This window comes from Heloderma suspectum, chromosome 4 (genome assembly GCF_057233095.1).
Source record: "Heloderma suspectum isolate Gila_16-S chromosome 4, 16-S_ref, whole genome shotgun sequence".
Taxonomy (NCBI): Eukaryota; Metazoa; Chordata; class Lepidosauria; order Squamata; family Helodermatidae; genus Heloderma; species Heloderma suspectum.
Window position 1 is genome coordinate 73,295,114 of NC_139461.1, and position 120,457 is coordinate 73,415,570.

The 120,457-nt window shown below is 43.9% G+C and overlaps 3 protein-coding genes and 1 long non-coding RNA gene across 4 annotated transcripts in view; 1 reads left to right on the forward strand and 3 right to left on the reverse strand.

The window, feature by feature from the left end:
- Positions 1-7,073, reverse strand: part of LOC146347017 (uncharacterized) — a 7,967-nt gene extending 894 nt beyond the window's left edge. The window contains exons 1-5 of the long non-coding RNA XR_014789844.1: positions 6,826-7,073; positions 6,482-6,669; positions 4,165-4,297; positions 3,045-3,192; positions 1-2,704 (exon numbers count right to left, since the gene is read on the reverse strand). The exon at positions 1-2,704 is cut by the window's left edge and continues 894 nt beyond it. This is a non-coding gene — a long non-coding RNA (uncharacterized LOC146347017). The remainder of the gene's footprint in view (positions 2,705-3,044; positions 3,193-4,164; positions 4,298-6,481; positions 6,670-6,825) is intronic.
- Positions 7,074-10,092: 3,019 nt separating this feature from the next.
- On the forward strand, positions 10,093-43,422 carry B4GALT6 (beta-1,4-galactosyltransferase 6). The gene is made up of 9 exons (XM_084848093.1): positions 10,093-10,504; positions 22,180-22,296; positions 22,492-22,605; positions 27,485-27,609; positions 33,810-33,926; positions 34,454-34,641; positions 36,030-36,152; positions 37,519-37,620; positions 40,627-43,422. Exons 1-9 carry the CDS (start codon positions 10,390-10,392, stop codon positions 40,772-40,774), a joined length of 1,149 nt encoding a protein of 382 aa, XP_084704219.1. The 5' UTR covers positions 10,093-10,389; the 3' UTR covers positions 40,775-43,422.
- A 1,373-nt stretch (positions 43,423-44,795) lies between these two features.
- On the reverse strand, positions 44,796-49,807 carry TTR (transthyretin). The gene is made up of 4 exons (XM_084848094.1): positions 49,739-49,807; positions 48,235-48,374; positions 46,487-46,622; positions 44,796-44,903 (listed from the first exon to the last, which is right to left on the reverse strand). The coding sequence occupies exons 1-4, from the start codon at positions 49,805-49,807 to the stop codon at positions 44,796-44,798; spliced, it is 453 nt and encodes a 150-aa protein (XP_084704220.1).
- A 23,199-nt stretch (positions 49,808-73,006) lies between these two features.
- On the reverse strand, positions 73,007-116,070 carry LOC146347020 (desmoglein-2-like). Its single transcript, XM_084849631.1, has 15 exons — positions 115,846-116,070; positions 96,581-96,616; positions 95,399-95,527; positions 93,793-93,954; positions 93,464-93,608; positions 91,843-92,012; positions 89,572-89,706; positions 89,285-89,470; positions 87,653-87,915; positions 87,024-87,166; positions 84,604-84,831; positions 82,018-82,245; positions 80,300-80,427; positions 79,002-79,346; positions 73,007-77,211 (listed from the first exon to the last, which is right to left on the reverse strand). Exons 1-15 carry the CDS (start codon positions 115,891-115,893, stop codon positions 76,297-76,299), a joined length of 3,261 nt encoding a protein of 1,086 aa, XP_084705757.1. The 5' UTR covers positions 115,894-116,070; the 3' UTR covers positions 73,007-76,296.
- Positions 116,071-120,457: the final 4,387 nt, after the last annotated feature.

Consider the following 120,457-nt stretch of genomic DNA (forward strand, 5'->3'; position numbering starts at 1 on the left):
GAACACTATTATTGGGCGCTATTAGAGCTGTTCTCTCCATTGCAGTGCATGAGCCTACGTCCATTGTTACCCCCAACATTACATCTCCCTTCCCCGTAGAATTCAGTTTAAAGCCCTCCTGATGAAGTTCTTCATGCTGTGGCCAAACACATTCTTCCCAGCCTTTGTGAGGTGCAACCCATCCCTAGCCAACAGCCCATCTTCCAGGAACTATAGCCCGTGGTCCCAGAATCCAAATCTCTCTCGTCGGCACCACCTTCGTAGCCAGTCATTCACCTGGAGTATTTTTCGTTCCCTTTCTATCCCTCTTCTAACTACTGGAAGGATGGATGAGAAAACTATCTGGGCCCCAAAGTTCTTGAGTTTCCTTCCCAAAGCTTCAAAGTCTGACGTGATCTCTTCCTAACTCCGCTTGGCAGTATCATTTGTTCCCACATGGATGAGAAGAAAGGGATACCTGTCAGTGGGCTTTATGAGTGCAGGCAACCTTTCAGTCACGTCTCTAATCTGTCCTCCTGGGAGACAACATACCTGGCGAGTCCATGGGTCTTCGCGACATACTTGGGTCTCGATCCCATGCAGCAAGGAGTCTCCCACTACTACCACTCTTCTCTTCTTCTTGTTGTAGGCCTGGGTTTCATCGCCTCTGCTTGACTGACCTTCAGCCTCTTGCTCATTCTCATGTAGGTTCCCCTGTGATTCTTCCTCTGCTGGCTGTCCTCCAGTCTCATCCGCAAGTACCTGGAATCGGTTCCACAGCTCCACTGCTTCCTCTGGTGCAGAGTGGCGTCTAGTTCTTCTTCTCCTAACTGTCACCATTTTCCAAGGAGTATCCTCTACTCCGTTTTTCTTCACCTCAGCATTTCCCACTTCTGCCTCAGCTTGCTTGCTCTTCAAGCTTCTGGTCTTCGCTTTGCTGCTGTAGTTCCCCCATTCTGTCCAAGAACTCTTCGTGTTCTCTTATTCCCCGGAGGGTCGACAGTCGCCGCTCCAGTCCACTTACTTTTTCTTCCAGCAGCGTGATCAACTTGCACTTGTTGCAGGTGTAGGCCATGTTGTTCTCAGGCAAGAAAACAAGCATGGCACACACCTTGCAGGTCACCACCACTGGAGAGTCTTGTCCTTCCATAGCCTCTTTTCCCTTTTTGTGTCTACCTTTGCGATTGTTCTAGACTAGCCTGCGCCTGCTCCTCTACTCACTAGAGGTTAAAAGCAGAGTCCCACTGGTGTGGAAGTGTGTGTTTTTGTTGTTGTTCAGTCGTTCAGTCGTGTCCGACTCTTCGTGACCCCATGGACCATAGCACGCCAGGCCTTCCTGTCCTGCGCTCTCTCCCGGAGCGTGCTCAAGTTCATATTCATTGCATCCGTGATGCTATCTAGCCATCTCATCCTCTGCCGTCCCCTTCTCCTTTTGCCTTCAGTCTTTCCCAGCATCAGGGTCTTTTCCAGGGAGTTTTCTCTTCGCATTAGGTGGCCAAAATATTGGAGCTTCAGCTTCATTATCTGTCCTTCCAATGAGCACTCAGGGTTGATTTCCTTTAGGATCGACTGATTTGACCTCCTTGCAGTCCAGGGCACTCGTAAGAGTCTTCTCCAGCACCACAGTTCGAAAGCATCAATTCTTCGGCGCTCAGCCTTCCTTATAGTCCAGCTCTCACAGCCATACATTACTACTGGGAAAACCATAGCTTTGATTAGACAGACCTTTGTCGGCAAGGTGATGTCTCTGCTTCTTACTATGCTGTCTAGGTTGGCCATAGCTTTCCTCCCAAGGAGCAAGCGTCTTTTAATTTCATGGCTACAGTCACCATCTGCGGTGATTTTGGAGCCCAAGAAAGTAAAATCTGTCACTGCTTCCATTTCTTCCCCTTCTATATGCCAGGAAGTGATAGGGCCAGATGACATGATCTTAGTTTTTTTAATGTTGAGTTTCAAACCAGCTTTTGCACTCTCCTCTTTCACCCTCAACAAGAGGCTCTTGAGATCCTCTTCGCTTTCTGCCATTAGGGTGGTATCGTCTGCATATCGGAGGTTGTTGATAATTCTCCCGGCAATCTTAATTCCGACCTGTGATTCATCCAACCCGGCATTTCTCATGATGTACTCTGCATATAAGTTAAATAAGCAGGGTGACAATATGCAGCCTTGTCGTACTCCTTTCCCAATTTTGAACCAATGGGTTGTTCCATGTCTGGTTCTTACTGTTGCTTCTTGACCCTTGTACAGGTTTCTCAGGAGACAGGTAAGGTGGTCTGGTACTCCCATCACTTTCAGAATTTGCCACAGTTTGTTGTGATCCACACAATCAAAGGCTTTAGCGTAGTCAATGAAGCAGAAATAGACGTTTTTCTGGAATTCTCTTGCTTTCTCCATGATGCAGCGAATGTTGGCGATTTGATCTCTAGTTCCTCTGCCTCTTCGAAACCCAGCTTGTACTTCCGGTAGTTCTCGGTTCGCATACTGCTGAAGCCTAGCTTGTAGGATTTTGAGCATCACCTTGCTGGCATGTGAAATGAGCGCAATTGTGCGGTAGTTTGAACACTCTTTGGCGTTGCCCTTCTTTGGAATTGGAATGTAAACTGACCTTTTCCAGTCTTGTGGCCACTGTTGAGTGTTCCAGATTTGTTGGCATATTGAATGGAGCACTTTAATAGCATCATCTTTTAGGATTTTAAATAGCTCGGCTGGAATACTGTCATCTCCGCTAGCAACAAGACAAATAAATGAAAAAAAGTTAGTTAAAAAAGAAAAAAAATGCTAGGGGCCTCCCCCGCCGAACTCCTGTTTGCTCCCCTTGTTCGCTCGCTCTGGTCGCTCGCTCTCTGGGAGCTTGCTTGCTTCTGTAGTCCCTGGACCAGCTGGAGCAGCTTGCTCTGCTCAGCTGGGAGGCGGGAAACAGACTGAAGCTTCCCGCCCACTCAGCTGCTGGGAGTACTCAGGCCACACCCCACCAATCCAGTTGGAGCTCTCAGAAGCACCTGGTGAGCTCACAGCCACTCAGAAGGATCAAGGGCAGCCCCCTGGGCTTCCTGCAGCCCACTTACCTCTTAGCCTCTGTCTCCTTTGTCTCTTCAACCACTGCAACTCCCCTGGCCAACTCCTGTTTGCTCACCCTGTTCGCTCGCTCTCTGGGAGCTTGCTTGCTTCTGTAGTCCCTGGACCAGCTGGAGCAGCTTGCTCTGCTCTGCTCAGCTGGGTGGCGGGAAACAGACATGCAGCATCTCTCAACAAACATTTAGTTTAGCTTGCATTTTCTTCTTTGTGAAGTAACTAGTAACACTTACTGGTACACACAGAAGGCTGAGCTTAAGCTACAATACATGTTCAAACACATTAGCTAATACATGACCAGACAGACAATACTCAGCCAACACTCACTCTCTATTGCCAGTCACACACAGTCACTGCATCTTGATTTTTACATGGGAGAAGCTGTTGTTGTAGCTTTCAGGTGGCATATAGAACAATCTGTCTAGCAGACACAAAGGACAGGCATTTGATGACTAAGAGAAGTAAAAAGCTCACACTCTCACATGGCAAGAACAACAAGCACAAATACAGATATAAAGACATACAAGTACACTTTTTTAGAGAAAAAGTGAAGTTACTGAGTACATTAAACACATTATTCTCATTTATTCAATTTGCTTGATCTAAATCACTGTGGCGCCTTCACCTCTTAGGGGAATCACGCAATCGATTCCACCCTTCTTATCTGCTAATACAAGGTGGGGAAGAAGGACCATGGGTGCTACCAGGCAGCCGTCTGGGGAGCACTACGAACGGTCAGTGTACTGAGAAAACCAACTAGTCTCCACTTTTCTTTTCCAACATTTGGGCCTGATTCTGGAGTTGTGCAACATCTTCAAAAGTTGCCATGGGAGACTGGTTTATTGCTGAAAGAAATAAGGCAGTAGCCCTAGAGAGGGCAAAAGTTCTGCCACCTAAGCAGTAGTGCAGTTAGGCAAAAGAATTTGTTCTGTTACAGTATGGGATGTACAGACAGCATATCTTTTCAGCATTCTTTGACAAGACCCATCTACAAAATGCACACAATCTACATTAGTCAGTGGCTCAGAAGGATCAGGTAGCAAAGAAGCAGGATTCAGAGTGGAACAATGTTGCACTGTAATATGACTGCTAGAGAGAAACAAAATTTCATACCTGAAGAGGTGTGATTGAGATAGGTGCTGAGTCTTTGTTTTAAGTAGAAGAGCTGCTACTCAGTGAGGTACACAAAGAGTTAAAGGAGAACGTAATACAATATTTTCAGAGGCTTGAACAAGGAGGGTGGCGGCTGCAGAATAAAGGAAATACTACTGTAATATGTCACTAGTCAGTTCTGATTTCCATGCTTTTAGGTAAGCACACTTAAAGCACAGGATTTTTTTTTTATAACAAAAGATAGTGAATGGAATTAGGAAGCCCATGTTGTTTTAGAACAGTGCTTGTTTTGGAGCAGTGGAAGCAGATTCAGCTTTGGAAGACTAGGAAAGTGGCTCAGGAATATCTGAATATACTCTGTCAGGGAACAAAGATAGTGCAACCAAGTTTACACAGAAGGTCTCTGGCCAATAGAAAGAAAAGTTACAAACCTTTCAGCTGTCTTAGAAGTTTTGAGAAGGAGGGGGAGGAGGAGGCACCTTGGAGATGTGAAGTGTTTCCATCGGCTGGCCAGGCCGGTGGGGACACTTATTTTTCTAATGCTCAGCTTAGCTACAGAAAAGTGGCAGCAATGCTAGAACGTTTTTCAAAAATGTCTTTAGACAATCCATATAGTTTGCTATAGTCTCACTTTTGTTTTGTTTACAATTGATGATTGTTTTAGCCTAATCAGTTTTCTGCAGACAAATTTCAGGAGTTATTCCTAGGTGTCTGATGCGCGCTTGGTCTAAAGTATTAAGATAGCCGGTTCTTGATTTGGGAAATTTGCCTGTTCCTTTAATCTAGTGCGCACTTCTTGGGGCAAAATAACTCACATGAGTTGGTTTATGCTAGCCCAATTAGGATTTTAACAAATGATCACTGTTTACAATTGTTTTCTAAACTTCTGTGGTTTACTCTGGTGTTTCAAAATTTGACCTGGTTTTTCAGTTTTTCTTGGGAGTCCTTAATAGGGATGTACGAAAGGCACTTACCTTCTGCGGATTATGGTGGGGGGGGATGTGTTCCATCCCTCCCCTCGGAATCCTGGACGGTGGGGGGAGGCACTCCATTCCTCCCCCCTCCCAGAATCCTGGCCGGCCGGCTGTGCTCCGCAGGGATTCTGCGGAGCCGCCAGCCAGCTCCGCCAGCAGCCAGACATCCGTTATTTGCATTCCCCTTATTTTCGCCATCTTAGTCTACATAAATCCTGATGTAGACTAAGACGTGCCAAAATAAGGAACGCAAATGGCAGCAGCCGTGGCCGCCACCATTTGCATACGCACGTTGTTGTTGTTTTTTAAGTCAGACGTGATAGGCTACGTAAACATTTATGTAGCCTATCACGTTTTTTAAAAAAAAACTTAGCTGTGATAGACTATGTAAATCTTTACGTAGCCTATCACGTTTTTTTTTTTTTTTTAAACTGGAAATGGCGGTGGTGGTAGCCGGTCGGAAGACCGGCCGCCGCCGGAGCTGCCGCCGCCAGGAAAATCCGCCCCAGGTAAGTCTCATCCCGGGGGGGGGAGGGGGGCAGACTGTTCCGCCACCGATTTCGGGGGGCCGAATGCACTGGCATTCGGCCTCCCCGAGATCCGTGGCGGAATTCTCTGACATCCCTCGTCCTTAAGACTCTGCTCCCCAGGACGTAAATGATGTTTCTGATGTGTCATCATACCAATCAAAGAATGCATTCCCATTGACCCTGTGCCACCTTGGAACCCCGAGATTCCGAGGCTCCCTTTAAATGCACAATTCTGTCCAAATCAAAGGTCCCAACCAAGGGAAATTTTATGGATGGGTCAAGTTCTATTTGTCTAAAACTTGCAAGTAGAGATGGCGGAGAATTCTGCCATGGACTCCAATGAGGCCGGATTTGAAAGAATCCACACACCCCCGGAGTCTGTGGCAGAATGGATCACTCACCTCCACCTCCCTGTGGGATCCATCCGGGTCGGATACCTGTCCACATCGAGGATTCTGGGGGAAGGAACGGATTGCCTCCCCCCTGGAGGATCCCTGCGGATGGCAGGTAAGGGAATTTGTACATCCCTACTTGCAAGTCTTAGGTCCGTAATTCCTGTACATGTACATTGAAGGCATCCCTTTTGGGGATGCAGAATTTCTTTGGAAGAATCTGACCCCATCCTCAATTCACACAGGACCACACAGGAAAAGAATCAGGAGGTCTCCACAGGTTGTGAGAAACGAAAGGCACTGTCAAATTCTGAGGTACAGTCAGAGACCGACTCTCACTGAATTGGAGGCACAATCAGTAACTCATTGTCTAGGGAGCTTATACCATGGCAGGGAGTGAAGGAAAGGTTGGGTCACTTACTGTCATCTCCATTCATTCAGGAATGATTTATTCAGGAGGTCCGTGCCTTTCTGGCCCATTCATACCATGGAGGGAAGGAGGAAAACTAATTCACACGAGATTCCAGCGACTATAATTTGCTCTGGTCCTTTTTACCTCAGTTCACACAAGACAACTCTCATTCACCTGACGCCATATCCCATGGACCTCTGTAACCCAAAAAAACAAACAAAAACAAAAACTTACCAAGTGCTTAAATTACTGACTGTTTCTTTAAAGGCGGTGTCCCACCAGCCAAGGCAGACTTATCCCACAGGCAGCCTCACACTGAGTCCCAGACTTCGAGATTTCAAAAGGTCTCTTACCTTGGTGCATGCTTCTGGGATGTTCAGTGAATGGTGGTCCAAATTGATTCAATTCTCCTCAGCATTTGGGATCTGGGTCACGGCACCAAATTGTTAAGGAAATATCCAAGGTAGATTAGGTTGAACAGTCAGAAATTTATTAAAGCACATCACGGCCATGGGAGAGACAGATGAAACTGTCTTCCCCAAATAAAAGAATCAGGATGTATTTATTCTGACTGAAAGTTGGAGAACAAAGAAAATACACTACGCATGCTCAGAAACCAATTAGTACTCAGCAACAGTCTTATCAGCACAGCAGCCTTCTTATCTTTAGGGATGAGTTACTTTGGTGGATAGGAATTTCTTGCTTATGAGCAAGTTACAATTACCTTCTCATGACACACACACACGCACACACTCAATCCCATTAGGCACCTTGCCTGATCCAAGGCCTAGTCAGGCCTATTTTCACATCACGGTCTACCCATTTATCCTTATTATGAATAGTTGGACTACATTTTGGCCAGGGGTGCCAGCAATAACCCCTCAAGGAGACTTGCAGGCCTGGTGTCAGTGGTTGGCATGGGCAGGCAGCTGCTGAGGGCCCAGAAGCTCAGAAGAGCACAAACCTGCCCACGCAGCTGCTGCTATCCGCCTCCTCACCCTCCCACGGGCAAAAGGAAATGCCATGGCTGAGCCTACAGCCCCCATGGCACCCCATTTTAATTTTTTAACTTTTATTTTGAGTGGCTGAGAATTAAACCAATCAGGCACTGCCTTTAGGAGGCACGTGGCCAATGAGGGCACAGGCCAGTCACATCACTCCTGGGCCCTCACTGGCCAAGCCCTTCCCCCCTCAAGGCAGCATCTGGTTGGTTCAGATTGCTGCTACCTCATAAATATGTGTTAAAAAATAAAGCAAAATTGCATTTGGGGCCTGAAAGCTCAGCTGGCTGAGTGCCTCAGCACTTGTCAGCAGGGCTGACCAGGCTAGGATAAGGAGTTCCTGCCGCTGCCCCCCATCAGATAAAAAGAAAACCAGAGTGGAGTATGGGTTGGCTGGCAGGGTAGGGGCTTTGGTGGCAAGCCAGCTGGTGGGCAGGTGGTTTCCGCTGGTGAGTGGGTAGGGAGACTTTGGTGGATGGCAGGGGCTTTGGTGAGCAGGTGGGTGGCTTGGAACATGGGGGGGGCTTCAGCGAGTGAGCAGGCAGCGGGCTTCAGTGGGCAGGTTGGGCCCCATCTGCAGCTCTATGCTGAGGGCCCACTGGAGTATAGTGCTGGCTCTGCAGCCTTGAACATTCCCTGAGGAGAGATCTGTGTGTGCCTGACTGACGCTTCCCCCCTGCACACTCCAGAGCAATGCCCTGTACTAAACGTTGCTGCAAGAGAGGCAGCACCACACAAATTGTAGCTGCCGCATCAGAAACTGTGAACTGGGAACTGAAACCAAAGTGCCAGAGTTCTTTCTAGGTACCTTTACTGTTTTTTGTTTAAAGAAAGCCAGTTTTAGCCCCACATTATTATTTCCATCCTATATTTGAACAGAAACATTGGTTTTCAAATTGTTGTTCAGGTACGTGAATGTGGAAGCATTTGACCAGATGAGTACCTACCCACTGCCAGTAGAACAAATTTGTGTTTCAGCTTCTCTGAGTGGGTTACCACACGCTTTCAGTGTATCAATGGGGGAAAAAACCCTTTGGGAATGATACAAGTAAATAATAGTACCCCAGAATACAAATGGAAGCTTTGGTCATGCCAGGAAAATTTTAGAAGGGGCAGGAATTGCAATCCTAAATAGGGTTACTAGGAATTTCCAAGTAGACACACTAAGGGCACAATCCTTTGGGGATAGGCGGCCGCCTCCGTATTTGGAGGCGAACGCCTATCCAGTGCGGGGCAGGAGAAGCACGGAGGGGACTGTCCCTTCTGCACTTCCACCGCCCTGCATTTCCAGCTAGACAGCTGATTTTGGCTGTCTAGCAGTGGGACGGCTTGAGCAGGGGAGGTGGCTGCTGGATGACACACAGGATGTGTTGTACCAGCATTTCTACTTTCCCCACCCTGGAACTCCCCGTTTTCACCGCTCCCGCTCTGACTGCAGGGCTGTTCTGAGCTGACTGCGAGGCAGCGCGGGAGCGGGGGAAGGTCGGTCTTCAGGGAACCGACCTCAGAGTGCGGGCTCCGAGGTCGGTTCCTGGAAACCCACATATCCTATGGCTGTCTAGCTGACTAGCGGACATAGAATTGCTCCCTCCAGCTATTGATCTCTCTGGTCAGTTCCATTGCTGGCCATTATTCAAATAAGCTTTTGGTCTGAACTAATTGGATCAGTGATAGCCTATGTGGTGTAGTGGTTAGATAGTTGGACTGGGACTTGGGAAATCCGTGTTCTAGTCCCCGCTTGGCCATGAAGCCCACCGGGTGACTTTGGGGCAGTTGCTGACTCTCAGCCTAACCTACCTCGCAGGGTTGTTGAGGATAGAATGGAAAGGAGGACCATATAAAACTACCTGGGTTCCTTGCAAGAGGGAAAAGGGCGGGATATAAATGTAATCGTCATCGTCTGCCGGGGACCCATGCACCTGGATTTCCCCACTCCTTTATTTTCCCGCCCAAATCCTAGTTCTTCTGTGGCTGTTGCAGCTGGCATCATTTCTCTCTTGCCGGTACCTCACTGGCTCGGCAAAACTGCGGGCCGGCGCGCGCTCCGTCCCTCGGTTTACGGGCCCGCCGGTGTCGCCCGCGCGCCTTCTTGCAGCCAAGGCGCGCGCTCCCCCGCGGCGCGGAGTTCTGCAGTCCGCGGTCCTGCCGGGAAGCTCGCGCGCGCACACGCCCCCACTTCCCCGCCACCGCAGTACGGGGGCCTTCCGGGCTCCTGTGCGAAGTGTGTGCGCGTGTGTGTGTGAGAGAGAGAGAGGGAGAGAGGGAGAGAGGGAGGAGGGGGCGCTGGGGAGGGGAGAGAGCAGGAGCCGGCGAGCGGTGCGTATGTCGCTATGGCCGCCGCCGACACTGTCAGCCGCCAGGAAGATGAGGGCGGCGGCAGGAGCGGCTGAGATGGTTTCTGGTGGGCCGAGGAGACCCGGAGCCAATCGGCAGCAGCTGCCTCACGTCCACAGGCATTGCTAGACCCCACCCACGCTTTGGCCCTGAGCAGCGCCGCCGGCCTTGGCGGACCACACTCGCGCCAGAGAGGCGGGGCCCCGCTAGAGACCACACCCCCCGACCCCTCTGTCTCGTCTGTCCGGCCCCGCCACTCTCGTCCGCGTCGTGTAGCACCCCCGCCCCCCACGCCCGTCGCCACGCGCTCTTCCCTTGTCCCTTAACGCTGCACCGACAGCCTCCCGGCGCCTTGGTGTCTGAACGCAAAACCTGATCATGTCGACGAGTCCACCCTTGCTGCTCGGGCGTTCCGCTGTCTTGAGGCCCCCTCCTTGCCTTCGCCGGCTGTCTTAGCAGCTGGCTGGGTACCCAGCCCGTGGGCGGGTTTCGCCACCTCTTGCCCGGGAAGCGAAGCCGCCGCCGCCGCCGCCACTAGCAGCTGGGGTTAGGGAGGGGTTGCCCCTGTCCTGGAAGAGGAGAATGTCTCTCTTCAAGAAGGCGCTGCGGGTCTCCAATCGCTCCATTTTCGTCTTCATCTTCTTCTTCTCCTTCTCTTCCTCCTGTCTTTATTTCATATATGTGGCGCCTGGAATAGGTAAGAAGGGATCTCGGCTTTTTTTCAAGGTCGGTGGGTGGGATTAAAAGACATGCCACTCTAAGCCTGCCCCAAATCCTTAGGATTCATTAGGGGCTGATTCATACATCCATGCAGACGTTATCGTGGATTTCTCCTCATGCGATGATTTGTAGCTGAATCTGTGATTTCCATTGGAAAACATTGTGTTTAAAATTATGGGAGGTGATAAGAAAGTCTTTGTAGTGTATGATCTTGTGGTGGCTATTTTCACACGTGGAAGTCACCACTGGTGTTGCAGCTATTAAGAGATGAATATTTGTTTATTATTACACTTCTATCCTGCCTTTTTTCCTCTTGCAAGGAACCCAAGGCAGATTACATATGTGAACATATCTATACATATGTATATTAAGTGGTATATAAGTATCACAAACAAACAAACAAACAAATAGCCATAGTTTCATTGCAATATCCCCAACCATAACTATCTCTCTTTCTCTTACTGCACCTCCCACCCCTGCCACACACTTGCCCAGGGATAAGCTAAATACTGAAGGCCTATATGGGTTATAACATGGATTCTTCTTGTTCTCCTGGCGTAAGAGATGTGCACTTGTCTATAATGTTGTTGTAGGGGTGGGGCTTCAAGGAAGAGGAAACACCAGTTTTATCAGTACTCCAATTGGAAATTGTTGCTGCTGACAAAATCACACCCACCTTCCTGGTGGTGGTGGTTAAATGTGTGAGATGATTGTGTAAGTTACTGTATAAGATGACAATACCTGTGACTATGTGACACTATTTGTGACTAGAACAGCTCATCCAAACATTGCTTTTGACAGCTTTAAAATTTATTTAATGGGTGAATGCTTCTCAGCTTTTTCACAGAAGTCATTTAAAAACAAATTCCTCCTTCCAAAATAGTGTGCTACACTTTACCATATCAATCAACATTTTTTCCCTTTGAAATATGCTCACTACCCCTTTCTAATACTCATTTTTTTTTTTGTGGTGCTTCCTTGATGGGAACACAAATGTGCCTATTTTCAGTAACATTTTTGGATGCCATGCCACAGGAAAAAAAAAGCTTGCACAGTGTTCAGAACATTCACAGGAACGAGAATATGTTTTTACCTGTTTTGAAATTGGTTTAATACAATGAAGAAAGCTATTCCATATAGCTTATTTATTTATTCATTCAAAGATTTCTAACCTATCTTTTATGGCATACCTCCCTCACCAGGCAGTTTACAAAAAGTTTGGAAATACATAACAATAACAACAATTACAATTTAACCATTAATTTAACCATTAATTTAAAATCAGTAGCTAAAAATTTTCAAGTACAGCTCATTAATTAATCAAGCAGATTGGAATAAAAATATTTAGAGTTTTAAAAATCAGGAGTAACAAAGCCATACTTATGCCCTGGGAGGGAATTTCAAAGGTGTGGGGCCACCACTGTAAAGGCCCTAGTACCCACCTCTGTCTTCAGCAAAGGAGATCGTTACCTTGTTGTGGTGCTGGAGCTTGAGCACCTCAATGACGTCATGAGCTAAACTGTGAAGGGACACCCAAGACGGCAAGGTCATGGCAGAGAGGCCAGACTAAATAAGATCCCTGGGGAAGGAAATGGCAATCTACCCCAGTATTCTTGCCATGAAAACTAAATGGATCAGTACAAACAGATATGTCGGTATACCATCGGAAGATGGGACTCCCAGGTCAGAAGATGGTCAAAATGCTACTGGGGAGGAACAGAGGATAAGTTCAACTAGCCCCAGATGCGATGACGCAGCTAGCTCAAAGCCGAAAGGAAAGCTAGCGGCCGACGGTGCTGGTGGTGAACGACGAATCCGATGTTCTAAAGATCAACACACCATAGGAACCTGGAATGTAAGATCTATGAGCCAGGGCAAATTGGATGTGGTTATTGGGGAGATGTCAAGATTAAATATAGACATTTTGGGTGTCAGTGAACTGAAATGGACTGGAATGGGCCACTTCACATCAGATGACCACCAGATCTACTACTGTGGACAAGAGGACCACAGAAGAAATGGAGTAGCCTTCATAATTCATAATAAAGTGGCTAAAGCAGTGCTTGGATACAATCCAAAAAATGACAGAATGATCTCAATTCGAATTCAGGATAAGCCATTTAACATCACAGTGATCCAAATATACGCCCCAACCACAGATGCTGAAGAAGCAAAAGTAGCTCAGTTCTGTGAGGATCTGCAGCACCTACTGGATAGTACGCCAAACAAAGATGTTATTTTCATTACAGGAGACTGGAATGCTAAGGTGGGTAGTCAAACAACACCTGGAATTACAGGCAAGCATGGTCTGGGAGAACAAAATGAAGCAGGACATAGGCTGATAGAATTTTGCCAAGACAACTCACTGTGCATAACAAACACTCACTTCCAACAACCTAAGAGACGACTTTATACATGGACTTCACCAGACGGTCGACACCGAAATCAGATTGACTACATCCTTTGTAGCCAAAGGTGGCAGACAGCTATGCAGTTGGTAAAAACAAGACCTGGAGCTGATTGTAGTTCAGATCACGAACTTCTTATTGCACAATTTAGAATCAGACTAAAGAGAATAGGGAAGACCCACAGATCAGTTAGATATGAGCTCACTAATATTCCTCATGAATATGCAGTGGAGGTGAAGAATAGATTTAAGGGATTAGATTTAGTAGATAGGGTCCCGGAAGAACTATGGACAGAAGTTTGCAACACTGTTCAGGAGGCGGCAACAAAAAACATCCCAAAGAAAAAGAAAACCAAGAAGGCAAGATGGCTGTCTGCTGAGACACTGGAAGCAGCCCAAGAAAGAAGGAAAGCAAAAGGCAACAGTAACAGTGATAGGGGGAGATATGCCCAATTAAATGCAAAATTCCAGAGGTTAGCCAGAAGAGATCAGGAATTATTTTTAAACAAGCAATGTGCAGAAGTGGAAGAAGATAATAGAATAGGAAGGACAAGAGACCTCTTCCAGAAAATTAGAAACATCGGAGGTAAATTCCAGGCAAAAATGGGTATGATCAAAAACAAAGATGGCAAGGACTTAACAGAAGCAGAAGAGATCAAGAAAAGGAGGCAAGAATATATGGAAGATCTGTATAGGAAGGATAATAATATCGGGGATAGATTTGACAGTGTGGTCAGTGAGCTAGAGCCAGACATCCTGAAGAGTGAGGTTGAATGGGCCTTAAGAAGCATTGCTAATAACAAGGCAGCAGGAGACGATGGTATCCCAGCTGAACTGTTTAAAATCTTGCAAGATGATGCTGTCAAGGTGATGCATGCCATATGCCAGCAAATTTGGAAAACATAAGAATGGCTAACAGATTGGAAAAGATTTTATTTATTTGTTTATTATTAAATTTATTAATCGCCCATCTGGCTGGTCATCCAGCCACTCTGGGCGATGTACAACATACCATAAAACAATTTAAAACAATAAAATTCTACCATAATTTTTTTTTAAAATACTCTAACCCACCCCAAATGCCTGCCTGAACAACCATGTTTTTAATGCACGACGGAAGCTCATTAAAGAGGGGGTATGACGGAGTTCCCTAGGGAGGGAGTTCCACAGAGTGGGGGCCACCACAGAAAAGGCCCTCTCCCTCGTCCCCACCAGTCTAGCTGTCCTGGCTGATGGGACAGAGAGAAGGCCATCCGAGGCTGATCTTGTTAAGCGGCCTGTCTGGTGTTGCTGGAGGCGCTCCTTAAGATAGGCTGGGCTGGAACCATATAGGGTTTTAAAGGTGAAAACCAACACCTTGAATTTGGCCCGGAAAACAACTGGTAACCAGTGCAACTCCTTCAGCACTGGAGTGATGTGATCTCGCCGGCGGCTGCCTTTAATCAGGCGAGCCGCCGCGTTCTGCACCAGCTGCAGCTTCCGAACCGTCTTCAAGGGTAACCCCACGTAGAGCGCATTACAGTAGTCTAAACGAGAGGAGACCAGGGCATGTACTACCGATGGGAGCAGATGGTCGGGAAGGAAGGGGCGCAGCCGCCGTATCAGATGGAGTTGATACAGCGCTGTCCGGCTCACAGCTGACACCTGAGCCTCCATGGACAGCTGGGAGTCCAAAATGACCCCCAGGCTGCGGACCTGGTCTTTCAAGGGTAGCCGTACCCCATTCAACACCAGGTCAACATCCCCCAGCCTCCTCTTGTCTCCCACCAAAAGTACCTCGGTCTTGTCAGGGTTCAGATTCAGCTTATTCCTCCCCATCCAGCCACTCACCGTCTCCAGACATTTGGACAGGGATTCTACGGCCAACCTTGGTGAAGATTTGAATGAGAGGTAGAGCTGCGTGTCATCCGCATATTGATGCCACTGCACCCCAAACCTCCTGATGATAGCCCCCAGTGGCTTCACATAGATGTTAAATAGCATCGCGGAGAGGATGGAACCCTGTGGCACCCCACAAGTAAGTGGCCATGGGTCCGAAACCTCCTCTCCCAGTGCTACCCTCTGGTACCTGCCGGAGAGGAAGGACCGGAACCACCGCAATACAGTGTCTCCAATGCCCAACCCCTCCAGGCGGTCCAGGAGGATACCGTGGTCAATGGTATCAAAAGCCGCTGAAAGGTCGAGGAGAACAAGGAAGGAGCATTCACCCCTATCCAGAGCCCTCCTCATATCATCCACCAAGGCGACCAAGGCCGTTTCTGTCCCATGCCCAGGCCTGAAGCCCGATTGAAATGGGTCTAGATAATCAGTTTCTTCCAAGTGTGCCTTCAACTGCACCGCCACCACCCGCTCAATCACCTTGCCCAAAAATGGCAGATTTGAGACTGGGCAAAAGTTGTTCAGAACTTGAGGATCCAAGGAGGGCTTCTTTAAGAGCGGTCTTATCACTGCCTCCTTGAGGGCTGATGGCATCACTCCCTCCTCAAGGGAGGCATTCACCACCGCCTTGATCCCCTCACCCAGTCTCTCTCTGCAGCTCATAATGAGCCAAGATGGGCAAGGATCAAGTAAGCAGGTGGTCGGCCTTACAGATAAAAGCACCTTGTCCACTTCATCAGGAGGAAGAAGCTGGAACCGATCCCACAAAACCGGTTTGCCACAGGCCGCCTCTTGCTCACTAACTGTATCCACAGTGTGCAGAGTAACACACCTAATCTGATCAATTTTATCTGCAAAGTGCCTTGCCAAAGCCTCACAGGAGGCCTTAGAATGCTCCAGTGATTCCGGAGCCACAGGACCGACCAGGCTCCGGACCACTTGGAACAGCCTCCTGGGAGGCTCGCAGATCGCAGATGGAGGCATCGCAGATGCGATGGAGGCAGCATAATATTCCTTTTTTGCTGCCTTCACCACCACGTGATAGGCTGAAGATACAGCTCTAGCCCGTGTCTGATCGTCTTTGGAGTGAGACTTCCACCACCAGCGCTCTAGCCGTCTCACCTCCTGTTTCAGAGCTCGTAACCGCGGATTGAACCATGGTGCAGTCCGAGCCCTGTTCAGGGGGAGAGGGCGTTTCGGAGCCACCCGATCTAATGCCCCAGTGATTGCGGCATTCCAGCCACCCACCAGGGTCTCGACCGAGTGGCCGTTGGCATGCCCCAGAGAATCCCCAAGCACGTTCAGGAATCCATTTGGATCCATAAGACGCCTGGGGCGGACCATTTTAATGGGTCCTCCACCCCTGCGGAGGGGTTGTGGAACTGAGAAGTCCAACGTCACCAGATAGTGATCTGACCATGACAAGGGGGTGGTGGATATACCCCCGACTTCCAGATCACTCCCCGCTTCTCCAGAAACAAACACAAGGTCTAGTGCATGACCGGCTACATGGGTGGGCCCAGTTAGAATATGGTGCAGCTCCCAGGAGGCCATGGTCTCCATAAAGTCCCGAGGTGCTCCTGTGAGGATGGCCTCCCGAATGTACGTTGAAGTCCCCCAACACCAGTAAGTTAGGGGACTGTACACGCACATCAGAGACCACCTCAAGCACCTCGGCCAGGGAGTCAGTCGTTTAGCGGGGTGGACGGTACATGAGCAGAATCCCCAGACTGCCTTTCGGGCCCAACCTCCAGTACAACAAAAGATCAACTTATATCCCCATACCAAAAAAGGGAAGCACCAAAAATGTTCAAACTATCGAACAGTGGCACTTATTTCACATGCCAGTAAGGTAATGCTCAAGATCTTGCAAGGTAGACTCTAGCAATTCATGGAACGAGAATTACCAGATGTACAAGCTGGGTTTAGAAAAGGCAGAGGAACTAGAGACCAAATTGCCAATATCTGTTGGATAATGGAGAAAGCCAGGGAGTTTCAGAAAAACATCTATTTCTGTTTTATTGACTATTCTAAAGCCTTTGACTGTGTGGATCATAACAAATTGTGGCAAGTTCTTGGTGGTATGGGGGTACCAAGTCATCTTGTCTGCCTCCTGAGGAATCTGTATAACGACCAAGTAGCAACGGTAAGAACAGACCATGGAACAACGGACTGGTTTAAGATTGGGAACGGAGTATGGCAGGGTTGTATACTCTCACCCTACCTATTCAACCTGGACGCAGAACACATCATGCGACGTGCTGGGCTTGATGAAGCCAAGGCTGGAGTTAAAATCGCTGGAAGAAACATTAACAATCTCCGATATGCAGGTGATACCACTTTGATGTCTGAAAGCGAGGAGGAGCTGAGGAACCTCATGATGAAGGTGAATGAAGAAAGTGCAAAAGCTGGGTTGCAGTTCAACCTCAAAAAAACCAAGATTATGGCAACCAGCTTGATTGATAACTGGCAAATAGAGGGAGAAAATGCGGAGGCAGTGACAGACTTTGTCTTTCTAGGCGCAGAGATTACTGCAGACGCTGACTGCAGCCAGGAAATCAGAAGACGTTTACTTCTTGGGAGGACAGCAATGACAAATGTTGATAAAATAGTGAAGAGCAGAGACATCACACTGAGAACAAAGGTCCGCATAGTTAAAGCAATGGTATTCCCCGTAGTAACCTATGGCTGTGAGAGCTGGACCATAAGGTAGGCTGAGTGAAGGAAGATAGATGCTTTTGAACTATGGTGCTGGAGGAACATTCTGAGAGTGCCTTGGACTGCAAGAAGATCAAACCAGTCCATACTCCAGGAAATCAAGCCAGACTGCTCACTTGAGGGAATGATATTCAAGGCAAAACTAAAGAACTTTGGCCACATCATGAGAAGACAGGATACCCTGGAGAAGATGCTGATGCTGGGGAAAGTGGAAGGCAAAAGGAAGAGAGGCCAACCAAGGGCAAGATGGATGGATTATATTCTGTAGGTGACGGACTCGAGCTTGGGGGAGCTGGGGGTGGCGACGGCTGACAGGAAGCTCTGGCGTGGGCTGGTCCATGAAGTCATGAAGAGTTGGAAGCAACTGACCGAATAAACAACCACACTCGCCTCTATAAAAGCTCTTATCAGCAGGCCAGAGAATGGCCCCCCACGCGCTTATCTCAATACTCAGGTAGGCTCATATGAGTGTAAGTAATCCTTCAGATAATCTGGTCCCAAATGATTTTGGCTTTTAAGGCCAAAACCAGCACTCTGAATTTTTACCCAGCACTTGATTTAACTACTATCTGGACTCAGTATAAGGGCAGAATAAATATTTCAGCAGAATTTGACTGTCACATTGATCTCAGTTTTTGCTTCAAGTAAATGCAATTAGTGTTGCAGTTTTATTTAAACTAATAGTAATATTTTTCTAAGCAAAGATTCTGATGATCATATATAACACTGTGTTAGATTATACCAGTGGAAATCCATGAATGGTTTTAGATAGACCTTTTTCTGTTTGGTAATGAATGCATTTTACCCGTTCTCTTTCCCCTTATATGCACTGGCTGGGTTTGGACATAACACTAAAGCTTAGTGTTATGCAAACAAGCCTGGGTGAGCCTTGGGTTCATGTACTTCCTCTCCCCGTTCTACCTCTGTTGTGGCCACAAGGAAGAGCTTGGAAGCATTCACTTCGTGTTTTAAACTAGCTGCAGTTTGCCATTAATGTCTAAACCTAGAACTGCAGTTAGTTTAAACTATGGTTTATTGAGAAGAAGTCAGGATTAGAAACTACAGTTTGATCTTTCATATAACTACAGCCTGTCATTGTTGAATGTAACAACAAACCATGGTTAGTTTAAACTGGAAGTGGATGCTTCTGATCTTCATCTCGTGGTTGTCACTAGAAGAAAAGAGGGGAGGGGGCATTGTGTGAGCCTGAGGCTTCCCTAGCCTATTTGACATAGCGCTAAAGTACGATTTAGGCATGTTGCATATGAACCCATTCATTAATTCCGCACTACTTACCTTATTCAGAAACACAGACAGCATTCACCTCACCCCATTTTCTCTCACTATCACACCAGTACACACAGCCCATTTTCACATAAAGGGAGCTAAAATTTGGGCAGTCAAAAGTGAAGGGGTTGTATCTTACACTCACCATCCACCAGTGGAATGAAAACCACTGGCAGAATGCTTTTGCCCTCCTCACTGCATGCTTTCTAGTTCTGCTCTGACGGGTCCCACCACCTCTGGAGCAGATTTGGAAGGCCTGTAGGGAGGAGGAGAGCAAGGGGAAGTCTGTTTGCATGGTGCTGAATTTAAGCCAAGCACAGGAATAGAAAGCAGGCCTCAGGTAGGTAATCGGTGTTTGGGGAAAGACTGAAAATATATAACAGAACTGAGAAGCAGTAAGTGGGACTTGACTTAGGTGATGGACGTGGGAGGAAGAAACAATGGTCTGTTGGTGTAGATCACTGATAGGAGAAGGAGGCTTAGGATAGACCAGTGGGGGAGTGGGTGCAGGGAAGAGAAGACGAAGTGGTTTTGATGCGACCTGAATTCAGACATCTCTACACGAGCCTAAAATCCTGCATTCAGAATGGGGCTTTCTGAAGAACCTTGTGTAAGGTTCTTAATGTTTACTTGTTCTGAATTCTCACCTTATGGAAGACCTTGATTTTAAAAAAATAAGTAGCTCCTATTGAATTTGATTTACACTGCTTTCTAAGGGAATATGTTTCATTAGGGGTTGCCTGCATGTGAATTAAATAACAGTGCAGTGGTTAAACAACTTAATTTTTTCTTATTTAGGGAAAGCATAACCCCGTTGAGAAAATTACATGACTTTATGATGCATATTTAGTTACATTGCTTTGAGTATGATTTGTTTCATATAGTGGCTTTGCTGTGATAGCTAAATTTGTTTCTATGTTTGATGCATTCAGATTAATAATGACTGATTATAGGATACTGATAGGGTCTGATAGGATATAGGTCAATATTATATACTTTTATCTAGTTTATATTGATACTTTTTGTTCTTAATGCTAGCAATGACATTTCAAATTGCTGTAAATACCATTACAGTTCTAGTTATAATTATGTTTTTAACACGAAAGCTTGTCTTTGTAAGTTGGTAATAGGTGTGATATTTTTGTGTACAGTCCAACCTGATTCTTAATTCCATGTTGCAGAAGTAACATCATACCTGTGGTGTGCCAGTCATGTCTGTAAGTAGAATACTGCATGGATCAGGAAACAATGTGATTTTTTTTTGTCTTGGAGAGAGAATTTGGCATCTGAAGGAATCATGTCAGTGAAATGCCCAGTCCATATAGCTTTCTGCTTACAGATGTTACTGGTGTATCATGGGATTGAGCTATGCAGAAAAACACTCTTCTATGCTTGCATATTTATTACCTGACAGATGATCAGTGCTATCAGCATCAATCACATGTTGAATCTGAGAGGGGAACAGATGCTAGACCTATAAGTAATTATTTCCTTTTAAAAAATGAAATGTGTCTTTGCATCTAACAGAGTTTTGCAGAGTTAGTGAGGAAAAAGACTGGTGCTCTATACTGCATACTTATGTTTGTACATTTCGCATCCAAACTATTCTTGAGACCCTCACAACTTTACATTTTTTGTCAGTACTGTAATTTGATTTACATTGCCTTGCATAAGTATTCACTCCCTTTGACTTTTCCACATTTTGTTGTATTACAACTTGGAATTAAACTGGATTTAATTAGGATTTCTTGTCACGATCTACACAGAATAGTCCATAATGTCAAAGTGGGGGAAAAAAATCTACATATTTTACAAAATGATTTACAAATAAAAAAACTGAAATGTCTGGATTGCATAAGTATTAACCCCCTAAATAAGCTCTGGTGCAATCAGCTGCCTTCGGAAGTCACATAATTGTTTGAATGGAGTCCACCTGTGTGCATTTCAAGTGTCACATGATCTCAGATTAAATACACCTGTTTCTGGAAGGCCCCAGAGTTTGTTGGAGAGCATATCTAAACAAACAGCATCATTGAAGACCAAGGAGCTATCAAAACAAGTCCTGGATAAGTTCTGGAGGAAGCACCAATCAGGGTTGGGTTATAAAAAATATCCCGAACTATGAACATCCCCCGGAGCCCCATTAAATACATTATTACAAAATGGAAAGAATATGGCACAACTGCGACTCTGCCTAAAGAAGGCTGTCCACCAAAAGTGACAGGGTAACGACGGCATTAGTCAGAGAAGCAACCAAGAGGCCAATGGTAACTCTGAAGGAGCTGGAGAGTTCCACAGCTGACATGGGAGAAAATGTCTATCGCTCAGACACTCCACAAACCTGGGCTTTATGGAAGAGTGGTGAGAAGAAAGCCATTGCTGAAAAAAATCCCTTATCAAATCCCATTTGGATTTTGTCAAAAGGCATGTGGGCATAGCAAATATGTGGAAAAGGGTTCTCTGGTCTGCTGAGACCAAAATTGAACTTTTGGGCCTTACTGCAAAACACTATATGTGGCACAAAGCCAACAGTGCTTATCGCCCTGAGAACACCTTCCCCACGGTGAAGCATAGTGGTGGCAGCATCATGTTGTGGGGATGCTTTTCATCAGCAGGGACTGGGAAACTGGTCTGGATTGAGTGCAAGATGGATGGCGCCAAATACAGGGAAATTCTAGAGGAAAACCTGTTTCAGTCTGCAAGGGACCTGGGACTGGGGCAGAGGTTCACCTTCCTGCAGGACAATGACCCTAAACACACAGCAAAGTTATACTGGAGTGGTTTGAAAACAAGACCCTGAATGTCTTTGAATGGCCCAGTCAAAGCCCAGACCTCAATCCAATTAAGAATCTGTGGCAAGACTTGAAAATTGCTGTTCACCAACGGTTCTCATCCAACCTGACAGAACTTGAGCAATTTTGCCAAGAAGAACAGGCAAAAATTGTAGGATCCAGATGCACAAGTCTGGTAGAGACTTACCCCCAAAGACTCACAGCTGTAATTGCTGCCAAAGGTGCTTCTACCAAATATGACTCAGGGAGGTGAATACTTATGCAACCAACAAATGCCAGTTTATTTTTGTTTAATTAACTTTTGTGCCACAATAAAAATACTTTGCACCTTCAAAGTGTTCAGTATGTTGTGTAAATCAAATGGTAAAAATGCCAATTAAATCCACTTTAATTCCAGGTTGTAACACAACAAAATGTGGAGATGTCAAAGGGTGTGTGTGAATACTTACTTATGCAAGGTACTTATGTAACTGTGGTGGTTCATTCTAAAATTGTTCATTCTGATTATGAATAAAACATTCAATTTTACATTTCAAATGGAAGGTAATTTTGACTTTTTTTCCTCAACAGCAAACACATATTTATTTATGGTACAAGCACGAGGTATAATGTTGAAAGAAAATGTAAAAACAATAGGACATATGATCAGGTTGTACACGAACAAAAATGCTACATTAAATGGCACAGGTAAGAATGTAAAACTTCCAGTTTTAAAGTAATACTATCTTAACAAATTATTTTAAGATCAGAAGTAGGTAATTAATATGCAGAAGTTGATGTACATAAAAATCCTCTGCAGTTATGTTATAATTATTTGGGAATACTGCCTAGCAAACATTATTGAATAGCTGAAGAAACTTTCTTGTTTTTTTTTCTATTAAGATTACCCTGAAGGCAACAATACAAGTGATAACCTTGCTCCAACTGTGATGTATCTTCCAGAAAATTTCACTTATTCTCCTTGCCAAACTTGTCCAGAAAAATTGCCCTACATGAGTAAGTTTACCTTCACCTTAACATAAAACCTGTTAGACTATTAGAAATAGTTTAAAAACAGTGTTCTTCAATAAAGCACTTAAATGATGTTGCACTTATTAAAATTAATTCCATAATGAATATTGATATAACTGTTATAACTAGATTTAAAATACCATAAAAGCATAACAATTAAAGGGGGAAAAACAGCATCCAACCAAACAGACCCACTTACAGGCCAAAGGCCTTCTTGAATAAAGCAGTCTTTGCCTGCTGGCGGAAGGACAGCAGAGAGGGAGTGAACTTACATTAATTTGCATAGGGTCATTCACATCAGAAAATTTTCAGTTTGCATCAAAAAAATTTATGATGCCTAGAGAGATCTAATTCAGCAAGTTTATTTTACTTGGAAATAGTAAACAACAAAGCTAAAGAAAGTACACCACAAGTATTTGACCTGACATGTTTGAGGGGGGAAATTAAAGCACACTTAGGGCACAATCCTATAGTTGCTAGTCAGTGGCTAGACGGAACTGACCTCCACCCCCTCCCACGCTGCATCGTAGGCAGCGCGGATTGGCTCCATGCTGTGTGCTCGGAAATGCAGCATGGAGCAGGGAAAACAGGGTGTTCCTGGGGTTGGGCCAGGGTGGGGATGTCAGAAATGCCAGTATGACGTTTCCTATGTGTCGTCCAGCTGCCCCTCCCCACGCTCTGAGGTCACACGTCTAGACAGCTGAAATCAGCTGTCTAGCCATGAAAGCAGGGCGGCAGGAACGCGGAGGAGATGTGCTCCTCACCACTCCTCCCACCCTGCAGTGGATAGGCAGTCGCCCCCAGGGTCAGAGGCAACTGTTGAACTGCATAGGATTGCTCTCTCCATGTGATTTGAATGTTATATTATGTAGAAAGTTTTATTGGAGTACTTGTAAAAATGTAATGATACTAGCATGTACTTCCCTTACATTGTTTAAATTTAAGAAAAAAACAGAAGGTACTGAAAACTGTTCACACACTAGTTAATGTTAGCAACTCAATGAACTGTGCATGATATGCTGACAACCACTCATCTATTTCAACAGAGTTCAACTCTCTTCCACTCTGGTTGTTGGGGCACCTTCAGTTTTGTTGTCTCCCTGTGAAATGGAACTAGTGACATCTATTTCAATGACATATATGAGTCTTGTCACATACTTGCTAGGGATAATCACTTGAAAAACATTAACTACAACTCTGAAATGGTCAGGCTTGCCTAATACTACATTTTCAATTGGCATACATTCATTTCTACTAATGAACTTGTGAAATGGAAAATTTTCTGCAGAAAAATTTAAGCACTGGAAATTTTCCAAAACATCACTGGATAAACAATGGCTTATTGTTACATACATGAACCTTTGATTTGTAACCTTCCCTTTCCTGTCTTCCTCCAACATGGCTATGAGGAGGAGTTTGCTGGCAATTGCTTCCAATTTTAGTTACCCACAATTTAGCATTGTGTCTCAACCCTAAACTGTGGTTAATTTTAATGGTGGTTAATTAATACAAGTCAGCTTCATAAACTATGAGTTGAAGATGGTTTGTTCCATCTAACCATAGTTATGGCTAACCCCAGTTTGTGTGATTTCAAACATAATACCTAACTGTGGTTAGTCTAAAATAATAGTGAAATCTTCCAAATTCCTCCTTGTGGCTACACCAGAGTGGGGGGGGGGGAGTGTGAGAGCCTGAGGTTTACTGTGACTCATTCCCATGATGATGAACTATAGTTTATTGTTACGTACAAATGAGGCCACTGCTAGCCCAAGGTCACCCAGTGAATGTCAGGTCTGACACTCGGGCTCTAAGAGCCAGTTTTGTGCAGCGGAGAGAGTAAAATATTGACCTAGTTTCTGACTCTGTACTTAGTGAGAAGGTACTGTAAAACTACACATTTCTTTGTTACCTGGCAGGTTGCTTTACTGAAATGTTTGTCCTGTCCTGTCTTGAAATGTTTGGATAAACTTAAACTCAGATTTGAAAATAAGTCACATCCACAACATCAAGATATAACCTTCAAATCTGAACAAGGCTACAGTATCCACATCTTAAATCTATAAGTTTCACCTATTTCTTTCAGTGGTCAGTCTTGCAGTATTTCCAGAAGATGTTAGGGGATTTAACAAATGCCTTTAGGGATAGAGTTTTACAGACATGACATAGCCACAGAAAATACTGTTTCATACCCTTTTGATATGGAGCTGGCAGACAGATGAGTATTAACCAAAAGGTAGATCTATTGAGAATAGGCAGATTTTGCACTGCTTAGTAGGTAGCCCACCCCCCAGACTAATCTCAATGTTGAGTTTGTGGCAAGACACTAATAAACTCTTAGGGCCAATTCACACTGCACATGGCATGCCTATTTGTGGCATGTACGCTGTGACTCAGTTTGGAGTTAGATTAAACTATGGTTTAGTACTACATGAGTGAGCCTCAAGTTCATGTACTCCCATCTCCTCTAGCTGCAAGGAAGGAGATTGGAAGCATTTCCTTCTGTTTACAACTAACTGCAGTTTAGTGTTCTGAACTCGGTCAAACTGTGTATAGTTGTAGTTATGGTTTGTCTGAAGAAGCCAATTCCAAGCTGTGGTTTATGACCCTGGCTTGTTTGAATAAACCTCAGTTAAAACTAACCATTATTCATGGTTTAGAGAGAACAACAAATTGACCAAGTCTGCATGATCACCATGGCCCATCGTGGCTTATTTAAGGCACGATGAGCCGTGTGCCTACAGGTGCCATCCTGAAAATTCAAGCCATGACCGCGGCTTGTTGTGTGATCTGAATCCGGTGAGGGTGGGTTGTGTGAGTGCTAAACAACCCTCACAGAACCCTAAAATAGTCCATGGGGTTCGGATGGCACAACAAGCTGCAGTTATGGCTTGAATATTCAACATGGCCACTTGCACATGCCACAGCCCACTGTGGCTTAAATAAGCCATGATGAGCTGTTTGATCATGCAAACTGGCCCTTGGTGTTTAGTTGAAAATGGAAGGAAATGGTTCTGATGTCATTGTAGCTGGAAGGGGAGCTGGGAGCAGACTTGTGAACATAATGTTAAACTTTGGTTTATAATTATGTCCAAACCAGGCCAGTGTTTGCAGTGGTAAACTCAAGTGAAGTTCAGAGGGGAGATACATGTATGTAAATGCACAGTGACATGTACTGGAAAATAACAGTTGGCTGAAGTTCTCTGTTGCATATCTAGTGCATATTTTCAAAGATGCATCTCAGCTTCTCATTTTGTGGTACTTATCAATGTACACCAATGTGCATGTGGAAAACGTGCATGTGGAAAACGTGCATGCTGTAAAGTGTGAATCAGCCCTCAATCTACCACAAGTCAGAGTGGCAGAACAGCACACTGAATATTTTGGATTGTTAAACATTTTAATTTTAGTTTGAGGAGGTTTTATCTTTTTTTACATGGAGCTATTAGTATGTGGAGTTAATAAACAATAACATTTAGTAGTCTGAAAGAAACTCATCATAGTATTATTAATATATGTCTGTCCTACGTGTATAAATCTAAGTAGAATGGATGTTCTCCATCTGCCAAGTGGAAGATTGTCTTCTCTTAAACCATAAGGCATTAAGCAGCACTTGGAAGAGAACGGTTTAAATCCAACATCATGCAGGTGGACTTCTCCTTGCTCCCCTCCCCATTGCACCCCCCACGTGCCTTCCAAGTCTGCTCCAGAGGATCTCCCAACCCTCCAGAGCAGATTTGGGGGACATGCAGTGGGGAGAAGAAAAACGTTCCTCCAGTGGTTTCCATTCCACTAGCAGAGAGTCAGGGTTGGATACAATGCTGCATCAGCTATCAGCAGAATATTGCTTCTCTATATAAATGCAGTTCCTGGCTTACCTGGGAAGTAATGTTGTGGTGGTGCGTGGTCCCAGTGGGGAGGCAGGGAGGGGGCAGCTGAGCCATGGCAGCCAAGTGTGCACCCATGCGGGAGGCAGGGAGCCAGTCAGGACTAAATTGGCTCGGTGGGAAGAGGACTTTGTAGGCCGACTGGAGTGAAAACTTCTGTCCCTCTAGTCTGCTAGAGCCTGTTAAGAGTGGGGCCTCACACGTGGCTTCAGCAGCGCTGTTGCCGACTTCCCCACCCACCCACACCAGGGTAACTTCTTGCCATGGATGATGGTTAATCGCTGATTAACAGGGCTGGGAAGGAATTTTACCTGTACATAGATTGGCACCATGGCGCAGAGTTTTCACCTTCCCCATTGCAAGAATATTAACTTGGTGATATTTGGATTTGTTTGGCTTGACAAGTATAACTGTAAGGTTGGTTATAAAACTTTCAATTCCAAGTCACAGCTTTGCAGGCATAGAAGGCATTGGGCTGGATCCATTGGTAAGGGGAACAGGATTGGGTGCCCCATTTTCCCCTTCAAGAGGGGGCCCCCTTAAGGGAACGTATGGGGTGTGTGGCATTAAGACCCAGCTTAGCATGGGGCTGCAATCCGGGCCACAACCCAGGGAGGCAGAAAGGGGCTCACTTCAGTGGTCTGCACTGTGGGGTGTGCCTCTGGCTCCTGCCCCCCCATGAGGTACCTGGCAGGCAGGCCAGGTTGATGGGATCAGACTGCAGGCTGGTAATCCGATTAACGGATCCATGCCCTATGCCCCCGCCAACTCTATTCCAGGCTGAACCAGTAAAGTTGTGGCCAAGTATTTAACTCATCCAACTCTATGTCTGGATTTGTTTCCCCACCTCCCTTCCTGCCCTAAGGGGACTAGCTATGCGTTGCCACACACAACAGTATCTATGTAGTTTTTATCCATTAGTTTTAACTATGTGCAAAAATCAGAATCAAAATTTATATTTTATGCTTCTCACTACCTAGGAGGCATTATCGATGCCAATATGAGTGAAATTAGTTTGGATGAAATTCAGCAGCTGTTTTCAAAAGATTTAGACATTGAGCCAGGTGGTCATTGGAAGCCAAAAGACTGCAAACCACGGTGGAAGGTGAGGTGAAGTTAGTTTTTACTGACCTGTTTACAATTTCTTAATATCGAAAAATTGTAAGCATCCTTCTTAGAAGTTTAAATCTATGTGCCATTTGATTTAATAGGTGATTTTCTCAAAGTGTAAAACTGGGTTTCTTTGTAATATTGGAACACATCTTCAGAAGGTTATAGAACATAACTGAAATGTGTGTGTGAATCATTTGTATTCTACTTTTCCATCCAAACAAAGTTTCAAAGTCATACGTACAACAGATAAAGGATAAAAAAAAAACAAAACCCTTTTAAAAATTTCAATAACAATCGCGGTACTATTCAGTTAATCAGCTAGCAATAAAATTCTGACTTCGGATCAAATTGGAAATTTATTTATTAGAGTATGTTTGGATTTCCCCTGCCATTCAATGAGTGCTTGAGGTGGTATAAAATAAAAATACAAAGATTAAAATACATAAAAAACAAAAACCTAAAACATATTTTAAAATGGGGAATTAATGATAAAAACAGAGAGCAGAATTAACTATTAAGCTCAGAATAATATTGTCTTCGCCAGCCATCTGAAGGACACTGAGGAGGAGGCTAACTTAGCCTTCCTGAGGAGGGTGTTCCACAACTGGGATGCTGCTACACCAAAAGCCCTGGTACAAGTACTGACCAATCTCACCTCTCTAGAAGATGGGACATGCAGCGGAGCCTCAGATGATGACTACAAATTTTGGGCAGGCTCATATGGGAGGTGTTGGTCTTTCAGATATCCTGGTCCCAAGCCATTTAGGGCTTTATAGGTAAGAACCAGCACTTCGAATTGAGGTTGGAAACAAATTGAAAGCCAGTGCAGCTGTTTCAAGACTGCTGTTGTGTGGTCTGTAACATGTATACCAAAATCCGGCTGTTGCATTTTGCACTAGGTGAAGTTTCCGTACACTCTCCAAAGGCAGCCCCACATAGAGCACATTACAATAACCTAAACATGAGTTGATTAAGACAGGGATCACTGTGGCTAGATCTACCTTCCCCAAGAAGGGACATACCTGGCACACCAACTGAAGTTAGGGAAAGGCACTCCTGGTCACTGCCACCACCTGACCATACACCTCTAAGCTGCATACCTGATCCTTTAGAGGTAGTGCTATCCCATCCAGAACAGGTTGTACTCCCAATCCTGTGTTGGCATGTCTATTGCCCAGCAGGGCCTCCATTTTGTGTAGATTGAGCCTCAGTTGTTTTGCCCACATGCAGTCCATCTATCAGGTTCCCGGGTGTCATGCCTAACCCAGGCCAGGATGACTCAATGGATGGTGATTCTGAGACCGTGGAGTCCAACAATCTAGGGCATCATCCTGATGCTGACACTCCTAGTACCTCCAGGGAAGCTACACCAGATCCTCCAGTACTGGTGGACACTGAGGAATCCCTGGACAATGGCCCTGAGGACCATACATCCCCCAAAGAATATGAGGATGAGTATCCACCCAACTCTAGAATGTGCTGGCGCCAGAAGGTAGAGAAACAAGCTGTTGCTCGGAGGCAAAGCGCATGCCTCAAGAGCCACAGCAACCGGTGTCCTCAAGAGTAGGGCCCTCCTCATGAGGAGGACTTTTTACACAAACCTCTGATAAAATTCAGCTGAGCTCTGGGTGGGGCTTTGAAAGCTCTGGCTCTATCAGTTCTCAGTTGAAACATGAAAGCTGTTGGAAACTACACCTTACCTCAGTTTCCAGTGCCTTGTTCTCCTGTTTTCATGACCCTACCTTGTGATTGAACCTCTGTGCTACTGACCTCTGGACTCCTGTTTGACTCTGATTTTTGGATTATGTTTCTATTTGACTGCTTTTTCATGTTTTGACCTTGGCTATGTCTCAGAGTTCTTGTGGAAACCACCTACTTACCTGGTAAAGCGATGCCTTTGACTTTTGCCTGTTTATTGACCTTTGCCTGTTTATTGAACTGCCTTTGGATTTGCCCCTCAATTACCTTAATGGTGAGTCTGACCCAGCCTAAGTGAGACACCATCACTGTACCTAAACACCAGTTCAGGACTTCCACAGCCTCCTTGGCATCAGTTGAAAAGGAGAGATAGAGCTGGCTATTCATCAGCATAGTGATGAGACCCAACCCCAAAACTCTGGAAGACCTTTCCCAGCAGCTTCATGTGTATGTTAAACAGCATGAGGAACAGAATAGAGACCTGAGGAACCCCATAGGCCAATGGCTAGGGGATGTGCAATAGTCCTCCAGCACCACCTTCTGGAAATACCAAATAGGACTGGAGCCACTGCAACACAGTACATCCAAGTTCCCTATCAACCAAGCGTCCCAGAAGGATACCATAATTTATGGTATGGAATGACAGGGGCAGTCACATTTGTTTATTTACATGTCTGATCATATGTAAAACAGGGTTAGGGGTGGGAGACTAATTCTTACATGAAAGGGGCATATGAGTGAAAAGAACATAACATAAGAACAAAAGAAGAGCCATGCTGGATCAGACCAAGGGTCCATCTAGTCCAGCATTCTGTTCACACAGTGGCCAACCAGCTGTCAACTAGGAACCCACAAGCAGGGCATGAGCGCAACAGCACCCTCCCACCCATGTTCCCCAGCAACTGGTGTACATAGGCTCACTGCCTCTGGTACTGGAGGTAGCACATAGCCATCAGGACTAGTAGCCATTGATAGCTTTTTCCTCCAGGAATTTGTCCACCCCCTTTTTAAAGCCATCCAAATCGGTGGCCATCACTACATCCTGTGGTAGCACATTCCATAGTTTAAGTATGTGCTGTGTGAAGAAGTCCTTCCTTTTATCTGTCCTGAATCTCCCACCAATTAGCTTCATAGGACCCCAGGTTCTAGTATTTTGAGAGAGGGAGAAGTATAAAAGAACTGAACCTTTTAAATAAAAATAAATAAATAAAAAGAACTGAACCTTCTCTCACCTTACTTCCCCATGCTCTGCTGCTTCAAACACACATTGCCCAGCTTGATTCACTTCTGTTATTGGAGCTGAGCTAGAGAAAAGTACCTGGGATTGAGGTAAAGTTCCACTTCCTTTGCTGATGTATTTCTTTTGATATAAAATTGAATCCTCCTACCCCCTACTTCATTTGTGAATGGGGCACCTGGTGAACAACAAATGGATGCCTTTATCACATGTAGGGGGGATCTTCAAGACAACAGAATGAGAAGTGCATTGTAGTATTATCCGTATTTCCATGGAATTGGCTTTGGGCCGTCAGGGACACATCAAGCAAGAAAAGCCAAGTGTACTCTGCCTTTAAAAATCCAGTTTTCACGGGTCACACAGTGCTTGAAAGGAACATACTTCCATTTTGGAGGGGGGAGTAGAACTGAATGTCATCAAACTGGCAGGGGCTGCTCAACCAATGAGAGAGGCTTGTTTCTCACCCCTGTCTAGGCTCCCCCCTGCTACTACATTATTATGCATGGAGAGTAACTAATTCACAATTCCATTCGAGCAAACAGTCACAGAGTTAGAACTCCCACCCCCACCCCGGTTTCTTCAATGTGTGCACTTTTGCATGATGAAGCCAAAATCCCTGCTTCTTCAGTGCAGCATCTGAAGGCTCCCCCTGAGAGCAGCCCCCCCATTTCACCCTATTCCAGCAAACCGTGACAGCGTTATAGTTTCCACACACTCCTTTCTCCTTCTCTGGGCACTTTCTCCCTGCTCGCAATGAAAGGCTTCTCTGCTCCCCTGATCCTGATACTGTGGCAAATCTCTACTGCAATAAAGCCCTAATATGCTTTTGTTTAATGCCAAAGGAAAGACTATAAGCTCACTGTTCCCTCACTTTTCCAAGAAGAAGCCAAAATCCCAGATTATCCAGTGCAGCATCTGTATGTTCCTTCTAGAGCACCCTACCACCCCAATTTTGCTCCATTCCAGCAAACTGTCACACAGTTGTAGCTTCCAAGCTGTTTTTACTGCAAGCATCACGGAAGGGAAACAATCCGCAAGGATCAGACAAGCTCTGAAGTAAAGCAAACATCAAAGAAGCGGAGTAATACAAACATCAGAGAAGCAGCTAAGTAATGCAAGGATCAGACAAGTGCCCAGAGAAGCGAAGTAATGAAACATCGGAGAGGCGAATTAACACAACATCAGAGAAGTGAATCAACCCAAGATCAGGCAAACACCAGAGAAGCTCATAATGATGGCTCTCAATGGGAAAGGGGAGGCTAGTTACTCCCACTGGTGAAAAGTATTGCGCAATTCTGAAGGCTCAACAGAGTGCAACAGCGCTTTTATGAGTCATAAAGGCAGGCTAGTTACTGTAGTTGCGCTAATTACTCTCCCTGGGGGAGTAGTGCCAATGGGGAAAATGAGTGAATGAGGGGCAAAGGGGAAGCCCCATCCCTTGACCATATTAGTGCCAGGTTACAGCCATATCACAAAGGCACGCCGAGGAGTTAATGTGGAAGAACTCGCCACATTGCAGCAGAACTGCATGGGAGCCACTTTAATTGAAAAAAAATGGAGTAAAAGGACTTTCAGATAATGCGGCTTTTCAAGACAAAAGCTGCTGGTTGGCAGCACACTGGCCACAACATCATGCACCACAAATGACCTCAAAACACTCCCAATCCATAGGAAATCCCCCATGAAGACAGCCCCCAGTTTGGCCCTTTGAAAAACACTACTAAATAGCTACATTTTCAACTGGTTACTAGAACAAAAATGGATGGGTTCTGACAGATTTCTTTGCGTAGGGAATTCCACAGTGGCTAAGATGCCACTACTGAAAAAGCCTTATTCTGTATCATTGATTTAATCTGCTGGTTTTTAATGGAATAGGGTGTCACTTGATCTCAAAGTGCAGGAAGATCGTATGTTCAGAAGTAGATGTTCCCTAAGGTATGCTGGTCACGGTCTATTTGGTTTTTAAAGGTAATAACCTAAAATTGTCTCCAGACGTAAATTGGAGGTGTCTTAATGTTAAAAAATAAGTGTTTTATTTTTAAAACTCCTTACTAGGGATGGACGAAAGGGACTTACCTGGTCCCGCAGCTTGCTTCGCGGTGGGGGGGGGAGGCGCTTCGGTTCTCCCCCCGAAGTTCAGGTGAGGAGGGGAGGCGCCCCGCCCGGCCAAAATTCAGGCCGGGGGGGAGGCGCCCCATCCCTCGCCGCTGAAATTCAGGCCGGGGAGGAGCGCCCTGTCTCCCCAGCCGCGAAAAAAAAAGGAAAGTAAAAAAAAACAACACACACACCCATGATAGGCTACGTAACGATTTACATAGCCTATCATGGCTAGATTTCCAAAGTCAGCCATGATAGGCTACGTAAATCATCACGTAGCCTATCACGGGTGACTTCGAAAAAAAAATGCGTATGCAAATGGCGGCGCCCATGGGGCGCCGCCATTTGCATTCCTTATTTTGGCACGTCTAGTCTATGTAAAGATTTACGTAGACTACGGCGAAAATAAGGGAACGCTATTTGTGTTGCCCTTATTTTCGCCGTAGTCTACGTAAATCTTTACGTAGACTAGACGTGCCAAAATAAGGAAAGCAAATGGTGGCGCCCATGGGCTGCCCCCATTTGCGTACGCGCTTTTTTTTTTCTTCAAAGTCACCCGTGATAGGCTACGTGACGATTTACGTAGCCTATCACGGCTGACTTTGGAAATCTAGCCGTGATAGGCTACGTAAATCGTTATGTAGCCTATCACGGGTGTGTGTTTGTTTGTTTGCAATGGCGGCGGTGGCAGCCGGTCGGGAGACCGGCCCCCACCCCTGCCAAAACGCCGCCGAAACGCCGCCGGGACCTGCCGCCGAGAGGGACATTCGGCCACAGTAAGTCCCATCCCAAGGGGGGGGGGCCGGGGGGCCGGCGGAGAATTTCCCCACCAATTTCGGGGGGGCGAATGCGTTGGCATTCGGCCTCCCGGAGATTCGTGGAGAAATTCTCCGCCATCCCTACTCCTTACTCCTTACATTGCTTATTTAGATATAAAAATGGCTAATGAGAGAGATTCTTTTTTAAAACTACCTGAAACTTCAGATATAGTATGTATACAAAAATAAAACACTATAAATCAACATAATACATTACATTTTTGCACAATGTAACATAGTAAAAGAAAATAGTAACCAACCGTTACTTTACGTTTTGAGCGGATGTTCTGTAATTCAGTATTGCTGACATAATAGCCTTTGGACGGGTTTCTGTTTTTAAAGGTTGCAATACTCATCCCTTTTCGCAATCGCCATGAACATCTTCCAATATTTTTCCGACACCTGATACCAATGTTACAAAAGCAGAGACTGGAATTTGCTTTTTATGTTGCTGAACAGGTGAGCTGCTTTATATTTGTTTCAGCATACATTCAGATGTAGTAGCATATATATTTGAATGGGTATAATTGAAGTTCAATATCTCTGTAAATTATGGTTTCTAGGAAGGTTCCTTCTTTATACTGAATCCTTAATTGGGTGTAACAAAAATTAATTCCTTTGCTTCAAAAGATAGTTATGGCTTATATCATTTTAACTGTGGTTTTGCATGTCTGGTCTTGTGGATTGTATCAAATGTCTTTAATAAGATTTCTGTTTCTGTTCTGTTAGCAGGAATGTAAAAAAAAACTATGAGTTGAATCTAGACTTAGTCATATAGAGTAGACCTTTTGAAATCAATAAAACTTAAGTTAGTCATGAGTAAAGTCCCACTGATTTCAGTGGGTCTATGCTGTCTGAAAAAATCTGGATCTAGCCCTATTTATCTGTCAGGAAAACATTTTAACTTTATGCTAGTGTGTACCTAATCTATATACTCTAGTTCTACTTATTTAACAGTTTATTCTCCTGTTTTCCCTTCTATTAAGATTGGAACACAGCCTTTTAACCGAGCAATGCTGTTTAACATTGGCTTCAAAGAAGCCATGAAGGATGGTGATTGGGACTGTGTAATCTTTCATGATGTGGATCACTTACCTGAGAATGATCGAAATTATTATGGATGTGGTGAGATGCCTCGTCACTTTGCCACAAAGCTGGACAAATATATGTACATGTAAGTAACAAATTCAGTTCATTTATAATGTGTAGAAAGTTATTTCTGAATCTCTAATTGCAAAAATATAGACAAAACATTGCAATTAGGAAGTATATAATATTGGAAAATAAACATTTAAATCAGTCCTCCATTGGTACTACCAGATATTTGAAACTGCTGATTTAAAGGCATACATGTTCCATGTCTCTATGGCTTTTAATTCTTGGCATAAGACTAGATAACTGTAAGTACAGATAGAGCAATGGAATTGCTTTGTATGGGTAATCCACTGAATTGGGGTACATCTCTTGTTTTATATCATCAAAGCTGAATACTAGGTTGTAAATTCAAAGGCTTTAAAATACTTTAAGTGATGATAGATGTACAGTTTCATTACAGGCCTTTTCTAAGAGTTCAATTTCTGTAAAAATTGGCTTTCTAAGCAGTTTCCTTGTTACCCTTACTGATATTGTTGAATTGGGATAGCTGGCTACGTAGCTGTGCAAATAGGGTGAAATTCTATGCTGAGCTTTCTTTGGCAAACAGAAAAGCCTTATAGTAACACATACTTAATAGATAGAGGGGCAAACTACACATTCTACTAATCACATCAGTCAAGCTGACGCCGCTATTTTTCTTTATTTTTGTGTAAATATGTATGGTCCCGATCTGGACCATGGCACTTTGGGAGAGGAGAGTTTAAGCTTTCCCCACTCACCCATCTTCCCCCCAAATTCCCCTACCATGGGGGTGGGGTGGGGTTTAAAACAAGGAAAGCAGTCTCCATTGGAATCAATGGAAACCTTAAAAAAAAAAACATGCGGGGGAGGGGATTTCAGGGGAAAATGGGTGGGGGGAAGCTTAAACTACCCTCTCCCTGAGGGTCATGGTCCAGATTTACACAAAAGTAAAGAAAAACATGAACAGTAGATTCCCATGCCATATCTCAAACTTCTTTTGAAAGTCTCTTTAGTTTCAAAAATAGGTTTTTTTATGTGACATATGGGCTTCTGTTTAGGAAATGCAACTTAATGACCCTCTTGGGCACATGGAACTAGTTGTGCCATTCTTTGGATCCTAGCCCATGTTTCCAAAGCTTTATTTCTACAGTTGTAAGCCTTTTAAATCCAGCCATCCAAGTGTATAGTAAGCCCTTTTCCTCAACGATATTTCTGTGAGATGATGTGTTTTTAACAACAGCTGCATTTCATCTTGCAGAAGTATATTTGGCTTGTAGGCATCTATGTATTGTACAGCTTGTTAACAAAAATTTGGAGCCAATGATCTTAAATGATGTATTCAGCTAAGTTAGTTGTATGTAAGATGTGGAAACTCGTGTGGGAAGAGAGAGTTATACTAACCTGAATGTACTAAACAGAAGGAAACTTGCCTGTTGTCATTTTCAGTCTTCCATACAATGAATTCTTTGGTGGTGTTAGTGGACTAACAGTAGAACAATTCAAAAAAATCAATGGATTTCCAAATGCTTTCTGGGGATGGGGTGGAGAAGACGATGACCTTTGGAATAGGTGAGTGTTCAAAGGATATAGAATGGATTCCCAAGTGGAAGTGACATGCAAGTTCTCTATTGCTGCCACTGAAGTGAAGGTTTACTTAGGTATGCAGGTTCCTATTGGACACAAATCATGTATTAGAATCCAGCAGTCTTTAAAGACAACTGCCTGGTGTTGATTCCTCTTTCTTTAACAGCATCTGCATCTCTGAACACTCTACATAAAAAATATTATGGTAGGAAGTGCAAATGGTGGATTTAGTGATAGTCACCATTCCCTTTTTTAGAGAATTTTGAAGAAGCATAACTTTGAAGAAAGACAAATTTAAAATGTGAAATAATCTCAAAATATGATTAATGGAATTTCCTTTACTTACAGTAGCATATAAATAATCTGTGAACATGTAAATAAATCCTTTCCTCCTCATGTTTCAAAAAGTGCTTCTGGATTCACCTTATGCAGGGGTGGGCAATGTACAGTCTGCCAGCCACATGCAGCCCCCAGCCAGTGCACCCCTGCTGCTCCCCCAAATTCGCAGGTAACCCTGAAAGAAAATGTTTTTAAAATGTTAGGAAAAAATGGGATCTGTAGCACTACAGAGCACCCAAATGGCCACAGTTAGCTTGAAAGGAAGCTAAATTTGACTCTTTTTGGTGCTCCATAGTGCTGTGGACCCCTTTTTTCCTAGAAGTTTCTTTTATTATTTTGGGGTGCTCCACAGACTGTGGCCCATGGGGGGAGGGTCTGGGGGCAATAATGGCCCAAAGGCCTCCAAAGTTGCCCACCCCTTACCTAATGTAACCAGTGCCATCATGCTGGGAAATTCCTTTATTCTTCTTAGTGTTCTTGATGACTGGGTATTGTTTTTCCAGATTTTACTGATGTGTTAATGAGAAGCTTTTTAGAATCTTGCCAGAGTTCTTGTTTTGCTTTGCTTCAATATGTCATACAAATATTTATGTGAATTTTAGTGTAGTCTGAGAATGAATGTTGTTGTCATCAGATGGACAAGTAAACCAACATTTATCCTCCTCCCTCCAGTGTTTTTTAAAAAGAAAATTGACACATAACTATATACATCTTATATAGAGGTAAAACCCCAGTCCTACAAAGTTGCAATCCTACAAAGTTGTGTGTCCGTGCAGGGGGGGAACTTGCAAATACTGCATAGCTGAAGAAATGAGGTGTATTCCATTTGAAGTCATCTTGACTGTTTAACCATGCAAGTGGCTGTGGTGGAAACTTCAAAGATACCTTGCATGTGCATGGTTTTTCTCATTTGTGCATGTAGCTTTATAGGACTGCAACCATAGGGTTTATATGTGACTTAAATTTTACATTTAAGTTTTCTTCTTACACATGTTAACTATTTGAATTATAGGGTTCACTATGTAGGTTATAATGTAACAAGACCAGAAGGAGAGCTGGGGAAGTATAAGTCCATTCCTCATCACCACAGAGGAGAAGTTCAGTTCTTAGGACGGTAAGAAAAATGATTAAGTATCAAAATACTAACAGAAGCTTTCATTTTCAATATATTGCGCCTCCAGCAATAAGGCATCTGTTCATATGTAAGTTTTTCACATTCAAAATATTTCGTAATTTTTCCCGTCTGGGCGATGCCATTATTCCCAGTTTTTGGATGAAGAACTCTCTCTGGGGTTGTTTGCACAATACGACAGCCTACCATGGATTTTTTAACCTGTGGTGAGGCTGTGGGTGCCAGGTTGCATATGCAACCCCTACTCAGCGGTTATAGCATTACACGAATCTGGTGAGTGTGGATTAGGTGAGAGTTAAATAACCCTCACCTAAGCCATTGGCTGTCCTAGGGTTATGTGAGGGTTGTTTAACTCACACTCGCTGGGTTTGCAGAACACAACCCCTGAGTGGGGGTTGCAAATGCCCCCTGGCACTCGCAGGTGCTGCAGCTTGCTGTAGGTTAAATAACCCACGATGAGCCACAGCACATCATCCAAACGCAGTCTCTGTCTTGAATTGCATATGCAGATTATTGGTAGGGCTTTGCACTGCTTCAGCCCGAGGCCTGAACCCCAAGTCAAAGCGGGCTGCTTTGGGTCAATTTGTGCCCCTTCTGAGGCGAAATGGAGGGGGCACGAAGCGACCCGGAGTGGGTCGGGGGCTCACTGAAGCACTCGGTATGCTTTGGAGCTTCGGCCCCGGGCCCAGCTCCCCTGGCCCAGCCACCCCCCCGGCACCTCCAGGTCCTTACCTGAGCTGCCTTTTCTGCCGCCGCTGCCTTCTCCTTGCCACCGCCACCTTCTCTGCCTTCTCCACTGCCACCTTCTCTGCCACTGCTCTGCCGCCGCCGCCTTCACTGTGGCACGCTTCTGCCACCAACTCCTGAGGCTTGGATGCACGGCGACTCTTTTTGCAGGGAGTCGCCATTTTAAAAATGGCAACACCCTGGAAGAAGACGAGTTGCTGTGCATCCATGCCTCAGGAGATGGTGGCGGCAATGAAGACAGCAGCAGTAGGTGGTGGCAGCACAATGGAGAAGGTGACGGCTGCAGCATCGGGGAGGACCCGAAGCGGGGTTTGCCATCTGAACCCCGCTTCGGGTTTGGGGCCAAGGTAGGTCGGGGGGGAGGCAAACCCGTTTTGCAGCTTCCGAGCTGGATCAGGGGGTCCCTTCACAGCCCTAATTATTAGAATAATGCCATTGTTGAGCAAGGGTTTGAATTGATTGGTTCTGATAATGGCACCATCCAGCGTATTTTTTTTTTTAAAAACCATGCAAGTGGTATACTTGCAAGAGCATTTTAACCTTAGAACCGCACATTTGCATAATGATTGCAAAGTGTTGTATTTTTCTTTTCACTAAAGAGAAGGCATGATAGTCTCTCATCATTATGCTGTTCATGCAAGTAGAACACTTGTCTGAGTAGTTATTTTTGCTTTAAGTTGGAACTGACTGACTACCATTCATGATCAACCATGGCCTTGTTCTGGATTTGAACCAGTGAGTTTTCACTTGAACATCAAAACATCCAAAACAAATGGTGACATGAGTGGTCTACCTGCATGAGCTGTATAACATTTCCCTCTTCTTTGCTTCCCCTCTGTGAAACTTTTCCTTTTTATGGAAAGGAAGACTTGGAGCTTCACCATACGAGGCTAAAATCCCACATCCTTACCAGGGTTTCTGCTTCTGGATTCTTTGTGGGATTAAGCTCGACTCCTTTACATGGGCAGACATGTGCTTCGAATCAGGGAATTCCTTTCTCAGCAAGTTCCATATGTTTCATTTTACAGCCACTAGATGGCACTATGGTTATAGCAGAACTGCACAGTTGCACACAGCCGATATATTGGATTAATGTTCCTTATCGGCTTATGTCCGAACTTTTAAAAAGCAGGATAAAGGTCAGAAAGTGTGGGAGACACCCTGAAGGTTGACAAGGTGATGTAAAGGACCCTCAAACTTATGTGAGTGACCAATCACGAGCGTGCAATAAAAGCCTCCTGTAGAAATCTTGTAGATTTGTGGCTCTGATATTACAGTGCTCTCATGACTAGACCTCCTTTTACCAGTTGGTGTAAGTAATCTTCTGGTACATTATTGTTCTCAAGCACTACATGTCTTTGAGGCCTGTGATATTGTAGACTACTGCTTGAGTCTTGGAGCTAGATTGATACATGCTCTGTAAAATGTTCTAGCTTCCAGTGTAGCTGTTGGTCATTCTGTTGCAGGATATTATCAAAGGCAACCATTTAAGAGAACCAAAAACTAATTTGCATTGTTGAATGTATGAAGCCCCTAAAAATGTAAAGCTTAAGTAATTAGAAAGAAGCTGTGCAACAGCCACTGCTATAGTGGTAAGTCTTGCCTCTGAGAAACTGTTGGAGAATTTCTCCTCCCCCTGGAGAAATTCAGTGAAATGGTCCCAGTTTCTCTGTCCACAAGTAGGGTGGAGAATTGTGAGAGGCCATCTGTGCGCACCAATACTTTTTAGATACATAATAACATTTCAAGCATTGCTTGTAATTTCAGTGAAAAACTTAATAAAATGTTATTTAAAAACCTATAGTGGTGTGTTAAGACATAGTTATGCTGGAGTGTGAAGTTGTAGCTTCCTTAATAGTACGTTGGCAGATTTGGGGTTACATTTGATACTACAGACATTGTTAAGATATAAAAATAAGCACTATGTAGTATTGACTCATTTTGTGTTGGCATATTCCCAGCCTTAGGATGCTGTTCTGTACCCACTACCTTACACTAACTGAACTCAATGGGACTTACTTCTGAGTAGATACATTTTAGGATTGCAGTGTTATCTCTTTGTGCTGGGATATAATATAAGCTGTAAATATATTTTTGTGTAACTTTAAAGGTTTTTGTTAAATATGTTCACAGTTGTTGCAGAATAACCCATGATGTGTTTTTTGAAGTTGAAATCAAATATCTGGTATTGTAACGAATTGAACATGACTTTTCTCAGTGCTCTATACTTTTTCCCCACAGATACAAACTGTTAAGATATTCCCGGGAGCGACAATACATTGATGGGTTGAATAATCTATTATATACTCCAACTATTCTGGTCAGCAGATTGTATACAAATATAACTGTAAACCTTGTACCAGAACTAGCTCCTGTTCGAGACTACTGATGGAACAGCAGAATAAAATGCTGGATCAAAAATTTGTAACACTGGAAAATACTTATTTGATACTTTAAAGACCTCAAATCATGGTATTTCTGATGACTAAATAAAAGAGGTCAAACGATTGTATGTATCATTTGGCAAAAAGAAATCCCGTTGGCTGCTACTTAAAAAGTTTACATCATGAAACTAACCAATGTTCAAGCCTTGTTTGATCACATTTTCTGAACTGAAGCCACACATTTCAGCTGTAGAAAACAGATCTGTAGGTTGTTTAGAAGCCAGGGAAAAATGTTTCCCCCAGTAAATGTGTGTTCAACAAACTAATTAAAATTAAGGTGTTCATGTTTTCCACATTAGGTAAATATCAGTTATAAATCAGTGCTTTTGAATATGGCAGCATTCAAGGCTTCTGCATGTGCCTGAGCGTATTTGTGTTTGGTCTCTTCAGATTTTCGTTATGAGATAACATATAAGCAATTGATTCTAGACAAAGACTTTGGTTTATAATGAAGGACCGATTTATAAGTGTTGGCTAGCAATGACTGTCAATGGTTACTTTTGAGCTACAGACCTCCCATATACCTCCTGTATATGTGATTTTACCACTAACCTTTCTAGGAATAATCTTTTAATTTTTATTCTATTTATTATCAGGGCAATGCTACAATTCCCAAACTATGCTTGAAATAATATTATTTATGCATATTGCATCTATATTATGGAAATCCATCAAGGATGTTGCATTTTCATTATGGTCCTTACCATTTGCCAGTAATGTTAGTGTCAGCATTATGTCTAATCAATCTATTAAGGGATGGTATTGCTGTTTTGTAGACCTTAAAAAAAAAACCCCAAACCACAATTTCTTCTAGAATCAAAAGAATAAAGAAGTATCTTTATTAGAAGAGTAATGAGTGATAATGGGACGGGAATGTTGGTGGAAAGATTTCATATGAGTAGAGTGGAGTATTCAGAACGTTCGCCATTGGTCCAGCTTCATTCTCATTAAAATCAGTGGAACTGGAGTTAGCTCAAGGAGGAATGCCTAGAAGATATCTCTCACACTAATTTCCATTCCATTAGTGTGAAAGATCCCTGCTCTCTTTTTAAGTAAAGTTCTGTGCTTTTTCTGCAACAAGCTGAGGCTGCTTAGCAATTCATGACTGCTATAAGGGATGAGCATTCTCATGATCTCCTGTTTTTTGTGTGCCCAATACATATAGCCGGGGTCTGTATGTTCATCAGTTTCTGTGTAATGGGTGAACATTGCCATACAGCATCTGTTTTATGAGCACTATTCTTAAATATCTTTGTATACTTGTGCAGTTCATACCATGTGAAATGAATGACACTTTCTGTTGTAATTTGAAACACAGGCATTTAGATATTGAATGTTATTATTTTGCTGACTATTGCCAAGTTTCAGCAATGGGAGAACCAAAGAAACTGTTGCTTTTCTCTTTACAGCAAGGAAAGTGTGTCAGTAAGCATTTACATCAAGAACTAAAAGAATACAAATAAAAACACTAATTTGCATCTTGGACTAGTTCCTCAGCATATATGTACATCTGTCCTTTTTCTTCTTTAGAGCCTCAGTATAATATTTTATTCCAGGATGCTCATTATTAGATGTTAAAAAGAACATATGAGTAGTCATCTTACAGAGATAAAAATGAACAAATCTTGCCCATAAACTTACAATGTTAAGAAGAAATGACACAAGCATGCAAAAAGTATTTAATTTTAATATGGATTTGTTCTCTTCTCCGCTCATTCCCCAATTCATTTATGGATGTTTCCAGACCTAAACAAACAATTTATCCTGCACTGTTCTGATTTAATATGGCCATATTATTTGAATAAATAAATGTTGCCAACTTGTTGCATAACTTTTTATAAACGGGTGTATGTGTGTGTGTGTGTGTGTGTGTATGTATGTGTGTGTATGTGCCTTTGGGCATAAGGTTATATTTTAACCTGCCAGAAAATAAACCTCAAAAAACGATGTACATTTTTTTCTGCTTGAACATACCATTCTATAGCAGATCTTAATAAGCCATGTGCCTTTAAAGTAGCTTACAAATGAAGCTGGGAGCCATTCACAATCTTTATCCAGGACTTCATTGTGAAACCATTGACAAACTGAATTTGCTCTCTAGTTTCCTGCAGTTTGCAATTAAAAATCTCTCTTACTTAGAATGGGACTTTCATCTTTAAAAAGAGAATTTATAATTAAACTGAAGCAATAGCAATCATGTAATTAATGGAGTCTATTTGGAATACTAGTAATTTGTTTTAGATTTTCTTCAGTCACCCCTCCCCCATATTTTACGCTAAAATGAGAAACAATTGAAATATCTGTAATACATTACTGTCTTTTTGCCTTGGATCTCTGGGTCCGTTTTTCAATTTAGTGAAGTATTTAGCTTGTGATTTACATGCAAACTGTGAATTGTTAAAGAGTACTTGCAGCGCATCCGAGGAAGTGTACTTAACATTATTTTACTTTTCCGGGTTTGAGATGCTCATTAAATGCACAGAAACAAATGTTGGGAATTGTATAGAATCATGCTATGACCTATCATGTTGCTCATTAAAATGTTTGTACTTTTTTAATTCATTGTCGTTTGAAATATAGTGTCCTAAAGGCTATGGTGTAGTGTTCTTTTTAGCTGCCTATTTCGTCCTGTAATTATTTTGATATAATGTAAGCTACCATTTGTTAATGGGATGGACTTTGATACACAGTACGTTTCCCCATTAAAAAAAAAAAAAGGTTTTAGGGGAGCTCTACATCATTTTATTATATAAAGTTTGAATAACTTTACTCTTCAGATTTTTAAAAATATTGTCTTAGTTCTGGGTGGGTAACTAACACTGCCTGATATTAGAAACCTGCCCTTAATTATTCAAGATACAGCCCAGCTAATCAGTCATGAAATTCGTCTGTACATACATAGCTAGCTATCTTCAAATGTCTTGGGGTGTTTTTAGGCTAGATTTTCTGGAACTACTCCTGCTAGATTGGTCATTCTCCAAATTGAGATAACGGCTTGTATCCAATATTTTTGCTCTGTTCACATAAGGAGAGTTGCAGTCATGAAAGGGGTCTTTTTGGGAGCACAACTTTCCATCCAATCATGGAGCGAAATGTAGGATCCAAGCCAATGTGTGTAGTATTTTTAGTACTGCAACATTTTCATTGAGTCATTGTTCTACATTTAACAAGGCACAGCTAAAAGAAATATTCCACATCTTTCTTTAGAAATTTTTTTAAGGGCACACTCCATTCTCTTGCATACATATAACTCAAAGGAGATCCCTGGAGGGCAGGGATGGTCAATTTCTGGCCCTCCAGATGTTTTGGCCTACAGATCCCAGCAGCCAGTGAAGCCAATGGTGAGGGCTGCTTGGAGTTGTAGGGCAAAAAGTTCTGGAGGGCAAACAACTCCCAGCAGCCCTTACCATTAGCTTTGCTGGCTAGGGCTGCTGTCAGTTACGGCCTGCCAGATTTTTGGCCTACATGTTGCCCCACCCCACCCTCACTATACAGTGTCTATAGACTTTCCTTTATCAGCAAGGCTCACTCTGCGCCAGTGTCACTGCTTCTCTTTAGGCTCCCAATACACTCACTAGTTTTGAGGGGTCACAGGAGATCCTGTATAGCTATAAACTGGCCAAGGGAGCAGTCATGATGATTAGCAGACTCATTGGGTATGTTGGCATCTTGCTGTTGAATATGAGATGGAACTTAGAGACAGAGCTATAATGATGGAGAAGGGGTATTGTGTGTTTCATATATTAGTTTAAATAAAATTGTCTTGTTTATAGTACATATAAATGACACCGAAAATGTTTAGAGAAGAAATATTTATTGATGCATTTCAAAAGGTTTAGCCAAGATGTCAGTGCTAGATGCTACTGTAGTAAACAAGCCACTGATTACACAAATTAACTGTCTCCTTTAAAATAATTCTACACAAGTGGAACAGCAGAGAGAACTTTGTCAGAGTAGCATATGGTCTCATTCCTTTGGGTCAGTGACAACAGCTGTGGTTGAATAAGAATAGGGACTAAGAAGAGCAGCAATGGTGTAATGACGATGACCAGAATCATTAGCTGTAAAAACCACCTGTAAAAGGAAAACACTTAGCTGGGAGTACAGTACTTTTTTTTTTTTTTTTACTGTAAAAACCTGTAGAACGTTGATAGTTTTCTTACATTAAAAATTGTTGATCCACATTCAGTTACCCTGATCTATAAACCATCCAGTTACTCCTATCTATATGTGGAACTCTAGTATTCTTGGACTACCGCATTCATTTCAATAAAAGGAACATCTATATACACACACAGATAACATGTATATTGGTTCCCTTCTTTAAAATAAATAGGAATATCCTTGCAAGTGGGGAAAATATTGTGTTCACATCAGAGTTCCTATCAGGAAAATAAACTGTTTGATAGAGAAATTATGTTTAGATTTCAGTTAACACAACTTAAAAATTCAGGAAGACAGTGTGATATAGTGGATCCATAAGTACACTAACTTCAGTTGCAAAACTGTTGGTTTTTTAGTTCTGAATATCATGAAGAATTCATGAAAGATTGTATTGCTTTCCATTGTCATTGATCAGTGAGAAACATGCCTTGTTTTCACACTGTTAGTTATTCAAAGCAAGTTTCCTCATTGCACAAGAAAAATACATATTACGAGGATTCACATTGTTTTTGAGAATCTTGCATCAGTGTCCCACTATAACTTTTTTTTTTCATTCTGAAGCTGTCTGCAAAATTTAAGGAGTATTTTGGAGAAAATAAGGAGAAATAGCAGTGCTTGACAACCATCAAGCAGAATATAAACTAAACGTTTGTCTGGAAAACAGCAGAAACCTTCTTTCGCAAAATCCATTTACTTTCCATGGCCTGTTCTTCTTACGTAGCCCAGGCACTAGAAAGTCTGTATAAATGTAGAGGTTAAGCTGGAAAGCTTGTAATGACTAACCAACAAAAGCTGACTTAGGGTGCAATCTGGCTGAACATGAGGAAAAACTTCCTGACTGTTAGAGCAATACGACAATTGAACCAATTACCTAGGGAGGTGGTGGGCTCTCCCACACTGGAGGCATTCAAGACGAGGCTGGACAGCCATCTGTCAGGGATGCTCTGACTTGGATTCCTGCATTGAGCAGGGGGTTGGACTCGAGGGTCTTATAGGCCCCTTTTAACACTACTTTGTTTCTACAATTCTACGTCCTACAAGTCCCATCATTCATCAGCCAGCCATGCTGGCTGGGGAATGCTAGGTTTTGTAGTACTTTTTTCTGTCTAAATATGCATAGGATTGCACCTTTAGTAAATGACACACATTACTTCTTTCAGGTGTAAAACATGTCTTCTTTTAGTGAAGCCAATTTTGGTTACAAGATGTAGTCCAGCTAAATGGGTATATTCAAATGCATGGGTTCAATGGTTCTGACTATGGTGAGTGTGTGGTAGCCTTAAGGGCAGATTTGTATGAAGTTTATTTAGGAGATCAGACACTTTCAGAAATATAGCTAGTCCCTGCAGTCTACACATGCCAAGTGCTTCAGCTTGCACTTTTCTCTCCACACCACCACTTTTGCACAGTTGTCCCTTTGGAAACAAATAAGGGATAAAAACTATCTTTTAGTGGTTTGTATTACATATGAAAAAATAATTCTAAATACTCACATCAGCATATTCATGAAATGAGGAAATGCCGAATGCCCTCCAATATGTGCTGGTGTCAAACTCCACCTTGTACAGACCTTCTACAAATTGTTCATCTGTTGTAAGCTCATGGATTTCCCCAAATTCATTTGTTTTCCTATAATACAAATATATAAAAGTATTACGGATGATATATTTTCTGAATATATGGCGTATGCATTTATTCTGATACAACACCATAGGCTGGATCCAAACTAAGGCATGATTAACGTAGCCAAACTGAATTATGACTACATTGCATTGATTTCAATGGGTCTACTCTAAATTTGGATCCATGTGTATAGGGTTTTTTGATTCACACATGAAGCTCCAACGTCCCCTGCCCCTTCTTTCTGCATGCATTTCATTTCACATCCCTTTGGGTAGTGCTGCCCTCTGCTGAAGTGAATGGGGAAACCAAATTATTAGGGACTAGTCCTTTGTGTACATTGGAGTGCTTGTAGGGCACTGGATCTGAGACGTAGGGAAATACTGATTTTTTTTTTTTGTGATGAACATAATAAAATCCTAATCAACATGATAATTAGGTAGAAGTGCTGGGATTTAAGAGGGTTTAAGTTGCAATCTATATCCTTTTACCTGGAAGTAAACTACACTGAATGCAACGAGAATGCAAAGTTTGCCTTGAAATTAACTTATTTCAGAACAAGCTGCTTTCATTCAGGGAAGTAAGCAGAATCACATTCTGCCTGAACTTTTACATCTGCTTGAGCTGCAGCACTCGGAGGTGGGCAGGAGCTAACTGCTGGTTTGAACAGCTGTCAGAGGCCACAGATACGGCATTGCACCCGCACTTGAGCACAATCCTCTGAACTTAGTTGAGGCCTCAGGATATGGGCAAGGTGTTTGGAGGAGCATGGCCTACCACATGCTTACTTGATTCTTCCCTTACTTGGCTTATATTTAGCAGAAGGGGTGACTGGATGGGTCCAGGAGGTAATAAATTAATCTATTAGAACCAAAGGATGCAGTTGTAAGGCTACAAGAAACCCTCCTTGGACCCTGAGGACTGAAATAACTATTGCTCAGTTGGCAAGTATCTCTTTCTTGGGCATGGTGCTTGAATGGATCATTGCCATGTAACTCCAGGACAAAACTGATTATCTGGATCCATTTCAATCTGGTTTCAGCAAATAAACTTTCTTGGTCTCCCTGACTGAGGACCTGAAAGGGAGAAGGTTGGGGAATGTGATTCTGCTAGTTCTCAGGGATCTTGTATTGACTTTTGATACCATGAATTGTAGTAGCCTTCTGAATAGGGCTTGGGAGATTGGGCTATTAGTTAAATGGAATATAATGTGACTACCATCAGCTCACCTAAGTCACGTAAAGAACCTAATAGAAAAGGGATATTGATAATTTAGGCAGTCCTACCGAAAATGTCGTAGCTCATCGAGACAGGTGTTTTCCTGTATTGATGCATATACAATTTGAAGGTCTCTAGTTATAAGCAGCCCCATCACATTTTTACAGTTTTCACCTTACTCATACAGGATGGCAGGTAGTGTCCCCATAGTGTTAAGGTGGGAAGTTGTCCCTATTGCTTTGGGAAAATATTGATAATCTATATAAGCCTTTAAAAATAATAATGAGGCTTGGAAGTGAAGGTTTGTGGGTGACATGCTTGTGTTGCATATGTGCAATTTGGGAGACCAGGCTTAACAAGTCCAACTTGCGGTTCAAGACACTTTGCATACAGTACAGCTTACCCATTAGCAAACTCTTTCCAGGTTCCATCTTCAGCCTGTTTGGACACTCTTACGATTAGGCTGGTAGCTGCACTTCCTCGAACTGCATCAAGGACTTTCACCATAAGAGGGCACTTGGAGTCAATGGAACCATGGGTTACCTTGATGATAAGGCAGAAGAAAATATCTATCACTGTGTGTCTGTGGTGCACAGGCTGTTTTGTGGGCACAAAGGAGCACATTACAAATTATTCGTCTGCCTGTACACTTCCTAGATTTGGTAGTGGTGGGGGGAATTTAGCTAGCGTTAGGGATTAGCGTAAGTGATATTTACATAAACATTTACTATGCAGCTCACAAATTGCCTACTAAATATGGGTATCTAAAAACAGGCACAAAAGAAAAAGATAGGTCAGTTCAAGCTTTGTTCTTAATAGATTTCTGTTGACTCATATTTCTTGAAAAAGAATACCGGTTTCTCCCCCCAACCCCAGTTTCTACCCTCCTCCACTGATTTAAAGGCAGTCCCTCAATGGGGCTTGAGTTATTTATGAATATTCGTTCAGCACAACCATAGTTCTAGATTTTGACTTTTGAGCATTGTGCCATGGATTCTTAATTATGTGGTTGATGATGCAAATCACAGAGAAGCAAACTTCACTACTCCTTGTAGACAGAAGTAAAAAATGATTTTCACTGTAGAAATTAGAAGATGAACTGTAAACAATGAACAGATTCACCACTTACATAGACCACATTGAGATTTGTGAGAGCCAAGATAAGACATTTGCCTTGGCGCTAACTTCTTAAATGCTTTTGAATAAAGTTATTACAAAAAAAGAGGAAACTATAAAGCATATAATAGAACAGAAAAGAGTTAACATTAAGTTACTCAAAGAGCAGCAGAAATTTAGGATTTAAGGGTAATGATTATACACACGCATGCATGTGTGTGCGCGCACACACACAAACGTATACACGTTTTAAATATGCATATGTTAAACACCAATACAGAGCTATTATATTTTAAAGCTGACAACAAACGTAAGCAATGTATCTACTTTTGCATGTGTAAATGGCAGGTCTCACAGATGATACAATTTTCTGCACTGTATAGTAAAAAAACCTTTGAAATTTATGGGCAAATTTTCCAAACGATTGATATCTATTTGAGAGGTGAAACTGTCAGCATCCCTGTATGTACCAGACAGAATACATTACACTGTGGCAAATGTTGAAATGCCAACATTTCAAACTCCATCTTTTAGTCCCCCCCGCCAACACTATTAATTAGCAGTTGTTGGCAGTTTGATGCATGTTATTTTCACAAATGGAATGTGTCTCCAAAATGAGCCAAGCACTGGCAACAGGAAAGGAACCTTAGTTAACAATGCAGCCACCTAAAGATTGGGGAAGTTCACTATGGATCAGCATGTCTGTCTATGGTACCGATTTTCTAATACACTTGTGGAACAATCACACTTTACCTCCCAATTAGCCACTGTACCACTAACGCAATACTTACTAGTGGTGCAGCTTCAGTGAGATACACCATTGCAGCCAAACAAATGAGAAGCAGAGAGGAGGAAGCCATTGTGTGTGTAGTCGGTGAGCCTCTGCCAGCGGCTAAAGGCCCATGGGGTTTGGATTTTTATACTCCATCCTACTACAAAACAGGCTACTTATCAGGTGCCCATATGACTCTAAACCTGCTGATTCTGATTATTTACTTAGTAAGCAGTCCAGCTGTGCAGTTCTTCCATCCATTGGCCTCTCTCAGAAATCCATGGGATTATACTATGTGGAAGGAAGAACTACACAGGCGCTGGGAGTAAGAGAATCAGTAACCCACATAAACATGAACCTTGCCTATTGGGATTAGGCTGTCAGGACATCATAAGTGGAAAAAAAGATGTTAAGCAATGGTTGTTTGCTTAGATTTGACTGGCTGTGGAATGCCCACAATGCGTTTATAACAGCCATCCTGTCTTGCTTGTGGTAACTTGCAATTTGGAAGCAGTCTTGCCTGCATTCTTCTGTCTATATTTTCTGATATGGGTACTTTGTGCATGGTAGCTCCTGCTTTACTGCAGTGGACCATCAGGAGTTTTAATTGACATTATTTCAAAACAATATTCTGGGATTTTCCTCAGGGCTCATCCATACCAGGTGCTTGGGCGAAGGTTAACTTTGGCCATTTTGTACCTTCCAATTCATATTTGGAAGTAGTCTACATTACAGAAGATGGTAGTTATCCCACAAAAACAATTATCAACTGGGGTTTCAGTGTGATACCACTGAATGTAATAGCTCAGGGGAATCTCCCTCCAATGAAGAACTGACTCCCCCTTCCCATATAATTAACAGCTTTTAAAACTTTCCCCTTGCTGCTATGCTTTTTTAAAGCAAGTGATCACGGTTATTTCTCTACCATGAAAACACAAGCTGTTGAATCTGTAGATCAGCCTCCCCAACCTGATGCCCTCCAAATGTATTGGAGGACAGTTCCCAGCATCCCCAGACAGCTCTTCCTGACTGAGGAGTCATATCATAAGTATGCCTTCCTCCTATATCCTCCCATAATCTCCTGTGTTGGAGTCAGATGAGTCTGTGATAACCTACATGTATTTGGTTATAGCATTATTAAGACAACCAGCATTCCTTCCCTTGCAGAACTGATGCAGGATTCTACTGGAACAAGGATATTTCCCCTTTCTTTTTTCTAGCCCTCCCCCATATCACATAGCACACCATGACATATAATGATGGACACACTTGCATTCATGTATACCAAAAATTGTCATTGTTGTAAGATATGCTACCACTGTCCATTTATCACCAGCTTTTATATATATATGTATGTGTGTGTGTGTGTGTGTGTGTCTTAAGTTCTTAAGTTCTTTTATTTTTAAAATATTACCTTCCTAAAAATCAGATCTAAGAGCTATTTTTGTTTATAACACATATTCAGTTGGAAACACAGTTCTGGCTGAATTATGTATTGGACCTGGACCAGAGGAAGTTGGTTGCACCTACATCCTGTTGAAAGCAGTGGAGCAAGTTAGTTGTAACAAACTTAAGCCCCATTGGTTTCAACAGGAGCTAGGTGAAATTAGCACAGTCTGGATTGAGGCCTCTATGTATACATTTTGTTTGCTGCTATTGGTGCTGATGCAAGCAATCCAGTCAATAGACTCACAGTGTACATATGGGTACATATCCAGAGGAAGGTGTGCTTAAGTCCCATGCAACTGAATGGGGCAAATTAGCAAACTGGCTGGGACACTCATACGAGAGCTCCAGGTGTGCTCCAGTGTGCATATGAAGGTTCCACGTGTGCAGGCAGGGAGAGCTCAGTGGTAGAGCACATATTTTGCGTGCAAAAGGTCTCACGTTCAATGACTGGGAAAGATTCCTGTCTGAAACCCTGATGAGCCACTGCCAGTCAGTGCAGTAGACAACAATGAGCTAAATGCAGTAGTACTCTGATTATGTCTAAGGCAGCTTCCTACATTCCCATGCAGTGGAAAGCGTGTGTGAATCTTGCCTTATCGCTGAAGTGACCATGAAAGCCCTGGAGCTCCCACACATACAAGGAGCCCCAATGTTACTAGGGGTTAACTTTGATTCCAGTGCTAACAAGAATTGCTTAGCTCAGGGGTGGGAAGAAGGCTTCTCTTCAGATATTTTAGCCTTCAACTTCCAGAAGCCTCTGCCAGCATGGGCAATGGTCAGGAATGCTGGAAGTTGATGTCCCCAACATCTGGAGATCTACCTTATATCCAAACCTGCCTTAGATGATCACAAAGAAAGTGTCAGTTCATAGTCCTTGGTGGCATTCATTCTTTAAGGCAACACATGGTTTAAAGGTAGTTAGAATTGGTGCACTTAAGGCCTGTGATGAAAAGAGTTGCCTGTTGGGAGTCAGATGAGGGCTAAGGATTAGTGTGGGGAGTCAGGCTTCCTCACAGGGGAAAGGAAGGGTGTTCATGGAAACATAGACTAATCCACAAATATGCAAGCACCTAGTGGATTATCTGGATTCCAAAGCATTTGAAGTCCACCCGCTGCTAGTTAGAATACAAGTTTCTAATAACAGCACCTCCCTGGGAGTCAGTATTGTTCTTGAAATGAATTATTTTTTGTTTACTATATAAGCTGTTTTCCAGTTGCTATGCACTTCTCTCCCACATCTCCAAGTGTGACGTATGTAGTAATCCTGTTGGCCACTTTCTTGTTGTATTTCATTTAATTTTATATTTTGTATGCACAATTTCTAGACGCATAACAGTATCGCTCCAGTAGAAGGCAGGGACTGGGTCTCTCATCAAATACATGTAGAATAGATTTCTAATGATATTTCACTATGCGACTTTACTGAAATATATCCTGAAAGATATTTTGCTTGTCTTTATCTATTCACAAACATATCCTAAAAGTGGTATAAGATACATCCACCAAGAAGACAATTTGCATGTTGATTAGTATCTATGATCAGTTTTAAATCTAACATATATATCAGCAAATATTTTCTTTCATTAAGGCTGCAATCCTTAATCCTTACCTGGGAGCAAGGTTCACTGGACTCAATGAGACTTACTTTTCAGTAGACCTATATATGATTGGATTGCAAGAAACTCTTTTTGGAACTGAAGGAATCATAACTTTTTGTTCCATTATTGTACTAAAAAAATTGTTCAAAAATCATTTGTTGACCTCAAGGCACACAATAAAGAAGGCACCAATCCTACATCAAGTTATCTGAGAGTTAGTCCCATTGAATTCAGCTAGATTTACTTCTGAGTAGACATACATAGGTTTATACCATAGTGTAAGTAGACCCAGCTGACCCTAATATTGATTTATGAGTAAATTGGAAGTCGTTCCCATTGTGTCCTATGGGAAGTGTGTTTAGTACGCATGTTTAGGATTGTAGCTGAAGTGTGTTTAGTACGCATGTTTAGGATTGTAGCTGAAGTGTGTTTAGGGCTAGAACCAAGGAAAGCAAATTGAATTACACCATCTCCAACATGGTCTATTCATATTTATATAATATTAAAGTATATGATGTATCTATTCATATTTATAAATCAGGCTTGACATTTTAACCATAGTTGTTGCTCTCCTTGGGACTTTGGATAAAGCAGGCAATACGTTTAAGTAAATGAATACTTGGGCAGAAGTCCAGCTCAGAAAAAGGAACCTTCAGAATGTGTATTGCCTCTGAGATCTTCAAAGCTATAGATGCCAACCCACGCAAAGAAATGGAACAACTTCACTTTGAAGGTCACTGGTGGCGAATGATCATTGATTGTTTCTGAGATGTTACACTGCATTTCTTCCTGTTGCCTATCTAGTCCCAATAATTCTATTAGACCAAAGATTCTATTCACTTACTTTAATAAATATTCAGGCTGCTAGCTCACTCTGTCTGGACAAATGACCTGGAAATGTAAATCAATTTGCTATGTCAGTTGAATTATCTCAGCCCTCATCTTAGCATCTCTGTATTTCTGTTATCTGCATGGTTTATTGTTAAAATCCTGCTGGCTTGATTTTTTTAGAATTGGCAATAAGGACTGTGTCCTAGGTATTGCAAAATCCTATCATGTTGCTGAGATATCCTTATTAGAACAAGCAAAATACATCAGACTTAGGCTGTAATTCTATCTCCACTTATCTGGGAGTCAGCCCCATTGGATTCAATGGGACTTACTTCTAAGGAAACAGGTACAGGATTACACTGTTGACAGGAAAAAACACCCCAAAGGTAGCTATGTTGACCATAAGAAAAATTCATATTAGTACAATACCTTTATTAGGCCAACTGAAAGATTAAGAAAATGTGCAAGCAGGAGATCTTTAAAGTGTGCACGTTTCTGTGATTTTTTTGATTGGCCTAATAAAGGTATCACACAGTATGGATGTTGGCTGTTAACTGAGCCTTCATCAGCTTCAAAGACACCATATTGATCATAAGAGGGGGCAGGGAGTGACTTTGGAGCATTCTGCATGAACAATATTGTGAGCGTTTCAAGGAGCCCCCCCAGTATTTAAATCCCATTGGACTATCTGCAGCCTGATCTTATGTATATTTACTTCAGAGTATGCCCACTGAGTTCAATGGGACCTACTCCCAAGGAAATACGCAAGGATTGTAGCCCTAATGACACTTTTTGATTATATCATTGCTTTTATTAATTACCAGATCTAGTTCTTATTATCATCAACACAATGATCCCATGCCAAATTACCATCATCTTCATGCATTGCCTAAATGGATGGTGAAAATGGGCCGAGGTGTTGCAGACTTGCACTTTGCTTGTTTACTGTGCTTGTTAAGCTCATAAACTGCTTAGTCAATGGATCCATCCTGCACACTTTTCTGGTACTTAATGCCATTACAAATAGCCACGTGGAAATGGCTGTTTTATTTGTTAGCACTTGAGTCCAGTTCTGCAGTTTATCTGGACGGTTCTTTAGACCTTGCATAAATAATAGTGTTGCTAGGTTGACATGCACTGAACTGCATTAAAAGCCACAGACACACCTCTTGTGTCTGTGCAAGGAAGTTCCCAGTAGAGTCAGTGCATTCAGCAGTTGCAAGCAGCTCTGCATACATCTATGTATGATCATGCCTTGGTCTCAACATACATTTTCATATAGCATCCACCAAGCACAGGATATATGATTCTGTGTTCACATGTACAAATGGTTGAAATCATGAGTGTAATTGTGCATTCATACCCAAAGTGTAGGAGAACCCAAATCAATTTAAACTGCCAATCATTGTTCAGTTGTACACACAAGCCCCCGTCATGTGTTACTTGTGTGAGGGGAAAACCATGTTCAAAGGAGCAATGGGATCACGCCTTAAGCCACAGCCCTGGTGTTGTGTTCTAGAATCCAGGGAAGCTGCTGTCCATGGAGGCCTTCATGCAAATGCTTCCTTGACTCAGATGACCACATGAATGCGGGGATAGCAGGGCTGGAAGGAGCCAAAGGTGCAACTCCACTGCTCCTTTAAGCATAGTTGTCCCCTTTACATGAGTAATGTGTGAAGAGGGCTTCATATGATTGGTGAACTGTTGAATGCATGATAACTGCACATCTGTGGCAAAGTTATCTGCTAAACTATCAAGACAGCAGTGTAGAATAGTGCAATTTGTCTATGTAGCACATATTGTTGATCTTTAGCCCCTAGTAGCATTTCCTGCATGCCTATTTCCTCCCCTCAACCCCACTTTGATAATGACTGGAATATTTTCTAGGAATTTCTTCACTTCGGCATACATAATTATGCGGAATGAGGGCTTATCTACATGTGGCATTTATCATGCACTCATCATTCCCTACTCACAATTGTTTATGGGTTCTTTAGACAACGTCGTGACCCTCCAGTTTCATTTCTGTGTCTAAAGAGCACTTTTGGTGAGTTTTTTTAGAGCAGGGAAAATGCAGCATTTAACTGTGAATGCACAAGAAAGCGCTATTTCCTATGTATTTGCATTATTCCACGATACCACAGTGCCGCCTAGAGGTTATGTAGCAGAAAAGCAGGAAAAGAAACAATCCTCATGTAGTGCATGGATCTCAATTCTGCAGCATTTAACTGTGAATGCACAAGAAAGCGCTATTTCCTATGTATTTGCGTTATTCCACGATACCACAGTGCCGCCTAGAGGTTATGTAGCAGAAAAGCAGGAAAAGAAACAATCCTCATGTAGTGCTTGGATCTCAATTCTGCAACAAAATCAAAAGTAGATACAGCAGATTAACAGCCTCGTGTAGAAAAGCTCTGAATATGCAAAGCAATAAAATGATTGCATGCCCACTGAAAGATACTCTGTATACCGAAGGATTCTTCACATGTTATGTTGACCATTTGTAGCATGGTGAGTAGTAGCAAAAGACCAATGTTTAGATAAAACCAAATATTGAAGATCCATTGTTCGGACATTACACTGAAGATGTGTGCCACTGAAGACTCTTCACATATTATGTTATAAAAGGTGGAGTAGGGTGGGATCATACCTGCTGGCCCTGCCTTTGCGCCCTACACATGTTTGTCATAATGTGTGAAAAACTGTGTGCACATTAAAAGTATGTCTACATAGGCAATGTGGTTGCAACCAGGGAGTCTTGAATATGTAGGATGGCACCTGATGGCACCACCATGATGGCATGATGGCACCACCACTGCCCTTACATGCATTCAGCATAACCTGTGAAAGACCCTACCTGCTGTACAAACTGTACGTATGTAGGCTTTGGGAATCCTACATATTCAAGACTCCCTGGTTGCAACCACATTGCCTATGCAGACATACTTTTAATGTGCACACAGTTTTTCACACATTATGACAAACATGTGTAGGGCGCAAAGGCAGGGCCAGCAGGTATGATCCCACCCTACTCCACCTTTTATAACATAATATGTGAAGAGTCTTCAGTGGCACACATCTTCAGTGTAATGTCCGAACAATGGATCTTCAATATTTGGTTTTATCTAAACATTGGTCTTTTGCTAAGACACAAATATTTTTCTGAAATGAATTTAGACATGCTAGTCACACTAACTCATCCCTCTATTGGTCTTCCTAACTTGTCTCTCAAACACAGGGTGGGTGTCAAGGGTAGGCAAAGTGGGGCACCTGCCGAGGGCCCAAACCTCAGCAGGGACCCACTGACAAGAATCCACTGGACCTGCTCCTCTTCTTCACCGTTGCAATCTTCTTGTTCACTTGTCTCTCACTCTGCCCTAGACAGTGGTGGTGGTAAGAATAAGGAGCAGTAGTTGCCACTGCATGCTTGTTCACTGCCTACTTGCTCTCTGCCTGTTAAGCAAGCAAGTGGTCGCAATGATACAAAAGAGGATAAGGAGCAATAGCAGCTTGTGACAATGGCAGTGAAAAGATAGACTCACTTGAGAGAGTGCCTTGAAGGTGCCTTGCCCAAGGGCCCTCAAAAACCTGGAGTCATAACTGCTCAAACACATCTTAGTCCTGAATGGCTCTAAAGTCCTCAACACTGGTGTTGTCATCTCCACTGCATTCCACTGAGCAGTTTGTTCCTAGAGATAAGCGAGAGCAGTATTTTCTGGTCTCCATAGCCAGAAATAAGGACAGAGCTGACTGTTGGGGAAAGCATCACCTGCTGAATTTCTGCTGGTTGTCCAGTACAAGGCAGAGGATCCCTGCCACAAAAGTTGGACACCTTGTCTCCAAAGGGTATGGGCGCATACTGGGAGACTTTGCCTTCTCCCCTCTCTCTTGAGCAGATCTGCATGAGAGCAGAAAGAAGAAGATTAGATCAAGAGTCTGTGTGCCTTCCAGAGTAAGCTTCTAGGTCACAGGCCCGAACTGTCCCCTTAAGTATCTGGAGGATTCACATGAACTAATGGCCTTATGGTGAGGGGTCTGCTGCTACCACACTCCAGGTCTCCAGTTTCATGGTTTGCCAAGTAGTATAGGAAAGTGATCATGGTTACCCTTAACAATGATGATCTTGTAATGTAATTAAAGCCATCTTATGGTACTTTTAAATCTATTACTCCACAGCAAATAGGTGTTTGAATTAACCTGAAGCAGTGACAGGGTGGTTGGCACGTGGGAGACAGAAGAGACGGATAGTAGCTTATCTGGGCTTGGTTCTTTCTTCTTGAAGATAGTCATTGAGCTCCTGTAGACTCACTTGAACTCCCATGGACTCATACTTTGATTAGTAGCCTCCCAAGCCATACCCTCCAAGAATTCCTCATTAAGACAAATAACCTGCATTTGGCAATGTTTTGCTTGCCTGGAGTTGAGCCGTGTGAGCAGACAGGATATATAAAACCAAATGTAGAAACGTAAAATATCCTTAACACGAATACAGCGGCAGGGAACAGGTGAGAGTTGTGTTCCCAGCAAGGCCTTTTAAAGATGTTGATTTTAATGCAGCACAATCCTTTCTGGCTCATAGTGCTGCGGATCTCATACACCTAAAAATCAGTCCTAAAATCCTATAAGACCCTTCAATTTCCCTCCTTCCAAAGGTAAGCCTCCAAAGAGAAGCAGAAAGCTCTGCGATCATCTATAATTGAATCCATCCTAGGGGTTGGATTCAGATTTAGACTTACTTAGAGCAGGCCCATTAAAATCAGTGGGACAAGTTAGTCATGATTAAGTCCCCTTATTTTCAATGGGTCTGCTCTGAGTATGTCTAAATCTGGATCCAACCCTAGATCATCATGTAGCCATTAAAGAGAGAGAAAAAGGGAGAGAAAGCAAGAGAGCAGCAAATTTGAAGCCACGCTTCCTCTTCGACACACTCCATATTCAGTGGTGAAGATTCAGATCTCCCTTTCCCCTCTTCTTATGTTCCTCATTCTTGTTTCTCAAGGATCATAGTTCGGTGGTAAATTGCTTGCTTTGTATGCAGAAGGCCTCAGGTTCAACCCATGTCATTTCCAGGCAGGGCTAGGAAGACTCCTCCAAAAAATCCTAGGGGGCTGCTGCCATTCAGTGTAGACCATCTGTAGGCAAGCTGGTACCCTATAGATATTTGGACTGCAACTCCCATCAGCCCCAGCCAGCATGGCCACTGACTGGGACAAGGGGAACTGTAGCAGTCCAAAAACATCTGGGGGGCACTGCGTTGCCCTGGTGGAAACAATACTGAACTAGACGGACCAATTGTCTGCCTCGGTATAAAGCAGCTTACCAAGTTACTACTTCATGTAGCATTCAGAGAAGGTTAATGACATAATGACAATAAAACACAAACATAGGCCCGTGGATCTCTTCCATATGATGAGTTGTCTACCCCTACCCCTACTATGTTTACTGTAGAGCCAAGCTAGATAAGACATTGGAGATGAGCCATCCGACCTTCCATCTCTTAATTTAAAAAAAATAAAAATAAAAATTTGGGCAGCACTTTGGATCAGGACAATGATACCGGGGGGTGGGGGGAGGGCAGCAGCTTAAACCTTCACACAAGCTATTTTTCCTATGAAGATCACCTCTCCTAGTCCTTGCTATAAGCGGTAATGGAACAAATAACAGGGGGATAATTTTCATTGGGAAAATGGCATGGAAGGGAAGGGTCACCCTTCCCCCAGCACCACAGTCTGGAACTGAATTGCCCCCTTCGCCCTGTGGCTATTCCTCTCCCCCACCCCTATTTTAAGAGTTGGGATATCAAATTACAGCTCTCCAAGGTCTCATCTAGTTTGGCCCTAATTTAGCCTCTCTGTTTCCCTCCCTCATTTATTGCTGAGGCCACACCCTGCCTTTTATGTCCTTCTCTTTCCATGTTTTTAAAGGGAAAACAATGCTTCATTCATGAAGACTTTTTTGAGGATTTCAAGGCCTTCTTTCCTTGCTTTTGTACTGCAGGTTTCCTCTCTCCTGGACTGAATGTAATTTCTTGCTGGTTTTTCTGTGCCAGGTTCCACATGTACTTTCTTGTTTTTCTTAAACTCTTTTGCTTGGTTCGAAAACACTAAACCTCTGAGAAGCGATCAAACCAGCTCAGCTGCAGAAGGCAACAAACTGGCGAATATTAAAAAAAGGGTTACAGCTATTGGTGGAGCTGAGAGATTGGTGGTTTTTGTTTTAGAAACATGAAAGGGGCACTGATGTAAAACCTTATTTATTTATTTATTTATTAAATTTATTTATTAAATTTATTAATCGCCTATCTGACTGGTCACCCAGCCACTCTGGGCGATGTACAACCCCCATAAAACAATTTAAAACAATAAAATTTTACCATATTTTTTTTTTTTAAAATACCCTAACCTACCCCAAATGCCTGCCTGAACAACCACGTTTTTAATGCACGACGGAAGCTCATTAAAGAGGGGGCATGACGGAGTTCCCTAGGGAGGGAGTTCCACAGAGTGGGGGCCACCACAGAGAAGGCCCTCTCCCTCGTCCCCACCAGTCTAGCTGTCCTGGCTGATGGGACAGAGAGAAGGCCATCTGAGGCTGATCTTGTTAAGCGGCCTGTCTGGTGTTGCTGGAGGCGCTCCTTAAGATAGGCTGGGCCGGAACCATATAGGGTTTTAAAGGTCAAAACCAACACCTTGAATTTGGCCCGGAAAACAACTGGTAACCAGTGCAACTCCTTCAGCACTGGAGTGATGTGATCTCGCCGGCGGCTGCCTTTAATCAGGCGAGCCGCCGCGTTCTGTACCAGCTGCAGCTTCCGAACCGTCTTCAAGGGTAACCCCACGTAGAGCGCATTACAGTAGTCTAAACGAGAGGAGACCAGGGCATGTACTACCGATGGGAGCAGATGGTCGGGAAGGAAGGGGCGCAGCCGCCGTATCAGATGGAGTTGATACAGCGCTGTCTGGCTCACAGCTGACACCTGAGCCTCCATGGACAGCTGGGAGTCCAAAATGACCCCCAGGCTGCGGACCTGGTCTTTCAAGGGTAGCCGTACCCCATTCAACACCAGGTCAACATCCCCCAGCCTCCTCTTGTCTCCCACCAAAAGTACCTCGGTCTTGTCAGGGTTCAGCTTCAGCTTATTCCTCCCCATCCAGCCACTCACCGTCTCCAGACATTTGGACAGGGATTCTATGGCCAACCTTGGTGAAGATTTGAATGAGAGGTAGAGCTGCGTGTCATCCGCATATTGATGACACTGCACCCCAAACCTCCTGATGATAGCCCCCAGCGGCTTCACATAGATGTTAAATAGCATCGGGGAGAGGATGGAACCCTGTGGCACCCCACAAGTAAGTGGCCACGGGTCCGAAACCTCCTCTCCCAGTGCTACCCTCTGGTACCTGCCGGAGAGGAAGGACCGGAACCACCGCAATACAGTGTCTCCAATGCCCAACCCCTCCAGGCGGTCCAGGAGGGGCCTTTATTTCTTTATGGCATAAAGAAGTAGGAATGGAAAGAGTTATACAGAACAACCGCATTGATACCCAAACAGCCAACTCTATTGCTCAGTTTATAGATAAATTCCTTAAGGAAAAAGCTATCAATGGCTACTAGTCCTGTTGGCTATGTGCTACCTCCAGTACCAGAGGCAATGAGCCTATGTACACCAGTAGCTGGGGAACATGGCCAGGAGGGTGCTGTTGCACTTGTGTCCTGCTTGTGGGTTTCCTGTGGGTTTCCCCTGGATAGCTGTTGGCCACTGTGTGAACAGATTGCTGGATTAGATAGACCCTTGGCCTGATCCAGCATGGCTCCTTTTATGTTCTTATGTTCTTAGTTGCTATTCATATATTTCCATAGGTGCCATCCTTGCGTCACTTATTTCTGTAATACAGTGGTCCCACGTGTTGGGTTGGATCCACGACCTACCTTCTGCTTGGAGAAGTTCTCTCCACCTGATTTTTGGAGATCCCCCCTCCACACCACAGCCCACCCCATACAGAAGCATCTCCTAACACTTGGTGTAGCATTTTCAGGGAGCTTTTGAGCAGCTGCCATGGGAAGAGGCTGCAGGAAAGCCCATGTCCACCAGCACTATTGACCAAGCTTAAATCTGCATCCAACCCAAGGACTGTGGGATGGAGCACCACCTTCCCTGGGGAGCTCTTCGCCATTTGTGCTGGGATCCACAATGAATGGCCCAACTGGTAAGACTTCGGTTTGGGTCCGAGTCTCTGCTCAGCTGTCAACACACTGGATGTTCACGGATCAGACTTCCTCAACCTGTTCATTAACTGGCCACTTCACCACTTCACCAAAGCAAGGAAACCTTTAAAACTGTTAACTGTTGCTTGGTCAGGTCAGTCACAAAGAACTGGCTTGAGAGCAACAACCTGCATGTGTGGGCCCAGGGAAACAGATCATAGCTTTGAACTGGCTGTCTTGCATTCTAGAAGCAGATGAGGAGAAGCAGCATAATGTCCTGGGAGTGGTGGTGGTGGTGGTGGACTGCCAGGGCTGCCCTGATTCTTCCTTGCCTGGAACTTTCCCAGCTGGCTAGTGGTCCTGTGTAATCTCATCTGATGGGATCTCGCTTCTTCCAGCCTATGTATTTGCAGTGCTCTATACAAGAGTTCCTTAGGGAGCAATCCTATGTGGAGAGGCAGCCATCTCCGAACTCGGAGGCAACCCCCTATCCAATGTAAGGGGGGTGGCGCACGGAGGGGACCTTCTCCTCTGCGCTCTGGCTGCCCTGCATTCATGGCTAGATGGCTGATTTCAGCTGTCCAGCTGTGGGACCTTGGAGCATGTGTGTGTGTGTGTGAAGCCGGATGATGGATAGGAAGCACTGTACTAGCATTTCTGCTCTCCCTGCCCTTCCCCACTCCTGGGAACACCCATTTTTGCCCTGCTCCATGCTGCTCTTCCGAACGCAGAGCCTGAGGTGAACCGCACCTCTTTTGAGGTGGCGGCGGCAGGGAGGTGGTGTTCTGGGGACTGACCTTAGAGTGTGGGCTCTGAGTTCAGTTCCCAGAACCAAACAATCCTATGGCCGTCTAGCTGCTGTCTAGCCGCCATAGGATTGCACCCTTGGAGTTAGAAGACATTGGTTATCAAACCTAGTCATATTATTATCATCTCTCAAATATGTCCTCACTGATATGGCTTTGACATGGGTTCATACCTCTGCTCAGCTGGGAACATACTGAATGTCCGTAGACCGATGTCTATCTTTTGGGTGGTATAGAAATGAAATGAAATAAAAATAAATAAATATCTTTTAAGACCAGATCAGGTAGTGTGAAGTCTACTTGTGCTAGAGCAGGAGAGTGCAACCAGCTTTTGCACTCTCCTCTTTCACCCTCAACAAGAGGATCTTGAGATCCTCTTCGCTTTCTGCCATTAGGGTGGTATCGTCTGCATATCGGAGGTTGTTGATAATTCTCCCAGCAATCTTAATTCTGACCTCTGATTCATCCAACCCGGCATTTCTCATGATGTACTCTGCATATAAGTTAAATAAGCAGGGCGACAATATGCAGCCTTGTCGTACTCCTTTCCCAATTTTGAACCACTCGGTTGTTCCATGTCTGGTTCTTACTGTTGCTTCTTGACCCTCATACAGGTTTCTCAGGAGACAGGTAATGTGGTCTGGTACTCCCATCACTTTAAGAATTTGCCACAGTTTGTTGTGATCCACACAATCAAAGGCTTTAGCGTAGTCAATGAAGCAGAAATAGACGTTTTTCTGGAATTCTCTTGCTTTCTCCATGATGCAGCGAATGTTGGCGATTTGATCTCTAGTTCCTCTGCCTCTTTGAAACCCAGCTTGTACTTCCGGTAGTTCTCGGTTCGCATACTGCTGAAGCCTAGCTTGTAGGATTTTGAGCATCACCTTGCTGGCATGTGGAATGAGCGCAATTGTGTGGTAGTTTGAACACTCTTTGGCGTTGCCCTTCTTTGGAATTGGAATGTAAACTGACCTTTTCCAGTGTTGTGGCCACTGTTGAGTGTTCCAAATTTGTTGGCATATTGAATGCAGCACTTTAACAGCATCATCTTTTAGGATTTTAAATAGCTCAGCTGGAATACTGTCATCTCCACTAGCTTTGTTGTTAGTAATGCTTCCTAAGGCCCACTTGACTTCACTCTCGAGGATGTCCGGCTCAAGTTCAGTGACCGCACCATCATGGCTATCAGGGACATTAAGATCTTTCCTGTATAGTTCTTCTGTGTATTCTTTCCACCTCTTCTTAATCTCATCTGCATCTGTTAGGTCCCTGCCTTCTTTGTCCTTTATCATGCTCGTCTTGGCACAAAACATTCCCTTGAGATCTCCAATTTTCTTGAAGAGATCTCTAGTCTTTCCCATTCTGTTGTTTTCCTCGATTTCTTTGCATTGTTCATTTAAGAAGGCCTTCTTGTCTCTCCTTGCTATTCTCTGGAACTCTGCATTCAGTTGGATATATCTTCCCCTTTCTCCCTTGCTTTTCGCTTCCCTTCTTTCCTCAGCTACTTGTAAAGCCTCATCAGACAGCCACTTGGTTTTCTTGCATTTCTTTTTCTTTGGGATGGATTTCGTTGCTGCCTCCTGAACAATGTTACGGACCTCCGTCCATAGTTCCTCAGGCACTCTGTCTATCAGGTCTAATCCCTAAAATCTATTCCTCACCTCCACTGTATATTCATAAGGGATATAATTTAGGTCATACCTGAATGGTTTAGTGGTTTTCCCTACGTTCTTCAATTTAAGCCAAAATTGTGCAACAAGAAGCTCATGATCTGAGCCACAGTCAGCTCTAGGTCTTGTTTTGACTGACTGTATAGAGCTTCTCCATCTTTGGCTGCAAAGGACATAATCAATCTGATTTCGATATTGACCATCTGGTGCTGTCCATGTGTACAGTCATCTCTTGTGCTGTTGGAAAAGAGTGTTTGCTATGATCAGCGTATTCTCTTGGCAAAACTCTATTAGCTTTTGTCCTGCTTCATTTTGTACACCAAGGCCATGCTTGCCTGTTATCCCGGTGATTTCTTGACTTCCTACTTTAGCATTCCAATCCCCTATGATGAAGAGGACATCTTTTTTTGGTGTTAGTTCTAGAAGGTGTTGTAGGTCTTCATAGAACCGATCAACCTCAGCTTCTTTGGCCTCAGTGGCTGGGGCATAGACTTGAATTACTGTGATGTTGAATGGTTTGCCTTGGATTCGTACTGAGATCATTCTATCATTTTAAAGATTGTACCCCAGTACTGCTTTTCCCACCCTTTTGTTGACTATGAGTGCTACTCCATTTCTTCTAAGGGATTCTTGCCCACAATAGTAGATATGATGGTCACCTGAATTAAATTCGCCCATGCCTGTCCATTTTAGTTCACTGATTCCCAAGATGTCGATGTTCAATCTTGCTATCTCATGTTTGACCACCTCCAGCTTACCTTGATTCATTGATCTGACGTTCTAGGTTCCTAAACAATATTGTTCTTTACAGCATCGGATTGTCTTTCACCACCAGACACATCCACAGCTGAGTGTCCTTTCGGCTTTGGCTCAGCCGCTTCACTCTTTCTGGCGCTACTTGGAAATACCCTCTGCTCTTCCCCAGTAGTATATTGGACACCTTCCGACCTGAGGGGCTCATCTTCCGGCGTCATCTCTTTTAGCCTTGTGATACGTTCCATGGGGTTTTCTTGGCAAGAATACTGGAGTGGGTTGCCATTTCCTTGTCCAGTGGACCACATTTTGTCAGAACTCTCTGCCATGACCTGTCTGTCTTGGGTGGCCCTGCACGGCATAGCTTATGGCTTCACTGAGTTACGCAAGCCCCTTCGCCACAACGAGGCAGTGATCCATGAAGGGGGCAGAGATTGTACAGAACCTAAATAAATCTGTCTTGCTGGCTTCAATTTTTAAGTCTGTTGCTAATAGGGATGGCGGAGAATTTCTCCCCAAATCTCGGGGAGGCCGAATGCCAACGCATTCGGCCCCCCGAAATTGGCGGTGAAATTCTCCGCCCCCCCCGGGATGGGACTTACCTCCTGCGAATGTCCCTCTCGGCGGCGGGTCCCAGCGGCGTTTCGGCGGCATTTCGGCGGCGTCGGCGTCAGCGGCCGGTCTTCTGACCGGCTGCCGCTGCCGCCATTGCAAAATTTAAAAAAAGGGGAAAAAAACAAAACACACCTGTGATAGGCTACATAATGATTTACGTAGCCTATCACGGCTAGATTTCCAAAGTCAGCCATGATAGGCTACATAAATCGTCACGTAGCCTATCACGGCTGACTTTGGGGAAAAAAGCGCGTACACAAATGATTCCCAAGATGTCGATGTTCAATCTTGCCATCTCATGTTTGACCACCTCCAGCTTACCTTGATTCACTGATCTGACATTCTAGGTTCCTAAACAATATTGTTCTTTACAGCATCGGACTTTCTTTTCACCACCAGACACATCCACAGCTGAGTGTCCTTTCGGCTTTGGCCCAGCCGCTTCACTCTTTCTGGCACTACTTGGAAATACCCTCTGCTCTTCCCCAGTAGTATATTGGACACCTTCCGACCTGAGGGGCTCATCTTCCGGCGTCATCTCTTTTAGCCTTGTGATACGTTCCATGGGGTTTTCTTGGCAAGAATACTGGAGTGGGTTGCCATTTCCTTGTCCAGTGGACCACATTTTGTCAGAACTCTCTGCCATGACCTGTCCGTCTTGGGTGGCCCTGCACGGCATAGCTTATGGCTTCACTGAGTTACGCAAGCCCCTTTGCCACAACAAGGCAGTGATCCATGAAGGGGGCAGAGATTGTACAGAACCTAAATAAATCTGTCTTGCTGGCTTCAATTTTTAAGTCTGTTGCTAATAGGGATGGCGGAGAATTTCTCCCCAAATCTCGGGGAGGCCGAATGCCAACGCATTCGGCCCCCTGAAATTGGTGGTGAAATTCTCCGCCCCCCCCGGGATGGGACTTACCTCCTGCGAATGTCCCTCTCGGCGGCGGGTCCCAGCGGCGTTTCGGCGGCATTTCGGCGTCGGCGGCGTCGGCATCCGGTCTTCTGACCGGCTGCCGCTGCCGCCATTGCAAAATTTAAAAAAAGGGGAAAAAAACAAAACACACCCGTGATAGGCTACGTAATGATTTACGTAGCCTATCACGGCTAGATTTCCAAAGTCAGCCATGATAGGCTACATAAATCGTCACGTAGCCTATCACGGCTGACTTTGGGAAAAAAAGCGCGTACGCAAATGGCGGCGCCCATGGGGCGCCACCATTTGCGTTCCTTAGTTTGGCACGTCTAGTCTACGTAAAGATTTATGTAGACTACGGCGAAAATACGGTCAATGCAAATAGCGTTCCCTTATTTTCACCGTAGTCTACGTAAATCTTTACGTAGACTAGATGTGCCAAACTAAGGAATGTAAATGGCGGCGCCCCATGGGCGCCGCCATTTGCGTACGCGCTTTTTTTTTCTTCCCAAAGTCACCCATGATAGGCTACGTGACGATTTACATAGCCTATCACAGCTGACTTTGGAAATCTAGCCGTGATAGGCTACGTAAATCGTTACGTAGCCTATCAGGGGTGTGTGTGTTTTTTTTTTTACTTTACTTTTTTTTTCGCGGCCGGGGAGACGGGGCTCTTCTCCCTGGCCTGAATTTCAGCCGCGAGGGACGGGGTGCCTCCCCCCGGCCTGAATTTCGGCCGGGCGAGGCGGGGCGCCTCTCCCCCCTCGCCTGAACTTCGGGGGGAGAACCGAAGCGCCTCCCCCCCACCGCGAAGCAAGCTGCGGGACCAGGTAAGTCCCTTTCGTCCATCCCTAGTTGCTAAATGCCAACCAAAGAAGATTAAGAGATCATAAATTGAATTAGATGGGCAGTCAGTACATTTGTGTAATTATACATTTCATTTGCTATTTGCAGTTCCTCCTCTCCAATATAAATCTCATACTTCCACTGGGGTAGATTTAGGTTTTCTGACAGTGAGCTTGGTTTCTCTATTCATTGCCTGCATGACTATTACATACAATGGAGCTTCTTGTCTTTTTTTTCTTGTTCCTTTCCCCCCCAAAAGGAAGGTAAGACCATCAGGTCTTAAAAACCTCCAGTTGTGTTGTTATACCTGCCTGGAGGTTGCGGGGACAGCATGGGTGGCTGTCAGCAATGCATGAATGTTAACTCTGCAATGCATTTAACATTGAGATCCTATTCTTAACAGCAGGTTTGTGCACTGCTTTGCAGGCCTGGATCTGTGTGTTTGGCTCTGTCTGGTCAGGGACACTCACTGGTATTCTGAATGATCCACCAAAGCATAGCACAGCCTTTGTAACACATCACAGGTGTGTGTGTGTGTGTGTGATTAACTTGTTCCAGTCCCCCCTTTCATAAACATCTGGTTAGATGTGCACTCCTGCCTCTAACTGCAAAACCTTTAAACCACCCTTCCAGATGTTGCTGGCTGGGGCTGATGGTGGTTGGAGTCCAACAACAATGGGAGAATCACAGGTCCTTCACCCCTGCAGAAATGCCAACTAAGTGTACAGTTCGCAAATGGTTGGGCATTGCTCCAGGGAATTCATCTTGCTGCTGTACCTCCACTTTTAAAGAACACTGGGCTGGCTTAGAGGAAACCCACTGAAATCAGTTGGGCAAGTTAGTCATGACCAATTTAAGTCCCATGGATTTAAATGGGCCTACTCAAACTATGACCAAGTCTAGATCCAGCCCAATGTCAGTACATACACACTAGTAAAGTGAGGGCGAGCAACACTTGATTATTTTAAATTAATTTCACACACACACAATGTTCACGGAATGGCGTGAGCATGAAGGAAGAAGTTGGCATCACTCCGCCACTCATACTGCAAACAACAAAGAAATCTGATGGCACCTTAAGGACACATATACACCTTCATGGTATAAGCCCTCATGGGCCAGACGCATGAAGTGTTATCCTCATTTGGCAAATGTGCATACAAAGTCACCATAGCAGTTTTTCAAAAAGCCTTCAAAGGGGCACTCCACATGTGAAGCTGCTGAGTTGGAATTCATTTGTGAATTCGACTTGACCAGGCTATGGCCCAGGAGAGTTTGGGAGTGGCTAGCTCACTACAGCAACTAATTGTCCCTCTTTCAGAGAGCTTGTGGACACCGTTTATCTTGCTTTGCTAAATCATCACTAGTTGGGAGTAGGTCACCTCCACTTTGATAGTTTACTCTTTTGACTGAACCTTGTTTTCCTTTGTCCTCTGCATAGTAATGCAACACACCGATCTCTTGGATTGTTGGGTTTTCTGGCCTCACTTTGTAATAACATTGCCCTCCATCTACTGGTCCTTCTATTTATTTATTTATTATTTATTATTGCATTTATATCCCGCCTTTTTTCCTCTTGCAAGGAACCCAAGGTGGCTTACATTATCCTCCTCCTCTCCATTGTATCCTCACAACAACAACCCTGTGAGGTAGGTTGGGCTGAGAGTCTGTGACTGGCCCAAAGTCACCCAGTGAGCTTCCATGGCCAAGCAGGGACTAGAACCCGGATCTCCCGGCTCCCAGTCCGTCACTCTCGCCACTACACTACACTGTACTCATAGAAGCATAGGAGGCAGCCTTGTAGGCCATCCAAACCAAACCCCTGCTTGGTGCAGGAAATCCAGTGCCAGAGCATTCCCAACAGATGATTGCCCAGGACGGATGGGCGAATAAGTGTTCAAAATCACTAGGATTCTCCAAAAATTGTCTTGTCACTTTCCTCATGCTTGATTCCTGTTTGCGTTTGTGATCGCTGCTTGCTTTGTGCAAATCAAGATGCAATCAAATGGGAGATCTGTGCAAATCTCCCAAAATCTGCACACATTTCCCAATTTGCACAAATTTCCTCCACAGACGAAAACAGGGTTGATATTGTCTGAGGAAATTTGTGCAAATTAGGAATTTTGCGCAAATTAGGAAATTTGCGCAAATCAAACTTTGAATCAGGAGTGAGATGAGTGCATGCACTTGTTTGACAATTTGTGAATGTTTTCAGTGGACACATGCTCATGCTCACGCTTGTGTTCTGGGCTTCAAATAGAGTATGTGCACATGTCTTCCAAGCAAAGCCAAAATTCTCACGCATCCCTATTGCCCAGCTCTGTGTCAAGACTTCCATGGAGGGAGGGTCCACCATCCCTTTAGGGGACTGCTTCTATTGAGGAACTGCTCTCTTAAGATGTTTTTCCTAATGTTCAGCCAAAATCTACCCTCCTGTAATTTAAGCCCATTAGATTGAGTCCTGCCCCTTGGATCAGCAGAGGAAAATGATTTCTTCTATGTAAGAGCCCTTCAGATATTTGAAGAGTGATATCACGGCCCTCTGGGTCTTCTCTTCTCCAGGCTAAACATACCCAGCTCCTTCAGACTTTCCTCCCAGGACTTGGTTTCCACACTGCTGACCATCTTTGTTGCACTCCTCTAACCCATTCCAGTTTGTCAACATCCTTCTTAAAGTGCAGCATCCAGAACTCGGCACAGTGCTCCAGATGTGGTCTGACTAGTATAGTGCATGCGTGTTCATGGGTGTATCTGCCAGCTGAAGAGAACAGTTCATACACCTGGTGAAAATGGCTCTTGCCCATAGACATGTATGCTGCAATAAAATTGTGAGTGTTTCAAGTGCCACTAGCATCTTTGCTGTTTCTGCTGCAACAGACTAACAGGGCTACCCCTCTGGGCTTTGTCACATGCTACGGACAATAAGTGCCCATCATTTCACTTGTGGGGTCATACTGCACCTAGCTATTGCAACAGTCATAAATGCACTAAGAGAGGGCAATAACGCTTCTCCCAGATTTAAAATATTTCTCGTTTGAGAGACGCTAAATATTAGATTTTAAAACAAGGGAGTGGAATCCCACCTAGCAGGTCTAATTCGCCCCAGTGGGGATTCCAATCTGGCCTGTGGAGCTTGTTCCACCACTTCCCAGCATCATTGGGTCTCCCCGCCCATTTGCCTTAAGTTTTCCTTTGATCAATCATCCCCATTTTCCTCTCCCCCACCTTTTAAATCAGTTTTTGCAAGTCAGAACACCCCTCCCATCACTTTCCCATAGCCCTGGTCATTTTCTGCCAGAACTGCAGCTCCTCAGTTGCGCGATCAACTGCTGTAACTTCATTCCCAACAAAGCTCCGCCCAGTTCACTTTGAGCCCTGGCAGCTCTAGAACGCGGCCCCCAAGACCATTCCAAGCTGGAGATTTGGCCCTCGGTCCAAAAATGTCTCCCGTCCCTTATTAAAGAGCTGGGTCTGCTACTTCAGAACAGAAGCTCCACCTTGACAAGAGTGGAATACAAAAATGAAGAAATGTGCATGAATTGCATATACAGAAAGGCCTCGAGTAGACTTTCCTTTTAACACAGGTCCACAGTTGCAAGTGCTGTGCTTCCTATATAGGGATACCATTGCCTGAGAATCTAGGCCTCCCTGGCTATGTCACCACATCTGATCTCAGCATCTAGAAAGGCTGGTGTCTGTGTGTGTGTGTGTATGTGTGGGACAGGACATTACACCGATGCCCTTTAACCCCCACTGCATCAAGTCTATGTAGATGTTTCCACTGCTGGTTCAGGGTTAGAAGGTAATGCATGTCTTGCTTCCAAGTGTTTACTTCTGTTATCTGCGTTTACGATGGGGCAGCTCCTGCTTTTTTATTTTATCTTGTCTCAGCTGCCAAAGGTTGCTGTAACACACCTAGCATGAACATACCGATAGTGTCAGTTTGGTGTTTTTTCCTTTTCACTTTCAAAAACAGATGATTTCTGACATGTAGCTACATAATGCAAACTTCTAAGTTAGTCTTCTCCAACCTGGTGCCTTCCAGATGTTTTGGATGACAACCTCCATACTGGCTAGGGCTGATGGGAGTCAAAGTCCAAAGCATCTGGAAGGCACCAGGTTGAAGAAGGCGGTTTTGTGATGTGCACAAGTCCACCTCTGATCTCGTCAGTCGTCGTCAATGACTTTTGCAAGCTTGAGGAGTGCGCCATCTAGTGGCATGAAAGAACAAGTAGAAAGGGTGGTGTTGTGACTAGAGATTTGGACTGGGACTGAGGAATCTGGAGTTAGTGAGGGCCTGGGAATAGGCTTTCTACTTGACCTTGTGGTAATGTAATTTCATCCCAGTCTAGACAAACCCTAAAAGCTGTTACTCTGCTGCTCATCACCCAAGAGGCATCATGGGAAACAGATGAGCTAATTTATACTGGCAGACACAACAGGGCACAGGAATCCTTTAGTAATTCCTGATTTCTGTTGGTTAGCTAACAGGGGGCCAAACGGCACATGATGTAGAAAGCCCATTTGTTTTCCCAATGTCTTTTTCTTTTCCTCAAAGTAGCCAGGAGGCATGCATGTGTCCTATTCTGGATCACGGCAATTGCATAAGGGTGAGGGAGAGAGGCTAACTCTTTCCCACTATACTAATTCCCCAGTGCAAATTGCTTCCCACTCAGGGCCCCTTTTAGATGTAAAAGGGAAAACATGCAGGCACTCATATTTCTTCCTGTATGTTTCCCCCTCTGCGGTCAATAGCAGCTGTGGTATGTTTTGAATTTGCATCGGGGAATTGGCACATCGGGAGAACGGTAACCCACTCCCTGCACCCTGATCCAAATTGGGATCCCTGTGGCTGCTTTTGGAAGGGAAAAGGGAGATTCTATCACAGACCTCTGGTGTAGCTTCTCTGATGCAAAAGGGCTGAGGATCCCATGCAACGTGGGTTGCACCACCTGCCACCCTTGCCCCTGCAGCCCAACCCTTGGGAGGGGCCACAGCTCAGCGGTAGAGAAGATGTGTTGCATACAAAGGGTCCCAGATTCAATCTCTGCCATCTGTAAGCAGGGTAGGAAAAACGTGTCCGAACCCGTGGAGAGCCATTGCCCGTCAGGATCGACAGCATCAGGCTAGATGGACCGATGGTCCTGACTCAGCAAAAGGCAGCTTCCCACGTTCCCAACCATGTTTCTAGACAGAATGGTCTTCTGAACGTCAGATGTACCAAATTGGTGTATGCTGGCCTTCTGGCAACTGCGAGTCCCAACTTTTTATTCCCCTTATTTTACTGCTTAGTTCTCAGTGATGTGACATAATAAGACTGAGAAGGGTATATGTGCACCACGTCAACATCACAATCCTTCGTGTATTTACTCAGAAGTAAGCCCCAATGAATTCTATTGGACCTACTCCCAGGTACGAACTCTTCCCTGGGAGTAAGGCTCATAGTACAAAGTGAGACTTATGGCCAAATAAACATGCACAGACACCCCACCCCCTCAACACACACACTTTCAGTCACAGGCTTATCACACCGCTGAGAACTAGACCCATGTCTCAACACTTTTATCAATAATTAACTAAACAGTCAATTTAGTTTGTTTCTCATTAGAAAACTTCTTTCTTTTAATGATTGCAGGGTGCGAACCGATCCAACAACAAAATCTCACTGAGGCTGCAATCCTAAGCTCATTTATTTGTATGTGAAGTCCTACTGAACTCAGTGGGACTCATTTCTGAGTAAACATGCAAACAACCTGGATCAATGCCCCATTACATAGGTTTCAATGGGTGTTAATAGCAACTAACATTTGATGCGCTGTGCCCAATAGTTCTGACAGTGGTCTGAAAGTTAATGATTTTTCCAGCTAAAGATACTCAATACCACAGTTTATTTAATTTGAAAGTCCACAGAAAATTACACCACAACCCACCCACCCCTCAAATATGAAATCAGTGCAAAATATAAAAGATACTATAAAACTAAAGATCCAGAAATCCATATCACCTGTTGAAAAGAAGGAGGTTATGTCCATATTCCAGATGAGAAGGGAAAAGGGAATTATCTGTAAGTCCTTTGTGAGCTACCAGTGTGGTTTTAGTCTCAGTATAGCATTTGCACCATATATATAAGCCCACCGTATAACTGTACATTATAAACAGAGCAAAACTTAAAATAAGCAGTGTCTGATGTCCTTTTTTGCCATTAAAAAAGTTCCTTTAATGGAAGTTTATTTTGTCTAAACATTAAAATACATTTACTATGGTATGATTTTCATCTCATTCATTTTTTGGTTTAATTATCAAACAGGCATGTTATGTACAAAATGACAGAGGGAGCCAAAGAGAGTAGGCCAGGGCATAACAGTCAATCATATTTATTGCTTTTAGCCAAAGGCCTTTATAAAATGTGTGATACAAACAATAAAAAGTGTATGCAATGGATCCAGATATTGGCGCGTGCAACTTGGCTGGTAGAAACGGACTTCCCCATCCCCTCCTTGCTGCAGTATCCCCTCCAGCCCCCCGAACAGGCAAAATAGAATCAGGGGACCTTGCTGAATGGGACAAGCTGTGGTGTAGAAGGGGCAAGGGAAAAGGGAAGATCCCCCCAAATCAGGCAAAGTCACCTTCTGTGAGCGGAGCCCTTCCATCAATGGAAGGCAGATCTGGATCCAACCCTATATAAATGATAATAGGGCACTAAGAAGATTTCGTGATTGAGTGGCATATGCGTTTGAACTCAGTTCTCCCTTGTCCAAGTCCTATACTCTTTCCACTACACCACACTGACTCTACTGTACACACACACACACACACTTGTTTACTGTGTCCTTTGAAAAGGCAACCCTCGCGCAATCCAGAGATGGGCACACACAATGTTTTCTTGCATGTGAGTTCACCATTCATTTCAATGGATGAAGCCAATCTGCTTCCACAGGTTCACACACATGGATCAGATGCCTCCAGTGAAATGAATGAGGTAGCCCTTGTGGATTGGGGAGTTCCATGAGTATATTACGTTCATAGGACATACCATGTTAAGGGTACAGAGATCTAGTTCTGGTTTTTAACTAAAGTTTCTTAGTGCCCCGCAGAAGCAATTGAGGCTAACTATAAGATCTGTTTACATGTTGAAAAAGGACTCCAATACCTGTTAGCAATGCAAAGCTCACCTAGATATAACTCCAGAGTAATTCAGTTCATGCTCCTTGAGGAAAGTGGGTGGATTTGGCCTTGAGTCCCCAGTTGCTGATCCCCTAAATGTACAGGATAGGAACCCTTTCATATACAAAGAAGAATGTAACTTGAAGATATTAACAGTAAACTCAAGTCTCCAGGTGCTGGTCTTTATGTAGCTAAAATGACATTACACCGATGCCTGAGGGAGCCCCAAGGTCCGTAGAAGTACAAACATCTTGAGGAACCCCCACCCCACAAAACAGTCCAATGAGGACTGAGCATGCTCAGTGGGCATGGAATGGCAACTGACTATGCATGCACGCACATGCATATGTATGGGGTGGTGGGGAGAATGGAATGCAGTTGCTTGTTGTCTGGAACACTGAACAGGAACATTCTACACCGCAACATTTTGTTGCAATCCCACGTGTCCTTTCTAACTACTTAGCACTGTTCCAGAAACCCCCAGAAATAATGCGATAGCCTGTTCAAATACAATACTTCCCAAAAATATTTGCATAAAGATAAATCAGGCTTATCTTTGAAGTGGGTTGTAAATATATGAAACAAGATTTCACAGGATTTCCCATGTTCACTCCTCCTCTTTTTAAATTCATCTTTGCTTTTAAGCATGTGAAAATCTGAAGAAGGAATCTTGTTTTTAAAAACCCTAAAAATGGAGTGAGATACCCACTCTTTTAGGGAATATGCATATTTCCTGTTGCCATTAAATTGCTTCAGCCACAAACCAGTTAAAACATGTCTGAAGGCTGTGCTCCTAAATACACTTAGTAGGGAGTAAGACCCATTGAGCTCAATGGGACTGACATCTGAACAAACATGCTTAGGATTGCACTGTTGGAAAATTTAACCTTGACGTCAATATGATTAATCAAATTAAATTGTAATACTCTGGCCTTGGGCTGCAATGCCAATCCCACTTGCTAGGGAAGAATCTAGTGAACTCCCTGCACTTAATTCTGAAGCAATCCACTGAGGGCCACACTGCAGGTTAGTGAGGAACAGCTGTTTGAAGGTTCCTGCATAATGAGATAAATCAAACTGACCTCAATTGGACTATCACCGGGACCCAGCAATGTGCACAGCTATGATAGTATATGGGGGCTGGTGCTATTATTTATTGGTAGCATTCTTTCCAGCTCTGCAGCTTGAGTTGCCCCTTGCAGTAGTTCTTTTACAGTGGAATCCAATGAATATTTAACACAGAAGTAAGTATTACTGTGTTCAACGGGGCTTACTCCCTAGTAAGTGTGTTTAGGGTTGATGTATTTTCTTTGGTTGTTATGGAGTTTTTTCTTATAGAAAATACCGTGAGGAAAGCAAAGCAATATATTCAACCTTGAGAAAGCCATCTGTTAATTCAGGGGTGGGTAACGTTTCTCTGTCAGGGGCTGCATGTGGGCAGGGCCAAAGCCAAAAGTGGGTGAATCAGCCATTTTCTCTTTCTGCCACCCCCTTTTGTCTCACTCTTCCTTTTCCTTCACATGCAGCCAGGCTGCCAGGAAAGGGACAGATCCCTCTTGCCAGAGGTCTGAACTAACTGCATGCAAAGGGCTTTGGGAATTAGGCTGAGGGCCGTGTGAAATTAGGCTGAGGGCCACATACAGCCTTAGGGCTGCAGGCTACCCACCCCTGCATTAATCCTGTCAATGGTAAATGTAAATACAAAGCGATGGATGAAAATACACCACCTAGGAGCGTGTATACTGCACGGAGCTGTATTTTTTTACCGTTGAGGACTTGCTAATGGTGGACCCAGAGGGAAGTGTTTCCTGTGGGCTGGCTTGGTTAAAAAATGGGTCAGAGATAAAGATCTGCTCCTGCCTATCAATGTCAGAATAGGTAGATGGTTCTGCTGTGGTCCACATACCAGTGGTGGGAGTCACCACCCTCTCGCTTACTACCACATTCTGTCCTTCTGATAAGTTGGGGATGCTTAAGGAAGTCTTTAGGTCAGAGTTAGGTACAAGGACCCTCTCCCTTTCTCTTACAAGGACGTATTTTGAATCTGAGAGGTCTGGAAAGACTCCAGCAGGCCTTTCTAACATATCTTGCAAGTTAGAAGCTGGGGCAAGCACCCTCTCTGTAACTACCACATTCTCCTTCAACTGAGGGTCAAGGATTACTGTCGGGGGTCTTGCCCCATATGACGTTTCTGTCACTACAACATTGCTGCTACTGACCACAGGGTCAGGAATAGACCTTACTGACACCTTGGTCACACCTTCGAAACCAACACCTTTCACAGGTTCAGGTAACTGGTAGCTAGGCCCTGAAGTATAGGTGAGTTCTGAACTCAAGGCATTCTGCTGATGTAAGTACTGTACATCTGACTCATTCTTTGCAGAGCTAGGACTTGCATCTTTCAGGGCTGGAGAGCTGTACTGTCCAACTTCCATGCCTGTGCGTTTGCCCATACAAATCTCAGCCAGAGTGTTAAATTTGTCTCCCAAGTCATCCAGGAAATGGTCATCAAAGTCACCCTCAATAAAGCTGCAGCAGCCAACAGAGCCATGTGGAGAATCTCTTTCTTCCTCCTGAGAGTAAACTAGTAGGCAATCTTTTGCAAGATGTGTTTCATCCTCATCAGCAAAAGCATCAGCTTTCTAAAACATGGAAGAATAAGAACCATGAGCATTCATGTTTCAGAAATTATAATTTTCTTTAACATAAACATCAGCCAACCACCAATGCTACATAAACATTTTCAAACTACATTGCTGTTACCGTGTACATCTTAGGCTTTAATCCAGAACAATCCTGGAGTATTCCCTTGCCTTATAGGTGGCAAAACCATGAACCACAACATTCAAATTTTGGCAGCAGGATTCCAGGATGTTTAGAACCCTTTCAAAGTATTTCATTTTCTGTACTGCCAAACTCCCAACTTTCTACACCAGACTTCTCCAACCTGGTATCCTCCAGATGCTTTGGGCTATTATTCCAATAAGCCCCACTCAGCATGACCAGGGATAGTGGGAGTTGTAATCCAAACTATCAGATGGACACCAAGTTAGAGAAGGCTCTTCTACATGTTAGCAATCCCTGACAATTTGTCAGTTTTATTCCCTTTCGCCAAGTACTATTTTTCTCTGTCCCCCACCTCACAAGATTTAAGCAGTTTGTTATGCTAACTGTACAGGTCAGAATTAGCATACGTTACATTTTTAGATAATCATTATTTATATATGCGTCCAATAAATTCTAGCTGGCAAACTGTAATGAACCATGTTTGGGGTTTGTGTACAGATTGGGGAAGGAGGTCGCTTTGAGTAGCCTTCCCCAATCTAATGTCTACCAGGTGCTTTGGATTATATCTTTCATCAGCCTCAACCAGCATGGCTCATGGTCAGAGAATATGGGAGTTGTATTTGAAAACATCTGGAGAGCACCAGACTGGGGAAGGCTGACTTTGAAGGTCAAACTACACATTACGTAAATTGTGTAGTGTGTAGCCGAGCTTTTTTTTAAAACTTTAGAGTAAGTGTGCCTAGCTCCAATTCAGATTTGGGAAGTGTGCGCTGGAAGGGGAGGATTATGCCTTCCCCCTCCCTGATTTGCTTGCATCTTAATCACATGCAGGGATTAAAAAAAGAAAAAAAGTCTTCATTGGATTCAACCTAAGTTCTGCTTTTTCATTTTCATTTTTAACTTTGGGTGGTGATGAAGGACAGAGAGAAATGGGGGGGAGGGGAAGGTGGGATGAAATGTCTCCATATTTTCAGGGATGGGGTGCTGATTTGGACAAGTGTCGTCAGCATCTTTTTGCTAACCCAACACACAGCATCGTTGGTGTCTTTCCTCTCTCCTTCCCTTTTTTAAAGTGCAGTTTGGCCACTCAGCAGTGGGTCTCTTTTCAAAAGCCATGGTTCTCTATAATGGCTCACTTCAAATGATGCTACATTCTGATGCGATGACATTCCAGAGGCATTCTTTTAACCAACAATACCTCTGGAATGATGCTATGTTGGGACACAGTATCATCTGATGTGAGGTATTATGGGAAAAAGGGCGAACAACTGAGCTGCCATGAAGAGAGCCACCGCTTCTTCTGCTTGCAGCCAAATGACACGGATGAAAAAAGACACGGATGGCACTTCTTGTCCTGGTAAGCTTCCACCACTGGAAAATATGAAGCATTTCTCCCAGCCGCCCGCTTAGAAATCAGTGAATATGCTATCCTATTTTTATGGTCGGTGAATGGAAATGCAGAGGTGGGGTGGCTTTTTTGGCTCAGCTCTATCTGCGAGGGAGAGAGACAGCGCAACCACCCAAACCAATCCTAATAGAAGTGAGGGGTATGCGTGTATGGGAAAATAGAAATGCCCCACAATTCCTGGGGGGGAAGGGAATGTGGATCAAGATAGTGAGTTTCTCAAAGAAGGTGGAAACTTACTTCACAGAAGTAACTCCTTAAGAATTCTTCATTCATGGTACCTCCGTTTCCCAGGGTCATAGTTCTTCCGCCACTCATGATCATGGTCCTTCCCGCAGCCATGCCGCCTCCCGCGGCCATGCCGCCTCCCGCGGCCATGCCTAAGCCCCCTCCAGACTCCACGCCTCCATGGCCAGCATGAGAAAGAAGAGCCGTCTGCTCTTCCCACCGCCCATCGGCCATTTGAACGTTGCTGTACTGCTCTTTGGTCACAGAAGAAGAACCACCACCGCCCACTGTGCCGCCAACGATTTTTGAGGCAGAGCTGTTCCCCAAACTAGCAGGGGGGACGAGGAACTGGAATGCCTAACATCAAAGGCAGCAATAAAAATGTAAAATTAAACATAGTTGGGGAGGCGTGCTGAAGTCAGCAAACAACTCACAGCAGACGGGTTGGCTAGGAGGCTAACCTGATTCAGTATCAGAATTCTGTGTGCTTCTTACTCAGAGAAAAGGAAGAAGAGATTTATAATGGCTGAGAGGAAATGGAATATTGGAACAAATGCCCAAAGATTTGGCCACTTGCATTCCCCCCAGCACCTTTCAGAATATCAGCTCTGGCAGTTTCCCAGGTCAATGGGAATATCTGTTGGATAAGTGGAGCCTCTTAGCTAACTTCCCTCCCTACCCAAGGCAGTACAGCTGTTCTGGAAGAATTAGTTTGAGAATAGCTTCGTCACAGCCTGATCCTGCCTATGTTCATCTGGGGTTATATCCAGATTATTCAGATGGACAGCAGACCCACTAAAGCAATGGGGGTCAATGGGTGTATTTTACTTATGACTAAATCTGGATCTAACCCCTAGGCCTAACAAGGCAATCCAATACATGTTTAGTCAGAAGCCTCATTGATTTCAATGTGACTTACTCCCAGGTAAGCCAGTAGGACTGCAGTCTATGCCCCCTTGATTTCAATGGGGCTTGCTCCCAAGTTACCATGTGTAGGATTGTGGGCCTTCACACTCCCTCCACCAATATTTCTTCAACCACCGCGCCCAGTCTTTCTAATTTTGCACATTCATCACACTGTATTTATTTAAACTGACAGATACAAGTCAAAAGCACCTGTACTCTTCTATGTAACATAATCCATTGTCTAAAATATGCATTGGGCTGCAACCCCATGCACACTTACTTGGGAGTAAGTCCCACAGAACTCATTGGAACTTACTTCTGAGTAGACATGTATAGGACCATGCTATGTGGGAAATTGAAATTCAAGGGTGCCAAATGTAAAACTAGAGCAAAACCAAGGATACCTTGTTCTCGGGTGCTGCCTCTTCCTTGTTCCAGATACCCACGTTTTCTTCGCCAGTACTGGGTATTTGTGCAATGTTTTTCAGAGCACCTGATCCAAAGCGACACGCCAGCAGTAAGAGAGGCACAACTGAGAAGGGACACAGTGTTTCAATGAACAACCGAAGATTCAAATATCAGGAAAAGTCACAAAGGTGTTGGCATTTATGAAAACAAAGCCAGTATCCATCTGCATTAGATAACCAAACACCCCATAATCAATTCAAAATACTAAAATGTTCTAGAAAAATAGCAACCTAATGCAAACACTGCACTATGATAAACAGGCAGTGTATCAGATCCACACTGATCTACCCTGTCTGGAAGCTCATTTTAACATTCCAATGTGGTGAGAGCAACACAGAACATTAACAGTACAGTAACAGTAGTAAGCGATTTCCTTTCTTTTCAGCTTGCTCGTTATTAAAGCAGGCTCCATCCATCCAGGGCTGTGCTCATTTCGCAACAGTACCTTCCAAACACAGAATTTGTTATTAAGGGCAATATCCAGCACCTTGAAATCCCCAGCTTTCACTAAAACTAAATAAATAAAACAAGGTTTCTGGCCCTCATGGCTGTAAAGGGAGGCTTGAAACATGAGGACAAGTGTGCAGCTTGTGAAATCCTGGACTCTGGCTGAGAGGCAGAGAAATTACTTCCAACCATCAGGGGACAGGCGTTTAGTGTCCTCTAGCCTCGTGGAGCTCCTTGCCCCTCACCCCACCCCCTTTAACAGAAGTAGAATTGTGCCAGAAAATGGTGTTGGCCGCCAACTTGGATGGCTTTAAAAGGGGATAAAACAAATTCACAGATGATATTGTCACTCGTCGAGATGGGTATATATTTTCTCCGGTTTCAGAGGCAGTATGCCTATGGACACCAGCTGCTGGGGAACTCAAATCAGAGGCTGCTCTTGCACTTCCGTCTTGCTTCTGGCCTTCTCAACGGGGCCTCTAGTTGCCCACTACGGGAACAGACTGCTGGACTAGACAGGCCCTCATGTGTGATCCAGGATGGCTCTTCTTGTGTTCCTGTGTTCTTATGAGCAAATGCAGGAAAATAATCTCCACAGTTCAGTGTTTCAGGATTCAGCTCTTCTTGGGACAGTGTTTTGATTGTTATTATTTTTAACACGCACAGTGCTGACCTTATCACGCTACTGCCAGTTTGGGAATGTTCCTGGCTGCCTGCCTGGCTTTTCTGCCAAGCTGCCAGATGGAATTTTGCAGAATTAGAAAACTGAGGTTTGGGCAAGAGACAAGAGAAGCACAACCTTCAAGCAGATTCCAAAGAAAAATCTAATGTTCCCTATGCTCCCTACTGCATCATACGCAAACGCCTGGAATGTTACATACTCTTAAAGCCTATTGGTTTCAGCGGGAGATTATTTAGAAGGTGATTAACTTTGGTTGGATCATACCCAGTTTCCTTTTTTAAAATTAAGTAAAAGGGCTGGATGCAGATTTAGTCATGCTTGGAGTAGATGCACTGAAATCAATGAGACTTAAGTTAGTAATGGTTAACTCGAGTCCCACTGATTTCAACGGGTTTACTCTAAGCATGATTCAATCTGGATCCAACTGAAAGACTGCATGCCCCTGAATGAAGGAGCCATTGTGTCAGATCCTTGCGCAGTACACAGCATGCATCCAGTCCTTATGGAGTAACACTGGTTACTTACGCAGCAGCAACAAAAATGCCAGAATCATCAGTGCAATTGCAGCGGGGCCTAGCATGACTGAGGAGCCGATGATACTCTCTCTGCAGCCAGCACCTTCCACACAGTCACACACGTGCACTTTTAGGATTTGCCGTTCAGGACAGCTGAGGCCTCCGTTATCCTTCACTAAGAGTGGAACTTCGTATATGCCAGGCTTCACATCCTGTGGTACAACTTGTGCTCTATTTCCTTCGTGGGGAAGAAAACGGCAACAAAGGCAAATTAGTGTAAAAGCCATGGAATAGAAGTGGCTGAAATTAGAAATCTCGTTTTAGTTAACAAAAAGGATTTAGTTAACAAAGCAGGAACCAACTTTAGGGTTACCAGTTTGATGTTCTAAAGCAGGGCTGGGGAACATGTCACCCTCCAAATGTTGGGGGATGACAATAGCCAATGGTGAGAGAAGATGGATGTGCAGACCAGCAACATCTGGGAGGGTCAAATGTTCCCCATTCCAGTTCTGAAGAACCAAGGGGAAGATCCAACGGTGTCCAGCTGCTAGAACTATTGACCTTGGGCTAGCAGAAACCAACCTTTTCACAATGTCAATAGTGTTTGCAAGCGTGACACCTTTCCTGGTTTCAGCTAGCACAATATCACTAGTGCTGGTGGCCAGACACAGCTGGATCCTTCCCCAAGTCACATTATGAGACAAATGCAGTTCTAGCTGTTCCACTTTGAAAACGGCATATTCTATGCACAGGTTTATAGAACTAAAATTATTAGAGTGCAGTAGATGTTTCTCTTTAATGTAGCAAACTGTTGTGTTAGACATTTCACAAGTAGCCAAGAAATTCAATCGGCTCCCTGCAGAGAATGCAAAGAGCTTTCCTCAGCCATATGTCGTGCTTGAGGGTGTGGCTTGTGATACCTTCTTAAGCTTCCCATCTGAAGGACGATAGCAGAAAATCTGCAGAGGATTTCTCCCTCGTTTTATTTTCAGCTGGTGCTCAAAGTGGGGTGCGGGGTGCTATCCCATTTCTTTTCAGGCACAACTGAAACTACTACACTTCTTTTCAATGGATGCAATGTGAGTCAGACGTAATTTGAAAGGAAGCGATCCCTCCTCCATTTTTTCTTTTAACAACCTTGCTGCCCTATTCTGGACCAGCTGAATTTTCTGGACCATTTTCAAAGGCAGCACCATGAATAATAATACATTGCAGTTATCCAAAGTAGAGGTTACCAAGCATGGACAATTGTAGCTAGGCTATCACTGTCCTGATAGGGTTATAGCTGGTGTATCAGCCTAAGCTGAGAAAAAGTGCTCTGTGGGACAGAGGCCGACTGTGCCTTCAGTGACAATGCTGGACCCAAGAGCACCCCCTAGCTACGAAACTGATCCTTTAGGGCAGGGGTGTCAAACCTCTTTCAGGCTGAGCGCCACATTTAATTTTGGAAAAGCTCTTAGGGGGTGCATTCCATTGGTGGGCCAAAGATACCAAACACCCCAGCATGCTCTAGCTTAAAGCTCTTACTGCCAGAAGCCAACCCTTTGGAGAGGCATTTCAACCTTTTAGAACGGGGAAAAAACATACAAAAGCTAGGGAACCCCCAAACGGTCGGCAGGCAGGGGAAAGGGGGCACAGCCATCTGCAGGGGAGGCTGGTGGCTCCTATTTCAGCACGGCAGTGAATCCACTCTGGGTTTCAGTACAAAGTCTAAAGGAGCTACCCAAGGTGCTGAACCCCATCCCCAAAATAGGTTCAGCACCTTGGATAGCTCTTTTAGAGTTCTGACTGAAACCCAGAGTAGATTCACCACCCCGCTGAAATAGGAGCCACCAGCCTCCACAGGCCATCTGGGGAACCCTGGACGGCCAGACTGGGATTCCAGGTGAGCCAGATTTGGCCCATGGGCCTGAGGTTGAACACCTACTCAGCTGGGTAGATGAACCACCCACCAACACTACCTCCATCTTGTCTGGATTGAGCCTCAATTTGTTGGCCCTCTTCAAATCAATCAATAAATAAGGACAAATAAACAAGGAAATGCTCAGCAACAAAGAATCTGAGGAGAGTACAATTGTCTAAGCTTTTCTCCTTTCATTCTTTAACTCTACACTGACTCTGTATGGATCCTTCTTTAACACAATGTGTCTGGATATACACACTTAAATATCCCGGGACGCTTACAAATTTGACTTGACTGCTCAGAACTCCTCCCACCATACTGGGCCAGCAAGGATATAACCAGGTGGAATCTGAAAGAAGCAGCAACTCTTTAAATATGTCATCCCCGCACCGAATTGCACATAGACCTGGAATTGCTGTGGAGTATTTTGGGAAGTGGAACAGGGTGGCGTAACATCCCACCATTTCCACATATTTATTTATGCTTTCTTTTTCATCTATCATCTTTCAAATGCACAAGCAGCCACCAAAGCAGGCAGCCACCCCCTCCATGCAAAAAACTTGTCACGGAGCATTTCTCACAAAGCACTTCCCTGGCAAGGTGCGAAGCTGCCTCTGAAGTGGAAGATCAGAAATAAATTGGGAGAAACATTAAGAACCCATAAAATAGGCCATCTACTTGATTCTTACTTACCATCTACATGCCCAATTATCCATCTGTCCGACATCCTTTCAGGCTCATCTATGATAGAGAAAGTGAAAGGGCCACCATTTGGATGAGCATCTCGATCCTCAGCAGTGATGTTAATGAACTTGGCATCAGTACAGACAGTTGTCTCGCGATTCACAAGAGTTGGGCAGTTATCATTAACATCCTCTACTTGAATATTAATGGTACCCGTCGCTGTTTTTGAATGGAAGTCTACAAAACAGACAAGGTGAGATGTTAGGATTTCACGGCACAAAAATATGCATCTTTTTATGTTTTAGAAATTCATTTGCTTCCTTGAGTGTACAAAATGTTGTAACATGAACTTGGTGTTGATAGTGACAGGTGTGAAACCCATTTCGATAGTACACTCAGGAAAGGTTGCAATGGCTGGGATTGCTTAGCTTGGAAAAAAGGCAAGCCGGGGGGACAGAAGTGTACAAAATTAAGCATGGTGCGAAGAAAGAAGACAGGGAGACATTCTTCTCCCTCTTTCATAATACCAGCAACTAGGGTCATTGCATAAAGTGGGGGATGTGGGATAGATAAAAGGAAGTACTTCACACAGCACATAAAACTATGGAATTCACTCCCACAAGATGCAATGATGGCCACCAATGTGGATGGCTTTAAAAAGGGATTGGAGAAATTCATAGACGAGAAGGCTATCAATGGCTACTAGTCCCGATGACTATATGCTACCCCCAGTAACCGAGGCGGTATGCCTATATGCACCATTTGCTGGGGAACATAAGAACAGCCTTGCTGGATCAGACCAAGGGTCCATCTAGTCCAGCATTCTGTTCACACAGTGGTCAACCAGCTGCCCACGGGAAACCCACAAGCAGGGCATGAGTGCAACAGCACCCTCCCACCCATCTCCCCCAGCAACTAGTCTACATAGGCTTACTGCCTCTGATACTGGAGGGAGCATATAACCATCAGGACTAGTAGCCATCGATATGAGCGGAAGGGCGATATTGCTCTCATTCCTACTTGTGGGCTTCCCAAAGGCAGCTGGTTAATCAATGTGTAAACAGAATGCTGGACTAGATGGACCTTGGTCTGATCCAGCATGGCTCTTCTTCTTGATATAGAATGCAATCCATACTCATGAAAATATTTGTTTGCCAATTATTTGAACTGGCATGAGTCACTCCTATAGCAGTACGCCAGTTCTTTGAGTGCTGTGGACCATAAGATAATTACTCAAAATTACAGGGACTCTGGGATCGTGAAGAGCAGATACATGTCAGTGAAGTCTGCCTTGCAGTCTTGGATTAGTAGCTCTCACTGTAGTGATACAGTGACCCTGTTTGAACGTAATGACAACCCATGGCTTAATTAACCCATGGCTTGTTGAATCATGGGTTGCTGTTATGCCAAATCCGGAACTATGGGTTAACTGTGGGTTGTTAACTATGAACAACCCACAGACAGAACCCATAAGTTGTTGTTGGATTGTAAACTGTAAGTTGTTCAAACAATGGGCTGTCATTATATCTGAACTCAGAATAATGGGTTGTGCATGGGTTGTTTCATCAGTCTACAGAAGCAGTGCTTTGGTGTTGCAAAGGTTCCTGGGATACAGGCTGGGAGCAAGCAAGAGGGGCAGAACAAAACAACACATGAACTGGAAAAACTCACAATGTGCTCGATCATCTGGCAGCCAATTCATGGGTTAACTCAACAAACCATGGGTTACTTACGCCATGGGTTGTTGTTACATGTGCACAGGGTCAGTAGGTTACAGTTGGGTGCAATCACATTTGTTTGGACATGCTGAAGTACACAATGCAATGGCTCTGCAAGAGGTCTCTACTATTACATCTACTTAATGCCACCAATGCATCAGGTATTCCACACAACAAAAAAGGACACCTTACCAGGCATCCACTCAAGAGAGGGAAGTGACCCAGGCCCTCTGGTAAGCAGAATGCCCAGCAGCACACAGATCCCTTCCCTGGAACTTTCATTTGTGTTGTGGCTTGGAGAAAGTAAGAAACAACACTTGTCTCTTCAGAGCAGGAGGAGAGAATCCTGCTTTTTCTTGCCTTCTCCATGCCACAGCTCAAATGAGAGAAGACCCTGCCTCTCTCTTAAGCTCTATGTCAGCTTTCTCCAACCTGGTGCCCTCCAGATACAACTCCCAGCATCCCCCAACCAGTATGCCAGAAGATTTGGGGGGAGACAAGCCAATTAATAGCAACAACAAATAATGGCGAGGTAGTAGGCCGAGCCAAAATTTATGGAACCCTGTTCCCTGCTCAACTAGCTCCCTAGCTAGATGTTACTGCCACTTCCCAAAGCTAGCTTTGTTCGATTCCAATGAACCAATGCACGCTTGGCATGAATGAAACACTGATGAATTATTTGGGAAGAAGGGGAGAGGAGGCATCACATACCCTCCATTATGGCCACAACTGTTGCAATATAAGTTCCATTGACAACAAATGGTGATTCATAGTCGGGCACTTTAATAAGTTTGATTTCAGCCGTTCTAGAGTCTATAATAAACCAGTTTCCGGCATCATGATCTTTGGCGTACCTGTGCAAATTTTAAACATATGTTAGAATATTCCCAGCAGTGTATAATGACACTTTGATGCAGAGAGACATGGGCCTGGTTGTTTTGGTATACAGTGAAGCATCTTCATTTGGGTTTTCCAAGTTTCTGTCAATATCTCAGGGTGATTTCCCACATTTTTTAAAATACACACACGCGCTGTTAAGATGCATATTCATGTAGCAAAAGATTACAAATGCATCCATTTCCAAAGAAAGGCACACATTTGCACATATCATAAGGGTACAGGAGCTGGAGCTACTGAAAAGGAGCAGTGGAGCTACATTACGTTCATACATCATTACAGCTTATGGATACTTCAATTTATCAGCCAAAAGTGTGCCTGCAATCCAAAGATATTGAAAGTGAAAGGCATAAATGAGACACCAACTGCATCCCATCTTTATATGGAATGTCATTCAGGTTATTCATAGCTACACAGTGACTTGATCAAGTCAGGGATCTTACCTGATGCGTTCTGCTATTTTTCCAGTGTCTTCATCATAAGCTGGAAAGCGTCCAATAATCTGGTTCACTTTCATTGTTTCAGTCACTTTAATCACCAGTGTTTGGGGCCTAAATACAGGGCCTTCCCTCACGTTTTCCACCCTAATTTTAACTGGAATTTGCTTTGCTTGGAAACTCTGGCTAATAATGGATTTGTGATATGCTGCTTTATTAGAAACAACAATTTTCAAGTCCATTGTCTGCAATTCTTCATAATTAATTTCCTGAAGAGAGAATGAGGAAAAGAAACCACAACTCAGAATATGTACATTGTAAATTCCAAACTGAAGAATGACTAAATGTTCAGCATAAGACTTTCCTTATTAAAACACAGTAAAATTTGATGTGAAATATGCCAGATGAAAAAAAAGCAAAATGTTTTCCCCCCACTTAACAAATCCATCTTTTGACATTCTGGAATTGCAACTACAGAGGAGTCAAGGCAGTCATTTTAGTTTCATTTTTGCTTTCGTTATCATCAAAAGCACCTCCATCTTTTACTAGGAAGTGTGCAAAAGCCCACAAATGCCTCTAATTAGAACATATACAGAAATATTTAGGGTTTTCTTTCTTATTCACAATGACATTATGGAAGAACCATGAAAACCATGGAAGTTATTTATCTTAATGTGTGCAGAACACCCTGCTCCCTGCCAGTAAGCAATGATCAAGCCCCTTCTCTGTGTAATGTAAGTGAAATTAACACATCTATGGATATCACTGAAGGCTTTTTCTTTGGCAGGGAACCTACAGACATGTCAACTGCAATTAACCCGTTTACACCCATTCCTGCATTCTCACTGGGGGAGTAGTACACATACCAATTCCAAAACTCAGTGACACTTGGTAAAGCACACATGAGAATCCGCTCTCAATCAGGCAGTCCTATCAGTGTTGTGATGAGTGTCAGAGACTCTTGAGGTTTGGAAGGGTAATATCAGCATGTGAGGCTGGGACCCAAGCATAAATGGGAATAGCTCGCATGACTAGAAAGCAATATGAAGCCTTTGAATTGGCCCGATGCAGGATTAGTAGGAACTAACTTTCTGCCTTTCCCTGGTCAAGGTGGTACCTTTTGCTTGCTGCTCTTTAGGTTTCAGCTTCTAGCAATAGCCACTGTCTAAGAACTCACCCACCAGGTCCAGATTTGAACACAAGCACCCATGGCCAGGTCTGGCCCAGGCAGTGGCTGGGCAGGTGGGTCTCTGACATGTGTGAAATGTTTATGACTCACTGGCAGATATAACAATTCAAGCAATCCTACACATGTGCCGTCTGGATGGTGTGTGTATGGGACAGTTGTTCTACATGCAAAGCATCCCACCATGCCATAGAAACTCATGGTGGATGGAGAAAAGGGCATGAAAGTGCTTTCTGTGCATGGAAGTGGTCAAAATGGTGTAACAGCCAATCTGGAAGGACACACCGGCTATCTTACAGGCAGGAAGTCTATCCACATTGGGACCCATGTCAGCTAGCAGTCTCCCACCGTACTTTATGCTTTCATGTGTACCAGTTCTTTATGTGGGAGCATTTCTGGATGACAGCCAGCATACCAAACATTGAGTCTCCTCTGCAACCCTCCACACTAACCTTAACCAGAGTCAAAATTCCTTCATTGGTTTGTGAATCCGTTTCTATATGGAAATAGCCTCCTTCGTTGCCAGACACAATCGTGAACTTTGCTAGCCAGTTATCGGTGAATTTCTCGTCAATGTCAAAGACCTTCATTCGCATAATTTCCACATTCGCTGTGTTTTCCTTAACACTGCCTTCATACTGCAAACGAACAAGCCTTTTAACCTCTCTTCCATTTTAATCAAGGCACAAATTGTGATTTGTATGCAAAAACATGTCAGGCTTCCAGACAAATTACTTACCACAGCTTTTTCAAGAACAGGAATATTGTCATTGACATCCAAAATATTAATCTGAACAGTTGTCTGGTGAGCCATCCCACCTGGCTGTCCATCTCTGTCTTTTGCTTCCACAGTTAAGATGTAGCTACTTTGCACCTGCATGATATCCAAACAGGTATGTGTAAGTGAATGTAAGGGTATACAAAAACAAAATTAATTTAGAGGCTTCATGCCACTATAGGCAGCCAAAATAGAATATTGCCCCAAACCTGGGAACCTTCAAGACACAGGTGGTGGCAATTTCAGAAAGTACTTTATTATGCCTCCCGCTTACACATACACGGGTCGTGATCTTTGCTGCCTAGGTCCTGGGAGAAGCTACTGCAGGGAGAGTGGCTGGAAAACAAGGGGCCATGTGCATGCTCACCACAACACAAGGCAATTGTGCCCACCACAACACAAGGCGATTGCCCCACTTCTACCTTCTGAAGCAGGGGTGTTGAACCTCTTTTAGTCTGAAGGCCAGATTCCACTTCAGAGAAGCTCTCAGGGGCTGTATCCCAGCAGTGGGTGAGCCCATAGCCAAAATATGAAAAACAGCAACATATTTTAGCTTTAAATTCTTACTGCTTGTAAGGAGAGCCATTTCAACCATTTGGAATGGGGGGGGGGAATGTGAAAAAGCTAGGAAACCACCAAATGATTGGTTGTCGAAGAAAGGGGGGCATGGCCATTTGGCAAGCCCTGGAGCCCAGATTGGGACCCCAAGAGGGCTGGATTTGCTCTGCAGGCCTGAGGTTCAAGATCCCTACACTAAAGTCAAGAGGATTCACCACCACATTTTGGCTTAGAACATAGCAGCAGGGTTACAACACTAACAAATAAACCGGACACCTCCTTCCAACTATATGTAACTACGTGAAATTACAGTGACCTCATACTATCTTAATGCTGACCAGCCCACCCAAGAAAGGTTTTACATGTTTCTGGAAAATCCTCTGGCTGAATCTTATATCCGTATCTAAGTGGAAGTGATTTCCAAAGTTATGGGTGCATCCATGCCGAATGTCCTTGTGAGCACCCTTGTCATGATGCACAGATGAAGTGAAAATGCTTGAGAGGTCTTATAGACAGCAACAGGGCAGTCTCTGAGCTAGGCAGGGCCCAAGCCATTTGGCACTTCATAGGTTAAAACCAGCACATTCATTAAGCCCTGGGTGAGGCCAAATCCACCCCTCCTAGCTGCACAATTTGGCCCTCTGGGGTTCTCTTCCCCATCCTCTTTCCCCCACCCACCAACCCACCATTGGGAGGTTTCCTGGCTTTTGTGTAGTCTTTCCCCAATTGTAAAAAGGTTGAAATGTCTCTTCTAAGGCTTAGTTTCTACCTGTAAGAGCGTTAAACTACAATTTTTTTTGTAACTTTGGTCTCATCGCTGTTGCCTTTGGCTGCACCCACTGGAATGTGAAACTGAATCTGGCCCTCGGGTTGAAAGAGGTTCCCCACCCCTGAATTAAGCAGTGCTCAGAAGTCAACTGGGACCAGTGCAGATGCTGGAGCACTGATGTTATGTGCTCCCAGCTGTGACTTAACCACTGTCAAACAAGACATCTTTAGACACCAGGCAAAGTCTATGATGTTCATCTGAGGTTTTTCAGTGATTGTTTTACTGCCATTAACTGCTTGCCATCCTTACTGCTGTTTTACATCTACTACGATTACTTATATTTTTTAGTTTTTCCTTTTGTTATTAGAGGTTTCTTATACTGCATTTACTTGTTTTTGTAAGCCACCACAAGTGTTTTAATAGGGGAAAGGCACTACATAACATTTCTTTTTTTAAAAAATCAATCACAGTCAGCATTAAGGTCTAAGATTCTTTGGGGTGCGTCCAGAGTGGTGCTCAGCAGATGGATAGAGTGGGGAGGTGACTTTCAAGGTTCCTCCTCCCCCCTGCAGCCCCCTGTACCTCCTGAAAAGCTGCCCTGGAGAGCAGAGGGACTCTCTTGAGCAGCATCAGTGGCAACCCAGGGGGCTGCAGGGGAAAGAGCTAATGGGCAGATATCACCTGTGGGGTGATCCAGTAGGGAGCCTATGCTGGATCCCAGTGCCTTCTGTGATATGAAGGAGTCCTTCAGTCCATGGAATGACCAATGTGTATCCAATCCAAGGTTTTGTAGAGGTAAATAAAAAAAAAGAAGTGGCTATCACACTTCTACCCTGTAAATGAAAAACTGGATAATGAAAGGTGGATAGGCATTAAAAGAGGACCAGGAAAGGGGAAAAAATTACCTCTCTGTCAAGTTCGAATGCTGAAGTCCAAACTTCTCCTGTTGATCGATCAATTTGAAATACAGAATTTAGCTCACCAAAGTTTTGTGAAACAATCCTGTAAGCAATTTTGGAGTTGAGGTTATTTGGCTCATCTGCATCGGTTGCACTTATCTTCATCACCAGAGTAGCTAAGAATTCAAATTTAAAAGACACACTGTTATAGAGTGCTACTGGACAGATTAGACTGAACTGAAGGTTTCCAAACACCCTGAATAATGCCCTTCTAAATTTTATATAGTACGCTCAAAGATTTAGTTCATGTGGATGCTTAGTCAGACACATACATTAGAGCAAGACATCTAAATCCTAAAGATTTTTTTTATGATGTAAAACTTTTTGATGTAAAATATATCCATTGGACTAGGCTATAAAGAATGTGCTAGAAATCATATCACAGTTTTAAAATAAATGCTATGTTTAATACATATGCTATGTAGTTTAACTGGGGCCCATAACAGTGTCTATTTCTAGAGAAATCTTTTAACCTGGTCCTACCTCTACTGCACTATGGATCTACCTGCATGGCGCTCTTTTGTGCAGAAGAGCATTAAAAATGAAATCCCCCACCCCTAGTCTGCAGCAGGAAATGCGCACCCAATTAAAAGTGTAAGGCAAATGCCCTCTCCATCACATTGGTCTAGAAAATATCATGTAATGGAAGGCAACTTTTGCTTTTTAAAATCCTTCTTGTGTCCAGTGCAGTATTGCTCTCTACTACATTTTCGAAGGTTTTCCCCCAATCAACCCAAAATGAACTGTGTTATGTCCCTAATCTATTGCAATGGTACTGGTGGGTGGGAAATCTTTTTCAGAGGATGGAATTCAGTTTTGGAGAAGCTCGAGGGGGGGCACATCCCAGTGGTGGGCAGGACGAAAGGCAAAGGGGGCAGGGCCAAGGCAGAAGGGCTGGGGCACAAACCCCAAAACATACTAGTACGCTGTAGTTGAAAGCCCTTCCTGCCAGTAAATAAGCTTTAAGAGAGGCATTTTAACATTCCAGAATAGGGAAAAACTGCACAAAAGCTGGAAAATCATCCAACAATCAGTGGTTGGGTAAAAGGAGGTGGGGCCTGGGAAGGGGGTGTGGCTATCTGTGGGATCCCCAAGGGCCATATTGGAACCCTAGGAGGGCCAGGTTTGGCCCCCAGGCCTGAAGTTCTTCACCCCTGCAATACTATGACCATAGGAACATAGGAAACTGCCTTATACGGAGTCACACCATTGGCCCATCTAGCCCAGTATTGTCAACACTGACTGGCAGCAGCTCTCCAGAGTTTCAGGCAGGATTCTTTCCTCGCCCTACCTGGAGAAGCCGGGGATCGAACCCAGGACCTTCTGCATGCAAAGCAGGGGCTCTAGCACACTGTGCTATGTACATGTGTGTGAAATCTCTTTGAAATCAGTGAAATAGATGCACATGTACCTAAGTGCAGGATTCCAACACTAGTTAAGATTACACATGGGCACAGGAGAGAGGGTAGTCAGGAAAAGTACAATGAATCCAAAATAACTATACAAGGAAACCAGTATGAATTGCTACTGTCAAAATGAAAATATGTTTTAAAAATCGAGGACTCACCTACTTCACACAATTCTTCAACAGAACCAACAAAAACTTCCTCTGAAAACACTGGACTATTGTCATTTATGTCCAGAACTCTAATTGGCAGATTTAATGGTTTTTCCATGTTGATACCATCCTGACTCAACGCGTAGCCTTTTAGCTGGAATAATATTGATAAATAAGCAACAGGAAAGTAAAAATAGCCATGTCACTGGATTATACTGCTCATTCACATCCATACATTGGAAAAGAAAATGCAAATAAATATAGTAAAAGCCAAGAGATGGCAACTAACATGCATCTCAGTGCTGAACAGGAAAAGAGAATCTAATTGCTTCACATACTTTTAAAACTGGTGTTTTCTCCCGATCAACTATTCCAGTGATGTTCAATTCTCCAGTTTTCCCATTAATCACAAACAAGTGATATGGTGGTTCCGTGGCTCCTGGGCCAGAAATGGTGTAACTAATAACTACACCAGTTTCATTTTCACGATCAGATCGTATCTGGAAGGAACATGAGGGAGATAAGTTCAACATTTTGGGAAAACTAATGTCTCCGAAAAATAATACAAAGATGCTTTTATGGACAAAAAGCGAACATGAATATGAGCGTACTTTCAGCATTCCTAGTTAGTTAAGATGCTACTTTGTAAAGCGGAATATTTTGTCCATAATCTGCATAACATTATAAAACACTTTGCCATTTTAAGTTTGCCACTATATCAAAAGGTTTGCATAGGTTTAAAACAAAATTAAGTAAAGACTGATCAGCAAAGTAAAAGCTTGTTTCATCCTCCCACATGTTTAGCCTCATGCGCAGGAGAGGGTCCCCCAGAACTCAGTGGAGAATTAACAACCACCATCACCACTACTATTGAAAGCAGTAGTATTTCTATACTGCCTTTCTGCAACCGGCCAAGGCAGTTTACAAAACGTAAGAGCCGTAATCAAATAAAAACACAGTAAAACAGAGAGTGAGAACTAGTTGCTCCCAAACTCTAGAACACACTCTCTGTGGAGTTGCAACACAGGAAAAAGCCCCTTTCCGTGTGCCTGATAAACAGGCCTCTGCAAGTGAGGGTGTCTTCAAAGGGGCCTCTCCTGCTGATCTAAATAAAAGGAGGGAGCCCTATGGGAATCCCTTCCAGAACGCACACAGGAATTCAGTTGAAGCAGCATTTTGTAGTGATCATAAGCATTTCCACTTGCTAACAGTAACTGTATTGCTGATCCTGGAGTCATTTATATGGAGACAACTCATAGCTATTTCAACTGATCCTCAGTTTTATCAGGGAAGGGAGAGACTGCATGCGTGTGTAACCAACAAAAGCAAGATGAGGAAAACTGGAGAGGCAGAAGGCCACAAGGGAGGAAAGTGAGCACACGCAATTATACATATCTAGGCACTGTTTTGTTAAAGATGAGGACAAAAGAGTTAGGCCAAAGGCTTCCCAAAGAGGTTGGGTGCTGACCAGGATCATGAAGGAAAAGAGAGAGGTGGCATATGTGGGTATTCTGAGAAAAAGCTCCATACATAAGAGAAAGCATGGAGTCCATAGAGAGAGCAGGAGACCTTGAGATGGGAGACTTGGAGGTCACACAGGTGGGGCTGCATACTGGAAAGGAGGGCTGGAAAAGGCTTCAAAGTAGGCACAAGGGGGCTGCATAGAATGTGGTGCTCAGCATCACCATTGGAGCGCCATCAGAACAGAACACTTCTGACTACAGTACAATTAAAAATCCATCACTTAAATCTGCACTCAATGCGTTACAATATAGTCATGTTGAGTGACAAGCGTCATTCCGATTTAATTATTACTGTTTCATTAAAAGGCCTAGGATATGCTACATGACAATGTCAAACAGAGATACGTTTCCGTAGCAAGCCTACATAGCAAACAAAAAGTCCCATATCTGTCAGGCTTTATTTTGTTTGGCTCTGACTTACTTTGGCAATTGGATTCTTCGCAGAATTGTCACGCTCTTCCCAGATGACTGCAGTTGGGATAATCCATTCTCGCTTTTGTCTAATTAGGCTGTCCTTCTTGAATAGCCGGTCATTTCTGCCACCAAGAATCTGTCAGGAAACCAAGTTTCAATTGCAATATTTTTGAGCATCCAGTGTTAAAGGGGTTTTTTAATGCCCTGCCATCAAATCAAAATTAACATACTATTTTAAATGTGCATTCCTGTTTTTTATTTAATAATGAAGAAGCGTTCATTATAAAATGGAAGATATACTGCATTTTTTAAATACGGGCTACGAGCACAACCCTATGTATGTTTTCTCAGAAGTAAGTCTCACTGTGTCTAAGGCGGCTTACTAGTAAGTGGGTTTAGGAGTGTAGCCTATGGCTGCAATCCCATGCTTGCTTACTAAGGGCTTAATCCCACTGAATTCAGTGTGACTGACTTCGAAGTAAACCTGCTCAGTGTACTTACTTTCATTTTCACTAAAGCCCGATGGATGGAAAAACAATTTAAATAATGTATTTTATCAATGTAAGTCCAGAGAAGCCAGACAGATTACAACAGCAAGAAAAAGTGTGCGACAGGAGTTAGCTAAATTATCTCCAATATGGGCCTTTGTAATGTGAGAACACAGAAGCACCCAAGGGAAGCAGGGGCCCTTGGTGCTCCATCATCTTGCTCACCTTCTTTGCCAACAGGAAAGTTAATATTACTGTTTCCGTCTTGGACTATAATTTTAATATTTTCAGTGTACAACACCTGGAATCTTGGCACATGGAGGGTAATAAATGAGCTATAATAACAGTTTACACTTTCCCTAAGTGCTTAAAGAGCTTCACATGTGTTCTCAGTATGTAGAATACTGCCAGGCCTCTAATAATCTTGCTTCCCTACCACCATTCATTAATCTAAACTGCCTCCCATATAATACTCAACAGCAGTCTTCCCCAACTTGGTACCCTCCAGATTGTTGGACTACAACTCCCAGCATTCTGCCAGCCATGCCAGCCGGTGAAGGCTGGGAGTTGTAGTCCAACAATCTGGAGGGTTCGACGTTGGGGAAGTCTGTGCTACAGTCAACAATGTCTACACATTGATATTAATTCATTGCAATTCCACATACAGATTATATTCACTGTAACTGGACATAGCCACCTACCTCTACATGAAGTCCATTCCCAAAGATTAAACAGCTCTGCAAAAACAAACAAACATATATAATACATACATATATATTTAAACAAAAGGGGCCGCGGTGGCTTAGTGGTTAAGACGCTGAACTGCAGACCGGAAGGTCGGCAGGACAGCAGTTCGAGACCCGAGTGCCGCGTGACGGAGTGAGCTCCCGTCTTCAGTCCTAGCTTCTGCCAACCTAGCAGTTCGAAAGCAAGAAATTGCAAGTAGATAAATAGGTACCGCCTCGGTGGGAAAGGTAACAGCGTTCCGTGCACCTCGGTGTTCAGTCATGCCAGCCACATGACCACGGAAGCGTCTTCGGACAGCGCTGGCTCTTCGGCTTAGAAACGGGGATGAGCACCGCACCCTAGAGTCGGACACGACTGGTTGGGGACACCTTTACCTTTTTTATATATTTAAACACCCAAACCACAAAACAAGCAAGATAGTTAACTTACTGTGCATCATTTTAGTGGCAGTGAAATTCAGTAAATGCATTTCTACCATCTTCTCCCACCCAATAATATTAAAAACGAACTGTTAGGATTAAAGACTGGAAGATTTTAATGCAAATCAGTGTCAGATTTTAATATTTAAAAGAGTCATGAGGCAAAATACCCAATTGGCTTATCACTATGCACGAATCTTCCCTGGGAAGTCTGCCTTTGCTTGTACACAGGGTAGAACTGTACATTGTAATAAACAAAGGACTGCTGCCAAAGTGCCAGCTCTGTGTTGAGTTCCTTCCTCCCCTGTCTGCAAAGACCAGGACTGGGGAGACCCGGGTTCTAGTTCCCACTCTGCTCATTGGGTGACTTTGGGCCAGTCACTGAGTCTCAACCAAGCCTACCTCACTGGGTTGTTGTGAGGATAAAGCGGAGAGCAGGAGGTTCATATACACCACCTTGGGCTCCTTGGGAGAAAGGCGGGATATAAATGTTACAAATGAATGCATACATGAATGAACATATAAATAAAAATACTACACATTATATTGCTTCAAGACAGATAGCAGAAATGTTTAGGAAAGCTTTGGATACCTTTGATATATATCCAGGCAGAGTAATCCTATAGCTCCCAGGCAGCATTTGAGGAGCCACAGAATGGTGCCAACTCCTCCTCCATGGCCATAGACAGAGCTATGGCCAAGGAGGAGGAGATCTGACGGTGGACCTCCCCACTCCTTCCACCCACCATGGAAAGCTTCTCTTACCATGTCACAGTGACCGCCTAAGAGAAGTCAGAGGGAGAAAAGGGGGCGTGTTGGTGGGTGGGGGGAAGAGGAAAGGCCAGGATCTGCAGGAAACTGAAGTGTCTCTGTTGCACGTTCCATCCACCAAGAAAGAGGTAGGTCAACTAAATGAGCCAAGAGGCTAGATGAAAATGTAAAAAGAAAGGAGGAACAGGAGGCGTTTTTGCCTCCATCCTCTTCCTGCCTTGCCTGGCTCCTGCCAGCAGAGCATTAGAAGGCTCCGATCTCCGAGTCCTCGGTTGAGCTGCAATCCCTTAGGATTGTGCTCTAAGACTGTATTACGCTGTGAAGTTGTAAATATGTATTTCCTATCCTGATCCAGCAGCAAGTGCATCTGCGGTTGAGGTGACATTGACTTCATAGTCACTCCCAGCTCACTCCTTAAGACTGTAATCCTCTGCATTCTTACTAGGCCATGTGTGAATGACACAACCATCTGGGTGGGGCCAATTGTGTGGGTCCTTCCTATCCAATCAGCATCCCATCAGAAGGAAGGGAGAGAGGGTGCCAAGTGATGGGAAAGATCCACAAAGTTTGGATAACTGATGTCTATGTGGCCGCATAGGTGTGAAGGGCACCTTTGTCATGACTTAACAAGCAGACTGTATTCAGCAGCTACTCAGAAAAAGACTCGTTGATCCCAAGAACAGCAAGTGGAAGAAAAATTTCATTAGCACTATTCTACAAAAGCATGCACAAGAGATTGTGTGAGGGTTCACACTGTGCTATCATCAGTGCATTCTATAGCAGCTCTGATGTTTCCATTTGTGCAAGAGGTTCACAAACTCCTTGGATTTAGTATCATTTTCTCATACAACATTCCGTTCAAGATGTAAAATGGCCCTTCCATGCAGAAGGGCACATTTCGGATCACCCAAGTCTGGTCTTTTTAAAGAGACAGATGGTATTTATTTATAATAAATTAATTGCCAAATCACAGGGCAGTGTACAAAATGTATTAAAAGAACAACGAAAAGTAAAATACAAAGATAAAAACAAAACACTATGCCACAGATTAAGATAAGCAAACTTCTGGGTTAACAACGAGCACCAACATACCATCAAGGATGGCTCACGCTGTGCTTCATGGGGAGACAATTCCAAGATAGAGTGCCACAACAGAAAAGGCCCTACCACTGGTTGCTGTCAGATTTACACGTGCATTGGCCATGGTAGGAGGGGCTGATGGGAGTAGGTCCAAAACATTTGGAGGGCACCAGGTTTGGGAAGGCTGCTATAAAGAGGAGCTGGGGTTATGATTGGGCTGTTTAGTCTGTCCAACCAGATTGGTTCATCTGCATATATTTACATGATCACAGGACCCAATGGCTGGATTGGGAACATTCAATTCTATAACAATGGTGAAACCAAGGATGTACCAACTTGATCAGGTGCCCCATGTATGTTGCATTGAACATTTGAAAGGAAGAGAAGGATATAAATAAAAGAAAAATATAAATAAATGATCCAAAGTGTATAAATGGGCCAATTGTTCTCTCCCCCTGCCCCCATCTGCTGGAAACATTCCTGGCTGTACACTTGTGCTGTGCTAATCAATCTGAAGTGCAACAAAGAGCACTTTAACATTAAATGCTCTAAGCATGTTACCTGCAATTATGTTAAGCAACATAAACTTTTGCAAGACCCAAGTTTGTTAGATGAAAGTACACAGGGTTGGCACTAACGACCAGCATAACTGAGCAGCTGCCAAGGTCCTAGGAAGGTCCACTGCTGAGGCCTGCCTTAGGCACATCTTACAGGGCTTTGTCTATACAGGGCCCAGGACTCAGAACAGTGCCAGGGGGCTGGATCTAGCCACCCTTTTGATGTCCCATAATGCCCTTGACCTAATGTCGCTATGGGGCACTGTGGAAAATTAAAAGGGTAGCGGACCCAGCCACCCAATGTCACCTGGACCGCTGCCACAATAGCAAGGTAAGCCCACCAGGGCCCACTGACAGAGGGGGCCGCCCTCCAGAGAACATTTTGCCAAGGCCGCCTTCAAACCTTGATCCTGGCCTGACAATAAATTTATTTTATTAATTAATTGCATTTACTCTACTCAATAGCCAAAGCTCTCTGGGTGGTTCAGAGAGCCCTTGAAACCGCTTAACTCCCATACAACTTAAGCTTTAAAATATATTAACATATGAAATCTGCCTTATACACAGTCAGACCATGAATCCAGTAGGCAGTATTGTCTAGTCTGACTGGCAGTGGTCCTCCATGGCCCCAACTGAGGTCTCTTCCACAACCTGAGAGCCTTAGGTAGAGATACTAAGTAGTGAAACTGGCATAAACTCTACCCCAGAGCTGTAGATCTTCCCATAACTGATTTTCACTGGCTGCTCCCAAGCGTCGGCTCTCCCTCCTGACTGAGGCTCATCTTGCCCCTTCTTAATGGGCCTCCTACTGGATGGCTAAAACTTTCTTGTTTAGGAGGGCTTTCGGGACATGAATGGTTTTAAACCTGCACTAAACTGTGTTTTAACTTGTTGTACTGGATTGTTTTCCTCGCTAGAGAATGTCTAATCATTTTAATGACAGTGGTTGCTTTTAGTAATTTAGGTTCTGTTTGTTTTTAAACACAGCTGTCGGCCCCCTTAAGTTGTTTAAAGGAAAAGTGGGATATAGAAATGTTTTATAGAAAGAAACAGCAATTTCACAGCGAGCTGTAAGACAAAGAAGGCTAGTTTTATTACCCCTATATTTTAGGTGGGGGCTTGGGAGTTCATGACAGAGAGCTGAAATGGTGACTTTCCAGGCAGAATCTGGGTACATAGTCCTGCTTTCCTCCTGCAACTAACTGGAAATTTTCTACTCAGTTTGTGAGTCTACTGCAGCCGTCCCTAAACTGGTGCCTTCCAGATGTGCTGGCCTACAGCTCCTAGCATCCCCCAACCAGCTGGGAGTTGTAGGCCAACATACCTGGAAGGCACCAGGGAGACTGGTCTACTAGCCAGTCAGCATGGTCTACTAGCCAGCCAGCATAATCTCATGGTCTGTGTGCTGGGGCACCCCTTGGGATGAGACAATGTTTCCTGCAGGTCAGCTAAGTAAGATCTGATTTTACAAACAGAACAGACGAAAACACATCTTCTATTGTTCACCTTAAGAACTATATATAAAGTTATTTGAATTAATGAGCTTTCATTTGTTCAGATTGCCAATTCTCTTGCCTTTTCACTCATTCTGTTGACCTTCCTTTTATATGGAAGTGCTCTTCCACCCAACATGTTTATGACAGGTCAAAAATATGCCAGGGGGAAAAGAACATCCAAATAAAAAGGTAGACCTTATACCTGCCTACTTCTTCAATACCTCCAGGTGTTGGGAAAGATGCATTACATATAAGGTTTTAACTTGGGAAGACACATGCCCATATATGACTCTAAACATCGGACAATGCTGTATTAAGGAATCTGGCTGGGTACCTCAGTACTCATTTGGGCCACTCCCTGCCCTCAGTGCAGAGATCTGTGTATCCAACAGTAGATCATTGTTTTCAAGTCCTAGCAGGTTCCCAAGATGTGGTTCTGACCCAGGGGAGGTTTCTGTTCTAGGGCGGATTTCTTTGTTTTGGGTAAGAAATGTATTTTCTTTGTTCTGTGTCAAAGTCTATCCTGCCCTTACATGACAAACGGTTCTGTCATAACATAACTAAGCCTGATTCATAGAATCATATCATACAATAATAGAATTCACATCTTTTCTCAGCACTGTACAGGTATGAATCAGGAGAGAGACCTCTTAAAGATAGCCAGGAAGCTTGATCTCAAAATGGAAGAGCTCTAGCTTAGGAATGGGTGAGAATGTCATTTCAGCTGTTTCAATCAGAATTCAGCAAAATTTGCAAAGTTCCCCATATATGGGATAAAAAAACCTTGAGGTTAAAAAAAATGAATGTGGGAGAAACCGAAACATTCATCGAGGCCCAAGGCTTTGCATGCTTTGCTTTTAAAAGTCTGGGTTTGGGGGACTTCCGGTTGGAGCCAATGTCACCCTTGCAGCACCCCGCGGAGTCTCAGCGGGAAGCTACCTCAAACAGCTTTTTTTAAAGGTTGAAAAACCTTTTTCCCTGGAATGAAAAGGGGAGTCAAGGCAGCATCTGGATTATGTCTTGGTAAATTAGTCACCTCGTCGAAGAGGCAGGGGGGCTGGATTCGAAGACAACCCTCCCAGAGCTCAATCATTGCCAAAAGTTGCTTTGAAACTCCCATTTAAATAGAAGAAACTAGGGCTGACGTGCTCCATTTGATTTATGGATTAAGAAATACCAACAACATCTGAGAAATGTTTTAAGAAATATTAACGATATTTGAGGATATCTGAGGACCGGCAAGATCTGTTTGAAGAGAAACATGACTACAGTAAGGAGAAAAAAAGGAAATGCATCTCTGCCTACTCCCCTTGTACCTCCATTGGCAAAGGCGCCGAAAACCGAAAATATAGGGGAGTTATTTACTCTGATAAAAACTTCGTCTTCGCAATTAACTGAACAGGCTAAAAGGTTGGATGTAATTCAAAATTCCATCACCACCCTGCAAGGGGCTGTGGATTTAATTAACAATTCTTGGCAAAAAATGGAGGTGAAGGTTAACGAACTGGAAGATAGGGTGGCAGCCAACAAAACTGCATCACAAGATTTAAAAAACTTGCTCATCAGAATTTCTCAACTGGAGGCTTTTACTCGCAGAACCAGTGTACGTATAATCGGCATTAAGGATGTGCCTAGTGATGTGAATCTGTCTACTTTCGTAGATAAGCTTTTGCATGAGATACTGTGCCATCTGATTATTTACTTGAAATCGAGCAGGCATTCCGCGTGCCAAATGCCAAAGGGACTACCAATACGATTATAGTCCACTTTGCAAGAATCTCCACAAAAAATTATATCCTGCGTTTGGCAAGAGGGGATGGAAATCTTTTTTGGAAACAAGATAAAGTTATGTTATTTCCTGATTATATTAAATAAATTGCTGAGAAAAGAAGACAATTCATCAAGGTGAAAAATCTGGCAAAACAAATGAACTTACAATATTATTGAAAATATCCTGCTACATTGTGCATTGTTTCTGAAGGTCAGATGAAGAAGTTCCCGAATCATGAAATGGTGGTGTGGCTAAATGCAAAAATGAGTGAGATATCTGTTACAGTCCCATGAACTGGAATCCATAAACAGTTTTTGTTAATTAATTAATTTTATTTTATTATTTATTATTAAATTTATTAATCGCCCATCTGGCTGGTCACCCAGCCACTCTGGGCGATGTACAACATACAATAAAACAGTTTAAAACAATAAAATTCTACAATAAAAACATTTTCTAAAATACCCTAACCCACCCCAAATGCCTGCCTGAACAACCACGTTTTTAATGCACGACAGAAGCTCATTAAAGAGGGAGCATGACGGAGTTCCCTAGGGAGGGAGTTCCACAGAATGGGGGCCACCACAGAAAAGGCCCTCTCCCTCATCCCCACCAGTCTAGCTGTCCTGGCTGATGGGACAGAGAGAAGGCCATCCGAGGCTGATCTTGTTAAGCGGCCTGTCTGGTGCTGCTGGAGGCGCTCCTTAAGATAGGCTGGGCCGGAACCATATAGGGTTTTAAAGGTCAAAACCAACACCTTGAATTTGGCCCGGAAAACAACTGGTAACCAGTGCAACTCCTTCAACACTGGAGTGATGTGATCTCGCCGGCGGCTGCCTTTAATCAGGCGAGCCGCCACGTTCTGTACCAGCTGCAGCTTCCGAACCAACTTCAAGGGTAACCCCACGTAGAGCGCATTACAGTAGTCTAAATGAGAGGAGACCAGGGCATGCACTACCGATGGGAGCAGATGGTCGGGAAGGAAGGGGTGCAGCCGCCGTATCAGATGGAGTTGATACAGCGCTGTCCGGCTCACAGCTGACACCTGAGCCTCCATGGACAGCTGGGAGTCAAAAATGACCCCCAGGCTGCGGACCTGGTCTTTCAAGGGAAGCCGTACCCCATTCAACACCAGGTCAACATCCCCTAGCCTCCTCTTGTCTCCCAAAAGTTAACTGCTTGTGTCTAGTCTGAGTGATTCAGATTAGGCCAGAGTTAATTGCTTATATATAAATATCCGTCTGCTTTCTCTTATTTTTCTTTCTCCTTTTTAAAAAATCCTTCTTCTTTAAAATGGATATGACATACTGTACGTAAATATACAGTTTGGGGGTGCATAGAAATGTGCACACTCATTGATATATTTAGTATAAAATATATTACTGATTGTTGTAAGGTTGTTTTAACCTTTATTATCATATAACATTATAAAACTTATTAGTGATTTGTTATCATTATTTATTCTTTTTAATTTTTCTCATTATTATTATTATTATTAGACTGGCTATATGGTCACTGGAAATGAATTGTAGGTCTGCTTTCTTGTTATAAGACTGATGACATGATAAGATTAATCATGCTGTATTGAATCGTAATTTTATCAATGTTATAGGTATAATTTTTAAGTGAATGGAATTGGAAGCTCGTGTGTACTGGAGCTTAAACTTAATTCTTTTAAATAATGTTTTCCCCCCCCTCTCCTTTTCTTTCTCCCCCCCCCCTCTGTTATTGTTGTGTCCTCTTAAGAATATTGTATCATTGGGAAACTGTAGCTATCGATTAGGTTGTTGGTATTATTTCATTTATAAAGACAAAAAATAAAATAAAAAGTTTTTTTTAAAAAAAGAAGTCTGGGTTTGAAATGCTGTGTATTTAGCCATGTTACTGCTGAATTAGGGTTGCCGCCTCTTTTCTTCTGACATGCTCATCATCCTTAGCAGTTACACGGAAGGCAAGCACAATATAGTCCCTTCCATGCTGAGAATAGCTATACCTACTGAATTTGGCTAGTGCAGATGGGTGAGAATTTTACTTCAGTTCATTTCTGATAAGAATTTACCAAAGTTTGAAAAGTTCTTCATATTCAGGAAAGAAAGAACTTGAGATTTAGAAAACTGAAATGCGGGAGAAAACAAAATCAACAGATTCGCCCACCCCTACTCTAGCTGCACAACCTTTTACACATAAAGAGCACTTTGCACTCTTTCCCTTGCAGACATTTCTTATGTGACAAAATTAGGGCTGACTTGAGCTGGGATTTTAATCTCAAAAGCAAGCAAATTATATCAATGCTGAATTAGCATGGGACTCAGCATTACTATTTATACAGGTGCTCAGTGATAGAAAAACAGGCTGTTCATAACCTATCATACAGAACTGCTTTTCTACAGAATTCCACTCTCTAACATTCAAACTATCTTTTTATTTTATAATAAACACACAGATTCAGACTGGGATGCTAGACTGGGGGTGGGTAGGTAAGGGCCTTTAATCCTTTGCCCCCACTATGTCCCCAATCCAGACTGGGTGTAATGTTCATTGCCAAAAAGTCATCTGTTAAAACAAATGGATCATTTTTGCAGTGGAAATTATAAGTGCAGGGCCTCCAATCTCAATCGGACCACGGGGGGGGGGCAAAGGATTAAAGCCCCCCACCCTGCAAACCAGGGTCCTAATCCAATCCCCTTGAGGGTACTTTAGAGTAAGAAAGAAAGATGTAGCTGCTATGTCTTCAAAGTAATGTGTAGCTTGGCTTTAAACACACTAGAAAGCAGCCTTGCAGTTAAGTAGCAAGATCTCCTTCACACATTGGAACTCGCTATTATCGGAATGTCCAACCCTCTTCCAATTCTCTTCCTCTGATTTTAAGGTGCTTCTCCGAAGGCCAAACTAGTCCTGAACTTAAAGGCATCTTTGAATTTAACATGCAGGTGTTTGTTTGTTTTTTAAATTGAGTAGCATCAGGTGTGTGCGGGGTGGGGTGGGGGTTATAAGTATTGGGATCACAACAAGCACAGCCGGGGATCACAACTCCTGATGGAAACCCCTCCTCTGAAGCTGCTATTTGCACATGTAGTGTGGCCCAAGATACATCTCTTCTCTCTGACTTTCCCTTCCCTTTCCCCCTAATGTTTCTTGTCTTTACCCATTAGATGCAAAGTCTGCAAACAGGACCTCTTATTTTTAATTTTTGCATAGTACCAAGGACTTTAACTGCTTTATAAATAGTACTTTATAAAGCATCTAAAATTACTAGGCACTGTAAATATACAAATGTAATGTGTAAATGAAGAATATATGTATCATACAGTTTCCAGAGGGGGAGCCATGTGGGTCTCTTGCAGCAAAAACAACACAGCCTGCAGCTCTTGCCGAGTGTAAACAGGGATTTGCTACCATGTAACACAGCCTTCCCCAATCTGGTGCCCTCCATTTGTGCTGGAATGCAACTCCCATAATTCCCAGCCAACATGCCCATTGGACATGCTGGGGTCGGAGCTCCAGTCCTGCACTTTTAGAGGCCACCAGGCTGGGGCAGGCAGACGTAAAACTTTTTGTAGAGGGGCTTGCCAAAGCCACCCTTGAAGCAGCCTGTGACACGTAAGTAAACATGTTTGCATTTTATATTTATCAGCAAGGCTCCTGAAAAAAGTTGTTGTTTTTGACATTATTCATCTATCTTTTACTGAGCTACCTTTGAAACGTTAAAACAGTGACATGGGAGACCATTTTCAATTGGTTTACCCCATGGCACTGTTGTAAGTTCTAAAGGCATGTAACCACATGGGCAGAGCAATTTTCACCAGTGGAGGAAAAAGATTCACCCCCCTCTCACTTCGGGTGTGAAATACAGCTTAGGAAACTGATTTTGAGCTGGAAACAGACCAAAAGCTTCTCCCTACTCCTTTTCATTCACGGCAGAACAGCACATTCAAGTGGCTTTGAGTTTTTAAAAACTATCACAGAACTCCACATAATGGGTAGTTTGAACTGGTTACTTTGAAGGAAGCCTCATTAATTTCAGCAGAACCTATTTCCAAACAAATATGACTAAGACTGATACCTTATCTTACACTATATTGTCAGTTCAACTGATATATCTAAAAAACTATGCTGCCTTGCATACGTTAGCTGGGTAAAAAATGGCCTCAGCCTAAGGCATGGTTCAAGCCATTTAAGGAATAATATAGAAGTCTTCTTTTTAAAAAGAAGTGTTTAAAAAACCCTTTAAAAAGTTTTTAAAAACAGATATTGAGTATTAAAACCACAAAAAACACCCATATCACTAAAAATGGAGGTTGATATGGTTTTAGAAAGCATGTCAAATCAAAAGGGACCCAGAGACCTGAGGGAATGACTGTCCTCATATAATCCTGCCCAGTCTTTGAGGTCAGCTGGGCAGGCCTTCTGAGGATGCCATCACTGATAGAGGTTAAAATGTCAATCCCTCGCTTTCTCAACAGCAGCACCCAGATTGTGAAATTATTTCCCTTCCTAACTACAGTTGGCTCCTACGTTATGTAACTTTCAGCACCAACTGAAGGCTTTTCTTTTTCAGCAGGTCTTTGGGTAAATGGCTGGATGTTTCTGTTTTAAACTGTATCTGTTTTTATCTAATGGCTTTGACCCAACCCGAGATCATACACGATAAGGCAGCAGGATATCCATTTTATTAAAAATTAAAAATAAACACTGTTCAGTCACTAAACCTAGACAGGAAACTGCAAGACATATAGGGGGCATAGGGCCATGCATGCCACCCCGACGTCCAATGCCCCCCAACTTTCCTGCTCAGGGGTTTCTATGAACGCTTGCTTGAGCATGAGTAGAAGCCTCCGCACTGTCAGGGACCCTGCCTGATCAGAGGCCCTGACTGCACAGAGGCCGCTACTTGCGTTCAAGTGAACATGTGTAGAAGCCCACTTTGGGATGGAGTGGACAGGGCTGGCGCATGTTAAGCCATAATGCCTGAATGGGGCTAGTGTGTGGACTGAAACCTACATTAAAAAGATTAACCATTCCAGTTGTTTTCATATCAAGAGTGGCCTTTCCAGGTAGGTATGCAGACAAGGGTTTTGGTTTTATTAAGCATCGCTTTACAGAAAGGGCTTGGTCGGATTAAATGAATTCCACATGTCCTCATGTAAGGATTTGGAGGCAACTAAAAATATTTGAATGCACTTCTCTGACTTAACACTGAAACAACTTGTAAAGATTTTCCCCCTTAAGAGCTTTTCTTTATTTGAGAAAAGCAGTGGTTATTATTCCCCTAGATCTAACAGCAGCAAAACTGTAAAAACAGTTGGATCGTCAGAATGACGGACAGCATCCACCCAGTTGACTTTTATGGGGCTTATAACCCCGGGTCCCAACTCTGGCTTGTCGGGGAAGAAACAAGCTAGAGTTTCAGGTCTGGATGTCACACTAAACAATCCAGGGGCAGAGCATCCCTGGGTTGTTTAGCCACTCCCACTGGCAGAAGGAACCAAGTGGGAGTGATTGAGCCACATGAACTAGCACAGTGGCTCATTCACAACAAACCAGAGTTTAGGAGAAAAAAACCTCTAGGTTGTTGTTATGTGTGCCATACACCTGTGATAATGGCTCTATCTTTTATGAGGGACTTCCTGCTGCACTTCTATGTTTGGTGCTACTATTTCTGGGAAAACCAAAGATCAGAAGCACCCTAAAAGCAGAGATGAAAATGAGCACCTTTTGTCCTTGTTATGCACTGGGCGGGTTTGCCCGTCACTTTAAGCCATGGTGGTTTATAAGCTACTCACAGCAGCTTAGTTTGTAAATAGCCCATGGTGCCCTGTCACACGATTAGATAAATAAGATACTGTCTGTAGTTGTTGTCCCCTGCCCCCTTTCTGTAGTCCTCCCACTCAGGCAGGAAGGTATCCCAGCTTCCTTTGAGATGGAAACCATATCCCACTGTCCCTTGCCCCACTGCTACATCACCTGCCTGTCTTCGATTGGCCTGCTTCACACTAGGGGCATCTTCTTCTGTCTCCGGTCTCTGCCAGCCTCTACATGGCATCGATACTTAGCTGCTTCCCCGCACCTCCACCATCCCATGTCTGCCCGATTCTCAAGGCCTTCTTTCCTGCTTCTGCCCCCACCCCCAGTTCGGGTGATGGAAGCTTGGCACAGCTTCAGTTTAAAAAGCCATGCCTCACCAAGCATCTATCTGCCACCCTGCTTCCCAAACGGGATTTCCAAGCCTTTCCTTTATCCCCGGCCATGTGCACCAAAAAGGGGGTGGGGGTTCTAAGCCCTTGAAAGTTGGCAGGAATGGGATGAAATTTCATGCATACATTCCCATCATGGAGAGGCACCAGATGCACAGCTAAAACCCTGCATGGCTATGCCTCTCTGTGGGAAATGTGGAGATTGTACCAGATGTGAAAATATTGGGTAGGCACACTGGTGAAAGACCCTTTCGAAGTTTGCAGAGCATGTCTCCGACGGAGGGGCAAGGGAGTACTCAGCTTTGCAATCTGCTGCTCGGCCAGTCCTGGATACTGAGGTCGGCTGAGAGAAGCAGAGCAGCGGCAGCACTTTTTACTGTTCTTGCCGAGCAGCTCTGTGGGCCTTTAACCCATGCTGGAGCATCAGATGACACGATAACCCATGATGGGTAAAATAACCCTTACTGCAGACTGCGGGTTACCAGGGTGGCTTATGTTGGGTAAATAACCATGGTGGGTTGGAAAATAGCTCACATACGACACGCTAACCCACCATGGGTTAAATGAACCGTCATGGGTTAACATGTCATCTGAACCCCATCACTTTGTTATGTCAGAGTCTAATCTCGGTGCTTGTTTAAATCTTATTATATTCTAACTTCTCAGTCTGAAGTTGGTATATATTTACAGTGTAACATGTGGTAACCAAACATTGGTCTAATTGCTTGCACAGTGTACAGAACTCACAGACCACAGTCGGCAATCTCAACTGAATAACCACAAACATCCCACAGGCCAGCTTTCCCCAACCTGATGCCCTCCACATGTGTTGGACTACAACTCCCATAACCAGAAGGGCACCAGATTGGGGAAGGCTGTCTTCGGCTACAAGAGGTTTTAAACACCAACCTTAACAATAAATGTCTGTAACAATGATTAACATGTAACAAAAAGAAATAGCAAAATATCTCTGGAGATAACCCATTATTGCCTCTACCATTAGCTAGTGTGTTAGCAAACTTTGCACTCTTAAGCCTACGGAGAGTTTCAGTACTTGACTGGGGCAATGCCCAGTTTATAAAATTTACTTCACTGCTTTATGAAATTTAACACAGGTGACTGAAACTACGAGAGTGAATTTTTCAGAATCTTACAAAAACAAGCAGGCAAAATAAAAATAGCCTGATAGGTTTGTGCAGCTGGTGGAGCTCTTTTAACATCATGGACCCATGTTTTTAAATGAGGGAGTATGCAAGCAAATTAGCTGAAGCAAAGTTTTGTGACTGTATTCGGTTAACTGTAATAGCCAGAGTTTGTTTTATTGTATTTGTTTTTTGATTATGTATATGTCATCCTGAGAGCTTCAGCTCTACGGTGACACAGAAATTGAATAAATAAATAACCATTAGACATGCTCCTTTACAATGGCAGGTTTGTGCTTCCATAGTGGTATTAGTATTAAATCCAGTTTAGTTATTATTGAGAGATTCAGAAACACTTCCAAGCATTCTTGGCTAGGAAATGGAAGCAAATTTTGTGGACACACTTCTTTGGAATTGTTGAGTAATTGCTCTTGTTCTTCCAACTAGGAGAATCTGCCTGAGGCCACAGTCCTACGCATACTTTCTTGTGAAAAAGTTTCACTGAGTACCATGGGAGTAATCACATAGAAGACTGGGCTGTAAACCATACTTATCATATATGGAAGAGATTTTTTACACAATCTAAGAAACAACAGGATAAAATGAAGATACTGCTTTATGAAATTTAACAGAGATGACTGAAATTGTGAGCAACATTTTTTTCAGAACCTTACAAAACAAACACGCAAAATAAAAATAGCCTGGTAGGTTTGCGCAGCTGGAGGTGGGCGGAAAGCATGTGAGCCTAAGGTGCATTCCTAACCCTCCAGAACTGCCCCTTCCCAACCTGGTGCCCTCCAGATGTGTTCAACTGAAACTCCAATTATTTCCAGGCAGTTGCAGCCCCACACATCTGGAAGGCACTAGCTTGAGGAAGCCTGCTTGAAACTATGGTTTGGAGGGTTAAGGACCACACTCTGCAGGGGTGGAAAAATGTTTCTCTATATGAAACTAATTCTCTCACCCTCAAATATAGGAAGTTGTTATAAACAGCATGACATCCTGGGACCAGCAGCCCTGGAATAGCCAAGGTAAACCTAGATTTCTGTTTTTTAATAGAATGACTTTTGTTTCTCTAATCTCCAACATACAGCAAAGTATTAAAAACATCTCAAAATTGTGCTCCAAGGGACCCTGTACTGTGTCACTATGCTAGAGGACAACAACTGGGATTTGGATGTTTGCACTGCTTTCATACACAACATGCTTTGATGTTCAGTGCCTCAGGCCCTGGACACTGTAGAGATGAAATCTCTTAACTCCAAGGAAATGTAAGGGATTGGGTATTCCAAATGAGATCTACTACTCCCACCCCTGAAAACACCAGGGGAGGATGACACTTTTCATTCAGAATAAGTGGTGAAGGTGTGCATTCATAGAACTAGAACGTGTAGTTTTACCTTTACATAAGTCAGTGTCATCTCAGCACTACCACTTTTATGACTGAACATATGAGGAGAGGGGTCCACCTAGTGCAGCATCCTGTTCAACACAATGGCTGACAAGATGCCTTCAGGAAGTCCACCAATAGGACATGAGGACAATAGCCCCCTCTGCTGATGGTGCCCAGCAACCAGTATTCAGAGGCACACAGCCTCTAAACCTAAACATATGTATCATGTAGCTATCATGATCATAGAATAGTAGGGTTGGAAGGGGCCTATAAGACCATCGAGTACAACCCCCAATGATGATAGGACTCATCCTTCCCAAATTTATCTAAACCACTTTTAAAGCCAGCTAAAGTAGTGGCCAGCCCACCACACCCTCTGGCAGTGAACTGTATAGATTAGTCATGTGTTGTAGGAAGTACTTCCTTTCGTCTATTGCCAGCTAATTGAATGGCAGCCAATTTCTCTGTTGAAATTGGTGCCAGTTCCCATAAGAGTGGGAGAGAACCCTGCCCCTGCCTCCTCCACTTCCCCTATAGCATGCATAATTTTATATGCCTCTACCACAGCCTTCCTGAACTGGATACCTTCTAGATGTGCTGGCCCAAAACTCCCATCATCCCTAGCCAGCATAGCCACAGAAGTCAAACACATCTGGAGGTTGCCAGGTTCAGGAAGGTTGTTGCTTTCAAATGCACCTGGACAGCACCACGTTGGGGAATGCTGTTGTAGTCCACCACAGCTGGAGAGTGCCATGTCCTCCTTCAGTTGTCTCTTTTCTAAAACTAAAACACCTTTCTTCATAGGGAGGGTGCTCCGATCCCTTGATCCTTTTGGCTGCCCTTTTCTGTGCTGTTTCCAGCTCGATATCCTTTCTGAGGTGGGTGGACTGGAATTGTACACAGGATTCCAAATGGGCCACCCCACAGATCAGGCTTCTCCAACCTGGTGCCCTCCAGATGCATTAGACTGCAATGCTGGCTGGGGATGATGGGAATTGCAGTCCAGCACATCTGGAGGGTGCCAGGTTGGGGCAAACTGCCATATATTATATAAAGGCATTACAGTACTGGCAGTTTTATTTCCCTTTCATTTCTAGTTTAGAATCTGTCTCTTTTCCACATTGGCAGAGCAATCCTATATATGCCTACTCAGAATTAAGCCTTGTTGATTTCAATGGCACTTCCTTACAGGAAAGGTGGTATAGGACTGCACTGTGAGTTGATGTTTTCAATGAGATGTTTGCCTCCATGTGTTTACTAACTACATGGAGTGGGGGAATAGGACCATAGCTGCCGGCCCTGGTGTCCACATATTTGGCTCAGCATCTGAAAAGGAAAGCCTATGGGCAAGATGCAAGAGTGAACATGTACAGCTAATGAAAGGTCCTCTGTATACGTTCAGAGGTATGGGTTGCATTTGCACATAATGCCATGGTGTTGGTTGTTGAATTCTGGGTTGTTGTGATGTGTGAACCCAGCTGCGCTAACAAACCATAGTTTGTTAACCATGAACAATCCAGAAAGAGAACCCATGGCTACTTATTTGGTTGTGGACTCTGGATTGTTTAGACCATGGGTTGTCATTACATGTGAACCCAGACCTATGGATTGTTCTTGGGATGTTTTATCAGCTTACAGAGGTGGCAGGCAAGAGTGGTCCCCAAAACCAATCACTCTGCATGCCAGTACTATAGTGCTACAAACACATTTGGGATACAGGGAGGGAACAGGCAAAGGAGGAGGAACACTAACAACCCAGGGACTGAGAAAACAAACTACTGTTTGTTTGATGATTTGCCAGACAAACCCTGGAGAGGGCAACAAAGCATGGATTAGTATTATGTGGAACCAGGTCTGTCTCTTATTTACATTACTTCATGTTTTAAGTGTCATGGTTCAGCCCTAAAACATGTGTTCTACAGAAAGCCCCAGTGAGACCTGGTTTAAATTAATCCCTCGGTGTATGGCCCAGGGGGCAATTCAAGGAGTACTAATTGCCAAATGAGACTGTCCACAATTTTACAGCAATGTCTGAGTGTGACAAAGCCCACACCTGGCCCGTCACTCCAGGACTATTTGTCATTCCCTCAAAGTTTTACACGTGCCAGGAGACGTCTGGGTGAAGCACTGATACACACTGCTTTGTCAAGTCATACCCCAAGTGGCATAATCAAGGAAAAGAATCAGGACAATGAGCAAGGGATGGCAGTCTAGCAAAAAGCTTACTTCTTTAGGGAAACCCATTGCTTTGAGGAAAAAGGCATTCGGGTCCGTACTAATCTATTTCAAGAGATTTTCAACTAAATAAAAATAAGATGGAATTGCATGCCTACTATTTCCATTCGGCTGAGAGGATGGGATGTTATTTTTTCCCGAGGAAAAAAATGTCAGACTACCTTGGGGATCTTAAGCAAGGAAAATGTCTACACAAATTCCCTTTACAACTCCCGGTAAAAGTCCACAAAAAGCCACTACTTTAACATGTTTTATTGGCTGCCAGCCCACAGATTCCCACATTAACCATAAGAACCTAAGAGGAGTCCAACTAGGCCAGACCAGGAGTCCATCTAGCTCCTAGAGGCATCTACTCAGTCAGTTTTTCCACAGTGGCTGATTAGATGCCTTAGGAAGATCACAAGGAGATGATGAAGGCATTACCCTCCCTGCCACACACAAACACATGCATACTGTTGCCTTCCCTCAGTATACTGCCTCTGAAAGTGAAGATCCCATTTAGCCATAATTTAACATTATTACGTTTTTATCTTCGAAAACTGAGAAGGAAAGCACTATGCGCAAAGAACACCAGGAAGGAAAAGATCCCAAAGCACCACTGAGAATGGTCTATAATAATTGTTTATTCATTGTACAAATCCCTAAAATGCTCTGCTCTACGTGTTTCAGGACTTTGTTTCAAAACGCATAGAGCAGAGCAGTTTAGAGATTTGCACAATGAATAAGCAATCATTATAGACCGTGGTCAGTGCCACTTCGGGATCTTTTCCTTCCTGGTGTTTTTTACATTTTTATCTTGCCTTTCTTTTAAGAAGCTCAAGGCAGCCAACATGGTTCCCCTCATTCATTTTATCTTCAGAACAATCCTGTAAAGTAGGTTAAGCTGAGAGACAGAGATTCGACCAAAGTCACCCAGTAGCTGAGTATGGATTCGAACCTGGGTCTTCCCAGTGTCCTGCTCTTAACAATCTAATCCAACCTCCTGCCCTCCAGATGTGTTGGGACTGCAATGCCATGCTGGTTTGGAATGGTGGGAGATGTAGTACAACATATCTGGAGGACACCAAATTGGCGAAGGATGCTACATTACACTGGCTCTTGCTAGACCTCTCCTCTGGGTCATTTATGGAGCATCAATGGCAACCCAAAGAAAACAAAGAACAATTATCTTCTCATTTATAAACACTTCCTTTCATAGTTGCCTGGTGAGGATTGTTCCTCACCAGGTGTGACCAGGCCATAGGCTGTTTGCAGCAGGCTCTTTTGATTATCAGTTCTTCCTCCAAGAGGGAAAGCCTCTTGCAGAACTGGGGATTCTAGCACAGGCTGTCCAACTAGATTCGTGATTCTTTCCCCCCAATCCAACCAGAAGGCAACTCAATTTTTACAATTCAATCCATTGGCAAAATCTCTGAAACTATGGAGAGCGTTCTTTTTCAAATTAAAACAGTGTTCCTGAAGAAATGTTGGGCTATCCGGGTTTCGCTTTTAACCCACCCCCCTCCACCCATCAAACCATTTTGGGTGCAAGCCTATGGATGATTACACAGAAAAGAGGCCTAGAGCTCCCAGCATGCATAGCTGGCTGGGGAATGCTGGCAGTTGTAGTGCTTCTTTCTGTCTAAACATGCACAGGATTGCACCCCCAACTTATTTTCTATAATAGCGAAGCCTCCAGATCCTCGAACGTTTGCTTCCCCGAAAGGCAGCAGGCACTGTTTTTAACACACTGTAGCATTCTGACCCTGAACATCTCCGCTAGGTGTGTTTACGGGCACGGCGCCATTAACATGACTGTCGAACCGTCCCCGCCGGGGCCGGCGCGCCTGGTTACAGGGTGTGGCGTGCGGGCTGCGGGATCAAGGAGTCCCTGTTCCGGCGCAACCCCATTCAGCCCACTATTCTTCGCCCGTAGTGTGCAACACAGAATTTCTCCGCGCAGCCACCCCTGTTCTAATTGCAAAATTAACTCCGCCGAATCCAAACTGCGTTTCCAACTTGGAAAGTTAAGATCTCCCTCTGGCTCTCTCCTTCGCACCCATCTCGGGCAGATCCGTTTCAAGGGAACACGCCAACAAAGAGACCCTCCCGAGGCCTCTGAACGGATTCGATCGGCAGCGGCGGCTCTTGCCTCGAGCGACAGGTGGGCTCAAAAACTCACCAGGAGCAGCACGAGCCCAGGTCCTGCGGCGCCGAGATGCCGAGCCATGGCTCAGCCCGTCGCTTCCGCCTCTTCCCCGGCTTCAAGGCGCGATCCCTGGGCCAACAGCCGCGGCAGCAACCTGGTGCGCCCTCCCGAAGCGGAGCGCGGTCTTCGCTGCGGGCCTCGGGGACTCCTGCCGGCTGTTGCCTTTCCCGGTGGCGATTATAAAATGGGGCCGGCCGCAACTTGAGGCGGAGGGGAAAAGGAAGGAGTAGAAGGAAGAAGCCAAGGAGGGGCGGAGCAGGCCGCCTCGGGAGGGTTCGCCAGGTGGGCGCGGGAAACACCGCCCACTCGCCCTGCGAGGCAGGCCTCCGCCGCCGCGGGGGCGGGCAGAGCTGTCCCCCTTCGGCCGGAAGGCGGGCAGCCTTGCCGCAGGACCGCTCCTGCCTTTCCTTGTTTCCGCGGGCGAGAGTCGAGCCCGGTGCCCGCGCCCTCGTAGCCTCGAGCGCAACCTGAGAGCCGTTTGCATCGAGGGCGGCTCAGGCTCCCTAGATGTGCGTAACGCCTCCGCCACCCCGATCACAGGCAAACGGCAGCCGACGGGGCTTATTTCGTTCTAAACCTTGCCCAGGAAATCCTGAGCGCGCCCCCGCCGTTCACTCCCAGCCTGAGGAAGGGTTCTGCGGAACTCCGAAGCCTCTTCGTGACTTTTTGTTTGCTCCTAATAAAGGCAATACCCCGCGATGACCTTGCTGTGTGGGGCGGTGGTGGTGGATTTTTTTTACATCGACCCCTTCGGACACAATGGCAGTCAGAAGGTGGGGTCTGGCCGGGCAGGTAGTTCCCCTAATCCTCGCCTTGCAGCAAAGCCAAACTTCATGCAAATCAGGGAGAGTGTGCAGATTTTATTTCCTCTCCGGCTCTGAAGAAACAAGAAAGAATACAACAAGGTGATCACCGGCACATAAAAAAACCCTAGAATTCCAAGCAAAACGGACAGACGCCCGTTAAAAGGGGGGTAATTTAGGAGCTTACTTTCTTTATCTGCTGTATTTGCACCAATAACAGCAACAACAATAGAAAGATGGTTGGATAGTGCCTCCTGTCCTGAGTGGTACAGGTGGGAGCCCTCCATCCGGAACCGCCCTTTTGCCCACTATCCATAGTTTCTGTCGTTGCTTGGGTCTCCCCAACATGTCATGAAGAAGAGGGTGTGGGCTGAGGTGGAAATATTGGCCTGAGTGTAAGAGGTGCTTGTTCAGAGCACCACATTAGTTTTGCTTTTTAAAATAATTTTATTACATATTATAAAATGTGAATATACCTTGGTAAATTTTATTAGTCCAATATTATACAAAATTGGGAAATACTCCAGTATATAAAATAGTGAAGTGACTAGAGCTTCTGCATAATTTTTAAAAATACTTTTAAGTACTATATACTTACTAACAATACCTACATTTACTCCTGCTTTTAGGGAGCTAAATCTTTTCTATAAATTACAACAAATTAGCACAACACTTAAAAACTTTTCTGCCTTCCGTAAGATCCAGCACTCCGCAATGCTGCACCTTTAAAGGAATCCACGTTGGAAAACAATGTTGAAAACATTGGAACAGTTCTAAAGCATACCAAAACCAAAGGAAGCTGTATTAGCCATGAGAAAAATTCCAAAATCAAATAAAAGATTAGGCCAACCAGAAGTTCACAAAAAATGTGCAAGATTTTGAGATCTTGAGTTATAAAGCAAGAGCTGTTGATGTGAATCATATCCTGGCAAATTATGGCATATTTTTGGCTTTCCAAGTCATACATATAACATTCCTAATCTCTAACTGTGGATATTATATTTTTTAAATCTTTATATTAAGAACACAAGCGGAATCTGCAACAAAATGTTGCAGTGTATCATCACCCCCAAACAGCAATGTTTCTAATCAGGGTTCCAGATGGTCAACCATCCCCTCCTCCAGGGCTCTAGAAGTTGTAAGGGCTCAAATAGGCCATTCTATACACACACGCATGCATGCACACACACAGAACATAAGAGCTGTGCTGGATCAGACCAAGGGTCCATGTAGTCCAGCAGTCTGTTCACGCAGTGGCCAACCAGCTGCCCACAGGAAACCCACAAGCAGGACATGAGTGCAACAGCACCCGTCCTCCCATGCCCCCAGCAACTGGTGTACAATGGCATACTGCCGTTGAGACTGGAGGTAGCATGTAGCCATTAGTAGCCATTGATAGCCTTATCCATGAATTTGTCCAATCCCCTTTTAAAGCTATCCAAATTGGTGGCCATTACTACATCTGGTAGAAGTGAATTCCATAGAATCATAGAATAGTAGGGTTGGAAGGGGCCTATAAGTCCAACCCCCTGCTTAATGCAGGAATCCAAGTCAAATCATCCCTGACAGATGGCTGTCCAGCCTCATCTCGAATGCCTCCAGTGTAGGAGAGCCCACCACCTCCCTAGGTAATTGGTTCCATTCTCCTATTGCTCTAAAAGTCAGGAAGTTTTTCCTGATGTTCAGCCGGAATCTGTCTGGCTTCCTGTAACTTGAGCCCATTCTTCCGTGTCCTGCACTCTGGGATGATGGAGAAGAGATCCTGGCCTTCCTCTCTGTGACAACCTTTCAAGTCCTTGAAGAGCGCTATCATATCTCCCCTCAGTCTTCTCTTCGCAAGGCTAAACATGCCCAGTTCTTTCAGTCTCTCATAGGACTTTGTTTCCAGTCTCCTGATCATCTTTATTGCCCTCCTCTGAACCCTCTCCAGTTTGTCTGCATCCTTCTTAAAGTGTAATGCCCAGAACTGGACACAGTACTGAAGATTAGGCCTAACCGGTGTTGAGTAGAGGGGAACTAGTACTTCATGGGATTTGGAAGGTATATGTCTATTAATGCAACCCAAAAGAGCATTTGCCTTTTTTGCAGCCACATCACATTGCTGGCTCATATTCAGCTTGTGATCGACAACAATTCCAAGATCCTTCTTGCTTGTAGTATCGTTGAACCAAGTATCCTCCATCTTGTAACTGTGCATTTGGTTTCTTTTTCCTAGGTGTAGAACTTGGCATTTATCCCTGTTAAATGTAATTCTGTTGTTTTCTGCCCAGTTTTCCAGCCTATCAAGTTCACTTTGAATTGTGTTTCTGTCTTCCAGTGTATTAGGTATCCCACCCATAGTTTAACTATGTGCTGTGTGAAGAAGTACTTCCTTTTATGTTCCACCGTCAATTTCATGGGATGACCCCCCAGGATGTAGTATTATGAAAGAGGGAGAAAAATGTCTCGCTATCTACACCAATCATAATTATGTCTCCCCTTACTCACCTTTTTTCTAAGCTAAACAGTCCCAGGCATTGTAACCTTTCCTGCTAAGGGAGTTGCTCCAGTGCCTTGATAATTTTAATTGCCCCTTTCTGCACTTTTTCCAACTCTACAATATCCTTTTTTTGATGTGGTGACCAGGACTGTACACAGTATTCCAGGTGTAGTTGCATAATAGGTGTGTTTAAGGGCAGCATGATATTGGCAGTTTTATTTTCAATTCCTTTCCTAAATATGCATAACGAGGAATTTGCCTTTTTCACAGCAGCAACACATTGGGTTGACATTTTCGTCAAGCTATCCATCACAACCCCAAGATCTCTTTCTTGGTCAAACGCCCCCCAGCTCAGATCCCATCAGGGTATACATGAAGTTCTGGATTTTTTGCCCCGACATGCATCACTTTACACTTCCTTGCTTTGAACCACATTTGCCACTTCAATGCCCGTTCTTCCAGTTTGGAGAGATCCTTCTGGAACTCCTCACAATTCCCACTTTTAAACCACCCTAAATAATTTTGTGTCATCAGCAAACTTGGTCACCTCACTCATGGGCATCCACAAGAAGGGGTGAGGGGGAGGTGGCAGATGCTCCTCTGGATGTGCCATAATAGCCAGATTCCCAGCTTTCTTTCTTGTTGTTGTTGTTGTTTTTAAAGCAAGACTCTAGCCCTTGTAGAACCTGAGATATGATCATATGAGGCAAAATGTGCAGCCACTATTCTGCCTATTTGTTTTGTGAGAAACTGGCCTGCTCCTTTCTTTCAGTGTTTTTAACCAATGGGTGAAGTTATAGCAATGGTTAACACAGCCCCTGTCTGGGTACATCAAGCCTTTCGGGTGTGTTAAGCCTTTTTTGGGTCTTCCATGTTAGGCAATAGTTGCAGCCTCATCAAAAGCAATTTAGGAATCCAGGAGTTCAGTGTAGTTAAGTTTGGGCAGTAGTGTGTCTACCAAAAAACAAAAGATATCAACAAAGACAGGAGTTCATGATCTTTCTAACTCAGATCTTGTTAATAATGTTTTTCTGCGTTTATAAATATTTTATTTTAAATTACCCTGACAACGCTTGCAGATAAAGTTCATGGCTATCATACCTGTATTGGTGGAGGCAGGGTTGTGGTTGAGAAAGTGTGGGTTACACCAGTCCTGCAAAGTAGCCCATTGTTGTTATTTATTTATTTATTCAATTTATGACCCGCCTATATACAAATACTCTAGGCGGCGTACAAATTTAAAATAATTTAACAAAAAATCCAACAAAAACAACAGAAAAATGGTATATAGCAGTCAACAAAG

What these genes read in the sequence shown, in the direction of transcription:
- B4GALT6 (XM_084848093.1), top strand. Translation starts at nt 10,390, where the DNA reads ATGTCTCTCTTCAAGAAGGCGCTGCGGGTCTCCAATCGCTCCATTTTC. An exon ending in TGCTACATTAAATGGCACAG is followed by an intron (nt 22,297 to 22,491) that starts GTAAGAATGTAA and finishes TTTTCTATTAAG; the next exon opens with ATTACCCTGAAGGCAACAAT. An exon ending in ACTGCAAACCACGGTGGAAG is followed by an intron (nt 27,610 to 33,809) that starts GTGAGGTGAAGT and finishes CTGTTTTTAAAG; the next exon opens with GTTGCAATACTCATCCCTTT.
- TTR (XM_084848094.1), bottom strand. Translation starts at nt 49,807, where the DNA reads ATGGCTTCCTCCTCTCTGCTTCTCATTTGTTTGGCTGCAATGGTGTAT. An exon ending in TCACTGAAGCTGCACCACTA is followed by an intron (nt 48,375 to 49,738) that starts GTAAGTATTGCG and finishes CTTATCATCAAG; the next exon opens with GTAACCCATGGTTCCATTGA. An exon ending in CATTTCATGAATATGCTGAT is followed by an intron (nt 44,904 to 46,486) that starts GTGAGTATTTAG and finishes TTCCTTTTACAG; the next exon opens with GTGGTTTTTACAGCTAATGA.
- LOC146347020 (XM_084849631.1), bottom strand. Translation starts at nt 115,893, where the DNA reads ATGGCTCGGCATCTCGGCGCCGCAGGACCTGGGCTCGTGCTGCTCCTG. An exon ending in CTGGGCTCGTGCTGCTCCTG is followed by an intron (nt 96,617 to 115,845) that starts GTGAGTTTTTGA and finishes TTGTTTTTGCAG; the next exon opens with AGCTGTTTAATCTTTGGGAA. An exon ending in GGCATTTTTGTTGCTGCTGC is followed by an intron (nt 80,428 to 82,017) that starts GTAAGTAACCAG and finishes GTCCCTTCTCAG; the next exon opens with TTGTGCCTCTCTTACTGCTG.